The 144,179-nt window shown below is 32.4% G+C and overlaps 1 pseudogene; it reads right to left on the minus strand.

The window, feature by feature from the left end:
* Positions 1-26,056: 26,056 nt before the first annotated feature.
* LOC144365112 (nascent polypeptide-associated complex subunit alpha-like) lies at positions 26,057-74,423 on the minus strand (annotated as a pseudogene).
* Between the last annotated feature and the right edge of the window lie 69,756 nt (positions 74,424-144,179).

Below are 144,179 nucleotides of genomic sequence, written 5' to 3' on the forward strand. Positions count from 1 at the left end.
TCATGCTTCTTGTTGAATTTCTTTATTTATTTATTAGTTTGTTTTTCGATTTACCCAGGGCTCTCAGTTGTTTTAGCCTCAGGGAAATATCCTCATATTATAAAATCCACATACAATTTAGGATGACTGACAGACTCCAATGAGGAGGGATCAAAACTGGACCAGCGGGGGGCATGCATGTCAACAATGATGCACAAAAACATGCCAAATATTCATAGAATCCTTTTTTATATGTTTTACTGGGCATATAGTTTGCATTGATGTTTAATTTGCTTAAATCTGGGAAACAGTTCATACTCTGAAAAGGGTAAATAATGAAGAAAAACTGAAAGGATAAAATGCATGTGCCGAGAAAGCACAGTTGATAACAGAAGATGTGCTGTGCTGAAAGTGAATAAAACAACAGAAGATTCTTCCAATATTTCTTGAAGATAGCATAATCAATAATAGAGGACTTTGGACCACTAAAGGATAATGGAAAGTATTAAATAATAACAGAATAGAATATGAATAAAAATAAGCTTTCTGCAGCAGAGGTTATCATGATGGAAGTTACACACAAGAATTCTTGAAAAGAAGTCTTCAAAGAAGCTGCATGAATTTTTCTTTAAAATAAATGCATGCAGCTTTAAAAAAAAACTTGATGGAAAGAATAAGGGCTTCTCAAACATAAAATACATGAATAAATATCAAACAGTTGTAAGAAAAGTTGTGAAGGTAATGGTTTTGAGTTAATAATCGAAAAGTACAGGTCCTTAATTGATGTGGATATTTACAAAATATTTCATATCATCCCTGTAATAATTACATGGTGAGATGAACAATGGAAGTGCAGGATAGTAAATATGTCTGTTACAATTTTTTTCCTCATTTAGGGCTCACTTCTTTTTTAATGTTCTTTAAATTTTCTCTATAAATACTTTCATATTTTTAATATAACCTTGTAATCCTTGAATGTGTATCCCAGTATTTTCTAGTTCCCTAACTCCACCATGCTGTAGGCCTTGCTCCTAGGAATGGCTACGCTCTCCCTCAGGACTTTCAATTGGAAGGGCCTGACACTTAGGTAAATGCTTTGCTATTTCTGACTTGAAATTACTAATTTAAAAAAAAAATAGGAATTCCTATATTTTGTAGCTCTTCCTGTAAGCTTTCCTTCCAACTTAAGTCTGTGAGCTCTTCTCTCCCACTTCTCCATATCCAAAGAAAATCACTGCCAACTTTACCAACTTAAGGGTGAATCACTGTCATCCTCTCTTATCTTCCATATGTGAAAATATTCTATGTGACACTCTAAAATGTCTAGAGATGTGACATTACATGATTGCTTTTAATGACTGGGGATGGTTCCTTATTTGTTTTTTTTTCCTGTGTTTTATTGCTATAGATTAAGATAGGAAAGTCAGTGAGGAAATAATGGACATAATGATTTTACACTGATTATGGGGAATATATTGGGAGATATCAAGGATGCATTTAGTGGAAAGGTTTGTTGTTTAAGATGGTGGTTTAGAAAAGGAATCATCAGCCTTTATGTTTCCATGAAGTCTTCACTATGAATGCCAGCACTAAGGTTGAATGTGTAAAGCAAGAAGTTCAAGGTCAGATACCCAGGGAAATGTTGACTTACAGAGTTGCAATACAAAGGCCAAGTATCAAACATATAGTCAATATCTTTTTGAGAGCCAGGTATGGTGGTACACACCTGTAATCCCAGAAATCAAGAGAGTAAAGTTGGAAGACCACAAGTTCAGAGCTACTCAGGACAACAGAGTGATATTCTGCCCTAAAATAAAATATAAACTGGACTGGGGATGTATATCAATGATAGAGTGTTTGCCTTGTATTCATGGGGCTCTGTATTTCATCCTCAATATGGGGAGAAATGCCTAGAGAAAGTATTAAGAAATTATATTTAGGCGAATTCAATGCCTATTTATGTGTACCTTCAATTATTGTCAAATGAGACTGTTCATTTTTTAAAAGACACTTAGCCTGTTTTGCCCCCATAAATCTATTTTTTTGTCAAAATCATATTTGTGTTAAAGATCATGTTCAAATATCACTCTTTCCTTGCTACATTCCCTGATTTTCAGATAGAGTGGATATAATGTAATATAGTTCTATACAATTCTATTTCTCTCTTACCTTTTACTTTTGTTTGTCATCGGACTTTTCATGTTTTCTCATAATTTGTACTGCATTATAAGTACTTTTGTACATAATTCTTGAATAACATCAGAAAGTAATATAGTCCCATGTGCATGTGGGAATGTTCATGAACACATATATTAAGTAAAAATAAATTGTTAGTGTTAAGCTGAGTCTTGTTGGCTGAATGGGGCAGCTGATGGATGTAGCACAGAGCCTGTGAACTCACCTGGGCACTCCTGCATGAGGTCTTTAGGGGCCAGCCCCACTCAGGGATGGCACCACTGGCATAGGCACCTAGGTAGAAGTACTTCGTCTTTACCCTCCCATAGATTCAGGTTTGGAGGCCTAAGGCCCAGAGTGGGTTTTCCTGCTGTGACATTCCCTCTAGACTCTGGAGTGCATTCATAGTTATCAAGAATTTACAGAGTAAAGCTTACTGTGGATGGACTACTAACCCTTGAACCAGAGAGCAGATTGTAGGAAAAAAGCAAAGCTCAAAAGAGCAGATTAATGTATATGTTAGAAAAATACTACAGCAAAAAAAAAAAAAAAAAAGATATTTTTGGTGGTGCATTCAGTGGAGGCCTGTTAATTAGAAGAGCTGGCCAGCATTATCATTGTTCAAGCCATCCCTGGTGGACAAGGCCCAACTATCATGAAAGTTCTTATATTTGGCACATAACATTTGCAGCAGGTACAATTGGTCCTGCCCCCAAATAAAGAAAAATATCTCATAATCTGAAGGAGAATGGTACAGTATAAGAGGAGGGACAAATTCATAGGCACAGATCAATAAGACCAGACACAGGAGATCATCACCCAGTAAATGTAGACAGTCCTTACCACCAGCCAGACACACATAGCAGCAGATTGCTTTCCAAAGGCACCAAGTAGGACAGACCATAATGATGAATTATCTGATGAGCCAGATAATTCAGATGGCACCATTTTCTAGCAAAGCATGACCACCATCCCAGCGTCCAGTTTGGCAAGGACATTGATTGTTCAAATAGGAGCCAAAAACAACACAATCAGCATTGGCAAGGCACTGCCACTCTAACATCACCAGTGTCAGGCAAGAGATTAATTCTTGAGGGAAGGTCACAACGGAGACTGAACTAGCTCTGTGACAGCCATTCAAAGAATCCCTCCAAGTGGGACAGTGATAATAGAAGAGGAGCATCCCTATATGACTGTGAATGTCAATCAATGCCATCAGCTTCATAAGAGGAGGCCTGTTTGGGCTAAACTAGAGGCTGAATGGAAATTCTGAAGGAAAAAGAAAGTACATGCATAAGTCCTGCCAGAGTACAGAAGTGTGGAGAAAGTGAAAGATTTTTTTTACTCCTCATAAGCAGGTTCCATACTAAATAAATTTAGAAGTAATGCTACAGGGCATTCCTTGGCTCTCAAACCAGACCGTGTGGTGGAAATGGTCAAGATTATATCCCTTAACACTGTTTTATAGTCTTCAGGAAATTGATAAACTCTTTAGAAGGGACACAGACAATTGCATTCCACCATTTTGTACAACAACTGTTAAGCTGTTTTATAATTGCAGCAGCAGTATCTGCTGTTTTATTTATTTATTTTTTTCTGCTTTGACCAAAAGACCTGACAAGAACAGTTTTATAGGAGGAAAAGTTTATTTGGGGCTCACAATTTTAGAGGTCTCAGTTCATAGATGGCCTGCGCCATTGCCCTGGGCTCAAAATGAGGCAGAACATCATGGCAGAAAAAATATGGTAGGGGAAAACAGCTCAGGATATGGCCACTAAGAAGTGGAAAAAGGCTATTTACCAGGAACAAAACATTTACCTCAGAGGCACACCCCCATTAACCTCTTCTAGACATGCACTACCTACCTAAAGTTACCACTCATTTAATTCCTGTTAATGGATTAATGCATGGATTAGGTTAAGGTTCTCATAAACCACTCATTTCACCAAAACTTTCTAGCATTGTCTCACACATGAGTTTTCAGGGGACACATCACAGCCAAACCATAGGTCTGGTGAATTGAAATTGAAAGCCTCTGTTTTACCCTTTCAGTTTCAGACCTACTTCAGACTGGAGATGACAATGAGTTGTCTGTGATTAGTCAAAGTGTCCATTCCAGTGCAGCAGTACTACACAAGTACTCCCACTGATTGGTAAAGCGGACCATCCACTGCAGGAGGGGAAAGCAGCTTTTCCAGTCCAAAGTATAATTACAGAAACTATAGACCAGTGCTTGCTACTGAAATGTAGTTGTACCCTGTCTATCCTTCTGATGGGGTACTTAATTCTGATTAAAGGAGTAGATGTTTATATTTAGAGGTAGCTTCCAAGCAAGGAAATTTTTCCTCTGTGATGAAAACTATGCCTATTTTTTAAATTGAGTTCATACACACACACACACACACACACACACACACACACACACACACACACACTGTTCAAGTTAAACCAATGGTTTCCAAAGAGCAATTTAAGAAAAAGTAGTTTACAATATATAAGGATTTGTAAACTTTCAGCAGAGACATAGTATTGTAGTCAGCAATTTTGTAAATATGTTGCCAAGTCAAGCAGGTCTCCATAGAGCTGGACTTAGCTTACACTCCATCATGCTTAAGCTTTGTGGTTCTGAAATCTGAAGGTAGAGGATGTAGTTTTTATCAAAACTGTTTGATCCTAAAATTTTAAGAATCTCATGAAAAAATTTTTCTCTGAAATATGCTTTGAGGAATAAAATATATCAAATTAAGATTTAACTTATTTCTTATAGATTCTTCTAGAATCTTATAGTATCTCTATAAAAAGTAGCTTGGCCATATACACATGAAAAAAATGACTTTTTAAATAGAGAATGTTTTGATAAAAATTAATTATGTAATATGTGATCAGATTTTTATATATTGTTTGTGTTTTCTTTATATGAATGATATATACTTCTAATATTGTGGCTAGTACTTATTTTAATTCTGTATTTCTAGTTCTGAAATCATAGCTTTTTAAAATTTCTTTCATACATGGCAATAGCGGAGTGCATTACATTCATAATTATCCATTCACAGCTTTTAGTACTCTACATTCTGAACACATATTGTTTGCGTTTGTTTTTCATCTTTCACTTTTATTGATGATATTTAATTATTTAAAATTACTTTTGGCCTGATTTTATCCTAATGTATCTGAGCATTCTCTCTTCACTTTTATCCACATTAACCCAAGAAATAAAAACTAAGCAAAACTGACTAGTATATATAGTAAATCTTCACTAGTCACAACAATCAATCAGACATTAAACAATGCCACCTTGGGTAGGAGGAGGAAATATCACCTCTGGTTGAGAACATTTTGATTAAAATAGTCAGAAACTAAAAGTCATCTTAACACTTTTACATATCATCTCCATCAGTTTAAGATCTTAGCAATTTATTTATTGATAATTATATATATTTGTAGAATAAAGACTACATAAATAGATACATATTGTCTCTGGTATCAAGAATCTCAAGTACATGAAGGAAAAACACTAAATAAGTCCTTATGCATTCATTGTCAGAGTTAGGAGGAGAAAGGTTCGGCTATCAGTGAACTTAAGCTGAACATGAGGGTTGTAAATAGGTGCTGGGTAGAGAGTGACACTTTAACTTCTTTATGTACTTTGAGGCTTTAAGAGTAAATTAAAGACAGGTAGGTAGAATAGAAAGGTAATTTAGGGAGATAGAAAAAATTATACCAATCAAAGTGGGGGATTCTGAAGACATAAAATAAAGCAGATAACTAGAGCAACAAGTCACCACATGAGGCCATTATTAGCATAGCATAGTATAGTGTCTTTTTGAAATTTTAATTAAGTGCAGCTATATGTGGGGAACTATGTAATTCTTCCCTAGAATGCTTTATGTGAAAACATAAAGAAAACTTTAGGATAATGTTGTATGAGCTGTGAGTACTTCAACATTGTGAAGTCTCCAAGGAAATCTAGCATTTGGCATTCAGTAGGGCTTCTTGAAGGAGGAAGCATCTAAGTTCAGTGTGATATTTAAGAAAGACTGAATGTTCAGAGCCAGATGAAATATTGACCACAGATAGGGGAAAACAAAACAAAGTCATGCATGCAAACAAGCAGAAAGGTGGGTATGTGAGCATATATGTAAATATATATGTATTTGTATACAGATCATATTTTTTTAGTTTAATTTTGAAGTATATGTTATGGAAACAGGACACACAAGAGTAAGTCAATAGAAATGCAATGAAATACTTAGGATTCCTTGGATGTTATGCTTTTTGATAAGTTTCTATATATATTTTAATGAAGAAGGAAAGTTAAATTTTTACTTTAAAGAATGCATTATAGATGTGGCTAGAGTTTGTGGACAAAGGGGAAAAAAGAAATAATTAAGAGTCATTACAAAGATTCAGGAGATAAAGATAAATTGTGAATAACTGAAATAAAGCAATGTCATTCCATTTCATGCAGCTCTAATTTACATAATTGCTTTTTTACCCAGGATTCATTTCCCTGTGCACTATCCTACCAGTGCAATATTTTTATTCAGAGAATTATTTATTTATGTATTTATTTACTTATTTTTGTGCCCTTGGAATTGAACTCAGGAGGACTCTATCACTACACTATACCTCAGCTTTCTATATTTTATATTTGAGAAAGGTTACTATGTTGCCCAGGAAGGCCTTGAAATTGGTGATCCTTCTGCCTCAGTCTCGATAGTTGCTGGGATTACAGGAGAGTGCAAACAATCCTGCTTATTCATGAATAATTCTTGTTCCCCACATTCCCAGTGTGCAGGAGAACACTGGCCACACCCCCAACTGATAAAAGGAGTTGGATTTAAATTAAGTTAATAAGGATTTGTATTCCATTGGGCAGACATCAATTAAATACTGAACATACTTACAATTGTTTTTTTTTCTTTTTCTTTTTGGGAATGTAGGGACTAGTGGTCTTTGTCTCTTCATGTATGTGAGACCCAAAGCAGTAGCACTCATTATATTAACATACTAAAATCGTTCATGAAATTTTAGAGTTTCACTGAAAAATTTAGAAGGATTCATGATTGAAATATGATTTGTCAAATTCTAGTTATAATTTAAGCACTTTGATCTGGGCATTGGTTACTTTTAGCAGACAGCAACTTACATATTATAAATATATTTGGGGCTATTTAATTGATGCATAATCACGCTTCTTCCAATATTTATATCTTCCTTTAGAAGATCTTATCTCTCTTTGCCCTCTGTAGTTTTTAAGAATTTCTACTTTTTATAAAATCTGTGAAATTGAATGAGGCAAGTTTAGGCAGAAAGAGAAGCATTAAAATTCAGTGTCCTTGCTTTAGCCTCTTTTATCAGACCCTTGAAGTTATTTTATATTATTTTGGTACTTAATTTTTTATAGCATGTGAAAATGTATTTGTCTGCCAGGAACTGGAGAGAATTACAGAGAAAGCTGACAGATGATGCTGTCATCACTCTAAAAGTCATTAGCCTGGCAGTTTTCTCCAGAGCAAATGAAAGTGTGTGTGTATGTGTGTATGTGTGTGTGTGTGTGTGTGTGTGTGTGTGTGTGTATCTCAGATGGCAATATAAATATTTTCATAGTGATTTAATGATATCCAGTCACTCATCAAATAATGTTCTCTACATGCTTTCTATTTCATATATGAATTAATATCAACTTTAACTGGTAGTTTCTATTTTCTCTGTGCTTCATCATAAAGATGTTAACAATAAAGGATTTGTGCAGCACATTAGCATGAAATGTAGTTTTTTTCCCTAAAAACTCATAGTGAATGACACCTAATTTTAATCAAAGATGTTATAAAAATGAACCGCAAATTTCAAGTTTTTCCCTGAATTAAAATATACAGCAATTGTATTTACCATAACCAGTAAGTATCAAGACATTTTCTAATTGATAACAGCGTCCTTTCAAGCTTAAATATATCTTCTCAATATCTTTGTTGTAACCATGCTATATACAATTGCAATTTGTTTAAAAGGCCATACTTTGTCATCTAAAGCATATATTTGTGTATCTCTTTTGGCTGCATTATTTCTTTCTCATCTATATTAACTGATGAACTGCTTTTCATATGTAAATTTGTCTAAGATTTTTACTACAATGAAATATTTACTGATTTTCATAGGTGGTAGAAGTATTATGCCCCCATCTTTAATATTTAGTGATTTGGTAACTGTATATAAGTAAGTATTTTGACCAATATTGTTTCCATAGTACTTTGTATCACTACTAAAATGTTCATTATCAGCAGCTAAGATTATAATGTGAATTAAATTTAATACTCTGAGTCCATCAATGGTACAGACCCTTTTGAAGGATTTATGTTTTTTTTTAACTTGCATTCTATAAGTATTTGTGGAGAGTACACTCTCAATTGTATAAGCTTCAAGTTTGCATGCACATTGATTCCTCATTTTGTCTCATAGTTGTCCATCATTTACTCTGAGAAATTTTCAAGAACAAGTTTCTTTAACATTGGTAAATATCATTCTGTTATATATAGCAGAATTCATGGTGGAATTTGGTAGAAAACAGAATCAAAACCAGGAAAAGAGGACAGAAGATACTTTACGAGGAGAAAGAATAGAAAAAGTTGATAAATATACTTGTTTGCAATGCCTGTATTATGGTTTGGATGTGAGATGTCACAAAAAAAAAGCTCATGTATGAGACAATGCTAGAAGGTTTAGAGGAGAAATGATTGGGTTATGAAAGCCTTAGTTCAATCAGTGAATTAATCCCCAAATAGTTATTAATCAAGTGGTAACTTTCGGCTTGTAGGGTATGAATGGAAGACTATTAGCATGGAGACTGCGCCTTTGGGGTATATATTTTGTATCTAGTGAATAGAGTTTCTTTCTCTACTTCTTGATCATCCACCACACTCAGTCTTCCACTCTGATGTTTTGCCTCACCTTGAGTCTTGAGGAATGAAGCAGGCTTTCTATGGACTAAGACCTCTGAAACTATGAGCTTTTAAATAAAATTTTCCTCCTCTAAAATTGTCCTTATCAGGTCATTTAGTCACAGCATCTACAAGCTGACCTAAACAACCTAGAAGATAGAAACAGAATTCACATCACCACATACTGTTAAGCTGACAACATGACCAATAAGTTGAAGTGCATTAAAACCTCAGCTTTGATTTTGAGACAACAAGGACATTGTGTTAACAGGTTTATTATTCAAGCAGTCTGGTTATGTCTCATAAAACAAAAACAACAACAAACAGACTAAAACACTTTCACACTTCTTGAGAGTACGGAAATGACTATTAGGAAATAAGGGGTACTTAAGAGTACCCTTTGGGGAAACAGAGACAAGTGATTTCTGTGACATTGATATTATATTACACATATATGTAACCTGCTTTGGGGATTGAAATTATAAATTATACCTTTATCTGAACAATTCACCTTTATTTATATTTATAGTGAAAGAAAAATTATCATTTAATTATAGAAGGTCAGTTTGACATAGAAATATACACCTGAATATGTAGAATGAAGAAATTGATATTTTAATATTTTATTTAAAATTAGATGTAATTACCATGACCTTAACACCCAATAGAAATATTTACTCAAATCACACTGGCGCAAAATAGAATGAATTTCATGAGATATAACAAAAGTACATATTGTATTATTCTTTCTTTTTCTATCACTTTTCAGCCGTTTTCCTTTTTAGTTCATTCCTTTTAGGCTTTCTATAAATATGTAAGCGAAATATATCAGTTAAGCTAAAAATTAAACTGAAGATGATTAGTGTAAATAAATTTAAAATGTATTCTTGGTGTTGATTTAAATTGAATCACTTGTTTTAAGTTAGCATTTACTATAAACACATGAATTAAATACTCTTATCTATATTTTGCAAAATTATGCTTATTAATAAAGAAAAATTCCTCATTGAATAAAGAAATCAAGAATTTGGGCCAAGTCTTATATTATTTTTTTTATTTATTAAAGTGTATTTTAATAATGTTTATGATAGAAATACATACTCATATACTCTCTTTCTCTCTCTCTCTCTCTCTCTCTCTCTCTCTCTCTCTCTCTCTCTCTCTTTGTCTCTTTCTCACATACACACACACACACTTTTTCTAGGTCTTAAAAATTTAGGTGCTAAAAAGACCCAATACCTAAACATAAGGAACAGGTACATTTTGCATTATTACCCTCCCCTGTAATGTATTAATAATATGCTTCACCAATCTTAATTACTTCAATGACCTTCTTAATTTAACAGATTCAACTTTCTCTGTTAGCAATTTTGCCAGAATAATTGGATAACTAGGCAATGCATGTACCTAAACAAATTAGGCATTTTAATAAAACTTCATTATTCACAGTTCATTAGACATAAAGTCAGATTTTGTATTAATTTCAATCATAGAATAGAATAAGGTTTAACATTAAACACCATATTTTGTCTTTTTAGATTTAAGTGGTTGACATTGTAAAATGCAAATTGCTTCTAAATCAGTGATAAGACATTTATTGAATTGAAAGCTATCATTTTGATTTCTCTGAATTGGAAATAATTTAAGATGTTGTTGATAAGAATTAGGTAGTTGAAACATTGAGAATCTGAATATGTTTTTCAGGGCTTTTTATTTTTTTATGAAAACCCGTATGAATTTCCTCGATTTTACTTAGTTGTCACCTGTTATTCACATTTATAGAGGAATGTGCTTTTAATGTTGTCAGTTTGACAAAACTTTAGATGGGTTTATTCCCAAATCTAGGTCCTGACCTCCCTATTCTCAGAACATTTTCTTTAGAAAACTTGTAAATTCTTCCTGTGTTCTTTTGAGATGTAAATCGTTTTAAAAGCTTCTTACAGGCTTTTACAATTCATGAATGTCTGTTTTAAGGACTTGGGTGCCATTCCTTTGAAGTGTAATCATCAAGGAAAACAGTGGCTGTATCTCTCCTTAGAAAGGTCTGAGGCTAACTTTGGTAGGCACCTTGCTCTACTGTGGAAAGTCACTCTGAATGAACACACCTTCCAGTCTGATGAAAGGAGCTTTGACCAATTACTACATTTCATAGTGACTTGGGCATTGTCCCAGCTAGGATAGCAAGGCGTAGTAGTTTTAGAAGTAGGAGCTCCCACTAGGGTTGAGTTACACTTAACTGTTCCCTTGTAAGCCTACCCCTTCTTACATTTTTGATAGAACATTCTAAGAATAGTGTCCCTCCAAATGAAAGCTGACTTCCGAACATGCTTCCCCCTCTCTCTCAACTTTCTCTTGCTCTCCCTTTTGGGGAGCTTGAGGCTGAGAGCCAGGGAAAGACATCCTTGTGTAAAGGTAGTTCGTGTCTGCATTTTATTTTGCATCACCTCAAATTCACACGATTGACCTTAGTTCAGCCGCCCATGCTGGACGGGGTCAGCACTCTACATTGGTAAACTGCAGCCTATTCTGAAGATATAAGAAAGTTTATTTTTCCTTTGAGTAAAGCTAGTTTTGCAAGAACAAATGTCCTAAGTTCCCCTCGTCCTGGTTGGCTTTTAGGAAAACTCCCATTCTTTTTACAGGTGTAGAAGAGAAAGTCAGACTGAGTTAAGCTGAGGCAGAAGCCTCAGATCCACCTGATGAGTTAGAAAGGTCTATCTTCCCTCAGTTTGCTGGTGGAAAACCTGGCATGTGGCTATTTTGCAGAAATAAAGCCTAAACATCAAAGGACTTAAATCTCTATTCTGTTGTCCCATCCAGAGATAACAGCAAAGCCTTTGAAATGGGCCATTTGAGTTATTTATGTCCTAGGATCACTCAAGCTGAAGGCTCCCAAGTTATGCCCACCTCCCAGATTTCCCCCAGTTGCTGATAATGGAAATAAGGTGGAGCAAAAGAAAAAGCAGATATGATACTCCCAGAGCATATGGAATCTAAAAAGTGGTACATATCTCAACTTCAATGCAGCATGCTCTTGAAATACCCCACTGCACATACCCCTTGAGGCTACTAGTCACCATTCCACATCACATAGGTAGGCTACTAATCCCTCTGCTGCAAGTTGCATGCCTCTGCCATGGTAGGCTGCACCATGCCTTTGTGGTGGGCCACTCATACAATGCAAAATCCACATGGGCAAGCTCTCACCTTTGATTGTTATAGGACCATGAAATATTTCTATGGGTGGGCACACAAGGCAGCAATATCAAATGGAGAGAGCCCTGACCAATAAGTCATAATCAGGAGCCTTTTATTCTGACCCTTTAGAGAGCTACTTTGTGCCTGGATTCACCAACGAATAGCAGGAACTTCCCAGGTTCATACTTGAGTGGGAAAGAGGGAGGTCTATGTGGTTAGACCTAAGTCGTGTACAGTTTTTGAAACAGGAAGCTGAGCAGGGGAAATACTGAATATCCAGTTCCCTGGCAAGGCTGAGAAATGGCTAGTATGGATACTTCCTGCATATCCAGAGAAACTTAGAAGAAAAAAATGAGAAGTTGTGGTTATTCACTACATAAGCCAACATGTGATTGAATTTGTTCCTGCAATGCCCAAAAAGAAATCCCTCCATCTTGAATAGCTCAGCAAGGAATAATTTAAGACTCTAAAATGTTAATTTCACTGGTATTTTCTTCTGTGCTCAATCAATAGCCCCCCTACCCCTGTTATTTGATATTTCAGGCTTCAAATCAATTTTATATATTTTTAATGTCTCAGTTGATTGGATTTATTCTTTCTAAGATTGTCTTTTTGTTTTTTTGTACACTTCCTTCTTTTTTCACTCTTTATTTTTCTGCATTATCTGCCTCTGTCCAGTCTCTTTATTTCTTCCCATGTCCTATATAGTTTTATAGTAATGTTACTCCATTTAAAAACTAATTTTTCAGCCTACTCTGGAGTGTTATCTGTCTCTTCAATTCTTGGACTAGGAAAGTTTTAGAGGTTATTTTCCATTATTTTTTATGATGTATTATTGCATAATTTGCTCTGAAGAGATCTCACTTACTGGTGATTATTTTCTCCTTTGAAAGTGGTGCTAATGATTGATACTAGCACTATGATACAAAGCAAATTAAAAATTAGTAGATCTTGGGGAAGAAGAGGGAATACAGATTATTGACAATAAATCTTTTTTAATAGTCAAATAATAGCACCAAACTTTCTGAATCATGGGAAAGAGATGGGCATGCAGGGGCTGACAGCCTATTAGAATTCCAAAACAAACAGGGCCATTAAAAAAAAAAAGTCACTTCATGATATTATAGTTAAAATACCAAAAATTCAAAATACATAAAGGATTTTCAAAGCTGCAAAAGAAAAGCATCAACTTACTTGTAAAGGCCCATGAATTAAAATAATAATAGACTTCTCACCAGATATTTTGAAAGTCAGAGGGGAACAGAATGACACATTTCAAGCCCTGAAGTAAAATATCTGCTAACCTAGATTACTATGTCTACCAAAGTTACTCTTCAGACTAAAAAAAAATAAAATAAAATAAAATAAAATAAAACCTTCCAAGATAATCTTAAACTAAAGGAATTTATGGCCACTAAGCCAATATTGCTGAAGACACTTGAAACTTACACATAAAAAAGATAAAAATTAAATGAGAGAATGGTAAAAAAATACATTATAAAAATTGGAAAATCAGAACTAGAAAAATTTAAACACTGGAAATAAAATAAAATGAGAGTAAATGACAGCAAGAATCACATTCCATTTAAATATAAATGGTATTCTCTATTTAAAAGGTATAAATTATTAGATGGGATTTAAAATAGGAACTAATTTCAGATTGTCTCTAAGAAACATAGCTCACATTTCCACTGAATGGAAAATGATATCCCATGCAAATAAAATCTGAAAAAAAGCAGGAGTGGACACTCTCATAACAGACAAAGAAGGTCCAAAATCAAAATTAGGAGAGACAAGAAGGCTATTGTATATCAATAAAGGAAACAATCCAACAACAGATATAATGATTTAAAATATTTATGCTCAGAATGTTTTCCATAACCAATTAAATAAAACAAACATTACTTATTGTAATGGAACTGTTTGACCCTACTACAATAATAATGGCAATACAGTACTTTAACTGAAAGATTTACTAAATAGAAAATCAGTAAAGACACAGAATTTAGCTTTAACAAAGATCAATTGTACTTCACATATAGATAATTGTACTTCACATCTATAGCATATTTCATTCCCAAACCAGTTAAATATACTTTCTTTTCAGTCATTCATTCAATCCTGGACTTATTCCAAAATCAGACCTATATGAGGAAAATAGCAAAATAAAATCTTTCCAATTATAAATTTTTAGAAAATCGAATAAATAATCTTTTCTATCTTTCAGATAATAATGCAATAAAATTAGAAATCAACAAGAAAAATTAAAAGAAAGTCTACAAATACATGGAAATTGAACAGTATCCTTTTGAATGGTGAGTGAGTCATTGAAGAAATTAAGAAACAAGTTGTAAAACTCTTGTTTTACAACATAAGAACATGAAATAGCAGAATCCCTGGGATAGCAAGGAAAATTCTAAGAGTGAACTTCAGAGTCATGACTGCATACATTTAAAAAGATATTTATAATAAAAAATATAATGATGCATCTTTAAGTCTTAGAAAAACAAGAATAAACCAGTCCTAAAACTAATAGAAGGAAAAAAATAATAAAGAGTAGAGCTGAAATTAACAAAATAGATGAACTAAAATAACAACAAAAATAATCAAGATATCCATCCACTCTGTTTCAGTGATGTTGAATTTAGATTTAGTTCTGTAGTCTCTCTCCTATTTCAACAGTCTTAAGTAAAATCTTCCTTACTTATTTAATTTTTTCTGTTACAATTTTTGCTTTGACTTTTTTTATATTTTTATGCTTCATTTTCATATAAGTTTTGGTGTAATCATATTAGTGTGTTTCTTCAATATTTAGAATTATTCCATACTTCTGTAATTTTTTTATATAATATGCAAACTCTCCAAAGGTAGGGATAAAATCTAATATACTTGTAAGTCATTTTCTATCAAATGTTATAATTATTCTCATATAAGTGAAGTTTAAAATCTATTAATTGACCAACTTCATATAGTAAATATTTTATTATATATTTATACTTGGAGAAAAAATTTACTAAACCTATTAATTTTTAAAATTGATGTCACTGAAACTCGAAAAAAGCCTATAGAAAAAAATAAAATTCAGAACATGCTATTATCTCCTTCCCCCATAACAATAAATAAATAAATAAAAGTGATTAAAAATAATACTTGGAATTGTTACAAAGACTTTCTACTTTCTACTTTTTAAATGAAATTAATTGTAAAGATGGAGCTTAAAGCATTTAATCCCTAGATTCATTACCTAAATACTTAAATTTCAGGCAAATTTGAACATTTATAGGACACTAGACATTAGATACTCACTATTTCAATTGCAACTGACCAAAGTTCAACTTAAACTTCCTTGTATAATAAAAATGATTAAGAATTATTCTGTTATGGCTTTAATTTGTTTGGATCCAGACACTGAAATCACATCATTAGGAAGAGATGTAAAATCTACTATTTGTCTCTCTTCTTATTTTTCATTTATTTCTCCCTTAATAACTTTATTATTTTACCTGCATGACTAACTCACCGGTAAGTCCTTCAGAGTGCCACTGTGTACCAAGCAGGTATGGACAACTCCCATGTTCATATTAGGTCTTCCTGCCACAGATTCATAGATTTCCCTGACCTTTGTCTTCATGACACTGAGAATGAATGCATAAAGACTTATTCAGGGCTTTTCCTTTTTCATGTATTAGGAGATCCTTGCTACCAGAATTTGTATGGACCTATTTATCTCTATGGTCTCTAACCTAGGAATGGATGCCTACTTTCAATACATTTTTATTCAACATAATTCTGGAACTAATAGCAGGAATAGTTAGATAATAGAATGAAATAATGGATATCCAAATTAGAAAATAGGACATCCAATTGCTCTTATTTATAGACTACAGGAGTTTTGAAGATAAAACCCTAAAGAAAGACTTGACCCCCCAAAAATACAGTTAATAAATAAACTTAATTTGCATGATACAAAGTTAAAGCTTCTTTTCCTTTTCTCTTTTTGAAGAAAAAAAATACCTATGATGGCAGTTACTTTTTCTTATCTTTTAGATGTAAATTAATCCTTTGAAAGACTACTTGGTATTTTGAAAACTGGATAAGCCTTTGTCCACTTTGTGACCCAGTAATATCTTTCTCAAGGAGCAGTAGACAGCAAGGGAGAAGGCACCCCTATCTTCCAATTTCTCTGGGAAAGTAGGAGCCTAACTTTAGTGGAAACCTTAATACAACTTAAAAAAAAAATACCTACCACCTGCTGTATAGATATTAGAAGTTTGATTTTTTCAATAATATCTGTAAGCAAACACAAACTCCCAGGCAAATCTAGGATGGTGGTGTCAAGTCCTATTACTTGAGAAGTTTGAGAATTAGTTATCCTTTATCTTCAAAGCATTTATTCAGTGAGTTTTATTTGTATGAATATAAAAAAGTTTGAGATTTATTTCTGATTTTGTAATCTTCCAGCAGATTGCCTGTGATTAACACCACAGTTTGGTCTAATGCTTATTTCAAGTATAGAACTATTTTCTTTCTCTGTTACCTTTGTGAAAAAGTTACGTTGGTTAGAAGAATAGTTTTAACTATATTTTATACATAGATCATTCTTAAATATCTTTGTCTCCCTCTCTTATGATTGCTTAGGATCAAGATATATAAAGAGATTAGCATGGATAAATATCTAAGTAAAATTTCCTTAACAGTCATAGAAACAGTACTATTAAGAATGTTATGAATTAGTAATTGTATTTACTGAGTCACTATAATGAGTTTTGAGCTTGATCAATTGGTATTTAGCCTTTTTTTTAAAGAAATAATTATGCCTCCAGAATAATTCTTCCAGTACTCTAGAATCAAGGTAGACCCTTGAAAATGATTCCTTGTTACATTCCAGTGTTGTTTTCTTTCTTTCTTTCTTTAACATGTATTAGAGTGTTATTCAAACAACTTTGGAACTGTAGATATAATTTCTAATTCAAGCTATGAAGTCTGATGATTTCCAGATAATCCTCTATGCCCTGAAAATAACCCATGCAGGATAATTTCCTGACCACTCCCAAAATACAGAGCAATTTTCCCCACAAGAGTGAGTTTTGGATGATTACAAATTTAATAAGACCCTTTAGTATTGCAAGACTACTGTCAGATCAAATGTGGTGCAATAAATTAGAATAATTAAAGGGCAGGAGAAATTATTCAATGATTCTATGGATATAAGTTTGATCATATTACATTAAAATAGTATATTCAGTTCTGATAAATATATTTTAAATCTCATTTCAAAGAGAAGCTTTATATTTTAGTTCTTCCAAAGCAGAATCAGTAAGAAAAGAATTGGAATTATGTCACATGAAGAAAAATATTTCAATTTTTCCTTAATATTTAAATCATATCTGATTTTCAGATGATACAGGGAATGTTAATGTGTTTGTGTTTTCCCTATAGGGGTTACTCAATGGAGTACAATGGATAAGACATTTTCAATAGTATTAGCGTATAAGTAAATTTATTGAACAGAAAAACCAGCATTTTACATAATTTCTTTAGAGTTATTTTAATCTAAATCACAAGGGATTTCACTTCCTTGTGCAGTAAATAATTTGATTTAATAAATCTAAAACAGACATAAAAAGAAATATATTAACTTCAACATCTTCAATAAAGGAGACCCAGCATAATATAATAATATATATTCAGATAAAGCTAATATCAACTGCAATAAAGGAAATTCCAAGATATCCGTGGATCAAAAATAAAATGGAAATTTATTTATCATAAATAAATTGTGGGATTTGAGTCACTCACCTAGAAATATGTTACTCATTCAGCAGCTCACCACACTTTTCTATGTGAGAAAATATCTTGAATAAATTACTTGAATTAGATGTGCATTAAATTCTGAAATTGTTTCCCAGAATGTATCTACTATCAATAAAATAGGCTGCAAATGTTAAAATAAACTACTAATGATTATGTATTCCTTAATATTTTAAGATATTAAAAAACATCATTTAGAGAATAAAAAGTACAATACCCAAATCACAATTTTTTCTGTTAATTAATTCATTATCAATTTAATTGAAGAAAAAATAGTCATGTTAATTAGTTTTTATTTAAGTTAATTTTACAAGAAAATGTTTTCTAAAATCAAATTATATAATTCATGTTTAATATTTAATAGAAATTTTTTTCTTAGACATTGTTATATTATTCATTTTAAATTTGAAGTTACTTCCTTTGGTTACCAAATGAAAAATTTTAACAATTTTCTAAACATTGAAATGCATATGCTTTTGTGTTCCTTTTATTTTTAATCAACCAGGAAGTTGAAAACAATCATTAAGAAGAACATTTCTAACTAAGCCCTTTAGGCTTATGTTGGCTACCTTTGCATCAGTTTTAACTTGAGTTTGTTTTCTGACCATCTCATTTCTCAGGGGCTGTAACTTCAAGCCCATTATGAAGATTGCTTCTGCCCTAGGTGATCTTATACTCATTTATATTTTCCATGATTCAGCTTGGCTTAATTTTCCTATAAAATCTTGCAAGGACAAATATTGCAACTAGGGTACAAATACATAGACTCTGTGAAAGGAATACAATCCACTTATAAATAAACAATTTCAATATTAAGAGATTGGCCTACATAAGAAAATTAAAACCATGAAACTGCTTGACTGAATAAATTTTTGAAAGTTGAGAGCCCATTAAGTAATCAGTATATTCACTCCTCACACTTCATCACTGTGAGAGTCAGAACAGTTGATTCAACCTGGCAAAAGTGCTCCTAGGTATCCGGAAACTTGCCTTCAATTCATTATGCCTCCCACATTCTGGATAAAAATGTTAAAATGCTGAGAAATGGAGTTGTACTCCTTCCTTAGTAATGCCAAACAAGAAAGAAAGGATAGGTGACCAGACAAAACAAGTAGATCAAATGGTCATTTAGACAATATTTGAATTATTATTTTACTGCTTATTTGGTTCCAAGATGATAGGAGACAAAACTCGTTAAAGATAATACAGCAATATTTTTTTAATCAGTAAGCATATTTTTTGGTCCTAAATTCAACCAATTCCACTAATATGTCACAAAGAACAATCTAATAATTAGTTGAATAATAAAGTATAAGAGACTCTTAGAATAAACACATTAGCATGACAGCACAGCATGTTGGGAAATGCTCCAGGAAAATATATCAGCATATTTTTTTCTTTTGTAAGTGACAAAATGAACTGTTCACAAGATACACACTTTTTCTAATCAGGTGCATGTAGGATAGCTTTAGATTCATTATTCAAATCTGTCCTGAGGAAATGTTATAAGTGATAGAATAAGGATAACTATTTCTTTTTTTATATCAAAAGAGTAGGTAAATAGGTTAAAGAAGACTTGAATCTGAAAACTGAGTACTTTAAAAAAGAGCATCTTTCTCAGCTAAAATACTCTAATTTTAGAACTTGTTAAATGTCAGTGCTTTCAAGGCATTGAGAAACATAAATTCAATCCCTAAGCTTTTATCTTGTAATATTCAATGGGTCATAGAATATGGGAGATACATACTGTAATCATAATAGTTCATTTTGTTTCTGAAATATAAGAAAGTTGCAACATCAAAAAATTTAACTACATAATCCTCCTTTCCTCATTTCACACTGGACATTAGAAATTATTTTTATAATTTGGCATTTGGAACCAATGACTGTGATTTCTAAACTAACTTGAGATGTTACTTTGTATGGGGTCTTAAGTCATATAAATAATTTGACAAAAAAAATTTGACAATGTTTCATTGAAGTTTGTGATTAGTTACTGTTAACAAACACATTGAAGAATTTATTATTTTTCTTGAGAATAATGCTTCTGGAAGAAAAAAAACTATATAGCATAAAATAATTAATTAAAGAAAGCACATAAAGTAAGATGTAAGGAAATAAAAAGTGCAATTTAAAAGGTGCAATTAGATTTAAAAAAAAAGAAACTAAAACCAAGATTCAAACTCTAAATTTTAAAAATGTATAAATTATAATAAAGAATTTCATACAAAATATCTTTTATAAAAAATGAAGTAGAAATGAACAGTATAGCATATATTTAACATGTCATTAGGCTTATCCAGGGCTCAGTCTACCACCAGTCGTTTGTAAATCATTTCTTATATAACCATATATTTTAGCTAGCTTTTGCATCACTGTGACCAAAGTACCTGACAAGAACATCTTAGAGGAGGAAACATATAACTGGGGCTCAGTTTCAGATTTCATTTCATAAGTGTCCTACTCCACTGCTGTAAACTGTAGGTAAAACAAAATATCATGGGGAAAAGAGCCTAAAAGTTGAAAGCTGGTCAGTTTATGGGCAGGTAAAGAAGCAGAGTGAGAGAAAGGAAGGGACCACATGGAAGATACACCTTTCCAGGGCATGCCCCCAGTGACCCATTTTTTTCTAGCCATGCCCACCTGCCTACAATTACCACCCAGTCAGTTTGTTCAAACTGCACGTAGAGAAGAATGGTGGCCAAATCAGAAGTAATAACTCTTCATTCTTTGTGTCTCTCTTCAAACAATAATAAATAAAAATTAACTCCTATCAGCCCTTTATAGGTCAGGTGATGGTTAGAGAAACATTCATAAGCCTATAATCCCTAAATCCAAATTTTATTTCTACATTAGATTTACTCCTTTTTAGATTATCAATTATCATAATTATAAACAGACATTTGGTGTGCGGTCATTCAATTTTTACTTGTCTGTCCTATAATTCCAAGTTACATAAAAGAAGATAACTATTTTGGTTACCATATAATAATTATCCAAAAATTGGTCAGTTTAGAAATTACAAAAATACACAACAAATTAAATATATGCAATAAAAGAATCAGAAACATTAGGTAGCATGATGGAATTATGAGGAATTATTGAGCAAACTATCTCTATCATTCAGAACTAAATTAAAGAACAGAGATTTTTATAAATGTGATGCAAAATTTTATTGTTCGGTCCTGGATAAGTAAGTACGCTAAACTCTCCTCTTGGAAATTTAGCAGACGGGATCATAAAGACAGGCATACAACCACAGGACTACTAGAGAGAAGTAAATCAGTCACAACGTAGAAGTAGACCAAATAAATATGCTTTATAGAAGGCATAATCAGAGCAAGAAAACTTTTCACAATTCTTTTTAAAATTTAATAATGAGATAAATCAGCTTGATTTACCTTTGGAAAAATGTCAGAAAGTGGAAAGAGACCAATAATTTTATTATACTAGAAGTCACCCCAAATGACAAACATCTAGTAGCAGGGGGAAACAAAAAAGCCCTTCCACTTTGAGGACTATTCTTGAGCATATACCACTGTATCCCTTTCTGCCTTATACTCTGGAGAGAGTATATTTAATTGGTTAAAAGACCATATTTATATTTTGCATCAGTGTGAAAATCGGTATTTAAAAGTTACATTTATGAAAACATCAAACACCAACAAACTTGAAGTAAACTGTATAAAGATATTACATATCTATATGCAATATATAGACATTACAATCAATACAACTAGATTAAATAATAAACCACTTTTACATATTAGAAATTCAATATTGTTATATTTTCTCCCACAATAAATTATTGTTTTATAGTAAGTACAATATATCCATGGAAACTTAAAATACCACAACGATTTCTAAAATTCATGCAGAAATCAAAAAGAGTTAAGGCTATTGAAGAAAATATTTGGAGAAATTATATTACAATTTCTCAAAGTTTAGTATAATTCTAAATCACATAAGTCATGTTGGGAAACACCTGCAGTGATATTTTATGGTTTGCATGTGAATATTATTCCAAAATTCATGTGCCCTAGTCTTTACCCTCAAAGTGATAATATTAGGAAAGGGAGCTTCTTGAGAGGCAATTAAATTGTGAGGGCAGAACTGTCCAACTTGTTATGAAAGAGGTGTCCAGGAGATAGTTTGCCCCTCTGCATTGAGGACAAAGCTAGAAGGCATATGGAATATCAATGAGGAAGAAGGCTTTTCATTTTTTTTGTATTATCCTCATTCCTTTTAATAATGTCATGTATTTTTTTGTTTTTTCTTTTTTTATTGGTTGTTCAAAACATTACATAGTTCTTGATATATCATATTTCACACTTTGATTCAAGTGGGTTATGAACTCCCATTTTTACTACGTATACAGATTGCAGAATCACATCAGTTACACTTCCATTGATTTACATATTGACATAATCATGTCTGTTGTATTCTGTTGCCTTTCCTCTCCTCTACTATCCCCCCTCCCCTCCTCTCCCCTCCCCTCTTCTCTCTCTACCCCCTCTACTATAATTCATTTCTCCCCCTTGAATTATTTTTCCCTTTCCCCTCACTTCCTCTTGTATGTAATTTTGTATAACCCTGAGGGTCTCCTTTCATTTTTTTTAAAATTCTTCTAATGCTAATTTCAAGTCTGCCTTTTAATTATAAACTCTTATAGGACCAGTCTGTCCCAAAATGTGGGTTAGGTATTCTAAAATATTCTGATTCTACAATTAAACATGCCTATTACTAAATGGTCTAATAATATTGACCATTGAATTGACTTAAGTGCTTGCTGTGTCCTTCTGCAGTGACCCAAATGCATCAAAGTATACAACGTAGTAATATTTTTAAACTAACTTTGTTCTTCTTGCACCTGATCATTCTTGGTAAAATTTCTAGTGCAGATAGAGAGTAGTTCAAAATAAGGTGAATTAATAGCTCCGGGAGTGGAACATGCTGAATATATGCTGGTATATAGAGTAAGCTTCTGGGGCAGGAATCATAACCTAGACTTTGGTTTTTTTGTTAACTTACTTCCAGGTCTGACATTCTCCACCAAACTTCGTGTTCTGTGCATCTTCACCCTATACATACAAATAATTCTATCAGAAACAGCTCCTTAACCTCCCATAGAAAACACCTGTTAAAAATCTCAGGGAGTCTTTTCAACTCCCACTCTCAAAGGCATAGCTCAAACTCAATACTATACTGTGGGTACTATGATCAAATAGGGAAATGGAAATTAAAATTAGACTGAGATATCATCTTACTCCACTCCATAGTATTTATCAGAAAGGGTAAAATTCATCATACTACAGTGACATATGCATATTCATTTTTAGCAGTACAATATATAATAGCCAAGCTATAATAGAATCAGCCTAGGTGCTCACCAATTGGTGAATGGATAAATAAAATTTGGTATATATACACAGCAGGTTTACCTGAGTCATACGGAAGAATGTAATTATGTCATTTGCAGGAAATTGGATGGACTTTGAGGACATGATTTTAAGTGAAATAATTCAAACTCAAAAAGTCAACTTTCATATGTTTTCTCTCCTACAAGAAAGCTAGAGAGGAAAAAAGAAAGAAAGTTAGGAGTCTCATGAAAATCAAAGGTAAATCAGTAGAGTAGAGGAAAGGGACTATGGGGACAGAAGAGGAAAGACAAAGGGGAAATACAGAGAAATTATATGAGTCAAATTATATTGCAATATTGTGAGTATTTACAAATATATAACAAAGTCCTCCGGAATGGCCAACTATAATGCACCAATAAAAACATTGAAAAATAACAATAAAAGATACATGTCTTTATAGAAGGCATGCTTAATGCATGTTATTAAAAAGTTGGGATCCTAAAGACAAGAGTCACCTCTTATACACACTTATTCTTGTTTAAATTTCATCTATCTCTCTTCATGTCTCTATTTCTATTGTAACTTCAAATAATAAACTTTCTTTGAATTTCAGTCTTATGCCAGCATCTATGAATTTGTGGCAGGATAAAAATGCATAAGATTATAAGACATTATTCAATCTAGGATTCCATATGAGTTTTGAAGGATATATGCAAATATTAAATTTATATAAAATATTTAATAGGTTCCATAAGAAAATAAATAAGTGCATTGTTCATGATCTTGAAAATTTTCATAAATATGATGTGTACACAAAATTATCTATAAAATAACAAATTCATAACTACAGTTCAATTATGGCTAGGAACTTAATTTCATCAGCAAACGTACAATGAACTTAAGAGTTAACTCACAATTAACATTGTCAGAGAAATATGGTAGAAATGAAAAATCATTGCTCGGAATTATGTTATGGACATGAAAAGGGGGCAAATGAGACCTTATCTCTAGCAGAAGGAAGTAAATAAAAAACTTCTTGGGAAGAATTAACTCTAAGTTAGATTACAAGACTTTCACAAATTTATTTCAATAAATTATGGATTCATAATCATATTGCTTTATACTCATGTTAGCATAAATTTCAGTCAGATTATCCCTGCACCTCCAAACATTTTTCTTTATTTTCTAAAAGTTATTTTTCTAAAAATAACATACTGCAATGCTCAAACTGATACTAACACCCATCTAATATAATTATCTAATTATAAATCAATTGTAAAATGTTCCATAATATCGGTCTGCCTGGCATTTATTCATGATTATTTTTAAGTTGTACAGTTTTTGCAAACATATGAAAAACGTGATATTGTAGTATGTTTCATCTTTCATATTATAGGGCCTTGGTGATGGTTTGTGTCATTTTTGGATGTTAACTTTGTTTACTTGATTAAGGTAGTTTAAGCCAATTTTCTCTAGTTTTGTGATTTTTCTTGTGGATAACAAAAATTATTGGGGGTAAAATTTTTTAATATGAATATTTTATTATTAAATTTTTACTTGATGATTCTTGTACTTTTTTAAAAAAAACTGTCTTTAAACTTTATTTTTCTTCCATTATCAATTGACATTCAATTGTAAAATCTTTTTGCCGCAGTCTAGCTGCAGCAAAATAACTGGGGGGGGGGGGGGTGACGAGTAACTTGTGTACACTGCTACAGCGAAATAACCGGGGGGTGAATGAATAACTTGTGTAGGTTGATACAGCAGGAGTAGGAGCCATTTATTCTAGGACAACAGAGGTATTTATACATTTTGCACAGCTTATCTTAATTAGCATAAACTAGATACATCAGTCCACCAATAAGGAATCTCCACACTTAATGACTCGCTTTTGTTACTTCTCAAACCACTCCCTCTGGCATTTTGCCAGGCACCATCCAGACTTGTTTACGAACTCCAATATTCCCCTGGCAAAATACCAGGTGTTATTTTGACTTGTTTACAGACCTTAACATTTCCCCCCTTTTGTTTAATTAAAATAACGACCATAGTGGTTTTTACAGAAACACCATAAATAACCTGCTACAAACAGAAAGGGAGGATACAAAATGTCACAATACCAAGCCAATTGATGGCTCCATTCAAGAAGCCCTTGGAAAAATTATACCAGCAATAACACCGTTTGCAAAGATACAAAGTTACAATTTGTTGTAGATTACAGTTTGTTGTCTCAGTCCAGGTAAAGCAGTGTCTCAATAGAATAACTCACAATCCAGGAAAATCACAGTTCAGGTAAGTTCTGCAGGCAGCTAGCTTAAATCACAGTCCAGGTAAGTTCTTCAGGCAGCTAGCTTGATCCAAAGTCTGGTCCGTTTGTCAGCCGAAATCTCCTCTGGTTTTCAGGTTTTCAGCAACACTGGAAATTCTTCTACTTTCGTTTTCACCGGCACTGGGATGAAGGCAGGAACTCTGCAATGCTGGCTAAAGAAAATCCTGTAGCGTTCCACTAAGAAAACAACCTTCTGAACAATTTAGAACATTATCTCAAGGTTGTTGTTGTTGTTGTTTTTTTTTTAACATTTGAAATAAGCCTTAATAGTGCTTATTACTCTTTAGCTTCCAAGTGTGGGAGAACCACTGTAGTTTAGTTATTGGCATTGAAAAAGACCAAACATCAGGGATGCTGGTAGCGTCTTCTGCCAGCTGTAGCATCCTGGCCAGCCCCAGATGGCCCCGGGGAGAGTCCCGGGAGTGTCCCAGACTCAAACTGCTACTGGGCACACGGAGCAAGAGCCTGGGAGACTGTGCCTCCAGGTCAGGTCTAGATTTGGGCTCCCAGCAGTGGAAGAGCCGGCTGGCTGCCGCTGCCGCTTGCAAAGTACTTGCTGCACCATGACCCGCTTGCGCACATGGCAGCCGCTGCTCAGATTCCGATTCACGCACCCTCCGGTAACGAAAAGTATTTAGTAATAGCCTTTTGCTGCAACTTTTTTCCTGATAATCCTTCTTTTTCTGAACTTTCTTTTTCTTTTTCTTTCTGACTAGAGTTCCTGGGCTTTTATCAACACATGCCCTAATTATTCTTGGTTCCACTGGGGTGTCTCTTTCCCTTATCAATTTACTTCTCACCCCTTCCATATTTTCATCATAAAGACAATACAATACACTGAGACAAAACAAGACACAAACATACTGCATCAATCCTCTCCATTTTCTTGAAATGGCCATTTTTCCTCCCGCCCTATCTGCCTAGGGACGAGCAGATTGCTCCCGTCCTATCTATGGACGGGCAGCTCTTTTTCGTCACTTACCCCCGAGTGTCCCGGGGCTCCCCATAACAGGCCACCATCTGCTGGGGTCTGGCTGCAGCAGAATAGCCAGGGGGGTGACGAATAACTTGTGTACGTTGATACAGCAGGAGTAGGAGCCATTTATTCTAGGACAACAGAGGTATTTATACATTTTGCACAGCTTATCTTAATTAGCATAAACTAGATACATCAGTCAACCAATAAGGAATCTCCACACTTAATGACTCCCTTTTGTTACTTCTCAAACCACTCCCTCTGGCATTTTGCCAGGCACCATCCGGACTTGTTTACGAACTCCAACATTTCCCTGGCAAAATACCAGGTGTTATTTTGACTTGTTTACAGACCTTAACACTTTTGTTAAATTATTCAAGCTAATTGGTGTTTTGAAAAGCTATGCCATATTTTTGCCAGGGCTTTAGATTTTCTTTAACATATTTCATTGTATGCATGAACATATAAAGTTATCAGTCAATTAAAAATTAAATAAAAATCTATTTATTTTATGTATGATATGGTTATGTATTTTGTGCATAAATTCATGCCAAATGTATAGAATCTGACATTAAATGTGATTTCTAGTAAGGAGAATTGGTAACTAAATTAAAACATTGTGGCTGAGGTATAATTAACTAGGATACACATTTTAATAAATAGTTTTAAAGATAAATAAATAAAATTTCCCAATTTAAGAACCAAAGGCCCAGTATTTCATTGCAATTGGCTCAAAGATCATACATTGGTGATGCTAATTAATCAATTAGTTGATTCAATTATATATATCATCTCAAAAACTTCTGAGAATCATAAGTCATGAAACATTTAAAATTTGGCTTGTAAATAAATAAACTAAAAACACAAAAATAAAATCACTCAATTTGCCAATCCAACTTTCTTTGGGGAAGATCAATAGTTTCTTGTACTTCAAGAAGACATAATATTCTTGGAACAAAGATTATTATTTGAATGTCAAATTACTATTTGAAACTATAGAAAACTGTGTTATAGAATTTTCAATAAGTAACCATGGTAATTTCATTAATATTTAAAATATTCAATATTTTAGAGCTCTTCCAATGTTATGCATTAGCACTGAACTCTATATTTGTGAATTGAAAGATGATAAGCAATCATATGTGCCCAGGCATGTATAAAGTGTTTTAATTACAATTACAATTCTTTCCTTTCATATTTATAGAAAATCACATGCATAAAATTCTGCTTTAGAGAAAGTTCAACTGTAATCAATAATGTTGCATTAGAAATATGTTGTGATAGAACATTTTGTAAATTAAATGATTCTGAAGCAACTTTAATCTAACTTTTGTATAATGAACACTTCATGAATTCTAAGAACCATTTGTTCATAAATGAATAATATACTGACTTATTCTTACATTTTCCAAACGATTCATTATTCTGTATAAATGTGATTGCTCTAACATAAGTGTGTCAATTTAGGTATTCCAACAGTTAGATTTTCTTAAGTTAAAATGTCTATAAAATCCAAAAAGTTTAATTTTTATTTCTTTAAAAATTAAGTTTTTCTATACTTTTCTTATACAATAAACATTCAGGATATTTTGTATTAAAACTTCAAGAGGAAAAAAAAAACTTCAATACCAAAGTATACACTCTAGGAAAAATTCAGTTTTAAGGTATTATTAGTACAGATTTGTCTGGTTTATTTGCAAAGTTTTAAAATAAATATTAATAGTTTTGCTCATGATTTCCTTTTAATTTTATTTAAAAAATACTATGCTTTTTCTGATTTATAAATCTTTTGAGAGAAGGTCTCATTAAGTTGGTAAAGTAGAGCTCAAATTTGCAATTCTCCTGTCTCAGCCTCTCAAATTGCTGGGAGTACCAACATGCACTAGTGCATTCAGCAGAAATATAAAGTATTTCTAGGAAGATTATTTGTGTAACAACTAACAGGAATAAGCCCCACATATCTTTAGCCAAAAAATAAAGTACATATTTTTAATTGATGTGCTCTCTTATTACATTTTGATGGAAAAATAATGTAATATTCTTTAAAATTTTCTAATTCTGCTTACATTTATATGTGACTATACCACAACACATGGATCTCTCACATTTATTAATTTCTTTCAGATTCCAAGTCAATGACAGTCAGTATGCTTTCTATATTACTGTAGAATCTATTTTTTAAAATAATTTGTATATTAATTAAAAATATTAGTCTTGAGCTAAAAGTACATTTTAAAAGACCCAAATTATTTTTTACATATTACCAAATTGAATGCAATAATATTATAACCTCTGCAGCTGGGAATATAATTCAGTTATATAGTATTTGCCCAGCATAAAGCAGGCCCTGGGTTCTATCCCAAGCAACACATATATTCACACACAAGTACATCCTCTGAATTGAAGATGTATATAATTTTGCCTCTCAATTTACTTATCTGTAAAATAAAAACATGAAAGTGAACACAAAAGATGTGTACAATATTTTCAGCTCAAGTTTAATAAAATGAGGCTATTAAAATTATTTTCAGTATTAGTAACATGCCTAAGTTCTAAAATTCTTCCCATTTAATCAGTCTTACACAAGTAAGACTGCCCACATGACAAGATATTTGACATAGTTGATATAGGAACCATATGGAAAGAAAGTAGGTGAGCGCAATTGGATCTTCTATAAAATAAATTTCAGACCTGTCTCTGGTCCTAAATGTAGGTGTTATTTGAACAAGTAGTATAACTTTTGCCTCAAGCTCTTCATCTGTGAAGCATGAGGTAGAATTGAAAGTTAGAAAAATGATATCAAAATATATAGCTTCAAAATTCTGAGTTCCCTGAACCCATTTTCACCTGAAGGGGAGACTAAAACTCATTAAGTGTATTTTTATGTCTACCCTTGAAATAAGGCAGATATCAAAGTGAGGCCTTCCTAAAACAGTATTTATCAAACTCGAACCCTAAGTTCTGTTATGGAATTATTTTCAATAAGATATGCTCTCAACCAGAAAAGCAGCAGTCCCATTTGTCTTTTTCTTTAACTTCTTCATGGTCACTAGTTTGTAACACTTCACCCTCTAGAGAAATAACTGCCTGCTTCCTGTCAGTCTCATTAATACTACCTTCAGTGAACTCCTGGTTGATGCCCAGCAAGGGTGCTTTTCTTCAAACGAGCTGGGCAATAATGATAGAGATAACTGGCTAGACTATGTCTTGACTTAAACCATAAGATTTTACAGCAAATCAAACAGCAAACGTGGAGTTCAGACACTAATAGCAAAAACAGGAGTGTAAAGCTAGATGAACACAATTATGCTTGTATTCTTCATATAATCAACTCAGATCTAAGTGTATGAAGCATAATTTTCATTACTGTAGATTCCATTTTTTAATAATTTGCATATTTAAAATTTGTATCATTAATTTAAATTTAAGATTAGTGAATTTATTTTAAGAATGCTATTTACTAAATTTATTTCCTAAAAATACTCTATCTTTATAATCACAATTTAGAGCAAATCTACAGACAAAAAACAAAGAACAGCAAAATATAAGGGAAAACCCATCAGAGATAAACAGGTAAATTCATGTTTTTTTAAATTATATCATGAATTACCTACAGAAAATAATCTTCTATACTTTTGGAAGATTTATGATTAATAACATGAAAGCAGACTAACATATCTAACAATTACACACCTCTAAGAAAAATTAGTAGAAGTTATTTGTATACATTCAAGAAATTCTTTTATATTGAAAATCTTTATTTGGGAAATTGCAACATAAAATTATACAGAAAAGCCATCAACTTAATTTGTTCATTTGCATTTAGCAATTTACATAAACATTTTTAGAAAATTAAAAGCTAGATTTTATATAAAAAGTACATTTGCTTAATGAATCTGAAAAATAATGTCTTACATTCATTTTCTACTGAAAAGCCACACTATAGTTTGTTTGTTAAAATGTTTTCACCAACTTCAATTTCTGATAAAAAATAGCTAGCTAAGGAAATGTTATTATTCAGGACTGTCCCTTAAGAAACCAATACACTAAAGAGTACAAAAATTATACAAAACTACTGTAAAAATATTTTAAATTCACTGTTATAGTTTGCAATTAATAGGCACATGTGAGAAACTTGTTCTTATGACCTCATCCAGTAAATAAAATCTGACATTTTAATAGAATAAGGAAATGTTTTATTTCTGCACTCTAAGGTATTTCACTAGCCATCAAAAACATGTTTATTAGTTGTTTCTTCTTGATAAACTGAAGTAGAACTTATGTTTGTCTGATGACCAATTACCTAATGAATCATGGATGTGTTCTATAATTCAAAGGTCAGAGCTACTGATTAAATCTATTAATGTGATATAAAATGCTTTTAATCAATTTTTTTTCCAATTTCATTACTTTGTGTTATGAATGCTAACAGAGGAGAAAGATTTGAATATTTTAAAATCAGAATGACCATCAGTGAAACTGAATGATGATTATCAAAAGCGAAAGCAGCAAGATACTACTTAAATTCTTAGAGAATAACTGAGGGAAATTATTTTACCAGGTGAATGAAATATTGTTGAGTTTTCCATTTCTCTGTTTCAGGCAAAAATTCCCAAACCACTTCCTTTTTCATGTGGAAAAAAGAAAAAAAATCTTTTTTGAAATTAGCTAGCTAGACTCAGAGTTGATGAGCCCAAGTGTGTTGGCAACATCCATAGTGTATTAATCAGGAGAGAGTCAAAAATATCCTTTCTGTCCATGCGATCTGCCAGGGTACTGACCATGGCCTGATAAATTTCATAGAGTGTCTTCACGCTTTGTTGTGTATTGTTGTCTTCTGTCTTTTGCATGGCAGACTCAGTGGTCAGGAGGAACTTTATGGAATCACTCCTCTGAGTGTCCTGAGGATCTTTGGGCTGCCTCCTAACCTGTAGTATTTTAGACCACTGGAATTGGGTAACATGTAGTGGTTATGTTTGCTTGTTTGTTATGGTTGTGGATGCCTTTCTGCAATGTCTTCTCAGCTGTCAAACCTCCAACCCTGGTATGTTTTTTTTTGTTGTTGTTGTTGTTTGTTTGTTTGTTTGTGTTCTTGTTTTTTTTTGACTTTGGCTTTAGAAGTGTCACAAGCTTCCTTCTTCACCTTTGGTGCCATTTTCCTGAAAAGGCTCTGAGTCACTATAAATAGTTCTTCCTTGGTCAGGAAACAATGTTTTCTATTATTAAAAATATATCACTGTTCTCTTTAGGGAATACTGAACACTGAGGAAGAGCTCAAGATTATGGAAGATAGCATTCAAGGCAGTGTAGAAGAGAAAATGTTGTATTTTCTTTACGCATGGCACATTTCATGTCAGAAATCCTTAGAACAAAGGATAGATAAACAATACAAATTCCACACAAATTTGTTTTCAATAAGTTTTAAAGAGCCTTAATAAATAAAGACTCAAAAAATAGGAAAAACTATAATTTTATGCTTTTGGTTTTTTTTTTGTTTTGTTTTGTTTTGGTTTTGGTTTTGGTACTGGGAATGTAACCAGGGGTGCTTTACCACTGACCTACCTAGCCAGCCTTATTTAAGATTTTTACGTTGAGATAGGATTTTACTAATTTATTGAGGGTCTCATTAACTGGATGAGGTTAGCCTTGAATTTCTAGCCTCTGGAGTCACTGGGATTATAGGAGTGCACTGCCGAACCTGGTTTATGTGTATATTTGATAAAAGGTGGACAGTCTTATAAAACTATGATTGAATAAAAGTGAGCTTAATCTAGTTTTAATAACTGGAAAAATCTTAGCAAGTCCTGCTCATTCTGTTTATTTTTTTGTTTCTACATCTTCATTCTTTTTCTTTGAGCTTAGGAAAGATATATATCACATAAAGATCTTCATGAGAGAAGGGAAGAAGAAGCAGAAGAGTGATTCCCCTGGGTTTTATGGCCTGCTTCAGAGAGGAAGTGAGGGAAAAGTGAATGTGGCTTTCCTGCTTCTGCTGTTTTTTTTCCAATTTCTGAAAAGGCATATTTTAGGAGCACGCTCCTATACCTCATGAGCAGTTTGGTCCTATATCTGAATCTTTTCTGACCATTGTGGATATACCCTTTTCATTTCCCTCTTAGAGTATCCCAGTACCTCCATTCTTTTTATAGAAGTCAAAGAATCAGTTTCCCCTTTTACTCATTCTTTGTGATCTCCTACTACCTACTTTACTTAGTCTTTGGAAGCATTAAAAAGCAAAATGAACCCTGGATTGGCAAGGACATGATAGACTTTACTTAAATTATGGCTGCTTAAATCAAAATTTCTCTTCTGGTAAGCAGAGGCAGAAGTGCTAATCCACAAACACACATAGAGCTACCTTTAGAGCCACACATATTTCAACTCATGATCTAGTGGTGTCTTTAAGTGGGGGGGGGATGTGTTGTCCCTTGACTGTACTGCACAACAGTGTGAGGCATAATTGAGTGAGCCAAGAATAGAATAAATTTACCTTGAGTCTTTCTGCAATGTCCAACATGCACTGCACAAATATCTATGTAACAGAGAGATTCACGTGCACCAGTACACACACACACATGATTCTTTGGAATAAAGCTGCACACATTCACATGGCAGATGTGCCAGTTTAATTTTCAGTTAAAATTAAATTTTTAATTTTAATTTTAACTGAAAATTATTTTTTTTAATTTTCAGTTAAAATGGATTTTAACTGAAATTTAAAATTATAATGTAAAGAATATTGTTGTGACTGTTTTAAACATGGAGATAGTAAGGTCCACAGAATTTAAGAACTTGCATAATTTTACATAGCTAGAAATCTATTGGTGCCTGTCCACCAGATTGAGACCTTCTACAGAAGGCTAACTTTTATTCTGCTGTACAATATATAGCAAAGGACAATTAATGTTTTTGATTTAAATAATTAAATGTGAACTGTACTCTACCACATTCTAAAAATTAATATTTTGTTCCAGATTCTGATTAAGTATCCTTTCATATTTTACATTTTTCAGGTATCTTTGCTACTGTAATTTTAGAGAACATTTATCTCTTTAGTTACTTACTAATTAATATATGCACAGTATTTTTTTAAAATGCTAATTAAAAGATATAATAGGGATATTCAGAGCTGTGTTTGTCATTTCTGAAAATGTTAACATTGTGTTTCTACACAATTCAAATCTATGCACCACCATTTACATTATATTCCTTTCTCTTAAATGCGTGAATATTTAATACGAATTAATAATTTATGGTGTATTATAGAAATTAACTTTTTCTAATTAGAACTTTGAGGTTCTACAGATCATAAGTAGAAATAGTTTTATTTCTCAGTGACAATTTACACAAGAATGTAGGCTGTCTTCACAGTCATATTATCCTCTTAAAACAAATTAGGAAAATATATTTGTACCAAACAGGAAAATATTAATTTTCTCAAAGTGAAAAACAGGAGATCCATCCCAAAACACCCACATCAGCCCTTGAGGGATCCACAATCTCTGTGGGCTAAGTTTATCCCTCCCCCAGCGAGGCAGACACCCTCCAGATCCTAGCCTCTGGAGCAGGACTTCTCTTCTGACTATCAGACTAAAATGGAAGGTCAAGCCACAGTGGGAGGTCAAGTCCTGTGGTCCAGATCCACCCTCACCAGCCTATGTGGATCCCAGGAGCACAGCAGCTTGGTCCACTCCTCTTTCTGTAAGGCAGACTCCCACCAGAGTCTTGTCTCTGGTACAGGACCACTGCTTCCAACCAGGACATTACCTGGGGAGCCAAGATCCAGCCCAAACTGCCCAAACCAGCCGTCCCTGGACCCAGGCTCTCTGTAGACCCTGTTCACTCCTCCCCCAGTGGAGCAGACACCTGCCAGAGCCTAGCCTCTGGTGCAGAATCACCCTTCCCACCAGCAGAACACCAAGGGAAGTCAAGCAAATCCAGATCCACCCACACCAACGTGTGCAGGAGCCAGATCCAGGATGCAGTAGCATTCATTGAGGGACACCAGCAGGATCTGGAAGATCAACATCAAGGTGAGGTACATACAATCTGCACAGGTACTACAAGAACATAGGGAAGAAATTGTAATATCCCAGATCCACAAGCAAGAAAGGAAGAGATATAGACAATATGAAAAACAAGGGAGAAATGTGCCCCAAACAAACCAGGACACTATAATACCAGAACCCATGGCAGTGAAGTTGACGAAATATCAGAGGAGGAGTTCAGAAGGTTCATAATTAAAATGATCTGTGGATTAAAGAATTACCAAAATGAGAATATACAAGTGAAAATTGATCACTCCAATAATAAGATAAGAGAGAAAATACAGGTAACAAAAGATTACTTCAAGAGAGAGACAGAGACTCTGAAAAAAAAAGTCAGAAATCCTTGCAATGAAGGATACAATACATCAAACAAATAAAAACTCAATAGAAAGCATAACCAACAGACTAAAATCACTTGGAAGAAAGAACATCAGATAATGAAGACAAAATCTTCTACAATCTGGAAAATAAAGTGGAACACAAAGTGAAGATAGTTAGAAACCATGAACAGAACATCCAATATTATGGGACAGCATCAAAAGATCAAATCTAAGAGTTATTTGGATAGAGAAAGGCACAGAGTTTCAAACCAAAGGAATGCACAAAGTCTATTATCTTCTATGAGATAATATCAGAAAATTTCCCAAGCATGAAGAACGAATTGGAAAACCAAATACAAGAGGATTACAGGACACCAAATGTACAAAATTACAGATCTACACCAAGGCATATTATAATGAAAATGCCTAGCGTACAGAATAAGGACAGAATCTTAAAAGCTGCAAGAGAGAGAAATCAGATCACATATATGGGAAGACCAATTCATATCTCAGCAAGTTTTTTAACCTAGAATCTCAAAGCCAGGAGATGGTGGAACAACATATATCAACCCTGGAAAAAAAAATGAATGCCAATCAAGAATCTGATATCCAGCAAAACTAAGCTTTAAATTTGATGATGAAATAAAACCCTTTCATGATAAACAAAAGTTAAAAGAATTTACAACTAGAAAGCCTTCACTACAGAACATCTTCAGCAAAATATTCCAAGAAGAGGAAATAGAAAACAATGAGGAAAATCAGCAGCCCCAGGGATTACACTAAAAGAAAATCTAATCAGAGGGGAAACCAAGTCACATTAAATAACAAAAATAAACAAAAAAATGGCTGGGAATACAAATCATACCTCAATAATAACCCTGAATGTTAATGACCTAAACTCACCAATAAAAAGACATAGACTAGCAGATTGATAAAAAATAAAACAAAACAAAAAAATACCCAACCATATGCTGCCTCCAAGAGACTCATCTCATAGAAAAAGACATCCACAGACTGAAGGTGAGGGTTGGGAAAAATCATACCACTCACATGGAAGTGAGTGGAAGGAAGCAGGGGTTTTTAATCCTCATATCAAACTAAACTCGATCAAAAAGGATAAAGAAGGACACTACATACTGCACAAGGGAACTATACGCCAACAAGACTTTATATATATAAAAAAGCCCCAAACAATGGAGCATCTACATGCATCAAACAAACTCTTCTCAGGTTCAAGAATCAAAGTAACCACAACACAATAATTTTGGAGGAGTTTAACACACCTCTTTCATCATTGGATATATCTTCCAAACAAAAGCTGAACAAAGAAAATATAGAACTCAATAATACAATCGATAACTTAGACTTAACTGACATACATAGAATATTTCATCCTCCAACAATATAATACACTTTCTTCTCAGCAGCACATGGATCCTTCTCTAAAATAGCTCATAGACTATGCCACAAAGCAACTCTTAGGAAAAACAAAAAAAAATAAGATCTTATCCTGCATTCTATCAGATCATAATAGAATAAAATTAGAAACTAATAATAAAATGAGAAATAAAATCTACTCAACACCTGGAGACTAAATAATATGCTATTGAAAGAACAATAGGTTATACTATACATCAAGGAGATTAAAAAAATTTAGGGGTGAATGAGAATACAGACACAACGTATCAAAATCTCCAGGACACTGTAAAAACAGTTCTAAGACAAAAGTTAATTGTATGTAATTCATTCTTTAAAAGAAGAAAAAAATCAACAAATAAATGACTGAACACTGTATCTGAAAATCCTAGAAAAGGAACAAATCAACACATAAAGCAGCAGAAGACAGAAAATAATTGAAATCAATGAAATTGAAACAAAAGAAAGAATTGAAAAAAATGACAAAACAAAAAGTTGGTTCTTTGAAAAAATAAATAAAATTTACAAAACCTTAGTTATGCTAACAAAGAGAAAGAGAGAGAAAACTCAAATCACTAACAAATGTGATGAAAAAAAAGGAAATATCACTACAGATACTACAGAAATATAGAAGATAATTAGAAATTATTTTGAAATCTTGTCCTCCAATAAGATAGAAAATATCAGAGGCATTGATAAATTTCTACAGTCATATAATTGCCCTAATTGAATCAGGATAATATACACAATTTAAACAGATCAATTTCAAGTGACAAAATAGTAGATGCCCTCAAAATTCTGCCAACCTAAAAATGCCCAGGACCAGACAGATACACAGCAGAGTTCAACAAGACCTTTAAAGAAGAACTAATACCAATACTCTTCAATTTATTTCAGGAAATACAAATAGAGGCAGCACTTCCAAACTCATTGTATGAGGCCAATATCACTGGGAATCCAAAACCAGGCAAAGACACATCAAAAAAAGGAATTTTGAGACCAATTTCTCTAATGAACATAGATGCAAAAATTCTCAGTAAAATTCTGGCAAACCCTATACAAAAACATATCAAAAAGATCATGCACCATGATCAACTGGGATTTATCCCAGGGATGCCAGTGTAGTTCAACATACAGAAATCAATAAATGTAATTTATCACATCAATACACTTAAAGATAAGAATCATATGATCATCTCTATAGATGAAGAAAAAGCATTTGACAAAATACAGCACCCCTTTATGTTCAAAACACTAGAAAAATTAGGGATAATAAATACATATCTAAACATCATAAAGGCTATCTATGCTAATCCCCAGGCCAACATCATTTTAAATGGACAAAAAAATTGAAGACATTTCCTCTAAAAACTGGAACAAGAAAGGGATGTCCTCTTTCACCATTTCTACTTAACATGGTTCTTGGAACATTGCCCAGAGCAATTAGACAGACAAAAGAAATGAAAGGGATACACATAGGAAAAGAAGAACTTTAATTCACACTATTTACTGATGATAAGATTTTATACCTGGAAGACCCTAAAAGTTCCACCAGAAAACTTCTAGAACTAGTAAAGGAATTCAGCAAAGTAGCAGGATAAAAAATCAACACCCATAAATCAAGGGCATTTCTCTATATCAGTGAAAAATCCTCAGAAAGGGAAATGAGGAAAACTACCCTATTCTCAGTAGCCTCAAAAAATAAAATAAAATACTTGGGAATCAACTTAATTAAAGAGGTGAAAGATGTATAAAATAAAAATTACAGAACCCTAAAGAAGGAAATCAAAGAAGACCTTAGGAGATGGAAAGATCTACCTTACTCTTCAATAGGCAGAATTAATATTATCAAAATATCCATACTTCCAAAAGCACTGTACAGATTTAATGAAATTACAATCAAAATTCCAATGACATTCCTCATAGAAATAGAAAAAGCAACCCTGATCTGGAAAAATAAGAGATGTGGAATAGCTAAAATAATCCTTAGCAGGAAGAGTGAAGCAGATGGCATCACTATACCAGACCTTAAATTATGCTACAGAGAAATAGTAATAAAAACAGGATGGTATTGGTACCAAAGCAAACTAGTAGACCAATGGTACAGAATAGAGGACATAGAGAGACAAACCAGCAAAATTATAATTATTTTATACTAGACAATGGTGCCAAGATCATGCATTGAAGAAAAGATAGCCTCTTCAACAAATGATGCTGGGAAAACTGGAAATCCGTGTGCCACAAAAGGAAATTAAACCCCTATCTCTCATCATGCACAAAACTCAACTCAAGATGGATCAAGATCATAGGAATAAAACCAGAGATCCTGTGTCTAATAGAAGAAAAAGTAGGCCCTAATCTTTATCATGTGGGATTAGGCACCGACTTCCTTAATAAGAATCATGTGGAGCAAGAATTAAAATCAAGAATCAATAAAGGGGATAGATTCACACTAAAAAGTTTCTTCTCAGCAAAAGAAACAATCTTTGAGGTGAACAGAAAGCCTACATCTTGGAAGCAAATTTTTACCCCTCACAACAGATAGAGCACTAATCTCTAGGATATATAAAGAACTCAAAAACCTAAGCACTAGAAAAACAAATAATCCAATTAATAAATGGGCCAAGGATCTGAACAGACACTTCTCAGAAGATGATATACAATCAAACAGAAAATATGAAAAAATGCTCACCATCACTAGCAATTAGAAAAGAGAAATGCAAATCAAAACCACTCTAAGATTTCATCTCACTCGAGTCAGAATGGCAGCTATTATGAAGACAAACAACAATAAGTGCTTGCCAGGATGTGGGGAAAAAGGTACACTCATACACTGCTAGTTGGACTTCAAATTGGTACAGCCACTATGGAAAGCAGTATGGAGATTTCTTGGAAAATTGGGAATGGAACCATCATTTGACCCAGCTGTCACTGTCCTCTGTCTATACCCAAAGGATTTAAAAACAGCATACTACAAGGACACAGCCACATCAATGTTTATAGCAGCACAATTCACAATAGCTAAACTGTGGAACCAACCTAGATGCCCTTCAATAGATGAATGGATAAAAAAATGTGGCATATATACACAATGGAATGTTACTCAACAATAAAGAGAATAAAATCATGTCATTTGCAGGTAAATGGATGGAATTAGAGAAGATAATGCTAGGTGAAGTTAGCCAGTCCCCCCCAAAAAACAAATGTTGAATGTTTTCTTTAATATAAGGAGGCTGATTCATAGTGGGATAGGGAGAGGGAGCATGGGAGGAAAAGATAAACTCTAGATAGGGTAGAGGGATTGGAGAGGAGGGGAGGGCACATGTGGTTATTAATGATGGCAGAATGTTTTGAACATTATTATCCAAAGTACATGTATGAAGCTATGAATTGGTGAATATACTTTGTATACAACTAGAGATATGAAAAAAATGTGCTCTGTATGTATACTAGGAATTGTAATGCATTTCGTTGTCATATATAAATAAAAAAGTGGAAAACAACAAATTTTCAAAACTGTATAATTAAAAGAAAGATGCAGTAGTTTTTGTAAGGATCAAGTAGGTAAATTTATATGATAACTTTAACCAGCATTTAACTTTACTTTCAAATTTGAAAAGTTATAGGGCTTAAAAAATATATCTAATTCATCAGATCCTTGAACAAAGAGTTCAGATTTAATTATATTCTTGGCTGCTAAGGTTTCAAAATATCTAAATTTTACTTTTTCTCCTTAAAATTACTGAAGGGCTGAACTAAGATTCATAATTGAAATTAACCATGAAAACATTCTGCAATATAATGAGAGTCTGTTATGTAGGGGAATAAATGGTGGGTGCATAGTGTATGTGTATAAAATATACATACATCATATGTGCTAGGACATTTGTTGCTTTTCATGAATATATATTCTTGAATATATATTCAAAACATATTTTATTCATATTTATACACACGCACTGAGATTATATGAATCTATATTACATTTGTAATCAGAAAAGACTTTCTTAAATATACAAATTCATAAAATATAAAGACAGAATAGCAGACTTTTTAAATGAAGCTATTTAAAATATACAAAAACACAAGGTGTGATTACATTAATTTTTTAGCATATCGGTTTTTTTTAAAGAATATCTTTTTTTTTCTTTTGCAGATGGACACAACATAATGTCTTTATTTGTTTATTTATTTTTTTTATGTGATGCTGAGAATTGAACCCGGGTCCTGCCCATCCTATGTGAGTGCTCTATTGCTGAGCCACAATTCCAGCCCCAGCATATTGTTTTTTATGTGATCAAGGAAAATTAATACCTCCTATTGTAGAAGCAAAGATGAACTAACCTTGGGAAAAAAAATACTTTCTGTAAGAAATAGGTGGTTTTAAAACACCACTGTTATTACTGCACTTTTCTGGAGAATTTTACAATCTGTGTTACTAGCATACTCCCTCAGATATTTTTGCTTTCTTGTCAGACTTTCATACAATAATTTGGTGTATTTCAGTCAGACAATCTCACAGGAAGAAATGAAATAACCATGTCATTGCTTACGAAATATAATAGTAACTCCTTTAGGCAGAAGAATGACACCAAATAGTAATATGGGTCCATAAAATAGAATGTAAAAAAATGATGATCATATGGGTATTCAGATGCTCAAGAGTGGTAAATATGAGTTATTGGGTTATTATCTTCATTTTTTTCATTTTCTGTTCATTTTTATGAGGACAGCAATCAGGCACCCATCCTCAAATCTCTACTTTTCTTATGACACCTCCTAATATATAAATCCAAAATAAAACTTAGGTTTTATTTACTTATTCTTTCTGTTATAACTAAGATTCATCACTAAATCTTTCTTGGAGAAATTTATGATGACTTTCATGATTCTACTTTTTCCTATTCTTCTCTGAACACTCATATATTTAAGTTTTCTTTCTTCTCTTTTTGCACCTCTCACAAAAATATCATTTATCAGGTTATCAATAGTCACCATTATTTTCTTTTACATAGGCATTTTCCATTACCAAAATAATGTATTCAAATGCATTTTATTATTCACTTACATTTTTTATTTCTTCCAATTATATATGAGACATTAGACTATATGTATTAATTAATGACCCATATGTTCAGTTGTCATATTAATCAACAATGAGTCTATATCTGAAAATCTCTGAAATTAGTACACAATTTCCAATTCCAAAGTATATACTTAAACTTTATATTTGTTATATTATTTAAATGTTATCATTATTCATCTGGTTGGCTGACCAAAAACTTGAAACACTCCTATTCGGCATTTTTTCTTTGATTTGACCAAAATTTATTCAAACTTTTCTACATACAAAAACTTAATTGTGTTATAAAATACATAAAAATAAAAATATAATATCTAGGAAAATAGTTTTTTTTTTTATATATACAGGGGATTGAATTCAGGGAAACTTGGCCACTGAGCCACATCCCTAGCCCTATTTTGTATTTAGACACAGGATCTCATTGAGTTGCCTAGCACCTCACTGTTGCTTAGGTTGCCTTTAAATTCATGTCTCAGCCTCCTGAGCTGCTGGGATTACACATGTCCAGCTAGGGGAGGCTTTTGAGAGACAATAAGTAGTCACAGAACAATGAGAAAGAAGCCCATGAGAACAGAGATGAAGCCACAATCTGAGTGTTCATAATCCTGGAGGGCCAGGACATTGAAAACCTCACCAGTGAAGTAACGTGATTGTCCACTATTGAATGTTAGAGCTGGAGAAGATGAAAATAAAATGAAGGGCTGGGGATGTGGCTCAAGCAGTAGCGCGCTCTCCTGGCATGCGTGCAGCCCGGGTTGGATCCTCAGCACCACATACAAACAAAGCTATTGTGTCCGCCAATAACTAAAAAATAAATATTAAAGGAAAAACAAAGAAAAGGAAATGAAAAAAGGATCTCCCAGGCACATGGAACAGAATGTGTGGAGTCATGATGGCTAGAGGAAAAAAATAGTTCTATGTATATGAGAGAGATATAGGCACTAATGTGGAATTTTGCAGATATCAAAGTAATTTGTACATATTTTTAAGGACATACATACTCAGATTTTTTTTGTGTGTGTGTGCACATAGTGACTAGGTGGGAATTCACTTTATGATCTTTCATAAAGGGAATGACAATACCTGTGTCTTAGGCATATTAATTGCAGTTGTATAAGTAAATTTTCATTTTGATAAAAGATTGGCATGGAGGCACCAATATCTATTTTGCAACTTGTCTATGATGTTTTTGTCTCCTTGACTTTTTCCTCCACCTGTACTCCAAAGGAGGGATAATATACTAACCTAGTTTTTCCAATTCAATTTGCAGTTTGATGGTGATATATTCAGAGAATTTAAAACAATTTACAAAACAAGTGGGTTTATTAGTATTTTCAGTTTTCAACATGAGAGGAATCAGCTTGGGAAAAATATACACCTTATGCACAAATCAAGACTCTCATGAATTCTGAATATTGACTCACACTTATGTCAGTGAGTACTACAGACTGGATTGTGAGAGGTGGTATTGCTGGCTTGGGTCTCCACCTGATATAAATAGGGAAGGGATTCATTTGGATCATAAGTGAGCTCATTCTTTCTCCCTCTTGCACCAAACTTTTGTTCCTGTGATTAAAAAAAGATCATTCTATATGTGCTCTGGATTATATTCTCTCTCAATTTATCAAGGATTTAGTCATTAAATTAGATCAATCTATTTCCATTTCCATTCTTTCTTGTGAATTTGTTTAATAGCATACAAATATGACACTATTCTCCTGCTTATGACACTTCTTCAACTTGTTTATTTAATTCATGTTTGCCTTTCCTTCCAACTAGATTATAAATTCCATTAGAACAAGGACTATTTTTTAAACTATGTAAGTCAAGCACATAATTCAGTGCCAGAATTCTAAATTGTCTCCTGAAATTAGTGGGGAGCCATTAAAAAATCTTTAGCAGGGGAAATGACATGATCAAATTTGCATTATGTATTGTTCAGGGGTCCATGAGAAAGATTGATAGAAGAGGAGCAGCCATGAGGACGCTGATCTATTATCATTTGGATACTCCACCTCCTGAATCATTAATTTCCTCCTCTATGCTAGATCACTTCCATCAGGATGGAAATAGACTGTTACCCAATGTGTAAAGTCTACAGTGAACCCTCATACCTTCCAGCAATATTACAATTTGCACACTCTCTTCAGAACAATGAACTCTTTGAATGTTAGAAGACTGCCTTTGCTTGCTATTTTTCCTCTTTTTCTCCACTTCTTAACAGCCTGTTCCCACAAATGTTTTAAGGAAAAGTTATTATTGAAATACACCAAAGATATGGAAACTATATAAATCATAATTTTACAGATCTATCATTTTGACAAATGTCAGATACCTGTGCAATCTCCAATTTTATCATGATTTAGAAAGCTTTCAATACTTCAAAATTTGATATTGTATTTTTCCAGACATGATGCACAAGAGTTGAACAAAAGCAATATTTCTACCATTACAGAACAATTTATCTGTTTATTATTATATTACTATTTTTTATTTTAATTCTATATGAAATAAAGCAGTATAAATGAATCAGGGGTATAGAACAAGCCATGTCATTTAAGCTGCTGCAATTTAAAAAAGAATGGTATTAATTTTTAGATGAATTCAGTGTACAGGATTGATATGTCTATTTGATATATGAATACAACTTGCCCATGGTATATTCTCCATGAGTCTTTCTTTTCACTTAGCGCTGGACATATTTTTTGCTAATATTTTGTTAGCTTCACATTCTAGTCTATAAAATTTTGTTTCCTCTGTATGATCTCAGAGATATCCTTAAATACTCAATTATACTTAACTGAATTTGTGTATGCTTTCTCATTGGAATTTAAGGTCTTAATTGGCCTGAATAGGGCTTTATTTTACTACCAGGCAGTACAGATGCATTATTTTGTTTCTTCTGTAAAAATAATTTGCCAGCATCATTAGTAAAATGTTTGTCTTTCTTTGATACCATGCAATGACTCTACTGTTATATACCAATTTTTATATAACAAATTAAGTTTTAGAATCAGCTTGTCAGCTTCTCTACACACATCCAATGTATCTGAATTTTGAATGAAGTACATTGACTTCATAAAGCAATTTGGAATGGATATATTTAAGATATTGAGTCCTCCAGTTAAATATTTTTTTCAGAAAAATTATTGCATGTATTTTCTAGATTACTTATGGGCAATAATTTGTAGTTATTATAAATAAGATTTTAAAAATTTAGTTACTGCACTGATTTCAGTGTCCAGAAATGCAATTGCCTATTTATATTGATCTTTTATCCAAGAAAATGGATGTAAATTTGCTTGCCTATCTTATTAACCTCAATAGTTTGTTTGCACATTCTCCTGTGTTTTAAAGATAGAAAAATAAGATAATTTTGAATAAGCATTTTTAAAATATATTATTTTTTTAAACTTCCATTGTGCATTGAATGGAAGTTGTATTATAGAGTTGCATTTCCTTATTCTTGATCTTAAAATAAATTAACATTCCCTAGTAAGTCTGATATTTTCTAAAGGTTTCTTAAGCTATCCTCATCAAATTAAGGGAATTTGCTCCTACTTCTACTTTATTTAAAGGTTTTTATCATGAAGTGATAATAAATTTTATAATTTTTTTTTTTTTGGTACCAAGGATTGAATCCGGGGCGCTTAACCACTGAACCACATCCCCAACCCTTTTTAATACTTTTATATTTAGAGAGAGTCTAAGTTTCTTTTGAGCCTTGATAAGTTGTTGAGGCTGCTTTGAACTTGTGATACTCTTGTTTCAGCCTCCCAAGCTGCTGGGATTACAGCATCAATCACTGTACCCAGTGAATTTAACATTCTTTCTTTGTTTGTGCGTGTGCCTATTTGTGATATACATAATAAAAAAGTAACTTGCACTTATATTTTAGGTTTACTAGTTTAGGCTTTATTTGCTATTTTTTATTGAATATTTATAAAAATGTCACCCTTTCTTCAGGTGAAGAATTTAAAAAACTACAAACAAAGATAAATTCTGGCATTGGTAATTGAGAAAATAATTCTTACCTCATTATGTAGAATATGTTAACAAATATTATGAACTACAAAAATGCCTTTATTTTTGAATACTTATAAACTCAGCAAAGGTTAAAGAAATATAAAAAAATAAAATTGATCATTTAAAAATGTAAATTTCTTATATTTTTTTTCTACAAATATCCTTGTTTCATGTTGGCAGGAAAATATATAAATAAAATATGTCTTAGTCTTTAATTGAGATATTATTGACCACATATTCCTAGGAAAATGAGAAATTCTTTCTTAAAAATTATTTAAAATATTGTTTTTAAAAATCCATAGAAGGTTTTAAAGGATATTAGAATTACTATTCTGTGCATGTGTTTCTCCACCCTCAACTTTCTGTTAATATAGTGAAAATAATCCATTGATTTTCAATGAAGAGCCATCTAACACATAAAGAATGACAAGTTCTTCTGCATGCTACTATTTCCAGCTCTGCTTATTGTTAGTTCTTTCCCTTGTTAAAAAGTGATATTCTCTTTCTCCGTTTTTCTCATTTCTGCAAATAGGAAGATCTTCCCTCACATCCTCCAGCTTTGTGGCAATCATAGCAACTTCTGCTACATCCGCAGGTTAATCATCCCTTCTCTTATCTGCTTAAAAGTATATAGAAAATGTCACAAACAAAGTAACATTTATCTTTAAGTTCTTCATTTGTTAAAAATATATGCTCTTTTTCTAAATACTTCTTTCTATGAAGAAAAAAAATAAGTTGAACTAGGAATCAAGCTCTTAGAAGGAGAGATTAGTTATACAGAAATGACCCAATTTTTTGACTAGGAATATATTTTTAGTTATGAGAAAAAGACAGTAAATAATGATGTGTTAATAATATTAGAAAGGTAAAACTTGGTGTCATAAGCCAGGAAATTTTGACAGTAATGTTCCAAATGATACAGCAAATGTCTCTTAACTTTTACAATATCTCTAGATTAAATCAATGTAAATATGGGAGTAATAAAACAGTCAAACTGATAGTAGAGGGAGTATTGTCACATATACTTTCTTTATCATGTGTCATTTTATGGTCTAGTGATTTCCACCTAATAAAACCATGAACTTACAAAGGGAATATATCCAATACCTTCAAATATAATCCTTTAAGAATGAAGAACATTCAAATATGTGAAATATACAATCACAATACATGAGGGAAGATTCCTTTTAAAAAATAATTTTTCTCATATGCAATTTTTTAATTGTAGATGGCACAATACATTTTATTTATTTATTTATTTTTATATGGTGCTGGGAACTGAACCAAACACAGTGCCTCACAAATGCTAGGCAAGCATGCTACCACTGAGAAACAACCACAGCCCTAGAAGACTCCCTTTAAAAAGTACTTTATGGATTTGAGAATATTAAATTTGCCACTAAAAGGTAAATAAATTAAGAATAAATATATGACACATTAGTGAATGTTAGTGTAGTTGGCAGATTTTAGTCAGACAAAAACAATTATGTGGTGAGAACTTCTGAAGATCACACAAATGATTGCTTAGCAAAGATATTTGCATGGTAATGGTTAGTATCTGTTAATAAAATAGATATTATCTCAGAAAATATTTTCAAACTATGAATCAATCATACAAAGGGTTAATATACAGAATATGTAAGGAACTCAATTAATTAGGAAAAGAACAAAGATTTCAATTTTTTAAATGGGTAAATGACTTGAATGTCTATTTTTCTAAAGATATACAAAGGATCAACAGTACATAAAAAAAGTGCTCAACATTACTAATCATCAGGGGAATGTAAATAAATACCAAAGACATATTGTCTGACCCCAATTAAAAGGGTAACTATCAAAACAATAAGAAATATTACCACAGATGGAAAGAAATGGGAATTCTATACACTGTCAATGGGTATGCAAATTGATAAAGACATTACAAAAAACAATCTGGTATGTCTTTCAAAATTTTAGAATAGAACTGCCATATGATTGTTCAAACCCACCACTGAATATTTATTCTAAATAAATGAAATCAGCTTATCAAAGGGATATAGGGGTAACTATGTTTATTGAAGAACTATTCATTATAGCTAAGATATAGAATTAGTTTAGGTTTCCATCAACAGATAAGTGAATAAATAAAATGTGGCATAAAATTCTGTCACTTGTTGTGAGATAAATGGAACTGGAGGACTGTTAAGTAAAATTAGCTAGAAACATATAGACAAGTACTGCATATGTTCTTTCCTATAGGGAAGGTAAAAAAAAAAAAAGTAGTTGACTTCAATGTAAATAGTGATTACCAAAGGTTGGGAATAGTGTGGAACAGATAGGAGGATAGAAAAATTGAGATTAGATTTGATTAGTGCAAGTTGTAAGGATGCATAGAAAAATCACACAAAAAAACTACTAACATATACAATTAACACAGGATAATCAAAGTAAAATTTTTTTTTAATTTTGTGAAATATACATGTGCTTGTATTTTTTCTGGAAGCCACTCAAGGGTAGAATTTGTGGTGTGATACTTTACTATAGTTTTTTTATGGGTCAAATCAAAGAAGCATTATAAAGTATATTCTATAAAAGACATGTTAAACCAAAATGGATTGCATTCATTGGAAAATGAATTAAGCTACAGTATTCAACAAAATATTAAATTTTATTGTCACTATATACTGAATACTGCTTCAGTCCAACTATTACACACACTCTGTGGAGCTGTAGAGATCCTTCATTCTGCATCAGTTTGAGTACCATGTACACAACTTCAATCTTGGGGAAAACTATATGTTCTGCTCTGAGATTAGCTTTATTAGCATCATAAGAAATTATATTTTTGAAGGATAGCCAAGGCATGCACCATATGAGAATGTACAAAAAGAAGTGTAAGAATGTACAAAAAAGAATGTACAAAAAGAAAGCTACATGAGGCAAAAATATTAAGATCAAAGATCAGTCTGGCTAAAATGTCCTTTCATTATTCTGATGAAGAACATATTCACATGATGTCATACCATCCACCATGTCGATAGAAATTAAGTGATAACTGAAATTTCAAAAAGCTCTTGGATGGTGGAGATATTTGTAGAATGTCAGGTTTCCAGGAAAAAAAAAGTACAGATTGGATCCTGTTTAGGGAATAATTTTGATATTTATAGAGGTAATGCCTTTAATGAAGAGAATCTGTGAATATAAAAACCATTTGCAGAAAACAAAATAAAGAATTATATATGCTATTTTAATTATTATTTTTTATTGAATCCAAATTCCTAACATTATTAGAACAGTTACTGAACAATTTGAAGAAGTATAAATAGATTTTATGTTTCTGATTACCTGTCAAGTGAAAAAAAAAGTATTTATGTGCATGTTTAGTTTAGCAAAATGTTTAAAATAAGATGAAGTAATTGAGGCCTACTGGATAAAAAAATCACAGTTTGTTGGATCAAATTGATAGAAATAATTTATAGTAAATTCACATTAAATAATCTCAAGTTTTATTGACCTATTACCATTCAAATTTTTGTTTGTGCTGTAAGTCAATCATGGGGGGATAAGGGTAGAAACAAGAGAAAGAGGGAGATAAAGAAGGAAAAACACAAAGGAATTTCAATAACTATTGGAAATTGGTAAGTAAGTTTTTATGGGAAAAGTTAAAATAATTCAAGTATAATTCCATTATATATATATATATAATTCCATTTCTTTATGGAATGGAAGAGGAGAGAGAGAGAGAGAGAGAGAGAGAGAGAGAGAGAGAGAGAGAGAGAGAGAGAGAGAGAGAGAGAGAGATTCTATGTAGCAGAGAAAACCTGGGAAAGCGGTTCTGGTTAATTGATTCACTGATGTGTTTGTTCTGAGAAGCTTTGATACTAACCCTTAGTATGTGTCATTTTTTAGAAAATTGAAACTCTCAAAGACTCTTTTCTCTTTGTTACCACCACTATCTGCTTTTCATTATTCATGTCTGTGTCTCATTCTTCTTTAAAAACTTTGAAACAGTAAAACATGAAAATACCTGTGCACAATTAGTATTTTGGTTTTCTATTTCTAGGTACTTAAAAATGGCTATATAAAAGTAGAAAGCACTGATAAATTATGACTGACATATCTTTCAAATATTAAAGTTTATAATAGTCTATAAAGTGGAATGAAAGAAACATGCTACAAATAAACTTGTTTTTAAAAAGGCTGATTAGGAACCCATTACTCTATCAAAAAATAGGGTGCAAGCATAGGCATATTGGTAATTTCTGGCTATGAAAATAAAATCTTGACTTTGGGGAAAAATAAAGCCAAAAATGAGAGGAAAACCAAAGTAATGAGTAAATCTGAACTGTAATTTGAAAGCCTTGATAGAAATCATCACAGTCACAAAAAATACACTGTCAATCTAGGAAGATAAAATTGGCTAATGATTTCTGTTACTAAACTCTAAAGTTCCATTTTCACATTCTCCTGAAGACTTAGGGTCCACTAGGCTGTGCCCAGCCAAGGAGAATGTGGCAGGGCTGAAAACATTCACTGCCTTGCTGAAATTCCCAGGATTATATTGCCATGTGACAATATTCCATGGAAAGTCCCTTCTTTCTTTTTCCTCAACCCAACCATAATTTCTCTTTTTTATAAGGGTTGGACTTGCAACATAGTCTGGCCCTGCTGGGTCTCCTTTTAATTTCTCCTAAATTTCAATTTCACTTAGTACTCCCAATAGTTTTACTGCATATCTAATCTCATCATGCTGTCTAAGCAAAGGGCCATCTCACATTTATTAAACATGTACAATAAATCCTAGGAGGAAAGTGGGAGGGAGGAAAACACAACTGAGACGCAGTGTACCCCAGGAAGCATTAAGTATTCTTCCTACCTGACCCAAGAAGGATTGGACAGCTGTTGAGTCCTGGCATTGATAGAAAAGAAAGAAGTGAAGAAGACAAGAGAAAAAATTATTTATTTATTCAGACAAAATTTAATACAATTCTCTCTTGTTTAATAATACACACATGGACTTCCACAGCATTCCTGGATTCTTCTCAGAACCCAGAGGATACTTTACACCAAGTTTGCATGACCAGAAAAGATTTTTTCTCTACAGAAGTACAGATAATTAATATTTTAAACTTTGAAGGACACATACAAGTCCTTCATCTCCACATTCTCCTTCTCAGTTCCTCCTTTTCCTCCTACTCCTTCTATCTCTTAAAAATAAAATATAATAATCATTTCAGCCTGCAGATTGTAAAGGTGCAGGCAAGAAACAAATAAGTAGTTTGCCAAGTCCAGCCTAAAATAGAAAAGAAAAACAATTTTTCTGTATTCCATCATTATCTGATTTGGAAAAAAAATAATTATCCAAATACAGATTTAGACAAATGGCCCTCTTAATTTTTATGGGAAATCCTATAAACAACACACAAACACACATAGTTCTCCACACAAGCCTACAGATATATATGCACATGCACACATACACATTCACTCTTTATCTATATATTGTATCATTGCTGGTGAGTGGTACAAAGTTTGCAATACACCGCTTTGTATTTTCACTCCAAATAAGAGCAATTGTGAAATACATTTCTGGAATACAACTTCCTTGAAGCTGGCTATATGTAAAGAGAATGTTCACTTAGTGAAAACTTGAAATTTTATCCTGGAAAAACATTCTAGGTTTATTATTAAAAAAAAAAAAAAAGACAAGACAAATATTATATAAAAAGTAAATCCTATCTGGCAGAAATAATCTTGCCCTTAAATTCCTCATAAAACCTGAATTTCATAATTGTAGATGTAATGTAAGTTATATATATTCAAATTTTATGAATAATTAATATTTTTATGACTATCATGTAGGAAATCTAAAAATGGCCTTTTTGTATGAGAAAATTTTATTTTTTCAAATGTATCATGGAGAATCTTAATTTTGAGTCCCTTTATAAACTCAAATATCAAGTTGAAAACCCAAGAATGAGAAAGGAAAAAGGAACATATCCATCTAGTAATTGCATGCCAAAATGATCCTCAAAAGACAGAAGTGTGGTCATACACTTAATTTTCTTTAAAAATTTTTATTGTCATATATAATAAAGAAACTTCACTATTAACAATGGATCAGCCCAATTAATAATAAGTCAAGGTTGCTGGGGTAGATACTGGTGCATTCTTATACATAGAATTCTAAAAATATTATAAAATATTTTTCTTTTTTCTTTCTATATATATTGATCAATGCAAATTAAATGCATATATAGTATATATATAATACATATATAATATACGCATATATACACATATGTACAATGCAATGATAACCACCATATGTGTAAATAAAATTTCAAAACATTAACTACATTCCCAATTTAACATATCTTTGTCAGGTTTGACTTGATATGTATATTCTGATATTGATCTCCTACCAAAAATGCTATTGTTATACAACCTAAGTCTGGTGCCTACTTTCATATCATGACAACTTTATGATACCTGCTCCTCATGTGTTAAGTAAAGCCAGTATGATGCTCTAATTTTGTTACCCACAGCATGTCCATCACCATTCCTGTGATACAAAGTTAGTCACCTACCTCCATTTCTGAAAAGCAAGAATTAGAAAATAAAATATTTATTTGTTTTATTGCCTGTTTGGTAGAGAATATATGATGCTGCCCTCTTCAGTCCATTCATTTCAATATAATAGATAAGGAGAGGTGGCTTTATCACAACATATTAAGTGACATGCTTCTCATAGCAATCTAAACTGTTTGCCCTAATATTGATAAGGTAGTTAAGAAACTGATGGAATTAACTGTGATTGCTAAGTCAAGGGGAAAAAATTCAACTTTTAGTGTATAGCAAGGAGAAGTTTACAAGATTTCTTATGAAAAGTTGATACTAGAGAACTGATTTTGGGAATTGGAAGTGTCTCACTTATTAGGAGGCCAGTCGTGGTGAACTCTCTCCAGGAAGAGACTATACTTGACTTAAGGATAAAATAACAATATGTCACCAGAAAATGCATCACTTCTGCATGAAAGTGAAGGCTTTTAGGTCCCTGGGTTCCTAGAGCAATCACTCAAAGAGTCAGCCCCAAGGTCACAGTATCATTAATTAGTAATTAAGCATCTTTGAATTCTTCTGATCTCTCTCTCCTTAGGACCAACCTGGAGAAAACAATCAAATGAAGAAAAAGGAGGAGTAGGAATAAAAAAGGACATCCAGTATAGGTCAGCTATTTCCCTAATACAATTTTCCTAGTTGGGATCAAGCTTGAGCCAATCAAAGAGGAAATGCTGTGAACTGGTATGTGGTGAGAACATTTTATTTAGATTAAACTGGTCACATTAATAAGCAAAATTGAGAACAAGCAAGTACTTAAGTGAAAGAAAAGATATGGAAATTGCTCAACATATCAGCCATAGGTGAGAAAGAGATGAGGAAAAATGTGGGTTCAAGTGAAAAAAAATGACAATTTCTTGTTTACTTCCTGCCATAATTTGAAGTTGAACATGCTGAATGCTTGGTCCCAAGTATGAGGCCATTGGAAGTTGGTGAATCCTTTGAGAAGTGTGGCCTTGTGGGAGATTCATAGATTATTTGGGGCATGCTTATTAAAGGCATTAGGAGACACTGATCTTTTCCTCTCTCTCTTTTGCTCACTGGCAAGTGAAAATTTTAAGCACCTTTTTCCCTGCCGCTGTGTTCCTGCCATTAGGTGGTTCTTTACCACAGGCCCAAAGAAACTAGATTAAGTGATGATTGCCTGGAACCTCTAAAACTGTAAGCCATAATAAACCTTTTCTTTTTATGAATTATTTATTTCAAATCTTTTACTATATTAGTGGAAAACTGATTAATACCCTAACTAAAAGGACCATCTCATTAAACAGGCTAGTTACAAATAAATGCACATTTCTTATTTTTAAGTGAAGATATGAATGATAATTATGGTAAGAACTTAAGAGGTTTCTTCCCTGGCATTTTGAAAATATACTAGGGGAATTAATATTTCCAATCTCAATTCAATGAATGATTAGATTAAACAACAATACATCAGGATGTACACATAAATGCCACAACAAATTATTTTAGCAAAAAGAATTAAAATAACCATGTTGTTGATTCATAAAAATCCTTTCTGGAAAACAAAATATGAGTGTTTTATTATTCAAAACAAACAAAAAAATCATTTTCAGAATAGGTTTCAACAAACGTGTAGTTATTAATGTAAAATTTTTCTATTGATTCTGTTAGGAAAGATGTGCTTTGGGAAAAGTGAGGTATCTAGTAAGAAATTTCCATTAGTTAATTCTGGAAATTAGGAAGAACTAGGATAAAAATGATCTACTTGAGAACAATGATAATCAATAGCAGTTACAAAAAAAATCAGTCAAACAAATATCTTTTCCTAAAAATTCTGTATCCTTGTCAAGTCACTTTAAATATTAATCATGTCCCTTTTGAACCAAAAGACAGACATAATTAGAAAATTAGTGAACTGCATGAACTAGGATAGATTGTGCCTAGAGAAGAAAGCAGTTATAAAACGAATAAGTTCTAGGAATATGGTGTACAGCATGGTGACTCTTGTATATAAGAGTGTATTATTTACTTGAAACTTGATAGGAGGACACCACAGCACAGATATGTGTGTTTGCACACAAGCACATAAATTCAAGTGGTAACTAGGTAGAGGCAATATGTGAATTAATTAGGTGGTAGTTATCATTACACAGTGTGTATGTATATATATCAAAACATCCCATAATACACATAATGATTTACTAATACAAAAATAATATAAGCATTTATTAGATACAACCATTCAATCATCATATATTTAAGATAATACGGGTTTGTAAGTATTCTTCTCATTTTGATCCTTATTACGTAAAGAGAAACCACAAGTACATTGGACATTTGGAAAGATGACTAAGAAAACTCCCAAGAATTAGAGTTTCTGTCTTGTTAGTATAGAATGTGGCTTAGTGAAAGCTTTATTTTCTTAAATATATTTTGCTCTGAGCAAACACATAGAACAGAATTTGTCACAACAGTAATGTAGTGGCCATCTCTGTGTGAGCTTATCCTTCATAATTACTTAAGTAAATAAGTGTCCCATAATGATGCCTCAATAGTTTTAGGAGAAAAAAGGTAATTAGTTTTTCCAAGATTTAATAATGCAATGAGGAATATTATCACACTTATTTAATAGTTAAAGTTTAATGTTGTCTTGACATATTTGCTAAATCATGTCAACTAATGCCAAGAAAAATAACAAGTGAGCTTTAGCTTATAAATAGAAATAATCAAGGTAGATAAAATTTCCATGGCTAAAGGCAAAATTTCACCAATAATATACACAACAGGTGGCTATCTCTTAAGATGAGCAGTCAAGTACCGATAAATAGAATGTTCCACTGGTTGAAGTTAAATAAAAACTCTCTGTAGAATCTAAGCATTTTAGTGCAGAATCCATATGTCTTATGACTGTCAGAGGGTTGAGAAAATTATTTAATCATACATGAAATGTAGTGAACAAAACTCAATTTAGTTGAACAGTGTTGTATTTCTTAAGTTTCCTGAAAATATAATGCATTTCATGCATACTTTAATCTATAAAAATTGACATGAAGGAGACAACAAAATAAATGTAAACCTAGTAAAATTTCTAGAAAAAATAAAAGTGAATGTCTTTACAACCTTGCATCAGAAAACTATTCTTAAATTTAAATCTATGTGAAGGATCTACACAAATCACTCTTAAGAGATTAAAAAAAATATTAGTAACAAATTTCTAATTAGTTTCCAATATGTTAAATTAATTGATATAAAAGAAATAAAATTTTATGTCAATATGTGAATACTAGAGGAAAAAAATACATATCATTTTCAGAACAGAAGAGCAGTAAATTTTTCGAAAGAAATGGATAAATCAAAAAATATATAACACATTTGTCATAATTATCATTATTTGATGTTAAAAATTTGCTAGATATTTAAGGATATGACCTTATTAATGATAATTTACCATCACATGTATAATTTTTATGGTTTTATATGTAGATTTCAACATAAAATTAATTTAAAAATGAAGATTAATGTAATTTCCAAAATTTTTGGAAGACTACATGAAACAAAAAGCATAAACATCAAGAATAATAAAAATATGAATGGCAGGTTTTCATAATGAGCATAGTTAGCTACCTGAAGATATGCCACATTCAAAAATTGTGACTACATTTCGCTTCTAATGCTCATTTTATTGTGTATTACTAGTATTATCATATTACTAGTATCACTTGTAGTTTGGCAACGGACATCAATGTGCATGATGAATTGTCAAGAAAATGTATGTCATTTTCGCCCTTTGCACCATTTTGGAAACTGTTTAAGAAAATTTTGAAAAGGAATTGTTTAATTTAATTAAAAATTCTATACTAACAATATAGGAAATCTAATTTTGGGGAGTTTTCTTAGTCATCTTCCTAAATGTCCAAATATACTTGTGGTTTGTATTTAAATTGTAAGGATCATAATGAGAAGAATATTTACAAACATGCATTATCTGAAATATATGATGATTGAGACAACAAAAAGCACATACACATTAAAAAGATAGAATAAATAAAATAGAATGGAAAAACTCATTCTTTGATGAACATTCTGCTTCCTCAAAGAAAATGAATTCAGAACCTCTTCAAATTCCTTGAAGCTCTAAATACTTTTCTGAAGAGAAAAGATCAAAATTAAACATTGCTTTCAGGTGTAGAGCTCTGATTTTGTAGTCTGATAAACCCCACTCGTTTTCTAATTTCCCCTAATAATTAGTTATCCTTCAAACTGTTTCTTAAAGTTGCTGTTTTGACTATCATATCTAAAATTAGACTTGATAACTGGTATCTCACAGAGCTACATTGATAGTGAAGAGAGTGCATTTTATACTTATTAAACAATTCCTTTTTAAAATCTTTCTCAAAATATTATTTCATTAATAGGGCTTCAAAAATGCAGAAGGCTCTTATTCAACACCACAGGTTATTCAGAAAGATATTTTACATTGATAAAATATTGCACCAACAATTAAGTGAAAGTTTTCCCTCTTATATTTATAGTGCTGTTTCCTATAAATAACATCAGCATTGAGTGTAATTTAACCTGATTCATAGTAATATAATTTTTTTAACTTAAGAAACTAGCTATAAGAAAACTGAATTGGGACTGGTATCTTTGTGCACAACCAAGTCAGTAATGTGAACTATTAAGAGATTATAATTTATAATTATCTATAATTTCGTGAGTCTTGCTATCTGATCATGTTTGATAAAGTACTTGCTGATAGATAGCCAGATGATGCAGATAGATAGGAAATTTTAAAAAATAATAATAAAGATCAAACCTGTTTGCCTAATAGAGATATTTCTCTTAATCAATGTCAAATTTAACTCTCATCTCCAGTGAATGGATAATTGCATCATTATTTGCCTTTAAATTTGAAAGATAATCTATTTGGATTACACAGCTGGTAATTCCTGCCACAGAAATAGATGAGGTTGGTCTTTTAGATTTATCATCATAGCCACAAGAGACAATATTGAACAACTTAGGTTCAGTAAAGAGATTTGATGAGTATATTGTCATTCACAGACAAGGTTCTGGAGGACTAAAACATGTTTGCTAATTGCTCCTATTATGATTAATGTAGAATGTTTTTTTTGTTGCATAAATTAATCTACAAGAAATGACCTTCCTTAAGGGTAGAAGACACTAATTTCACCATTTTTTGACACCAAAAACATTCTGAAATAGCAGTAAAATGGGGTACATTTGTGTACTCTTCTATATTGTTTTAATATGCCCTAAAAATTAGTTTCTAGGTAAGAAAATTATGCAACTCAATATTAATATATAGTTAAGCTATAAAAAATTGTTCTACATTTCATTTATATTGAAATTTTTGAACAAATGCAGTTTTTGTAACAATTATGATTTTATTAGTCATAATATCAGTAATTACTTTAAAAATAAATACTATAAATATGTTAAAATACTTTGTTAATTCAAAAATTGTCATATGTACTCCTTATCTTTTGTAAACAGTGTTGCAATTACTGTGGAAACTATTGCACAATTTATGTGCTTGACAATTATGTATTATCATTATTGATGAATTTCCTGACATTTATTTTTAACATAGATTAGAAAATCATAATTTGTAACTCTTGTCTTTATAAGATAAATCAACTAGGAAAATAATTATAATTAAATAACTTGATAAGAATTAATTTGGCTATGACATAATTTTGACATGATAGAAAGTATATCTTGTACAGCACTCTTCATGAAATTTAGATTTTACTAGGTTACAAAAAAATAGAACTTTTTTTGTTTTGCTTTATAAATTTTATTTATATAAAATATAAAATTTTATTATATCATAATACATAATGTTTTTAACACTGGGATTTTGGTTTTTAATTTTTTATTCATTTTTTATTCAAATTAGTCATATATGACACAATTTTCCACATCTCTGGTTGTATAAAAATATCGTCATACCATTCATGTCTTCATACATGTATGTAAGGTAATAATGTCCACTCAATCCATCATCTTCCCTACTCCCATGCCCCTCCCTTCCCCTCCTACCCCTTTACCCTATCTAGAGTTCATCTACTCCTCCCATGCCCTATCCCAACCCCATTATTATTTCAGCCTCCTTAACTGAGATAAAACATTCTGCATTTGATTTGGGGGGATTGGCTAACTTCACTGAACATGATAATCTCCAACTCCAATCACTTACCTGCAAATGCTATGATTTTATTCTCCTTTAATTGTTATTAATATTCCCTTGTGTATATATGTCACATTTTCTTTATCCATTTATCTACTGAAGGACATCTCAGTTGGTTCCACAGTTTAGCTATTGAGAATTGTGCTGCTATATACATTGATATGTCTGTATCCTTGTATATTCTGTTTTTAAGTCATTTGGGTATAGGCCGAGAAGTGGGATAGCTAGGTCAAATGGTGGTTTCCTGTTGAGAGCCACAGCCAAAGGGGCCCCAGCAAACTTCTAGCTGCCAGCAAACTTCCAGCTGCCAGCAAACTTCCAGCTGCTGGCTGATGATTGGCTCACAGTGGCCCCAGCAACATCTAGCTGATTGGCTCCTCTGTGGTGATGGTCATTGGGCTGTTTCCCTGCCCTTCAGACTGCCAGCTGATGATTGGCTCATAGTGGCCCCAGCAACATCTAGCTGATTGGCTCCTCCACGGAGCTGCTCATTGGGGGACTTATTTGGCTCTGCCCACGCAACCCAGCCAATCGGCCTCAAGAGCAGGAGGATTGTGGGAGGTTGAGAGGCTGGTGTGGGGGTGAGAGGCTTGTGGAAGCCTGTGGTGGCAGTTGGGCTCTGAGGGTTTTTTCCCTGAGGAGCTGTTTTGTTTGGCGTTTGTAGTTCTAAAAATAAAGTTAGTTTCTTTTGACAAGTGGCTCCTGAAATGTGCCCAGCCAGACTTTGGCAGTTTCCTTCCCAGTTTTCCAAGGAATCTCCATACTTCTTTTCATATTGGTTGCACCAATTTGCAGTCCCACCAGCAATGTATGAGTATACCTTTTTCCCCACATCCTCACCAATACTTATTATTGTTTGTAATCTTAATGCCTGCCAATCTGACTGGAGTGAGATGAAATCTTAGAGTAGTTTTGATTTCCCTTTCTCCAATTGCTATAGATGGAAACATTTTTTCATATATTTTTTGATTGAATGTATATCATTTTCTGAGAAGTGTCTGTTCAGGTCCTTGGTTCATTTATTGATTGGGTATTTTTTTTATTTGGTGTTAAAAAGATTTTTGGGTTCTTTGTATACCCTAGAATAGTGTTATATCTGATGTGTGAGGGGTAATAATTTTCTCCCAAGATGTAGGCTTTCTATTCACTTCACAGATTGTTTCTTTTGATGAGAAAAAGCTTTGTAGTTTGAATTCACCCCATTTATTGATTCTGGATTTATCTCTTGCACTATAGGAGTCTTAATAAGAAAGTCAGCGCCCAATCCAACATGAAGGAGATTTGGGCCTACTTTTCCTTCTATTACATGCCATATTTCTGGTTAAATTCCTAGGTCTTTGATCCACTTTGTGTTGAGTTTTGTACATGGTGATAAATAGGGGTTTAATTTCATTTTGTTGCATATGGATTTTCAGTTGTTGAATAGACTATCTTTTCTCCAATGTATGTTTTTGGCACCTTTGTTTAATTTAAGATAATTGTAATTATGTGGGTTAGTCTTTGTGTCCTCTAGTCTGTGCCATTGGTCTACCAGTCTATTTTGGTGCCAATATCATGCTGTTTTTCTTACTATTGCTCTAGAGTATAGTTCAACATCTGTTCTAGTATTGCCACCTAATTCACTCTTCTTGCTAAGGATTGCTTAGGTATTCTGGGTTTATTATTTTTTCCAGATAGATTTCATGACTGTCTTTTTACTTCCTATGAGGAATGTCATTGGGATTGTAATTGGAATTGCATTAATCCTGTATAGTGCTTTTGATTCTATGGTCATTTTGATAATATAAATTCTGCCTATCCAAGAACAAGGGATATATAGAAAAAGGGATTCCATATTCTAAGGTATTCTTTAATTTCTTTCTTTAGTGTTCTGTAGTTTTCATTATAGAGGTCTTTAACCACTTTTATTTGGTTGATTCCCAAGTATTTTATTTATTAAATTTTTTTGAGACTAAATGGGGTAGTTTTCTCATTTCACTTTCAGAGTATTTGTCACTGATATAAAGAAATGCCTTTGATTTATGGGTGTTGATTTTATATTTTGCTACTTTGCTGAATTCATGTACTATTTCTAGAAGTTTTCTGGTGGAAATTTTTTGATCTTCTAGGTGTACAATCATATTGTCTGCCAATAGTGCGAATTTGCATTCTTCTCTTCCTATTTGTATTTCTTTAATTTCTTTTGTCTGTCTAATTGCTCTGGCCAGTGTCTCAAGAACTATGTTAAATAGAAATGGTGAAGGAGGGAATCCCTGTCTTGTTCCCATTTTTAGAGGGAATGCTTTCAATTTTTCTCCATTTAGAGGGATGAAGGCCTTGAGCTTAGCATAAGTAGGTTTTATGATGTTGAGATATGTTTCTGTTATCCCTAGTTTTTTCTAGTGTTTTGAGAATGCATTTTCTGCATCAGTTGAGATGATCATATGATTCTTATTTTTAAGTCTATTAATGTGACTTATTTTTTGATTTCTATATTTTGAAACAACCTTTCATCCTTAGGATGAACACAAATTGATTGTGATGCATGATATTTTTGTATTCAATTTGCCAGAATTTTATTGAGAATTTTTACATCTATTAGAGATATTAGTTCATTTGAGATATTTTTTCATTATAGATATTGGTCTAAAATTTTCTTTCTTTGATGTGTCTTTGCCTGGTTTTGGAATCAGGATGATATTGGCCTCATAGAATGAGTTTGGAAGTGCTCCTTGTTTTTCTATTTCATGAAATAATTTGAAGAGTATCGGTATTAGCTCTTCATTAAAGGTCTTTCAGAATACTATAGTAATAATTATAATAATAATAATAATAATAATAATAATAGGTCAGTTTTAAAGAAAGATTCCTCAGTCCAAAATTCAAAATTCTACATATGAAAATCTTACAAAGTTGAAGTATTTTTAATCTTATGTTCTTTTTATTGCATTAACTATTATGCAAACTTTTATTGTGGACTTTAAAATACACCGTACATGTTTACACATATAAGTGTATGCATTTGTACAAACATCTATGTTGACTATTTATAAAGCACAGGCTATTAATTTATTTATTTGAAAGTATTCTATATTTTATATACAGCAGTATAAAAACTATGAAGAGTGATTTATGAACATATATCCTAGAAAAATATTTCACCAAATACAAATAATTATAAAATTATAAGAAAAATATAGTAAAATTATTTTAAATTATTTGAAATGCATACTATTTTAATTTTACCTTTTTATTTGTGTGTGATATAAAAATAAAGTTTATTAAAATTCCTTAATAAATATAATAATAAGAAGGTCAGACACAGATGAAAAAAGATGAGGGGAATATATATTAAATAATTTTTAAAAATTGCAAAGCAAATTTATTATCAGTTGCATTAGAAATCTTTGATTAAATATTTAGACCAGAGGCAGAGATTATCATACTCTGTGAGTAGAAATGCTACAAATTTAAACCTATTCTTATCATAAAACCCATCAATCCCACTTCTGGATGTTTTACCATAGAAATGGCACATAAGTTCAGAAAAAGAATACCACATTAATGTTCATTGAGGTCTTGTTTATACAACACCTAAAATTTGGAAACAAATGCCTATCACACATTGCAAAAAAATGGGCATTTTTAAAATTTAAACATATATTAAAGACTATAGAGCAAACAAAAGAATCATGCATTAACAGAAATAACAACATGGATGGATTTCAAAATCCTATACTAAATGAAAAATACCAAAGTACACACTATATAAATTATAATTGGATTTCTATGAAATAAGGTAATACTTATGTTAAAACAATAATCAATTTGAAAGGTATGGAATGGCAATAAAAGTCAAATCTGTAAATTTCAGACAACTTCAGTTTCTAATATATTTTCACATCTTAATGTGATTTTTTTTTGTTTGGATCTCTTTTTTACTATTTTTAAACTTTCGGTTATAATTTTATTAAAAATGTAAGGTACAATTAATGTTAAGATAAAATCCTCATATGGAGCTAAATGCCAACAAGAGATTTTGTAGCTTGGTTTGTAAAATCAGATTATTTTTTGCAAGTCTTGAAAAAAAAGCAGTATATTTTTGTTTTACATTAAATTATCATCAATATGAATATTTTCAAAAGTCTTGTCATTAATCTAAACATCAGACAAAATATATTCACAATTTTGAATAAACATTGAAAATTTTGTGTGAGAGTTCTCAAAAAGCAGAATTTTTTCAATCTGATATAGAAATTGAATATGGCTCCATATATAATCTATACCAGAAGCATTTGTTAATCAACTTGGAAAAAGCAACATGTTAAAGGTCTGGATTTAAAAATGAAAAGTTAAGAGTTGCTATCTAACCTGTAATAATGAAACTAATGATGAATCTCTGGGTATAACCTTTCCTAAGAGGAGCCAGATAGGTTTCTGGTTAATAGCTGATTATATTGAATAGCTTTCTGCATGGATAGACAACAATTTGTCCTCATTAGAATACTCATTTATTTTGTATATAGATTCATTTTTCATGGTTTGCTGTGCTTCTGCAATCACATGGAGAATCACTGTTATTATCATTGTTTTGTGGGTCAAAGTTAAATATCTAAGTTGCTTTATGATCATTATCTTCTTGTAAATCTACCCTATTAATAAACTAGGTTTACAGTTCAGGTACATAGAGCTTTGTACAAAAGTTTAAGAATTTGCTCTGCTATTCCACAAGGCAGTGATTCTTACCTCTAAGTTATTGTTCCAAATCCTCGTATTTAATCTTTATTTTAACAGTAATGAGCTGACCCAAACTGACAAGAATATGCCAATTATCTAAGTAGAATCATAAGGAGACTAGTACTCACTTCTTTGTGATGAGACATCTGTGTCAATGAAATAGCAAATCAAAGCATCTTTATTTGCTGGAACAAAATATTGCAAATTAGGCAATAATATGCTGTTAACATGATTTTCAAAATCAAATATCTACAGAATATAAACTGAGTAGAAAACTCTTTGTTCCTTATTTTTATGCAAATATATCTATGTATTGTTTTAGGTATATATTGCTATATAGTTTTCATAAGAAACCTTCAAAACTTATTTGCTTAAAACAACAATGACTTTTCCGGACTCTGTCTATCCTTGCTGAGACATAACCTAGAAGGTTATTCTTACTTGAAGCCTGTCAAGTAATTCCAGTCAGAAATTGACAAGGGCTGAAACATCCAAAAGACTTCACTCACAGGCTTAAAATTTATCAGGATTATATGGGTCTCCTTGCTCATAAGAAATCTTGACTTTTTATTCAAGTTCAGTAGATAAAAAGTCAAAGCTGATGCTTCTCTTTCTAAACTAAAAATTCCAAAGTATCCTTTTCATGACACAACATAATTCTGTTATTCTGTACACACACACACACACACACATATATAATGTGTATATAATATGTATTTATGTCAATACACACATTTATTTTATTGCAATTTGTTATATATGGCAGTAGAATGCATTACAATTCATATTACACATATGCATCATAATTTTTCGTATCTCTGGTTGTATACAAAGTATACTCACACCATTTGTGTCTTCATACGTGTACTTAGGTTACATTAGGTAACTCTCATTGCATCATCTCTTCTACCCTCATGCTCTTACCTTCCCCTCCCACCCCTTTCCCCTTTCTAAGATTCATCTAATCCTTCCATGTTCCTCCTTCCAACCCCACTATGAATCAGCTTCCATATATCAGAGAAAACATTTATCATTTGGGTTTGGGGGATTGGCTAACTTCACTTAGCGTTATATCCTCCAACTCCATCCATTTACCTAAAAATGCCATGATTTTATTCTCTTTTATTGCCAAGTAATATTCCATTGTCCATACACGCATTTATTTATCAGTTTGTCTGTTGATGGACATTTAGATGTGCTGCATATTCTGGCTATTTTGAATATTGCTTCAATAAATATGAAAATGCATGTGTTGTTTTGACAATGTTTTCATTTCATTTGGGCATGTAACTCTTAGTGGCTTAAACAGCATGAAATTCTGTCATTTGAAAATAAATGGATACACTTGGAAAACATCATGTTAACTGAAATAAGTCAAACAGAAAAGAAAAAAACAATTTCACTCATATATGCAGTCAAAAAATGTTGAATTCTTAGAAGTTGGGAGTAGAGTGGTGGTTGTGAAAGACTAAGGAGAAAAATGGGTATAGAGAAGAGAAAGAAGTTAGTCAGGAAATGTTATAGTTTTACAGGGTAAAAAAAATCCTGTTATTCTATGGCACATTGGAATGAATATAATTTATAAAAGAGTTAGAAGAGACTAATGTGCAACGCGTTCACTGTAAAGAAATGGTGAGATTTAAGATGATGGCTATGCCATGACCATGAGTCATTAACTATCCAATGTGTACATGAATCAAAACTTCTCATTATATTCCATAAATATGTTCAAATACTTTTTAAAATAAAAGCACAAGACTCCTATTGTTTATTTATTTCATTTTATTTTTTGGTGGTGCTGGGGATTGAACCTTATGCGTTCAAGACAAGCACTCTACCAACTGAGCTATATCCCCAATAGGTACAAATATTCTATGTCAATCCAAAAATAAAATAAACCCCATGCTGGGAGTGGTGTCACATGCCTGTAATCCCAGTAGATCAGGAGGCTAAGAGAAGAGGATCTTGAGTTCAAAACCAGCATCAGCCACTTAGTGAGGCCCTAAGCAATTTAAGGATACCCTATCTATAAATGAAATATTTTAAAAAGGGTTTGAATGTGGCTCAGTGATTAAGCATGTCTGGGTTCAATCCCTGGTACCAATAAATTGATAATTAAATAAATAATAAAAGAAACTCCAGAACATCAATTTGAAAGCATTATTCAAAGCCAGAAGGAGAGAATGAGAAGTAGTTAGCCTGTAGGAAGGAGACGAGATTGTGTTTGTTGTCATCATTGTTTGTTTCAATATTTTTGGCAACTAGGGGTCAATCTGAAGAAACTATCTGCCCAGTACCTTGTTAATATTAGAAAAAAATAGATAACAAACAAGATATTTAGAGGATGAAGTTGCTACCCAGATCTTCTGAGATGTGATTAGATAATTTTGGGTGTGCACAACTAAGTATATCTTGATACAGTTTCAGAAAGTCAAAAATAATAAATTTTTATATGAACTTTAAGCCAAAGGATATTATTGGCCCATTTGAACCTATCTATCTTTTTTTATGGGCTCAGGGTTTCGTGGACCACAAGCTAGGAAAGAAATTTTTCGGCCCCCCCATGACACTTTTACATTGCATGTCTCCAAATATTCCATGTGAGCAGAAGTGGTGGGTTCAATATCTACCTGTGTTACTTAAAAGCTATTTGAACAACCTGTACATTCCCTTTTTCCCTTTAGTTGTATTAACTGAACTGATTTGCCTGAACTCTATTTATTCATTCTTGGTTTATTGCTTTGGTGGTTAAGATTATTTTAATGCCAGAAATTAGGTGGAGCAGTAAGAAAGAAGAAATCAGGGTCCATGAATCTCATGAATGCAGCAGGCTTCCAAGTTAGAAAAGCATAACTTTTAACTAACAGACAATGTTTTTTCTCTGCTTAAATCAATACAATTTTTTTGATAGTAGAGTGTTTAGTCTTTCCCAATCAAAAATAAATTCTGTTATGATATTTATTTTATGTGTATTAATAGGGTCAATCTCACTTTAAACCAAGATGAATTTACGAGAATTATAGTCTTTGAACACAATGGAAATTATTGAAGATTAAAAAGGCATATATGAAAAAAAATGGAATAAATTTGAATGATTTTTTACTTTTTTAATGGTACTTGTGATTAAAATCAGAGGCACCTTACCCCTGAGCTGTATTCCCCAGTTAAGTTTTATTTTGAGAAGGGGTTTTGAAAAGTTGCTGAGGGTCTCATTAAGTTGCTAAGACTGGCCTCAAACTTGCAATCCTTTTGTTTCATTTGCTGCAATTACAGGTGTTCACCATTGTGCCAGCTCTTTCATACTTTCAAAATGTATTCAATTTAGAAAGATTTATGTCTTCAGTTTATCTGTTAGAAATTAATATATTTGATATATATTAATTAATTAAAATCTAATGATAGAACATATAAGAATTTGCTGGTGTTTAAGCATTTGTTAGGTGTCAACCTAAAATAACAAATGGATAACAATTTTTAAGAAAGCATAGACAAATAGCGAACAATGACAGAAATGAATCTGTAAATCATTAAACATAGAGAATTTTTCAGAGGGCTCTTTTGAATCTAGCTCATTCAATTATATTGCTAAAAAATCAAGAAAAAGAAACTGTTTATTTAACAAATACATTCCTCTAAAAGACCAAAATTATGTCATAATTTAATATGACTTTGTTTCACTTTAAAACATTTGGTTACATGACCTTTCCTATGTTTTACATATGTACATTGTAAAATGTCAATAGAGAGACATGTAAATCTATCTATATATTCATTCATTCCATTCTGTCCAGTCATCATTCAGCTAGCTAGCTAACAAGCTATGAGCACACAAACATAAACATATAAATATGAATTTTCATCACAGTAATTAAAATGCATGGTGTTCCTCTGTAATGTTTGATTCTTCTGTCTCTTTGCTTCTCTTGTAGTTTTAAGAAGTTTTGTTACAATAACTTCAAGGGCTTTAATTTGCTTAGTGCTTTAATCTGACAATTCATACTTTAGCACTTTTTTCCACCTATTTCTGCTCCTCTCCTCATTATATACTTAGAACTATGCAAACTTTTAATTTTTTAATTCTAAACCTCATTAATTTTAGTTAAACCCAAGCTTAAATTCTCTTGACTTTTCATCTTTGTTGTATAGATGTTTCTGTGGTAACTGTAAAATGTTCATAAGTCTTAATTCTAACACATTTTCTCCTATGGGTACCCTGTCCTTTTTATGGTAAGTGCAACTTTTTATATCTATCATTTTTAATTCATTATTAATAAAGATTTATAGACTTATTTTTAAAACATTTGTTTTATGATTGTGGTTTTGGTCTATTTGTGGTGTGAGACATAATGCCACAGACTAGGTAATTTATAAATAATAGAAAATTACTTCTCATAATTTTAGAGGTTGGGAAATCCAAGATCAAGAGGCTACTCTGTGCTTCCAAGATAGCACCTTGTTTTGCATCCTGTGGAAGAGATTAACTCTATGTAATAATGTGGCAAGAGACAGGATGGTAAATTAGTCCCTGAAAATTTTTAATAAAGCACTAGTCCACATATGAGGTTGTAACCTCTTAAAAGCCTCACCTCTCAATACTGTTGCATTGAATATTTAGTTTCAACATCAATTTAGGTGGGACATAAATATTGTAATACACTATTTTTTTGTAGATCATACAGTTATTCATGTTACAGTCTTTTTATTTTGCTTTATCTCTACATACTCTAGTATTTGTTTCTTGGTTTACTGAGTATTTCATATTTGTCCAATATTTTGACTTTATTTTAATGCTTTGTAAAACTTGATTTTAAAATCATCTTACACAGAAGATACATTTTACTTGACCTTGCAAAATTCCATGCATCTCCTTTTGACTAGAGCTTCCTAAGCAAGCACTCTACTTATTGTTCTTCCATGTATGATTCCTAATATGTGTAGGTTACTTGGTATGGATCCATACTTCCAGACCCTAGACAGGCTGGGGTCTGGTTGAGAAGGATTGCTGTGCCCAATGCTCATTTTACATTTGTAGTCTTTTCAGTTTTGGACATACTCAGGCTATAAGACTCCAATCATGGGATCTGGGTTTTTTAATCCAGCTGTATTTCTCTACTTTCCTACATATGGCCTAACTTCAGTTTCTGCTATACAATGTTCAGATGGTCTGCTTCTTCCTTCCCCTTCCTGCCCACTCCTTTTCTTATTTATTTATTTGTTTGTTTGTTTATTTATTTATTTATTTATTTTTGATCAGTACTACTTTTTCTGTGTCTACATGTATTTTAACATGTTTTCAAGTCAAGGAATTTTTAAAATGTTTTCAATATTTTGTGTTGTATAGTACATCAATTCTTCACATTTCAGTCCTGTAACACTTGGATTGTTTTTGTTAACTATCATAAATACATTTCCTGACACCCTTTTAAGAATTTCAGTTGTCTGGAGCATAGATTTTCACCAAGAAAAATCTAGTATGTGTCAGTTGTAACCTCAGGTTTTATTTTCAAAAGTGTTACCAATTTTCAGTGTTCCAAAAGGGAATATTATAAATGTAAGTCATATGTTTACAAAAATAATACAGCCTTTCTGCTTGCTACAATTGCAGACCCCTTCCACTATCCCAATAATAATTGAATCCTGTGTGTACTCCTCCTGGCTATAGTGTAATTATTTATCACCAGGAGTTATGATATGTACTATAAGGGTATAAATAAAATACTATGAATCCCTTGCCACCAAATATATATTACTTTCATTTGATATTGCAATAATTGGTTCAAGTTCTCAATTTTAAACCTTAAAAGTTATTAGTAAAGTCTATGGTGCCTGGACATTTTTGTCTCATTATAAATTATTACAGCATTGACAAGAGGCTGCTACAATAAGGAGATATTAGCTTAGAGCAGCATCTTAGGAATATGTTCCCAATAATGTGAGAGAATAAATTCTTCTGCTTACATAGAATATGCTTAATGGAAGGAAACATGAAAATATTATTTTGAGTGAAAAATCAAAATTTTATGTTGTAAAAATATCTACTTAAATCTTATTTGTTGGATAAAAAAAACCCTGAGGTTATGCTGTATTTTTGAAAGCTATTTATATCCCTGTCTGTTCATCTTAGCAATGTAGCTAAATGATTTATCACAGCTGTGTCAGCATTTATCTCGACAAGGTTTTCTAACAGAGTATGGAAAGGCATGCAAGCCAGAGGGAGATTTTATGACTTTAGTCAGTGTACATGTGTTTGGTACTATAAATGATTAATATATTCAAGTTGTATATCCATAACACTTCTCTCCACTGACAAAAAAAATATAAAACTATTAAAATAAATTTGTACAGATTATAGGTGTGGTTGTGTGGACAAGGACACACACACATACACACAGAGAGACACACACATGCACATACCTCAGTTATTCTTGGGGAATTTCCATGTTTTTTAAGGTAATAACTTGCTATGTCCTTCAGTTTTATGAAACATAATATTTAAATATCCAGTATGGTCAGAAGTATGACACATGATGCTTTTTTTTCTATGGATTTTGTAGATTTTTATGTTTGAAATCATTTTTCTATAAATAATTTAGTGCATGGAAAAGGAAGATCTGTTGTGTATAAGGTCGGATCCATTGTAGGAAATTCAATGGGGTCGTCTAGCTTTAATTTTGAGGTTACAAGCTTTGGTACCCAGTTTTATAAAAATCCACAGGAAAGTCTCAATCCAATTTTCATTGACCTGTAACCAATCCTGTGACAATGTCTACATATTTTATTCCCAAAAGTCCAGAACAAAAAATTATGTCTTTAACATATCTTTAGCCATCTACCACTTAATTCTAAGTCAAAGCGAAATTGTTATAATATATGTACTCCATTGAGTTTTCCCCATATTTCTAGAGATAGGCTATATATCTATTTCTCTTTGAAAATATGATAATTTCTTTAAAACATACCTTAGAATCTTTTTCTTCCACCATGTTCTCTAAAAATTCACTAGTTATCCAGGTGCAAATCATGGTAAATATTTAGCCAGGGACTCCAAAATTCTAGCATTTGGATTGTTGAGTAGTTGACAATAAGATTCCATAATAATATTAATAAATATACAGATAAATTCCTGATATGGTCATAGAAATTCATATTCTGCACAGGTGACACACTGCCAGAAATTCATGTTTTTAGCCAGAGATATTTGCAGACATCACCACAGTCAAAGTTATTAGATTTTCATCATCACTTTCTTCAAGATGCTATTCAATAAGGACATAAGTAAAAGAAGCACATACAATACTTAATAGCTATGTAATGTAAGGGTCCAGCGGAGGGAGAAAGAGACCACACAAGAGACTGGCTCCATGCAATTGGCAAAAGGGGATTTATTGGGGATCCATTCCAGCGCGCTGGGGCTTCGTGCTCACTCAAGAAGGGAGAGCAGCCCAGAGCTCAGAGCAGAGGTCAAGCAGAGCTTAAGTACACTTTCTGGAGAGGGCGGTGGGCTTTGCATACATCAAAACAAATCATTATGAGGCTCGGGATATTGAACAAAAACTGACATGATTGGCACATTCATTGGCGGGAACAGGTTGGGTGGGGGTGATTGGTCATTCCTAAGCGGGGTACACATTCAAACTGATTGGTTCGGGCCCTGTGACAAACTGCACAGGGCCCTAGGCTAAATGGCCAGTAGGGCGTTGTCTTAACTATCTCAGGAATTTCAGGTTCTGGGTGTAACAGAGGAACTTAATAATACCTAATCTTTTACATTTTAATTCAAGCTTTCCAGCTTAGAAACTTTATCCTTTCAGTACCTATTGTATAAAGTTTGAATAGATAAAAATAAATCATTACTAATTGCCAAAGCATAATTAGGCTTATAAGAAATCAAAAAGAACCAACAGATAAATGACTTAAAACAGTAATTAAAACTGGCAAAGTTAGCTGAACATAAAGTTAATGTACATAAACTTTTTAAAAAGCAAAATTAAATTTAAACAAAGCAAATGCATAGTAACATAAAATCAAATGTGGAGGTATAAGAAGAGATATAGCATCAAACAAAAAATTACCATAAATTAAGAAAATCTATTTAAATAAATTGATTTACCCTGTAGACTGACTGAAAAACTTTGCTTTTTAATTTTTTTTCTAAGTCAATCTTCATAATTTGTTCAAGTAAATTATACTTTATATAATTAAATCTTACAAAATTATTTATGAAAGTAAATTTTAGTGGCATTTCAACAGATAATGTTATGTGGAAATTCAAAATACCACAGCCAATCCTACTGAAATAAGAAGAAAAGAAACTGTAAGTTTCCTGATGTTATAAAAACATAGTAATTAAGATACTGTGATATACATAAAGAATGAACAAGTAGTGCTAGTATATAAATTGCCCGTGCCTACCTGGAAACTTGATTTTGACAAAGGATACTTAAGATCAATAGTAAAAGAATGCCCTTCCATAATATAAAATAACTCCAAAATAATAAAAACAAAAGACCATCTAATAGAAATTGTGTATGAGTCCAATTTTATATAGAAAGTCTACAGTCAACATTAAAATAAACCTCAAATCCATTTTATATTAAATGAATGCAAATAAAAAGAGTGAGATATCACTATAATACCAAATATGGGTTGGGATGAAAAGTAATAGGTCTTCTCATTAATTTTTTTTAGTAATTCATTTTATAACTTCACTGGAAATCAGTGTGATAGTAAAATATGCACAATAATGTTGAGAGAATTATTATTCATAGTAACCAAAAAAAAATAAAGGTAATACAAAAATGTTTTGAGTTATTCAGTCATTAAATGGAATATCCTACATCATTGAAAATTAACAAGCTATTGATATATAAAATTCATAATGAGTTATTCTCATAATTAAATAGTTCTTTTATATTTTCTGTTTTGATTCATAAAATTCAGACACCATTGGAATTACTGAAACTTATCTATGAACTTGAAATTCTTGATAGTGATTACTTTGGAATGGGTGGAATGGGAAATGCTCCTGATTTTCAAGGAACATAAAGAAGGCTTATATAGGCTTTCAATATTGTTCTATATTTTGTACTGTAGACCATAGATATGGATGTGTTTTACATTGAACCTTTTTGAATTCCCTACTCTGCCAGAAAGAGATTATTTTGTAATCACAGAAAGAAGTAACAATCAGGTTCTTTTTTTAATCTAATTAAATTTATTGGTGTCAACCTCATTCAGTTTAATCAATTGGACCTTTGAACCAATAACACTTCTAAACCTTTTCCAGGTTAGCGGATACATTTGCAACTGAGACAATCAATGTAAACTGCATTGAATGCTCCACCAGCTAATCAACAGTCTCACTTGAATAACCACACTTAAACAGCTGACTTTAACCAATACGTCTCTGTAAAACACTACCAAAACTTGACTCCCTTGAACTTTTCTAAACCTTATATTTTATTAGGTCTCTGTTTTGTACAGAGAAACTGAACTACAAAAAAAAAAAAAAAAAAAAAAAAAAAAAAAAAAAATAGCTCTCTCCTATTTTGTATGTAATGCATTCTGTTTTGTTTCCTGAATTTCATTGCTTCAGTCTCTCTCACCTTTTATATATGATTGATAATTTATTAACTAAGTATACTTAAAATTTTTGCACTATTAGATACATATAGTTCAGTGAGTGTTTGTAAGTCTAAGAATACCCCTTAAAATTTAGAAAACTTTGCAATAACAGTCAAAGAAAATTAGTGTAAAAAGCAACTAGGTTAAGTCCAAAAGCACCAGTAGGCTTTTGGCAACAAAGGATAAAGTTGCAGGTAACATTAGCTTCATATATTCTGCCAATACAATTTCTGTTAACTAAAGCCAATTTATCATTATTTGTTGTTAACAGCTGATGTTGGTAACAAAAGTATAATAAAAAACAGCAGTGTTAAAACATGACAATAAAGTTCCTTTTCTTATATGTTCATTCTCATTAATTTCATGGTTTGGGCTGTTTTGTCTGCTGTCAAAAGCAGTTTTTAACTATCCCACTTATAACTCTAATAAGTCATTATAAAGTATTCTGTGCAATTTCTGCATAGATGTGTTCACAGTCTTTCAGATACCTAGCCTGGAAGTCCAAAATGCAGAGATTTTTATTTTTTCATCCAACACGAGGCCATAACTTTATCAATAATAGAAACAGTACAAAGTCAAACCAAGCTACAATTCATAGCTGTAATTTAGTTGACAAGTTTACTAAAGTCACTATCCAGAAATCTAAGCATATCCTCTTTTCATTACAAAAAAACCCGGTACATAAAAGAGTCAAGCCTTACACATCAACCAATCAATCAGTCAATGCCAGATTTTAGAAGGTTACACTGTTGATTCTACTACAGTATTACAAGATGATTGATGTTGTTCTTTAAGGCTCAGACTGACTTTGCTCTCTAAACATTTGCCTCTAAAACCACCAATTCTGTGTCCTTAACTTCCACTGCTGTTTTTTATTATAACTTTTGTTACCAACATCAGCTGATAACAACAAATAGTGATAAACTGGCTTTAGCGAACAGAAAATGTATGAGCCGAATACATAAAGTCAATGTCATATGCAGCTTATACTTTTTTGCCAAAAGCCTCCTGGTGTTTTTGGACTGAACCTAGTTGCTTTTTACACTGATTTCCTTTGACTGTTCTTGTAAAGTTTTCTGAATTTTAAGGGACATTCTTAGACTTACAAATGCTCTCTGAACTATATATATACCCAGTTAAGATTTCATCGACCTCTCCCTCTTCATTCTCCTCTTGTACAGCTAGAGTAGGAGTGTCTTTCTGAATGTAGGAGGGAGCTTCACCTTGAACTTTGAATTTCTTCGCAGCTGCTAACTGTGCTTGCTGAGATAAATTCTCCATCTTTGCCTCCAGCGAAAGGATTTAGGTATCTGAAGCTGGGCTCTTGTAGATACCTGTCTTTGTAATGACAAATAAGATGTTCTTAGATTTCTGGATAGTGACTCTAGTAACCTTGGTAACCTGCTGGAGACTCAGTTTGGACAAAGCCTTGACTTCTTTTCACTCTAAAAAAAAAAAAGGGACTCTTGCTTCACTCTCCCCCTCCATTTCAGTTGCTCCTGCCAGTTGTTCTTCTGGCATGGCTTCCTGTGTTAAACTTGTTTCTCATGACTGTCACATTCTGTTCCAAACCTTGTCTCAGCCTGAGGCTGTGGCAATTCCTGCTCTGCAGCAAGAATGGTTTCCATGGAATCACTGGACATTTTTGTGGGGAACATAGAATAAGATGATGGCAGAAAGTCACAATGTAGACTTGAAAGTCCTGTTCCTCTTCCCTCACCAATCACATCAAGTTATGTAAGTATAAATCTCTTAAGTCTGTTCTTTATTTTTTAGTCACATTGCTACCACCAGTACTGGAACCTTCATTTCACACCCAAAGTGTAGCCACAGTCTTCCTGCCCAATGTTGTTCATCTTTTCTTCCAAATGTAATCATTCTATCAAAAAGACAATTGCTTCTGTTGTAATCAGTGTTTTATTAAAACTGACATATCACTATTCTGCTTAAAATAAATATTTTGATGCTTTATATAAAGAAAAACATGTTTAGAGGAGTATTAAGTTTCTCCATAATTGTACTTTTTTCTCTGTCATCTTATTTATCTCAGTCTGGATAATATTAACAAAAAAATCCCACAGTTTTAATTATTCATATTTCTTTTTAATAACTGAGGCCCTTGCCTTACTATTGGATATTTGCATTTTTATTAAATTCAGGAATGGTATCTCAAATGATAGTGGAATAAATTCAGTTCTTGACCTTTATGCTTTAAAATCCTGTTTCTCGTGATACAATATGTGTATTGCAAGAAATTAAAAAGTAGATTTCAAAGTTACCCGGTGAATCAAATTAAAGTGTCTAACCTCTGAAAATAGAGCTGTTGCATAGTTTGAGAACAGTCAGAGATAAAGGGATCAGAACATAAATTATATCCGAATTCCCAAGGGCAGGGGCAACCTTGTTCTCTTTCATGTTCTTCCCTCAGAAGGAAGTCTATTGTTGAAAATAAGTAAGTGATAGAATTTCCAGATGTATCTGTACATCTCAAAAGTCCTGGGTAATAGGAGAAACAACATACCAGATTAGAAGAGTGGCATGGTTCTTGGATAAGTCTCCTGAATTTCAGAAAGGACCAGGACACACAGAATGTCTTCATGTACCTGGAAAAGGCAGGCGAACCTGAATCATCCCTGATATCCACACAAAAATAATTTCAGCAACAATTCATGAGTTCATTGAAAAATACAAAAAAACTGGTTAAAAAATATTTTTATAATACACCAAAAAGAATAGTGGTCAACATTAATATGACTGTTAGTCACTATGAATTCCTTAAGGCTTAAATTAGTCCCTGAGATTGAAAAGAAATTCAAAACTGAGTTAAATTATCAGTCAAAAATTTAAGACTCACTCGACAAACGAAATTATAGGAAGATTAAGGTAAGTAGATTGTTTTGTAGAGTGAATCATATAGGATATATAAGTTCCAAATACTTTTTTAAAGTTAATTGTTAAATATATCTGCAACTGGAAAAAAAAAGAGATTCTAATATTTTAAGAAAGGATAATTTATGATTATTTATGCTACTGAAACACAAGGTATTTATTATCCTATGTCATACATACTTTTTCTTCAGTATTTAATATGCTATATTCTATGAATGACAGTGGCATCTGAATATTTACTAGTATAGTTACTAGTTTAGTTGTTCTGCCTATTTCTTAAATGCAATAATCACAAGTAAAAGTGAGAATAGAGTCAATCATGAAAATGATTTTATTTTAAAGTTGAGAAAAATCACTTATTCTCTGTCACAGGAGCACTTAGAAAAGAATACCTTTAAATGTCTGAGAATTCTATCTTCTCTTTGAAAGAAAAAATTTGAGAAAGATTTCAAAAAGAAAAAAAAAATCTGACACTTTCCCAAAGATTTTCCACTTTACATGTTATGATCTATTAAAGTTTCTGATCAACATAAAATAAATCATCATTTGCAATATTCTTAGAAGAAAACATTTTAAACTTCCTACATTAAATTACACCAAGGCTGCTAGTGACATTGTAGGGCTTTGCGATTTGTGAAATGCTTACAGAAAAGACTTCAGGATCTAACAATTAAAACATTTGTCAAAAACATCACTGATAGAACCAAAACTGAAATTCGTTTTTCTACTTTGAAGGCAATAACCAAGAGTATTCTAATACAAACATATAAACATCTTTGTTTAATAGATGAACCAAACTTTTAAAATACATATAATGAATACATAGGTGACTGAAACACATAAGTAGCCCTTGGAGAAAGTCCGTGTCCCTAAGACTTTATTTTAGAAAACCTTTATAGAAGAGATAAGAGACACAGAATGTTTCTCTTTGGCACTGGGGATTGAAACCAAGGCATCTCAAATGCCAGGCAAGGACGTACCATTGAGATCCATATGTGGTCCTTTTTGTTGTTGGTGGTGATAGTGGTGGTGGTACCAGAAATTAACCAAGAGTCTGACACAGAGCCATTTTCGCAGCTCTTCTTTTTTTCCAGGGGGCGGGGGACAGGACAGGGTCTCACTAAGTTGCTTTGGTCACCATTAAGTAGCTGAAGCTGGCTTTTAACTTAGGATCCTACTGTTCAGCCTCCCGTGCTGCTGGGATGACGGGAATGTGCCACGACCTGGTCCCAATCCTTTTCTTTTTAAAAAGTATTTTTTTCTGAGACAAGGTCTTATTAGTAGCTGCCCAGGCTGACCTCAAACTTACTACTTTCCTGACTCACCTTCCAGAGCCACCATACAGGGATAGTTTTGTAGACTGGATCTCATCAAATCTTTCATTGTTTTCTTCAACTGGCTTCACCTAATTTTTAGGTAGTTTGCAAAAACATTGAAGCCAGTTTATGTGACTCAAAACATAGCAAATAAGATCCATTTTTCTAAACAATTTTTTTTCTTTGAAATTGATTGATATATTAAGTTCCTCTATGAAACAACACATTTTTGTAGTAATAAATTACCTATCACTTAAGTATTATATGCATTTTGATAACTTAATAGCTAATATGTCTAAAGCAAATTATGCATAAATCTATAAACTCATGCAATTGTACACCCATAATATTTCTTCTACACTGTAGATGACAAAATAAAAACATTCGAGTGAATGAAAGATTTTCATTATGAGATCTAAAGACAGATTGATAGCCCACTGTTATGGTTTGGATGTGAGGTATCCCCTCAAAACTCACTCGTGAGATAATGTTCAGAGAAGAAATGACTGGGTTATGAGATCCTTAACCCAATCAGTGAATTAATCATCTGATGGCATTAATTGAGTGGTGACTGAAGGCAGTAGGAAATGGTTAGAGGAGGTGGGGCATTGGTGGATTGGTTATGGGGTACATATTTTGTATCCAGAGGGTGGAGTCTCTTTCTCTGCTTTCTGATCATCATGTGAGCTGTTTCCCTGTGCTAAACTCTTATTCCCTGAGGTTCTGCCTCACCTTGAGCCCTCAAGGAATTAACTCTGCTGTCTGTGAATTGAAACCTCAGAAACTATGAGCCCCAAATAAACTCTTTGTCCTATACACTTTTTCTGATTGGGTCCTTTTAGTCACATCAGTGAAAAAGCTGACTAAAACATCCACTGTCACATATTTCTAGTGTGAAGAGTAAGTAACACATATAAATTAAAATGTGAAAAACATAACTAAAATCATCAATGAATTATCATAATTTGTCAATAAATATACCTGAAAAATCAACATTTAGTTTGAAATTTGCATTCGTTGTATCAGGATACCCAAAGTCCTCCTCATATCCGTTTCAATTGCTAAAATCTTCCTCCTTTACAGGATTATTAGTATCAAAATTTCTTATAGTATTTTAGATTTACCTTTACTCAAATTTTATAAAACTAAGTTTATACTTCATTTTTATTTCATATTTGACTTTCTTTACTCAATAGTGCATCTGTGAGCTACAACATGTTTTATATATTCCTCAAGTTTCATTTGTTTTTAATGTTCATTGTGAAGAATGACTGAGGCAGAATCTTAGCACCACATTACTGTTCAGAATGGATTTTTAAAATTGTTTTTTTCTCTCTAGAATCCTAGATGGGCTACTGAATAATTTCTATTCTTCAGACTGTTATATCCTCAAAATTCTTTAATTCCAGTTTTCATTAGTAAATAATCCAAAGGAAACACAGCAGAGCTAGAATATAGTAGCCCCTAAAACTACTTCATTTATATTCCATCTAGTAGATTGTAGCAGAATGTTGACTAGGAGGATATTGAAAATCAACAGTAACTCAGTAGTCACCAAAGAAGCATTATATTCACCTATTCTTAATTCTTCAGTGCTAAATGTATGCAAGCATTTTTTGCCAGTTAAATGTGATAAAAAAAATTACCATTGTATTAGTAGTTTGTATCTTTTAATCACCTTAAATATGAGGTTTGGTAAATATCAAAATTTAACAATAACATTATTTAAATTATAACTTTGATTATTGTTTGATGTTGTATTTAATACATACTCCCTACTTCAGTGTTGCATACACACCATGCCTAAACTGTTTTCTGAAATCTTCAGAATTTTTTCTTCTGTCTTTAGTTATACAATACATATGTATTGTTATGAATTGTTACAAATGTTATGAATCAGCATGAGGTATCCAAAAGGATAAAGATATTCCATTGAACCAGCACCATTTATCAAAGGCCTTTTCTTATTTTTTAAAAAAAATTTACAATTCTACCTTTTTTTTTTCAGTCAAGTGCCCTACACATGGATCTATTTCTGTCCTGTACATATGTTCTTTGTTTATTTCTTTTTAATCTTAGGCCAATATCATATGTACCCCTTCTTATTTTTTATAATTTAATATCTTCTTGCCAATGTTTGGATTTTTCTGTTTTCACATACAAAATATCATTATTTTAGTTTCCACATCTTTTTTTAAATTATTTTTACTAACATTTCATTAACTGTTTAAATCAATTTTATCAAATTAAAGACACTTAAAAACTTTCAAATTTTTAATGACTTTGAATTTTTCCCAATATCATTTTTATATATGTGTTGTGCATTTTTAGACATAGGCTTATGGCATTTTGGGATAGTATTTTAAATATATTTCAATTTTCTTTTCAAATATGCATTATAACTGTGTGGAAATGTTGATGTACAAAAACTGTATTAATCTTATCTATTGATTTTAATATTTTTTAATTTACTACAAAGTTTCTGGAGTGAGAGAAGAAAAGACAGAAGTAAAGAAATATTTAAGTTACAAATTCAATAAAGGGTTACTTAAGTATTCTGTATATTGTTTTGCTTTCATATATAATATAATCCTAGCAATTTTATATTTCATCTACATTTCAACCTGACTAGTGCTGTTACTCATATGTTATTATTAATGTCATATAGTTGTTAATCAAAGAAGAGATCACATATCTTATTACTTCAGATGAATTTGTTGAAACTCTATCATATTTTTGTTTTCTCTATTATTCATTTATGCTTCTTCCTGTATAATCTCCTTTCCTCACTGTTTTTTTAAAAATATTTATTTATTTATTTTAAGAAGGAATAGTTTATTTGTGGGCTCACTGTTTCAAAGTTCTCAGTCCATAGACAGCAGGCATCACTCCTTGGGGTGTAAAGTCAGGCAGAACACCATGGCAGAGCAGTATAGTAAAGGGAATTGGCTCAGGACATTACACCAGGAAGCAGAGAGAGAGACAACACTAGAATATATTCATACTCCACTTTACATAAATCATTGAAATAAATGTTTTTCTCATTAATTTTGACCTTTATTTTTTTAATAAAATAGAATTTTAAGATGGTACATTTCCTTCAAATAAGTGATAACATGTAACACTTTTTAAAATTTCTATATACATTGCATTTTTATTTAGATATATGAATACTTTAGGTATGTATTTCCTAATATTCAAGTTAATATTTGTAATTGGTTTCAACATTAATCCTACTATGGTCAGAGTAAATACTGAGCATGCATTTAAGCTTTTCAATTGTCTTCAGTTCTGCTTTATGTTCTCTGTCATGTAATTAAAATTAATTGCTTCTGGCCAGCACAGTTGTATAGAATGCATTCCAATTCCTGGAGGCTAGACATACAGGATAAAGGAGTTTACAGGTTTCATTTCTCTTGAAGTGTCCCTCTTTGTTTTTAGTCATTTTCTTCTTATTTTGTCCTCACATGGTCTTTGACCTGTGCATGAACATTTCTGATATCTCTCCCTCTTAGAAAATCTGTTGGAGGAAGTAGGTCACTAGGGGAAATGACCTGGAAAGGTTTATCTTCCCAGTCCTTTTCTCTCTTTGTGCTTCCTGCCTGCCATAAGCTGAGTATATTTCCTCCACCATATACTTACTTCCTGCATGATGATCTGCCTCATCTCTGGCCCAAATAAATGTAATCTTAATGGACTACCTGCCAGTAGTTCATTAAACTGTCAACCCAGATTAATACATTAATGAATTAATCCACTGATGAGGTCAGAGCCCTCATGAGTCAATCATTGCCTAAAAACCCTTTGTCTAAACCTTGCTGCCTTGGAGCTATACTTCCAAAATATGAGTCTTTGGAGTATATTATGGAGTATATTCCAAAGACTCATAACCATAACTATGTATTAAATAGTTAATTTACAAGTTTTGTGAAAATTTGCAATTCATTTCTTATTTTCTCAGTTGTTTCTTTTAATACTGTTACAAGATACATTCAGTTTGAATCATTATATATTACTAATTATAAATCAAATCTTTTTATTTTTCAAGGTTGTTGTCTTTTTCTTACACACTGCTAGCTTTCAGCTCACATTAATATAATAAAACTTTTTTGGTTAGTATATATTTTAGATTTTCATCACTTTGATTAAATATTTGATGAAATCAACTTTCAGCAGGAAATGTTTACTATGACTCAAATTATGAATGCATTTCTATTTGTATATTATTTTCTTGATGCATCACAAATTTTATTTTATGTTTATCTAAGAAAAGTAGTGTAGATTTGTTAAACAATTAGTCATTGAGAGCCCCATCACAACATAACTCAGATATGTTGGTTTAAACAACAGAATTTTATTTGTGTGTCCTAAATCCTAAATATATAGGATGAACGTGTTTACAGGCTTCATTTCTCCTCTTTGTTTTTCACATATTTTCTTCCTCATTTTGTTCTCACATGGTCTTTGACCTGTGCATGAACATTTTTTATACCTATCCCTCTTCCTAGAAAAATAAAAATCATATTGGATTACAGCCACACTCTTATGAATTCATTTAATTTAATTACCTCTTTAATGATCCAATTTCCAAATTTAGAGAAATTCTAAAATATTAAGAGTAAGGATATTAACTTATGAATTTAGGAGACCCAATTTTAGAAGAGTTATGACAATTCGTATTGCTATAACCAAATATTATACACTGGGTTTTGTAAATAACAGAAATTTATCTTTCATCTCTCTGGAGGCTAGACATAAAGATCAAGATATCACCACAGTCAGCTTTTATTGAGGGTACTTTTCTCAGTAGCAAGTTTCCAGTCTTTCTTTTTGTAACCCCACATAGTGTAACCAGAATTTACTAGCTCTTTTATCTCAAAAAGTAAATAACATACACTAGTCCTTTTCTTATAAAGACACTAATCCCATAGTGTTCCACATTCTTGGCCTAATTACATCCTAAAAATTCATCTACAAATATCACCAGTTAGATTAGTGTTTCAACATAAATTCTCTGGGGGATACATAAAATATATTGCAACATCTTTAACTTATCATAAAACACCTCCAAGTAATATTTCACTTCATACAAGAGAACACCACCACAGAACACTTCCCTTTCTCCTTCCCTGGCCTTTATACTACCTTGTCATGCATTTACTTACTATAAATAATATAAATCTCACAACACATTTTTATCCTTTTAGGATGCTTTATAAAATACCATAAACTGTGCAACTTATAAACAACAATAATTTATTCGTCACAATCTGCAGACTGAAAACACCAATATCAAGATTGTTGGCAGAACGTCTGGGGAATCACTCTTTCCTGGTTTACTAAAGGTTCTTCTTGCTGTATTCTTGTATGGGGGAAGAGTCAAGTTTGTTCTTTGGGATCTCTTACAAAGAGGCACTAATGCCAGTCATGGGCATTCTACTTAATGACCTCTGAGAGGCTTCATTTTCCAATGCCTTGACTTTGGGAATTAACATATAAATTTAGGGTGGGGGGACCACAAACATTCTGACCATAGCTCAGCATTCTATTATTGTTGGCTAAAACAATTAGCTGTAGAAATTATCGTAATGTGTTTTATAATCATAGGTATGACAATTTAATTAGAATTATAAACATTAAAACAAAAGAATATTTTGCATTCATATAGCATGTAATTACATTAAATAATGGTGATTATTCTTGAAGTATTGCTTGAATGTCATTAGCCACCTAAAAGTTTGCCATTCCATATAAAAAATTTTTTATAGTAACTTTACTGTGGTGACGTTGAATTAAATTTATGCAGTTTCCTCATTGTCTTTATTTTTGTGAGTTTATTGAAATATATGTCTGGACTTTCAAACGTATTTTCCATATTAAGCCAAGCACAAATATCAACTTGCATTAGTTTTCAAAGATAATTCTATGAATTAGTCAATTGGTATTTATAGCAGAGCTTATGAGCAATATGAATCTCAATGTAGATTTTATTAAAGAACAGGGTACAATATCATGTGTAATCTGTGCAATGTTCCACGTTAATTTTAGTAATTACTTTTAGAGTTCAAAATTAAATAACTAATACAAGATTTATGAATGTGCATAGTATGAAATGAAGATAATCTAAAAGAATATTGAAAAAATAATCCCAGAATCATTCCTCTAATACTTGACTTTTAGTTCAATAACCAGAATCATGGCTTTGAATCTGCAAAAGTAACTAGCCTCATAAAGAAACACATATTCAGTATACAAAAGTAGGAAAGAGAAATCCTAATCTCCTTTTTGTACCCCTTTCCAGCACACACATTGCCTGAAATCTTCATCACAATCTTCATTTCTCAGACTCCCATTTGAAGGTAATTATATGAAAAAGGTAAAATGGTTTTGACAATGAAATTAACATAAAACAATTTAAAGAATAAACTAACTTGCTGTTGAGAGAATTTTGGTTTAGTATTACAAATAATCATTTAAGTAGTTGGAAAATCACTTTTTTAAGTTTTTATTTTAATATATACAGAACATATCAATTCTCATCTTGCATGAAAAGGAAAATTTGGAAGGACTAAAGTTATAAAATCAGTACAAATTAAAACAGCAAGATAAGTAGAGGTACTATGTAAATCACTATTTGAGAGTCCCTAAAATTTAGAGTATGAGTAAGGATATTTAGGGATAATTGGCAATGTTTAAAAATAATTAAGGACATTTTATGATTAGGACTATTTTAAGAATGAATAAGGTGAGGAGAAAAATTAATTGTAGTTTAACTAAAAAAGTAATTTTTAAAGGAAGGACTCAAAATTAACTTCAGATTAATACAGTTATTATTAACTTTCCTGTAATGAAATTTATCATGCATTGCATGATAAATTTATAATGGAATACTAGGAAATGATACAAATGTGAAGGAAAACAAAGTTCTAGAATACTAAAATTGCTTGTCCAATTTTATAGCCATGTATTTCACCATATTTAAAGTAAATGTGTTATTTATTTTAATAAACATATTTGTATACATAATTGTGTAATATTAAGTTTAAAATATGAAAAACACTTTCACACATTTGAGCAACATATTGACATATAATGTGAAATTGAAATGAAAATTGACCTTATCAACCTAGTGTAAATTACCTAAGATTCATTCTTTTCCATCAGAGCACAAAAATGTAAATATAGATATATCAGGCTGTCTTATACAGTTATGGAGCAAATCTTAGACTAGTAGTATGCCTAGTATTACATTGAATCACTAATACAGAACAACATTGGACATTCCCTACAGGATTCTATTATAGGCAAGATAGTCCATTTATGCTTAAAACAAGATGAAATAATAGAAAAAAATTTTTCAAGTTAATTTCCAAGATTTCTTTTGTTAAATAACTTGTGCTTCCATACTGACCATATGTATTTTTATTATTTGACTCAGTTGACAATTTGGTAGGGAAAGTTAAGTAAAAATTATTATGTCCACTTTACATGTGTAGAAAGCTGGTTCACATAGGTGAAAGGCTATATAGTGACAATAACCTTGAGTTTTCACCCGTTAGTCAATGTTTCACTTGGTATGTAGTGAGTGAAAGGCAATTGACTCACCCGAGATGGAAATTCAACCAAGAGTTTTTATTGGGGGAAGGGCTGCCTGAAGGGGAAGAAAAGAAGAAGAAGAGAATAGCAGTCTGAAAGGGAAGAAAAGGAGAGGAAGAGAGCAGAAAAGGAGAGGAAGAGAACAAAGATTATGAGTTTGCAACTTCAGCTTAAGAAGGGTTGCATAGGGGACATGGTGGGTCCTGATTGGCAGAGTCACTTAGGAATGGGCAGACACTGTGTACCTAGGGGATTGGTTAAGAAAACTTTTGACTTTGATGCCCTTGAGCTTGGTGCCCCTTTGAAAGGAGGCAGAGGGGTAAGGGATTATGTGATGTTCTTCTAGTGAGATAGAAACTTAACTTCAGCCAGGAGAAACCTGATTGGGGAAATAAAACGAAAAGGCAAGGTCTCCCACAGACCCAACAGTGACTCATAATTTTCAGGAACAAATAATGTGAACATAAAAATGAGGAGTTGTATCATAAAATTAGTGGCTGAATTGATTATAGAGAAAGTGAATCTGAGAAATATAGAAATGCATTTTGTTAATCATTGTGAAATAATTCAGTTTTGAAGATTTTGTGGACAAAGGCAAATAACCAACATATTTGATATCATTAGCACTTTCCTCTTGTTAGCACTGAAATTTCTGAATTTGAGGATTATCCTTGGTCCCAAATAAATTGAGAATGTAATAGTTTCAAAATTTATCTTCCCCCATGACAGAAAAGCCCTTAGTTCTGGGTAATGTGGAATGACTGGTAAATCCTAGGACAAAGAGTAGACTAGGTTCCCGTAACTCTAAGGGCTACCTGCAAGAAGAAAAAGTGAGATGAGGTAAGGGCATGTTAAGAAATATAAGAAGTAAAAGAAAAATAATAACTGGAATTTAATTTTTAGGATGAAATAAGAGAAAAACCACGAGAGGATGAAGTTTAATTGACATATTTTCTGGGATTAATTAGGAAAAAGGGAAGGAAGTTTTGAGTGTAATAAGTAAAATAACAGAAAAAGAAAACTTGTTCCAAACTAAGAGAAATTAAAGCAAAATAAAGCATTAAAAAGATATGAGAAAAGAAAAATAATAGAATGAATCAATCTTTATTTTAGTTCAAATTGGTATATATTAAACTATGACTAAAGAAAAGACCTAATTTTTAACATTGATGCAATCATAAAAATATTCTTGCATAATGGACAGAAAGACAGGCAACAAATTAATTGGCTTTAGGGTAAAGAAGGCAGAGGACATGTTCATAGGTAAGAATGAGGGAAGGAACTCTTTCTCGTTATGATGGGTATTTTCCCCTTTCGAAACATTTATCATTATTTTTATTAATTCAATTAGTCATCAAAATTTTATCCTATGATCAGCTACAACATGCTAGATACTCTAATAAATGCTATAAATAAAACAGTGAAAACCATATTTTAAAAAGGCTGCCAAGTGGATGTTATAGTTCTAGTGAGTGATAAAAGAAATATAGTTTGCATTGATTCCTGTTTGTGTTATAAAATATTACCAGGGATTTAGAAAAACAAAACTTTCATTAGTTGTGGAGTTCATAATTCTAAAATAGGTCTCACTGAGTTCTAATTAAGGTGTTTGCAGGGCAGAATTTTGTTCTGGAAAGTTCTTGGGGAGGATCCATTTTATTGCTGTTTCCAGTTTCTAAAAGTGACTCACATTCAGGAATATACCCACATTCCATCTTCAGTGCCAGGGACATTCTCTTCAGTCATTTTATATTGCATCACTCTGACATCTCAACTTTTCTGCCTCCTTATACTCTGGTTTAAAACACCCTTGTGTTTGTATTTATCCTGCCCAGATTATCCTGGATAATCTCTTTACTTTAATGTCAGATAATTAATAACACTAATTCCATTTGCTACCTAAATTTTGCTCTGCCATACAATATAATAGTTTTTTTTTTTCAGTCCAGAAATCAGGACAGGAACAACTCTGGGAATCATGACACTTCCTATCACACAGCTGAATAAGTAAAGAATATTCGTTATTAAATAGAAGTTAGTGTTGTGTACAAGGAAAAGAGATTAGAAGTTACAATGTGGATATAGGGGATAAATTTTTAATTGAATGAGAACCCCTAAAGGTTTTATTTTTCAAAAAAAATGGAGACATGGAAGGAACAAGGGTATTAATAACCCAAAAAGAGTAAAGCAAGCAGGAAAAGTTAGGTCTAAATTTTTTTTAAGAAGGTGTATGTGTGTGTGTATGTGTGTGTGCATGTGTGAACAGAGATAAAGAATGAGAACAATGAGGCTTGTTGATACTTTTTTGTTCTACTCCAGGTTGCAGGTAATATGGATCTGGATAGTGTGTCAATGATGGGAAAAAAATGGCAAGATTTTATTTTTACCACATTAATATAGTTTTTATGTATCAATTATCAATACATATAAAAATAAATAATTCCATTATTTACAAAGCCAAAACCCAACTTTGTTTAAAGCAAAGGTCATTTTCATAGAATTTCTTAGATTTAGTCAAATTTTACACTAACTTTGGTGAAAACCAGTTCACTTATTATTTTAATTTTATTTAAATAAATGACCTAAAACTATTTGTGAGACAAGTGTTTTTTATAATGGTGTAGTATGCAACACAATGTTGAGTCATACTTACTTTTCCTGATGAAAGTTGTTAGAAAAATAAAGTATTCGTAGACTCTTTTTAATAATCCTATTTACATGCCACCCTCATAGCTTGTGGCTACTTTATGAGATTTATTTCAAAATAGCTTAAATCCCTGCAGCTATATGTAACATTCAAAAGCTTTGTTTTAATCCTAAAAGGCATGTCTGAGTACAGGCAATAATCTTTTCAATTTAATGGTTGCTGTGAGCATTTTCTCCTGCTGAGGATCAGTTGCCTTGAGCTGCATAAAAATCACAACCTCCCATTCTCCTGCTAAGGAGAAAATCCAAAATGGCAGAAGAGATTTTCATAGCTCCTGAGATAACTTTCTTTTTCTTTTTTCTTTTTTTTTTAAAGAGAGAGTGAGAGAGGAGAGAGAGAGAGAGAGAGAGAGAGAGAGAGAGAGAGAGAGAGAGAGAAAGATTTTTTTTTAATATTTATTTTTTTTTAGTTTTCAGCAGACACAACATCTTTGTTGGTATGTGGTGCTGAGGATCGAACCTGGGCCGCATGCATGCCAGGCGAGCGCGCTACCTCTTGAGCCACATCCCCAGCCCCCTGAGATAACTTTCTGAAGATCTCAGCTGCTTGAGTATCTTTCTAATACCTAACATATAGAAATGTAAGAAATAAGAATACAATTAATTAAGTAATGACTGATTCCCAAACATAATTCAAAGTAGTGAAAAGCACTATAGTGCTTCATTTTAGGGGTGAAGAAAACCATGATTTTTCTTTACTTGGGAAGAAAGAGCAAACAGAGTTCACCAACAAATCAGGTGGTATATAATAGAAAAAAAAAGTTTAAACTTTCCTTACCTTGTTTTGGCTGAAATTATGGAGAATATATATTTCCTATTTTCTCCTAAGGGTATATGATGGAAGGAACACCTTGGGTATTAAAAATAAAAACAATGTGGTTGGAGACAGCTTGAATTGAAAAGACTAACTTTTAAGTGTGTGGGCTCTCTCTTGTCCAGTGAGGAGGTCCACAGAACAGGGTGGAGGAGAGTGTGGATGTGGAGTCACTAATCAAGAACTCTGAAAACCAAGCAGGAAGCAGGTCTGATTTTATTGTGCAGTTGCCATGTATATATAATCAGGTAGTAGCTAAACAGATTACAGGAAGCCACCAATACAATTTCTGGCCAACTGTCCTTGCAGCGACCAATAGAGGAGCAGGCCTTGGAGCAAGCGCAGGGACTGCAACACATGGCCTCATGACCAGGGCTGTGCCTATGGGGTCAGCATTTTGCCACTCACACACCTAGCACGGGGGAGTGGTTTGCCACTCAGATGCCCTTAACATATGCCATGTATGCAGTACTTCACGTATACCATATTCTGAGACCTCAAGAGCTTTAAACCGAACAAACCTCTTTTCTTTGTAAAGTATCCATCCTGATGTTTTTATAGCAATCTAAAATAAACTTAAGATGTTAATTGGAATTTTTAATAAAATGGTGAATCAGTATAAAAAAGAAGAATAGCTGAGGGCATTTTTTTGAATAGTCAGGAGAAGGACAAGTTTATACACATAGAACACTAATCCAACCACATTATGTAGATACTAAAGTAGTGGATAGAGAGATGTGGTAATGGGATTTGTAAGTTTCTTTTGGCTTCACTTATGTAAATTAAGACAAAGCACCATCATCTACTGTAAGAGCAGCTATTGTTAACAGTTTGAAAAGAGAGTGTTTGCATTGAATAAACAATAATTCAAAACCTTAATTTCAATAGTTTTTACAAAAAATGGTAGGGTGTTCAGAAAGAATCTAATTAAATATGCACAAGAATTGCATTTATAGACTTCATAAAATTTTGAGATAAGTATACACATGATACTATATATATATATATATATACATATATATATATATACACACACACATGTATACACATATATGTATATCAGCAATTCATTCCTATAAAGCACTATATATCTGTGGTATGGTACTTTATACAGATACTGAGGCATAAACAAATTATATTAAATGTTAAAAGAACTGAAATTTCTTTAGAACATATAAGGTGTAAGGGAAAATGTAAGTATATGGGAGTCACCATAGAAAACTTTAAAAATGATATTTTTGAATCTCTTAAATTTTTGAAAGAAAGCATAGGATTGTTCATATGATTATAATTTTGAGTTATGTTTCTTCCAAGAAACAGGATACAGTAATAGTTTATTCTTCTTTGTATATAGTGGTTTCTTTTAGAGTTTAGAATGCGTGTAAGACTTTATGTATTAATAAAGCAATATTATTTTGCATGTTTATAATTTTAAAATATAATTCACACAAAAATTTTAATCAAATTATGAGATTGTCAGAATGATATATTTTAGATCTGTATTTTAATATCATTTAAATTCAGTAGCTCTGAATTTAAAAACATGTATGTTCATAAAGAAAAATTATTTTACCTTTCTATGTAAGTCCCATTCTATTTGGCATATGGAAGATACGTTTTAAACAAAAACTGATCTGTTATTGAACATAGGCTTTCTTAGAGTATAAGGAATTCATTGTATGTAAAGTTCATTTCTTTTTCTTCTGCAACTAATGCCATTTTAGCATAAGTTAATATTACAAACACTGTAAAATAAGTTCAAATATTCTTTTAATCATATATTATTACCTTATTCTGGTATTTTAATTGATTGTTTTAGTTAGATTTTCATCTCTGTCATCATCAGACCTGACAAGAACTATGTTGAGGAGAAAAAAGTTTATTTTGGATATTTAGTCCATGGCTGACCAACTCCAATAATCTGGAGGCAAGGAGAGGCAGAACATCTTGGTGGAAATGTGTGGTGGAAGAGTGCTCCTCCACTCAAGGCAGCCAAAAACCATGGTGAGGTATGTCCACAGTGACCCACCTCCTCCAGCCATTCCTAAAATGCCTATGGCTATCACCCAATTTTCCCTCCAAAGTAGGATCAACCAATTAGGTTATAAGAGCTCACAATTAATTTCTGCATTAACACAGGTGATTCTTAAGGATACCTCATATCCAAAACAACATTTTGCCTCTGACCCCCAAAATCTCATGTCTATTTCACAATGCAAAATAAATACATTTAGTCCATCAACAAGAGTTCCATAGTCTAGCATTGCCCAAAAGTGTAAGTCCAAAGATTCATCTGAGACTTAGCAAACTGTAAACTGTGATGTCCTGTAATGACCAAAGCATAATACATATATCCAATAAATAATAGCAGAGAGAAAACATTCCCATTACAAATGACAGGAATGGGGCATAGATGGAAGAGATGGGGCCAAGATGAGAATAAAACCAAGCTGAGTAAATATTTCCTGTAATTCAACATCTGGCATCTGGGGAATTTGATGGTGAGATGTGATTTTAAAGGGCTAGGACAACCCTGCTCCTTTGGCCTTGCTGGTTGAAACCCACATGCCTTCTCTTTTAGCCTGGATTTGTCTGCAGACAGCAACTTTGCTTGGCAGATATACCACGTTATGATAATCTCTTAATCCCTGGAGTCTCCACTTCAGCTTCTGCTTCACCTTCAGACATTGTTCTCTCAGAGGCATGCTACAGGGATTTCAACCCTGCTACACTTTGCCCAGCCTTCCTGAACTTCCTTTGAAATCTCTATGGAAACCTCCATGATTTACTAACTCCAGCATCCTGTCTTCCCACAAATCCACCACCATATGGATAACACTAATGTTTGCCACTAATTTGAGCACTAACTGGACCCCCTTTGATCATGGCTGATACTACGTGAGTTTCTTGGCAGGTGTGCATGGAGAAACAATATCCCTTTCCCTCCCCTTCACCTCATGGAAGCAAGGTGGCCCCTGAATATCTTCTCAGTGGGAATATTCCCTTCTACCTCTTGAGCCCATGATGGACATAGTCTTGCATATTCCTCAAACTATCCTTTATATTATTTCTGTTGAAAATACTTAATTTCTCTTTATTGATAGCAATTTATTGAACAACCACACCTTCTTTGGCTCAAATTTTGCATGTCCTTTTGTGGCCAAATTTCAAATCTTTAAAATCCTTCGGCTCTGCAGTTTGCTCCCAATTTCACTGTAAACCTGGCAAAAGTCTGCTAGCAAAGCCTATTCCATGTCCTTATGTTGTACTGCCTTAAAATCTTCTTCACCAAGTTAATTATCCCATCAAATTTAATTTCAGCCTCATACAAAGTCTCAGAATATGGGTCAAATGAAACCAAAATTCTTTGCCAGAACATCCTGAATGCAATTTTCAATTGAGTGCCATTTCCCTCTGAAACCTCATGAGTACAGTCTTTACTGTCTGCATTCCCATGAACATTGTGGTCTTCTGAGCTTCCACTAGCACAATCCATTAACCTCTGCTTACAATATTCTAAGACTTTTGCAAAATGTATCTCCAAACTTTTCTAATATACTCCATCAAATTGTTTCCATATTTCTGTTGAGTCACATAAATGATCCTACTCTTTCTTGGTACCAATTTGTATGTTAGGTTTTCTTTACTATGAACAAAATACATGAGAAAAATAACTAGAGGAGGAAAAGTTAATTTCTGATCATGGATTCAAAGGTTTAGTACATAGTTCATCAACTCCATTACTATTGGCCCAGGGTGAGGCAGAGCATCATGATGGTAAGGCGTGAATGAGAAGTGTTGTTTCTTTCATACTGGCCAGGAAATGGAGAGTAAGATGAAGGGGTTACAGTAAAGTTGAATCATTTCATGAAATGCTGACAGTGACCTAACTTTTCCAGTCATGACTTATCTGCCTACTCTAACCACACTGTCCATTCAAAGTAGGATGGACTGATCAGGTTATAGCTTTTGAAATCTAATCATTATGCCTCTGATTATTTCTGCATTAACACACAAGGTTTGGGTAGACACTTCATATCCAAATCATGGCAAGACCATGCACAATTATACTAAATGTGATTAAAAATTCCAATTCTAAATGTATAACCTCAATTTTCAGAAAGCATTTTATTCATGTCTGGTCAATTTTTGGAACAGAACCTGCTCAGGCAGTTGTTATGACACTTTCTAAGTTCCATCTCCATTCTCTTGATTTGACCCATGGACTTCAAATTTGTGAATGATTATAAAGAAGAGTTTGATGCATTTCCAATATACTAGATTGTGGTTGCTTATACTACTTTGAAACCACCAATAACAATGTAGAATTTAAGTTTACAACACAGAAAATAAATCACAGCTGAAAATAGGAATATTAATGATTATTTGTTAGCATTTAAATAATAATTTAACTTGTTTTGTAGTTCAGAATTCCAACAGAATAATGAAAACAAAAAATAAAATCAAAAAATAAAATCAAATTAATTTTAAAAAATTAAAATCTGTTGGAGTATATAATGAGTACTTTAAATTAAATGAAATATTAATGTTAATTGAAGAAATAAGTTGAGTTATAAGAATCACTTGTAAATATGTTTCATGCTGTTGGAATTTTATTATCTTACTCAGTACGGCTTATATAGTAGGTAATTATAAAAATAACAGGATTTAGGTGACGGAAACAAAAACTGCAGGACCATCTTTTTAGTTTTTAATTCTAATTTGTATATATATTGAAATGCATTAAAGTTCATATTACACATACAGAGCACAATTTTTCATATCTCTGGTTGTATATAAAAGTATATTCACACCAATTTGTCTCTTCATACATGTACTTTCGATAATGATGTTCATCACATCCCACCATCATTTCTAACCCTCTTCTCCTCCCTTCACCTCCCACCCCTCTGCCCTATTCAGAGTTTCTCTATCCCTCCCATGCTCCTCCCCAACCCCACTGTGCATCAACCTCTTTATATCAGAGAAGACATTCAGCATTCGGTTTTGGGGGATTGGCTAACTTCGGTTAGCATTACCTTATCCAACTCCGTCAATTTAACTGCAAATGCTATGATTGTACTCACTTTTATTGCTAAGTAATATTCCATTGTGTATATACACCACATATTTTTTATTCAATTATCTATTGAAGGGCATCTAAGTTGGTTCCATGATTTAGCTATTGTGAATTGTGCTGCTATAAGCATTGATGTGGCTGTGTCCCTGTAGTGTGCTGTTCTTAAGGCCTTTGGGTATAGACTGAGGATAGGGATAGCTGAGTCAAATTGTCGTTCCATTCCCAGTTTTCCAAGGAATCTACATACTGCTTTCCATATTGGCTACACCAATTTGGAGACCCACCAGCCATGTATCAGTGTGCCTTTTCCCCACATCCTAGCAAACATGTATTGTTCTTTGCATTCTTAATAGCTGACATATTTTCTGGAGTGAGATGAAATCTTAGAGGACTTTTGATTTGCATTTCTTTAATTGCTAGAGATGATAAACTTTTTTTCACATATTTGTTAATAGGTTGTATATCACCTTCTGAGAAGTGTCTTTCCAGGTCCTTGGCCCATTTATTTATTGGGTTATTTTGTTTGTTTGTTTGTTTATTTTTTATTTATTTTTGTTTTGTTTTTTTGATGTTTAGCTTTTTGAGTTCTTTATATACCCTAGAGACTATTGTTCTATCTGATGTGTGAGGGGTAAAAATTTGCTCTGTATTCACCTCACAGTTTGTTTTATTTGCTGAAAAAAAAAAACTTTTCAGTTTGAATACATCCCATTTATTGATTTTAATTTTAATCCTCATGCTATAAGTGTCTTAGTAAGGAAATTGGGGCCTAATCTGGCATGAAGGAGATTAGGGCCTAATTTTTTTTTATTACACATAGTGTATCTGGTTTAATTTCTAGGTTCTTGATCCACTTTGAGTTGAGTTTTGTGCATGGTAAGAAATGGAAGTTTAATACTATATTGTTGCATATGAATTTCTGGTTCTCCCAGCACTATCTGTTAAAGAGAATAACTTTTTTCCAATATATGTTTATGGGTCTAATATAAGATAATTGTAATTTTGTGGATTAGTCTCTGTAAACTCTATTCTGTACCATTGGTCTACTAGTCTATTTTGGTGTCAATACCATGCTGTTTGGTTACTATTATTCTGTAGTGTAGTTTAAAGTCTGGTATAGTGATGCCACCTGCTTCACTCTTTCTGCTAAGAATTGCTTTAGATATTCTGGGTCTCTTACTTTTCCAGATCAATTTCATGACTGCTTTTTCTATGTCTATGAGGAATGCCATTGGGATTTTGATTGGAATTGCATTAAATCCGTATAGTGCTTTTGATAGTGTGGTCATTTTGATAATATTAATTTTGGCTATACAAGATCAAGGTAGATCTTTCCAACTACTAATATCTTCTTTGATTTCTTTCTTTGGGGTCCTGTAGTTTTCATTGTAGAGGTTTTCATCTCTTTCCTTGATTCCCCAATTTTTGTTTGTTTTTTTCTTAAGGCTATTGTAAATGGGGTAGTTTTCCTTTCAGAGGTTTTATCACTGATATACAGAAATGCCTTTGATTTATGCATGTTGATTTTATATCCTGCTATTTTGTTGAATTTATTTACTATTTTAAGTTTTAGAATTTTTCCGGTGAATCTTTTTGGTCTTGTAAGTATAGAATCGTATCGTCAACAATTAGTGCTAATTTGAGTTCTTTTTTTTTTTCCTGTTTTTATTCCTTTAGTTTCTTTCATCTGTCAAATTGCTCTGGCCAGTGTTTCAAAACTGTTAAATAAAAGTGGTGAAAGAGGGTAACCCTGTCTTGTTCTAGTTTTTAGAGGGAATGCCTTAGATTTTTCTCCATTTAGAATCATGTTGGTCTGGGACTTAGCATAGATAGCCTGTACAATGTTGAGATATGTTCCTTTTAACCCTAATTTTTCTGGTGCTTTCAACATGAAGGAGTGTTTTATTTTGTTGAATGCTTTTTCTGCATCTATTGAAATGATCATGTGATTCTCATGTTTAAGTCTATTGATGTGATGAATTATGTTTATTGATTTCCATATATTGAACCAAACTTGCATCCTTGGGATGACTCCCACTTGATAGTAGTGCATGATCTTTTTGATATGTTTTATTTTTCAATTTGTCAGAATTTTCTTAGAAGCATAGCATCTATTTTCATTAGCAATATTGGTCTAAAATTTTCTTTCTTTGATGTGATTTTGCCTGGTTTTGGAATCAGGGTGATATTGGCCTCATAGAATTAGTTTGGAAGTGTTCCCTCTTTTTGTATTTTCTAAAATAAATTGAAGAGAATTGACATTTATTCTTCTTTAAGGTCTTGTAGAAATTGTCGGTGTATCCATGTGGCCCTGGAATTTTCGAGGTTGGTAGGCTTATGATGGTGTCTTGTATTTCATTGTTTGATATTGGTCTGTTTAAATTGTGTATCTCATCCTGATAAAATTTGAGCAATTCATATGACTTAAGAGATTTTTCAATGTCTTAAATTTTTCTATTTTATTAGAGTACAAGTTTTCAAGATAATTTCTAATCATCTTATGTATTTCTGCAGTGTTTCTGTTGTGATATTACCTTTTTCATCATGCATATTAGTAATTTGAGTTTTCTCTCTTTATTAGCATAACTGAGGGTATGTCAATTTTATTTATTTTTTCAAAGAACCAACTTTATGGTTTGCCATTTTTTTCAATGGTTTCATTTTGCTCCAATTTCATTGATTTCAGCTCTAATTTTAATTATTTTCTATCTTCTACTGCTTTTGGTGTTGATTTGTTCTACTTTTTCTAGGGTTTTGAGATGTAATGTTAGGTCATTTATTGTTGACTTTTTCTTGTTTAAGAAAGGAAATCCATGCAATGAACTGTCCTCTTAGTATTGCCTTCATAGTGTTCCAGAGATTTTGATATGTTGTATCAATATTGTCATTTACTTCTAAGAATTTTATAATCTTTTCCTTGATGTCTTTTACAACTCCAGGTCTTGAAGTACTTTTGATTTTTTATTTTGTCATTGTTTTCTAATTTCATTCCATCATAATCTGATAAAATGCAGGGTACTTTCTTTATTTTTTTTTTTTGTATTTTCTCAGAGTTGCTTTGTGGCATATTATATGGTCTATTTTAGAGAAGCATCCATGTATACACTCATTGAAGGATAAATTATTCTGTATATGTCAGTTAAGTCTAAATTATTGATTGTATTATTGTATCTATAGTTTCTTTTTTCAGCTTCTGTTTGGAAGATCTATCCAGTGGTGTGAGAGGTGTGTTAAAGTCACCCAAGATTATTGTGTTGTGGTCAATTTGACTCTTCAACTTGAGAAGAATTTGTTCAATGAACATAGTTGCTCCATTGAGGAATATATACTTATAATTGTTAAGTCTTGTTGGTATATGGCTACTTTGAGCAATATAAAATTTTTTCTTTATCCATTTTGATTAACATTAACTTGATGTCTACTTTATTTGATATGAAGATTCAAATCCCTGCTTCCTTCTGCAGTCTATGTGAGTGGTATGATTTTTCTCAATCTTTCACCGTCAGTCTGGGTATGTCTTTTCCTACCAGATGAGTCTCCTGGAGGCAACATATTGTTGGGTCTTTTTTTTTTAATCCATTCTGCTAGCCTATGTCTTCTAATTGTGAGTTTAGGCCACTAACATTCAGGGTTATTATTGAGACATGATTTGTATTCCCAGCCATTTTGTTTATTTTTGTTATTTCACTTGACTCAGTTTCTCCTTTGATCAGATTTTTCTTTACTTTCATGCATTCCTCTGCTGACTTTCATTGTTGTTTTTTTGTTGTTGTTTGTTTCCACTTCATGGAGTATTTTGCCAAGGTTGTTTTGGAGTGCCCAGTTTCTAGCTGTGAATTCTTTTAACTCTTGTTTATCATGGAAGGTTTTTATTTCATCATCAAATCTAATGCTCAATTTTACTGGATATAAGATTCTTGGTTGGCATTCATTTGCTTTCAGAGCTTGATATATGTTGTTCTAGGATATTCTATTTTTCAGGGTCTGGGGAAAACAAGCAAACAAACAAAAAAACCTGCAGTTATCCTAATTTGTTTACCCCTAAATGTAATCTGATTGCTTTTTCTCCTGCCTTTTAATATTCTCTATGTTGGACATTTTTATTATAATGTGTCTTGGTGTGGATCTGTTGTGATCATATACACTTGGTGTCCTGTAAGCTTTTTGAATTTGCTTTTCCAATCTTTTGCTTTTCCATTCTTCATGTTTGGAAAGTTTTCTGATATTATTTGATTGAACAAATTGCTCATTCCTTTGGTTTGGAACTCTATGCCTTCCTGTATCCCAATAATTCTTAAATTTGATCTTTTTATCCTGTCCCATATTTCTTGAAATCTACTGTTCATGATTTTTTTACCATTTCCCTGTGCGGTCTACTATATTTTCAAGATTATATATTTTGTCTTTATTGTCTGAGGTCCTGTCTTCCAAGTGCTTTTTGTTATTGTTGTTGTTTTGTTTTGTTTTAGAACTTCTAACTTCCTATTGAAGTAATCTTTTCCTTTCTGTATTACTTTATGTAGCTGTTTTTTAAAATGATCTTCTGTTCCATTTTCTCTATTATATCATCCTTTAATTCACAGAACATTTTATCATGTACATTCTGAACCCGTTCTCTGTGCTTTCTTCTTCTGTGCTAGCCATGAGTTCTAATAATGTGGTATCGTGATTTGTTTGGGGTGCTTTCTTTTTTTGTCTTTTCATGTTTTTCATGTATCTTCCCTTCTAGTGCTGTGGGTCTGAGGCATTATCATTTTTTGCCCTATAGGTTTATTGTGCTCCTGTAGGTTTGCAATACCTCTCTTTTGTAGGGGAAGGACAATGTTAACAGATCCAAATATAAAGAATATAACCTATAAACAATTTGTTGTTACTTAGACATTTTCAGTTAGGTCACAATGTGTGGAAATGTTGAATTTGATTATTATCCATAATAGAATCAATAGGTTTGCAAAGGGTTTACAGTTTCTGACAGTGGACAATAAACTAGGGATGAGGTGTAGGATGATATGCTGAGGAGGCAGGATGTGAGGATACAGAGATATAGTATATCTTAGGAAGTGCAAAAGAGAACTATAAAGAAGAGATTAGTAGCAGAATAGACAGGAAGTAATTTGGAGTAGACAAGTATGTGAGAAAACAGTAGAGTACATAAAACAAACACACATATGTATTAAAAAAAATAAAGGATATTTAAATAGTAAAAATTGGAGGGAAAAAAAAAGAAGAGAATAAAAGGCATATACAACAGAACTATAATATGCTATTCAGACATCCCAATCATCAAAATCCTAATGCATGCAAAGTACTTGGCTTCACATATGTTGGGGGTGTGAGGGCAGGAGGATAGAGAGGGAGAAAAAAAAAAAGAAAGACAAATCTCGAAGGAAGAAACCAGGTTTGTTAATTTTGGGGGTTAGAGATTAGTATCTTTCCTGTTTCCCTTCTCCTCCAATAGTGGCATTGTCTGTTATTAGGTGGTATCTCCACCCTCAGGATGGAGAAAGTAACCAGGGTGGGAAGGCTGGTCCTAGAGCAGGGTACCTGGAAGTGAGGTATAGCACCCACTGGTCCCTGAAAGAAGACTGCTCATATGACTTGGGCACCCAGTCCTATCTCCCTGTCTTGCCTGAAGATTCCCCAGTTCCTAGTCTCTCTGTTAGTCTTCAATCTGTTATACCCTCTCCTTCCTTACTAATTCCCTATTAAGGGGCCTCTCTCACAGGGGCTCCTGCGGGTGGTTCCCTGGTCACACTGTGCACCCAACCCACTGAGAGCTGTTTTGTGTTAGGTAGTTACTATTCCAGGTTATGGGGGGAGGGTGTTGAAACCATATACCTGGCCAGCTGTTGTTCCAATCTGGGAGCTGCTCCCACCAAAGATGGAGAGAAAGGTGGGCTGCTTCCAGCACTGGAGTATTGGGTCAGGTGGGCAGAGGTAGGTGATGAGATTGCTTGTGCAATGTATTCAGAGATGAGTTCAGTGGCATGTAGCATTGGGGCTTCTGGCTGTCTTCAGAGCTTGTGGGATGTCCCCAGGTACAAGCTGACTACCACTTGTAAGGCACTATGGCAGTAGCTGCTGAATAGAGTCACGAGATAGAGGTGACTGGGGTAGCCCCTTTTTGGTAGATGGGATCCTCAGGGTAGTGGCTGCCAGATTTCCTGTGGGTTGGTAACAGCTGAGTGTCCTTTGTGGGAGCAGAGCATTGTCTGGGAGTTCTGCAGTGGTGCGGATGTGGCAATCCTGTTGAGGTCCTTATGAGCCTTTCATGGGCTAGAACTTCAGGAGTTGGGTTTTAGGAGTTAGTAGTCTTGCTCTAATGCTGAGGCCCAGAGTCCTGTGTGCAAGAACAGCTCTAGTGATTTCTACATGATAGCAGCAATGTAGGGGTTCTCTATCACTCCTCAAGAAGCAGTTTTTCTACTATTTGAGACCTGGGTCACAGTGACACAGAATGCTACCTGCCTCCAGCCCTCCATCTTGGATCCATTTGAGGAGTCAAATGAAGTACCATTTAAACTAGGCTGTATTTTGTTTGGAATAGCTAATAAATTAAATGATATAATTGAATGACTGCACCTGAAAACATCTAAATTTATTCAAAAATATAGAATAAAATATATAAAATAACCTAGGTTTGAGTTTCAAATTCATCCTCTACTAATTGTACAGACATTATTGATTGGCAAGAACTGTTTAACAATGATAATCCTTTTAACTCAAATTGAGGTAGCAATGACTATCATAATACTTTCTGAAGACTAACTTAAATACTCCACAAAATTAGTTCCACTAGCTCCAAATTTATTTTAAAAATATTTTGTTTACTTATCAATTACAGACTATAGATTTGAAAGGACAGGCATTTATATTTTACCTATTTATTTATTTATTTATTTTTACAAAGGATGGAATAGCAGTCAACAGCTTTGTGGGCCATACAATTTCAGTCACAACTACTTAGTTCTACCATTGTTCTAAAAGAACAGCTCTAAGCAATACGTAAATAAATGAATATGACTGTATTGCAATAAAGTTTTATTTAGAAAAAAAATATGTTGGCTTGATTTTGCCCATCATAATTATTTATCTTTCTTGTAGATAATTATATTTAGCATTAGACACTACATCACAAGAAGAGATTAATATCTTTATTCATGTACTTTTTTAAAAATGGAACTTTAACTTTAAAAATAAAAATGAGAAATTAGCTAATATTTTTTTAAAAAAACAATATTATTATAAGTTAATATGGCCAAAAATAGACTTTACATAAGATGTTTGAGTCAGGAAAATGTTTAGCCTGTAAAGTCTAATTAGTTGTCCTATTGGAAGACTGAATAAATTTCTTTTTCCAAATATTCCTTCACTTTACCATGATACTCATTATTATGTCTGTATTTAGTGGGGCCATTGGTTTTAATTTAGAGTTGCATAATAATCTTAAAAGTTTATCTAGTAAATCTGGAACATTTGTTTTGTTTTTGAGTTACTGGAGACTGAACCGAAAGACACTCTACCAGTGAGCAACATCCACAGTTCTTTTTATTTCTTATTTTGAGACAAAATTTTGCTAAATTTTCAGAGGAAGGCCTTCAAGTTGCAAACCTCCTTCCTCTGTCTCCCAAGTCTCCAGGATTACAGGCATGCACTACTACACTTGGTTAAATTTAGAATTTTTGCACTCGCTGTGTTAACTGCATAGTTCATTTTACTATATATTTTCAATGAATACATTCTCAGACAAATTAAACAAAATTTTATAACAGAGAGTTTTATAACTATAAACTGGAAACAAAACAACTCTTTATATTGGGTATTTTCTAAATGTCTTACTTTATAACCTTCATGTAAATATTCCTTAAGTCTCAAAATTATTTCTCTTCTATTATCATTTTCTATTTTTGATCTCTTGTTATCTTACTTTTATGGTCCCATTTTTATAATTTTCATCTTTGAGGTTCTTTATCTTCCCAGCATTCTCCAGCTTCATATATTTAAACTTTCATTGGAAAATTTCTTTTTATTGGCTTTTTCTTTTTATTGGTTGTTCACAACATTACAAAGCTCTTGACATATCATATTTCATACATTAGATTGAAGTGGGTTATGAACTCCCAATTTTTACCCCAAATGCAGATTGCAGAATCACGTCGGTTACACATCCACAATTTTACATAACGCCCTATTAGTAACTGTTGTATTGGCTTTTTTTGTTATTGTTTGTTGCTGGTACCAGGGATTGAACCCAAAGGCACTTAAATACTAAGCCACATCCCCAGCCCTTTTTATTTTTATTTTGAGACAAAGTCTCACTAGTTTGTTAACAGCCTTGCTGGCTTCCTTTGAATATATGATCCTCCTTCCTCAGCCATCTGAGCCTCTGGTATTACAGGCATGCACTGCTATACCAAGATTACTGGCTTTTATTTATCTTTACTGATTAATTAAAAAATAATTATCCAAACAGCTTATTTTCTTTTTAAAAATATTTATTTTTTAGTTGTAGTTGGACACAATACATTTATTTTATTTATTTATTTTTATGTGGTGCTGAGAATCAAACCCAGGGCCTCACACATGCTAGATGAGTGCTCTGCCACTCAGCCACAACCGCAGCCCAAACAGCTTATTTTCATTTTCTTAAAAAAAAAAAAAAGCCTATTTCTTCCTTTATTCTTTTAACTAATGTCATTATCCCTCTTAAAATTGTATTGCCTTTCAATCTCAACATCATTGTGATTTACAGTATTGGGTGACTAATGTAATCTCAATTTCTAATTCCCTTATTTTGAGGCATTTTTCAACTAAGTCCAGCTATGTAACAAAATTAATTTATTGAGGCACATAACAGATGTGGTGAGAATTTTAGAAAATAATTCTTTGTTTTTTTTCATATATAGCAGATATAATAACTCAAAAACATAAACTATCCAGTGTCCATGAAGAAAAAGCCATAAAAACATAAAAATTCAGTTCTAATATATTTGAGCTTTTTACAGCTGAACCAATACTAGCAGCCACCTACCTCTTTGACATATTATGTGAGAAACAATCTCATATCTATTTAAGACACTTTCAGTAGATTTGTTATGCTCAGTGAAAGCATTCTAACAGATTAATTTATGTTTATTTGAAATTTTCAACTCTTTAGCCCCTTCCCTGTTATATTATTAGCTTCCAAATTCTCTTGGTACTTTTTTAGGAAATATGTTTCTATTGCCTCTCCCAAACATTGCACTCTGATTCTCTGATTTAGATGAATTTTGTACTATACAGAGCAAATAGATATGGAAGAATAATTTCTAATCTTCTACTCTTTTGGTGACCACATATCTCAATTTATCTAAGACAGTCACAACTTATACCAGGTGTACTGGTATGATTATTAATAGCTTCCTTTTCCAAGAGTGTCCTGCTTTATACAATAAATAATATTATTGCTCTATTACTTGGCTACTTTGGCCAGTTTAATTAATATTGATGTACCAGAATCTTTAAATTAGAATTGCCATTTAATAAATTTAAAAAATAACATATAGACATTAATTGTTCATTTTTTTTCAATGTTGACTTTAATTTTTAATATTTGGACTAGATATTTCAGATACCCTTTAGAATATATATTCATTGATCTCAATACTATTAAAATTATGTTTTTTTAAGAAAGCATGAAATATAATTGAAAATCAGGATTCATATCACAGTGACTCATCTTCTGAATTAACTCTAGACTTCTCATAGGATCTTCCACTCCTTCTGTGGTCTTCAAGAACAGATATTCTTCTTCTCTTGTGCATCAGCATCACAGATCTATGACACGTAGTGGAATTCTTTTAGTTCTAGGATCTACTTATCAGAAAATGTGGTCTATGTGAAGTTGGTTCAGATTCTTTGTTTCTTAGAAACATAAAGCTTGCATTGCTTTATGTTTTTTTTTTTTTTTTTCAAATTCTTCTAAGTCAAATCAGCAATGTACAGTTCACAGCATTGGGGATGCTTTAAGAGTAAATACAGTTTTGCGTGTAAGTTTGACTTTTGTTATTTTCCCCGTCATTCATGTAAGCTCACACTGATACATGTTTAAATAACTCTCAATGCAATCTAGTCAATGATTATTTTTCTTCCACTTTTACTACAATGTCTATTTCTAATGACTCAGTCAAATTTACTCCAAATTTAAGATAGATTTTGGAGAGTATCTTTATGAATATTGTACTACTAGAAACATCCTCCATATTTGTGCTATTGTGCCATTTAATACAATATTGCACTTCTCTATATTTTGTTTCCATGTACAATGCCTTTTTTTTTACTGAGAAATATTTAGAAAAATTGAATATACAGAATGTTATTAATTTGGCTTTCATGCTCAAATTCTAAAGTCTTGATAATTCTTCTATAAAATCAAGCTTAACCACTTCAGTTGTCATGCACAATAAACCCCAGCTGTTGTGGCAATATTTTTTTCTTTTCAGATTTTCAGCCTCTTAAGGAAATGTTCACAATCCATTTTTATATCTCATTTTGAAGTTTCTCTCAAATTTCTTTTTCTTTGACCTTTAAGAAACTGGGCATCTGTGAAATACATTTCAGCATAAACTCTACTATATCCTATCTGAATTAGAATATATATGTATTATGTTTCCTCTATTTGTTTTCAAAATAGGTCCTGGAGACAAATCATAAATTTGCTTTGTTTCCCATTTTTAATCAATTATTTCAAAATAATAATTATGTATAAAATACAAAGTGAATAACCTTCAATGAAAATTAAATATTTAATAGGTATAATATGGGCCAAAATTATTAATATGTGGATTCATAAAGTATCTGGTCATCCTATGATATTTCTTAGCTTATTCTTCAAAAATAAAATGCTTTATCAGGATTTTTCCTTGTCTTTTTGCCCCCTTCCTTCAGGTTACACCCTCATGTGAAATGGAGAAACTAAGTAGTCAGCACTCTTTATATCACAAGGAATGATAAAAACATTATATAGATGTGAGCTGTGCATAAATATTTTATGATCGCTCTCTGATAGATAACTTTCTTCCATATTATATACCCTGAGGGGCCAGAGCCAGGTTCCTAATCCAGCAGTTCCTACCTGAGAAAGGAGAGCACATGCTGATTTTGATAACTGCTAGATCAGAAAGTGAATATGTCTTCCTCACTGCTGGAGACTCTGTCTGTGACCAAAGGTTTTCTATTGATGTACAGGTAGAACTCTCATTAACACTCTGGAAGTTATGCACGCACTTCACCAAGGGTATGTACCCCTTAGTGTTGAAAGATGAACGTTCCTAAAATAAACTCCTTTTACATCTAAATTGCAACTTGCAGGAGGTCTCGCTCCTGAGCTGTGCAAAAATAAAGAGAAAAACTCTCATGAGGATAATGAGTATATGCAGAATTCTTTAGTGGATAATCACAGACACTGGCTAAGGCAAGATGCATCTGTGCATGCATAGTAATAGTCTCAAAAGCTGTGCTGCTTGAAGCATGGTTTGTTGCTGTATGTAAAAGAAATTAATCTAGGGATGAAAAGTTATTATGGCACTGGCTTAACAAACTATAAAATAAACTTAGTGTAATTACATTTGATATGAATTTAAGCATGTAGCATAATAAATGAATTTGAAAAAGATGATTCTGAGTGGATATGAAATATCCATAGTGGTAATTATTTAATAATGCCTCAGGAAAATATCTACTTAGAAATCTGGATATGACTTCAAAGCGAAAGACAAACAAATTATTCATATTTAGGATGAATAGGATCTAAAAGTTATCCCTTTGCTAAATAAAAAACTTACTCTAAATGGATTTGGCTAAAACCAGGGTGTGAGACCAAAATCAGACTTATACAGATTTTGCAAGGAAGCTGATTGTTTTCCCTTTAGAATACTTAATCCTTTTCTTGTTTTTGTTCCCACAGTATACTTTTCTTTCTTCCTTTGCACTCCTATTTTTCTACATTTCTACTTTTACCTTTGTATTTGACCTTTTTCTATTCACCTTATTTTAAAAAAATTCTAACAGCAAAATCTTTTGTTTCCCTACATCTTTCCTCATGGTATTTTAGAGGACTTTTTTTCACATATGAATGGTGAAAGGGAGAAAGAAAAAATGTGTATACAGCCTCTATCCTCATCTTTCACTATCCACAGGGACAATTTGTAGTTAAAAATGAACATCAAAGTTTTGCACAATTCCAACAAATATTATATAATAATCCATTAGCCAGTGAAAGAAACTGGGAAATAATCCATAATGTTGAAACAACACAGACTCACCTAGAACTAAGGGCAAAATTAACTCTAAGATTTTTTTTATTGATTTACAATCTATAGTGAAAATTGCTACTGAAATTAGAACTTATCATACTGTAAGACCTATTCCTTTATTACTCTATTGTTTGTCATTATAAGAATGCTTTTTTAAAAGTTTGGTTACTTAAATAAGAATTTTTAGACACTATCCCTTATAATTTTAGGATTTTGTAGACAAAATGACCACCAAAGTTTACTCAGGGAATAGAAGCTCCACTATGTAATTTGATTAACTGATCACAAACAGAGTTCTACAACAGAAATTTCAATGTTTGTGACTTATTGCCCTCAGTCAGTGAGGTTGATTTCAGAATATTGGAAGGTGTTATCTAGTCAACACATACCTTCTTCCAGATAACTGGTTCTCTAATCTGTCTTCATGTTAGAATTGTGTGTTGAGCTTTTAAAAATTCATATTTGAGCTTAATCTCAAAATCACTCAGGATAGTGTGTGAATATTAGTACATTTATAAACTCTGTACATAATTTTTTAAAATACTATTTAAGAATCTCAGCCATAGATAATTGAGTTAACTTTATGATTAAAAGCTCCAGAGATGTTAGAGCCACACAATTCCTTTTTCAATAGGCAGGTTGAGAGACATAATCAATGTTTATGCAAAGCAAATTCAAATTCTAAATTCTACCTGTAAGATGTCAGTTGCATAAAGGACATATTATTGATCTCAATCCCTATCACTGCAATCATGACAGTCTGTCTCTTAAGCCTCCCTTAAGTATTTCAGCTCCTTTAATGCCCTGATTATAAGTTTTCAGAAAAGTGTCTCTCAACCTCACCCTTAGATTCAATGATTCCCTCTATCTCTGTCAGTTGTATCTGCTGGAATTTACTATGGTTGGTGAAGCATTCTCCCCACTACTTAAAAAAAGATGGCCATAATGGAAACTGAATATTGGCTAATGTTTTTGAGTTATGTTCCATCTAAGGTTACCAGGATTGCCAACTGGATCTTCTGTGGTTATCATTATTTAATTAACCATCTAACTTGAAATTTTTATTCCCACTACTTGAGTTGTTAATGAAACTTGAAGGTATCATTACTATGAACAAATAAATATCTATCTTTTTCTTAAGTTTTCTATGCAACTGGGTCAATTTAGTTTTATTCATTACATATGTTGTGAGGCAGGTGTTTCAGAAAACATACCAAGTCCCAGTTTTGTCCAAAATGAAGAATCTTTATTTAGCCGGCTGGTTGGCCAGTAACTACTCCCCACAGGATCCATAACTTTCTCAGAAGGAACAGCCCCAAGCCTGAGCATTTTAGGATATTTGAAGATAAAAACCACATCTGGGTTGATTTAGCTGCAAAGCAGGTATAGAAGCTGAATTGAGCAGTTATTGAGACAATGCAGTGGGTACATTGGTATTTCCCACGGGAATTTCCAGGATGGCACAGCAGCAAGCAAGCAGAAGGGAAGTGGGTCAAACCCTAATTCAGTACAAGTTAGAGAATGGTTACTAATGTCTAGACAATCAATTTCTGACAAGGTACATTGCCCCCCCCCAAAAAAAATGGAAACCAGAGAACAATTTTACATTGTAAAAGAATTGCTATTTTGTGTTGCCAATTATGTTATGCTAGGTAACTATTAATGGGCACAGAGGTGGGGCTTTCCCATGGAGAAGCATTTCTTACATGATATGGACTCTCAGGGTAAAATGGAGTCTATTTGATCATTGTCCATACAGTCTTGCCCATAATACATACAAATTCAATTACTCCCTTATTTGTCTCAGAATCTCTGCTAGAAGCTACCCAAGAACTCCATTTCTGTAGTAACCTCTAACCTGCAGTTATCAATAACTAAGTTTCTTCAGTTACCTCCAGTACAATTCCTGCCTTCTGCTGATGTCACAGAATTATCAAGACAGACTCAGAGACCTGCCTGAATCTGTTCTACCCTAGGCAAGAGAATTTCTATTTCTGCTTTTGTGACACTGTATATTTTTTGCTAGAAAGGCACCATTGGATTGTTATTGAAGTCTTCTCACAGTTACTTATTTTGAAAATATTTTTGGACTATAATTTTTAACAGTTTATATATTTCCTAGGGAGTTTGCAAAAAATGTGTGTACTTGTGTAAGAATATTTCATTCTAAATAACATGAACATGTTCTGTTAAATATATTTTTTATCTCTTAAGTTTATGTTAGTGCTCATAGAAGAAAACATTCACTTTTTTTTCACTTAATCAGTTTATTTAGGAACTTTTCAGTTCCTAAATGAAGTGCCTTAACCACTCACACAAAAAGACTCCTATAGAAATTCTATGTACCATAGAGGAATTATAAGTGGGCTTATGATATAATACTGACAGTAATTTACACAATTTTCAATTTATTTTTTTACTCTATTTGTAGTTCTGAACATCAATACTCTTTGTTAAATTCTAATAATATAACTTTGGTTTTGTAAGAAATAATTTAAAATTGTTATAGGACACATGTCTTAATAAATTTTAATGTTTTTATAAGAAAGAGTATTTGCTTGTGACAAAAAATAATATATTACATCCATAGACAAGTCATTTGAATATACCAAAGAAAGCTTTTATTTCTCAATTTAGAAAAACAGCAAACAAGAATCTGTAAAAAGAAAATAAATTATCAGCATATTACTCAATATTCTACAAGAACCATTTATATTACTTACTCTATATTAGTGTTATTAATTTAATGATATATATTGTTTGTAATGTATATATTTCTACTATCAGGATCTATTAAAAAATGGGAAACAGAGGAACGTAAAAGAGAGGAAGAGAAGAAAGTTTTATTTTGAACCTAAAAATGAAACTTGTAAACAGAAAAAGGCAGTGGGTGGCCACTGGCTTATCCATTGATACAGCTCTTTTCATTTTCTCCCGGCCTCTTGCTGATCATGGGATTGTATCAAATATTCTTAGCAGCATGAAATAATCAACAATCCTGCTCTAGAGAAAGATCAAGTTGAATAGGTAGGAAAGTGTTCTGATGGATTAAAGAAAATAGCAATAAAATATGGGGGACAAAATATTCTATTTTATAGCTTTATTTAAAATATAAAATAATTGTGAAAGGGCATAATAGTGTGGTTAACCATTTAAAAAAATCCTACCCTGTATCACCATTCATAGACGAGATTTATAACAACTAAAATTTTTACTTTAAAACTAGAGAAAAATGCTACATTTAAAACAAACAGATTTTAAGTAATTCTTTCATATTCTTTTTTTATAACAAGATCTCTCAAATATATGATTCAAAGAAGGAAATTTTGACACTTTTTACAACATGATAGACCTAGAGGATATGATGTTAAAAATACAAATCAGACACAGAAAGAGCAATAGTGCATGATCTCATTCATATGTGGAATCTAAAACATACCAACTCACAGCAGTAGAAAGTAAAAAAGGTTGTCAGAGGCTTGCATATATACAACTTTTTTATTTATTAATTATTCTGAAATTAAAAATCTGATTAAGAGCAATAATAGAAGCATAATAAACCTCAAACATCTAAAAATGTTTTCCATTTACTTCAAATTCTTTTTTCATGAAAGTTCTTTCTTTTCATTCTCATACCTTGTATTCCAAGCTTAGCCCGCTGACATACAGAGGTTTTCTGGGGGAATGTTCTATAATGTGACAAATGTCCACTATATAGTCATTTCCAGAATATCTTTGGGGATTTTTATTTCTCATTGAGAAACTTTTAATTATATTCATTTATTTTGATAATAATTAATTCTTTAAACTGTGGGGGTCATCTGGATAGATGATTTTAAAAAATACTATATATTTTTAGAGCTAGGTAGGGCCAAATGATAATTTTCATCACACACACACATACACACACACAAAAAAAGCCCAATAATTAAAAATAGCAGTACCCTTGAGATTTTATCAAAATTTTACTTGAATCTCATGCTATCACTCATTATCTCTCTTCAATAATAGTCTTAGCACATATGATAGACTTCTAAGACAGTGGTCCTTGATGAATCATCATTCCCTGTGTCTACAGTCTACATTTTCCAACTCCTACATTTATAATTGCTCTATAACTCATATCTGCCAATGGAATGTCATAAAATAATAATGTGTCACTTCAAGGTCTTATGAGGTCATGTAGTGTCCATTCCTACCTGATTAGAAAGCTTTAAAGGTAAAGCTTTTTTTTTTTTTTTCCTGTCGATTGCATGAGTCCAGTGAATCATAATACTTACTCAAGTTAAGCAAAGTATATTTAGTATACACCATGGAAAAGCAGCAAAGTTGGTTCCCCACTGATAATGAAATCTTCCCAGGACAGATGGAGTTTTATCTCTGGATATCCAGTTTCACACCACTGCTGAGACCCTGGAAACATTCCAATTTGTTTTATATCCTGATAGACAATTGGCACGCTGAGTTTAATACTGAAGAATATCATGTTCTGGGAAGAACAAGGACATACCCTTTCTTCTTACGCCAAGATGTTACATTCTTAGTATATTCAAAAGCCACACAGGGAAGAGGGAAAACCTGGGGAAGACCAAGAGAGAAAGCCATAATCCCCTATGACTCTTATTTCTGAAGGTAGAATTTTAAAGAGAGCTAGAATTTCATAAGAATGCATTTGATGAGAAGGATCCACTCACTTTTACACACACTTTGCACTGTATGTTATTTTTAATTGATTTTAAAACCAACAATCTGTTCTTTATTGGAATAGATTATTTTGTACTCATGAAACTACACTTCTAAGAAGAATAATCTAACTAGCTGAAATCTCATTGAATGTGGGATTGTGATGGTGGACATCCTTTTGTTACAGAAGAAATCAAAATGATCTATCTTGCTATGTTCAGGAGAAAATGTTGATGATCCTGGGGAAGGAGAACTCTTAGGGGGTAGGATATCAGAAATATCATTCTTTCTGTGATGGTAATCTGGATGCTGTAATGAGGAACTCAGCAGGAAGTGATACTTTCAATAAAAGGGATTAATTAGAATATTGAGACACTAAAACTAGGGTCTATTTTGTGATTATTTATTTTCTTTTCCTTTCAGAATATTGCCTGAATGCCCCTTTTGCTTGAATTTTTATGTATACCATATTAGGAATGATGACCTTTTCATATACCCCAAATCAGTTATAGAACACTAAAAATAATCAATATCAGTGAATATGACAAAGTGTCATGAGTGGGAAGAAATACTTTCATAATACTTTACAAGTTAAATTCAGGTAAAGCAAATGTAAAACTTCTCTGCTTTTAAGTTTCTTCAATAGCAAAATTTTGGGAGAATATAGACAGAATCTCTTAAAGTAATAATAATGTGAATATAAAATTAAAATCTTAATTAGAAATAAAATAATAAAACATAGAAATACAGAAATACAAAATATTAATTCAACCTGGGTTTTAAAGCTACATTAATGTCTACCAGAGAAACAAACCAAAACTGAGTTGCTTTCATGTTTTTGCATCAAATAACCTTCATATTCAACAAAGGGTAAATACTAATACCTTCCAACTATATAATAAATATTGCCATGCCACAGGAGTCAGGAGTCAGAATATTTGTTTAAAAATGTTTTAACAAATATGACTAATCTTTTCATTGTAATGCCCTTTAATTTGACAATAGAATTGACTTTCCTGGATTTCATTGTATGTAAATGATGAAATTATCACCTCAGCCAGATACCTTTATTTTTCTTTGTGTCAATGACAAAAGCAGAATTGAGCCAGACCTTCAAAAAGAAGAATAGTTAACCATTTCTAAGAAGTGGGACCTTTTAAATTAGACATCAGAAAATATCTTTGTAAGAAATGCCAGAATAAAGTACAGCAAAGCCAACTTCATACTGAGAATCTTTATATCAGAGAGCATAACTCTTTTCACATGTGGCCCACTATCCTAGTGTGAAGATCATAGGGGAAATAATTGCTAAAGGGTGCATCCAGCTGAGTCTCTATTTTATCTTTATATTTAGGAGAGAGAAGATAAAGGTCAGTTCTTAATCTAGCAAGATTGGAGTTTCCCGCTCCAGTTGGATGTTAGTCTTGAACTTGTGCAATACAGGTTGCCATTCCTAATGAACTGACAAAATGTGAAGACACCTTAGCCTCTCTCTAGTCAAAGAAACTTTCCAGTGGAATTTCAAAACATAACAATTAATGAGTCCTTTTTGTTTTTCTCCTTCAATTTGCTCTCAGTTTTATGTTATGAAACCATATTACACATTCAGCAAATGAAAAAAAATGAGTATTGTTCAATTGAACAGAAAGCAAAGAATAAGTTAATTAAAACAAAATTGAGTAAGGAAGAGAAGAGACTGAAGGCTTGTGAAAACACCTTCAAAAGAAATGCTTGATTTGCAGTATCATTTAACAGGAGAGTTTCCATAGAAAACTTAGATGCTTGACAGACCTTGTCATTTTTTGTTTGTTTGTTCTGGCAGACATAGTGTCAAACTTGGTATATATTACTAGAAGATAAGAACTCAGCATGAAAATTTATATTTTTTTTTAAAAAAAAACAGTGTCAAAGATCTTATCTTCCATTATACTGAGGTTATTTTCTGCATAGGGAAAATAAAAAGTACCTGTGTGCTTTGTGTGGTTCAGTGTTACAAAAGCCCCAGTATACTATTTACTCATCTCAAAGAAAAAATCTTGGAGGACTTCATGGAGAGAGTTTGGACATTGTACTATTCAGGTGTTCCTCAGTGGCTATGGGTGGACTCACAATAGGGAGGGCTACACGCCAAGCCCACAGCAGGGCTACATGTAGGATAGATTGTATGCCCACTGAGCACATGGAATTTTTTCAAATGTTTTATGAGTACATTCTTTTACTTCACACTCAAGGTAGCTCTGCTTTGATCCTCACCTATAAGACTGGAGACAAGGCAAGTGGCCACTTACCCTTCTGCTTCCTCATGCAAGAACTTCTTTCAAGTTCCTCTTTCCCAACCAGGAATAAGCAACCTTCCTAGTTGCTGACCCATGCTTGCCCCAACACATTTTTGTTTTCATTTACTTATAGTGTTCTTTCAGATAGAAATATGCTAAGGTAGAAATTCCCATATATATTTAATATTTTTGAGTAAATGAAGATTTTCTAAATTATTTATGGTTTCTCAAAAATCAAAGAATCTTAGTGGTTATTTTAAAATGTATGATTGTTAATGATTACACACCAGTAGAGTGCAGTCAATATTTAAATTTCACATGGGTTTATCGGTAACATTTGGTAGGGAATATAATCTGGATAGTACTACCTTTAATAGATGGAGTTTACACTATACCAATGGGTTGAAAAGTAAATGTACTTACTTTAAAATGTAAATATTTGAAAGTGTTATAGAAACAGATTTCTACTTAGCTTTAAAAATTTACAGTTAACTTAGAATGATGGCTATAAATGACAGAGATAAATTCAACAAGTTTTCTATATGAACTGATTGATACTTAGACTAATTTTCTTAAAACCATAAATAATATTTTATTTTTATGTAGATAAACAATGTGAATTTTACCTGAATTTTACTGTGAGATGAAGAATTCGTAATGGTATCACGAACACATCAGTGATTGCAATACTCCAAGTGAATCTTTCTAGAGTATTAACTGTCAACCATATTTTATTCAGCTCAGCATAAAATCTTGACAAGGTCAGATTCAAAGTATTTAGAATTGATGACATAAGAATCAATAATTAAATCAGGGTGATCTTATATTTTAAATCCTTTTAAATCTTATATTTTAAATCCTTAGATAATGATAATAACACATAGTTTATAGAGAAAATGGGAAAAAAGGAAAAATATTAAAAATGTTCTTAATCCCAGCTGAGTGTTTTTTTTTAATCTAGCAGTTTGATATAAGGTCTAGTGATCTAACTATGTTAAGGTTCAGTTTCTTATTTGTAATAGAGATAAATGAGCATTTTCATACACAAGTCAGTAACATATAACATATGGTCTCTTATGCAGAATATGCTAATTAGGAAACAGGTTAACCATTAACCTAATTTCTTTCTTTTTCTTTAAAGAAATTGGCCTTCCTTAAGTGTTTATCGCAATTCAAATGCAACAGAAAAATTAATCAATCATAATGTTATTCACTATTTTGTTTTATCAGTATTGTATTTGTAAAGTTGATAACATGAAAACAGAATTTTAAGTTAGCATGAAGAGTACAATGGTCACTACAAAAGCAAAGGATCTAAAATGAAGCTTAACTCAGAAGAACTAAGTAAAAAGATCAATGTGCCTCCAAGCTCCAGTGACTTCTTAGATATATAGATGCTAAGGACTGAGAAAACTGTTTTCACACACACACACACACACACACACACACACACACACACACACACTCATACACTCACAAGAAACTTCACCTCCTGCCTAATTTTTTTCATGATGCTTGTTTACCTGAAATTCCATTTTTTAAATAATGCAATCAAGCATATGTTTACGACCAGAAAGAGTCAGTGTATACCAAACCTGAATGCAAAATAGCAGGTTTAACAGGTCTCTTAAATAGGTAAAAAGAGCTAAAACTACTAAAATTTGATTTGTCTTTGACTGAATCTTATTTATATAACTTTACTCTTTTGCAATCAAATGAAACAAACTTTTCCTCTTTGATTTTTGTTTTTTCTCTCACTCAACCACAGTAATTCACCCAGGAGTGCTTTAATCAGTGAAGATGTTTCTTGGATTCCTATACTTGAATCCCTAGTTGACAACTCAGCTTTACATGTCAAATTAGAACAAAACAAAACAAGAAAACAAAAAATTGACTATATATTTCCTCCAACTACACATTACAGCAAAAATTCAAAGTATGGACATTACAAACATCTCTGCATGTTTATTGTGTATACTGTTTCTTACATTTGCATTCTGTTGTACAGTTCTATATATAAATAAATAGATCAGTGTTCTTTCTCAAATCTTAAAAGTACTCAATATTTTCTAATTTATATCATTATTTTTAAAAGAAAGAATCCCTGTGTAATATTTCATCTGTGATATTTTCAACCTAAGAGCTTGGATTGGCATTTTTTATTAAACATAATTTTTAAAAGTTATTTACAGAATGGCTGATTTGTTATTATGATGATGAATTTGTATTAACCATTTAACAAAGTGTCTAAAAAAATAAATGAATTACATGAAATCTAGTTAAATATATTTCTAATGAATTTTTAATGCAATATTCACTTGAATATCATTTGAAATTAAAAAACAGCTCTGAACGTGACAATATCTCTGACATTATAAATTAATTTGTAAAATAAAAGTGAAAATTTAATGTTTAATGTAATGTAAATAAATTGGGTCAGTAAAAACATTTTGACTGTAAACAAAAGAAAATTACATAATAATCATTACCATATGGTGAATCTGAGAAAAATCATCTTACAAAATCATTTAATCAAAACAATTTTTTGTTTTATTTCTTTCTAATAATAAAATATATCTCAAATTTCTATTATAAGAATTCAAATGTTCAATGCTAGTAGACAGAGAAGAAAAATCATGTTAGATCTTTTTCCTTTGGGGCTTTTAGATTTCTCCAAGTAGCCCCTGAGAATGTTTTCTTAGCATGGATGACATATATCTGAGAAGCATTTCAACTGGAGTCTTTCTATTTACTTCAAGTGAACAAATAGCTGCAGGATTAGAAGTAAATTAAAAATTAAAAACTTCAGATTTCTCTTTAGAACAGTTACTTCACAGCATTTGATGTATTCGCATGATCTCTCTTTGCTTTCCCTGCACGTTAGGATAGGCTGCCTGATAAAACAGCCTGGGATTACATAATGACTGATTCGTGATTTGAGTTTTAGTTCCTTTGGAACCACTGTGATATCTTGGCCAATATATTGCTGATATACTTCTCTTTCATCTATTTTTAAATCTTATCTTGGTTATGAACTATTTATCAGGTGTGGAAGCATAATTTCACTTCATCTGCATGATAACCTCAGGATCTGCGTATTGGTTCCCATTTTATAAACGAAGGCATTGAGTATCAGAGGTTAGGTAGCTAGTTAAGTGTCATTCCAGTGAGAAACAAGGAGATATCAAGGAAAATTCTTTATGTCCTATCCATGGCTTCTCCCTCTGTATGCATTGTTTTCTATTCACCTATACTCAGCTTCATCTGAAAAATCAGTCACTTCCTTTTAAGAAGGAAAAGATGGAGAAAAGGATGAAATGAAAAGTAACCTTGTGGGCTGGGGGTGTGGCTCAAGCGTTAGTGCGCTCGCCTGGCATGCCTGCGGCCCAGGTTCGAACATCAGCACCGCATACCAACAAAGATGTTGTGTCCACCGAGAACTAAAAAATAAATTAAAAAAAAAAGAGAGAGAAAAGTAACCTTGTACTCTATATAACACATTTTACTCTTCCACATCAAGTTCTTTAAAGAGTGACATGTGGGCTGGGGATGTGGCTCAAGCGGTAGCGCACTCGCCTGGCATGCGTTCGATCCTCAGCACCACATACCAACAAAGATGTTGTGTCCGCCCAGAACTAAAAAATAAATATTAAAAATTCTCAAAAAAAAAAGAGTGACATATTTTAGTGTTTATAAATTAAAATACTTACATTCAGGTACAAAAACTTCAAGTGAGGAAGTTCAGCACTGCCATCAATTAAATAAGGAGCACATTATCCAGATAATCTCAAAGAGGGGACTGGAACTCAGTTTGATGTCAGTTGAAGCAGACGTATGCAGAGATTGATAGGTCTTCCATTTGTTCAAAGACAGTCAAAACCCCAAACATTTATGCAAATCTGATTTTTAATCTCATACAATGAATTGAAAATTAAAACCAATTTGCAGCTTTCTATATGTTGTCTTTACTTGAACTCTTCTCAGATTATTTTCTAACTGTCTGTAATCTGTATTCTGCTACTCACCCTCTTCCATAATGGAGGTTGTGGATGACTAAAATGTTGTTTTTGAACGTTTTATTTTTTTAAAATATTAATTCACATTTTAATTGGTTCATCAGTAGTTCAGAATTGTTTTGTATGTATGCACTAGAAGATTCTTTCATTCGACTCTCTTTCTTTACTGTTTCTCTGTGTTAGTTTCACAAATTACCAAATTTCAGGTATCATCTATCATATCAACAACTTCCAACCTTAAGCATTTAACACAGATTGCTATTCAGGCTTTCTAGGAATATTCACATACCTCATATTCACATCTAAGGATGGTTCATTTTCTTAAATCTCGGTAAATATCATTTTATAGCATTTTATTTTTGTTTCATAGATCTTCAATGTTGTTTTATTGCACCTTTAATTTTATGATAATTTCTTTTGATAATACATCGCCTACACTAGTGTAATTTCCATAAGGACAGTAATTTCATCATTTATCTCCACTATGAATTTTATTACCTAGTATGCTGCTTGGAGGACTATGTGTTTGTGAGTAAACATTTATTGCTTTTCAAAACCTCCATATTTATTCTTCAGTAAATTTCCTCACATTGAGCGCGATGCTAAACCTAGTCAGTAGAGGGCGCAAGAGAGACAGAATGTAGGATAAGGGTCCTCTGAGATGACTGGCTGCTAGCAGTGAGTACAAGGTGTTGAGTGAGAGAATCACCGGTGTTGCTCTACCTGAGATCACTAGGTCCCCCAGCAACCTAACAGCCAGCGCATGACTGTTAACATCTCTATCCACAGGAACACCACAAACTTCAGGCTTCCCTGTGCTCTGATTCCCTGTGCTCAACCATAGTCTGCGACTGCCTAGATCCTAAACTTTTGTCATTTCCCTGCCCCTTCTACGTGTAATGGCCTAGGTCCACCAAAAGAGATCCATCATTTGCCACCTGTACTGAAGATTAAAGACTAGCTCTCACAGCGGCACGTAAGCGCACGCCTGTGCTACCCAATAGGCTACACAATACCTTTTCAAACAGGCATGGCTTTAGTAGAAGGCGACTTTCCTTCCAAATTTGCCCCATTGGGGGATTATTCTTTCAACCCTAGGGTACCATACACAATTTTCTTAGATTTTATAGTCGGTATTCTACAAAGGAACAATTTTGCCAATCCTTTATCTTACTATTGTTTAATATTTAGTTACTACACCTTGGGAACATAGACTGACACCAATTAACTATTTTTTTTAAACAAATATATAATTCCTCAGTCCAAATTAGTTTAATTGCTTTGGAAGAAATCTATGGGACATTTTCAGTGTTTCTAGGAATTAAAACTGTGTCAAAAAAATAAATAAAAATGTTGAGGTTTGGTCAGATTTTATACCTAAAAAAAATGAGAAGTGATGACAGACCTCTCTTTAAATAATTATAAATAACTTATAATTTATTGTTTCCTACATTTGCTTATATTTTAATATTTTTGGCACTGTTTCCTCCTCTGAAACATGAGAGTGTTAATATTAGTTTTTTATAAGAGTTATTATGCCTTCTCAACAAAGTCATCACTGAAGGGACAAGAAACTTAATAGGTAATATAATCACATGAACAATTAATGATATCCATTATTTAATTATTTGATATTATTTATCCATATTTCTTGTTTAAACTTCATCCCCCCTACAGGATACAATGCAAGCTAATTTGGAGATTCTGCAGATTCAGTATCATAAGCTTATTTATGAGTATGTAGTTGACTATGAACTATGTTATAATACATTTCTTTGGGATAATATGAAAGATACAGAAATATAGAGTTTATGGATTGAATATAATGCAAATTATTATTTGTTGTTTTTATTTTCTGCTCAGAACCTAATGTTGTCAACTATGTAAAGATTTTTTTTTGTTTTCCAATTTTCAAATGAACGTTTCATTTGGTTTAAATTATAAACATTTGAAATTTATCATTGAACTGTCATGTGTAACTAATTAAAACAAATAAAAAAAGAAATTTATGATATCAACATATATCACACACAAGCCATAAGCATGCTGATCATGCTTATCAGAGGGGAAAAAGTCCTTTTAAATAGATGCAGATGCCAACTGGAACTGCCCAAAGGTTATCTATGGTAACACATTTATTTTGCTTGAAGGAAAAGGGTCAACAAACCAAATTACATAAAAATAAAATGTTGTCTCTCAAAAAAGTCTTTGCTCAATTAAGATAAATATAACTTATTCTTGATAACATGTCAAAACAACACAAAATGAAATCTTAAAAAAACAACAACATAGTTTACTATTCTTTGTATCAGTTTATGAGAGCATGATAGGCCAAGGTTACAAGTGCCTTGTTTACAAAAAATAAATACAAGAAACAAAGAAGAAGTGATTAAGATTTCCCATTGTCTGGCAATCAACTATAAATCATCTTACATTTCATATATCTTTAATTATGTTTGACCTGTAGCAAAGCTCAATTTGACCATAGGCATAATCGTGAAAAGACCAGCTTTAATGAAGTGTACACAAAAGTTTTAAAGTTAAATTGTTAGTTTTGATTTGTCAAAAAAGACATAAATAAAACAAGCCCTAATTTAATTAGTACATTATTGACAAGACAAATAAGAACATTCTTATTTTTTTAGAAAAAATAACAAAATGTTTCTGTGATTGTGATATGATACATAAGAAATAGCTATATCCACAAAAACTGAAGTAGAGAAGAAAGATGACTGATAAAAAGTAGACAAAATAGAGACAATACTAATCATTTGAAAATGACCTAGCCATGTTGGAAAACATGGACTATATTGGGAGGTGGAGGTCATTACATTGTAGATTTAAACAGGATTTGGAATATAGCATCATATAAGAGAGTATTGTATAATTGGGTAGGGTTTGAAGATTTCTAACATTTGTTCCAGGAAATGGTGACATAAATGACACAATAGATAATCAAATTTTAATTACTGTACTTCAATTGTTTTATGAATTTATAGTTTTTATGCCTCATTGATTCATTGTTTCTTACATTTCCCTTTATCCTTCAATATGTAAGCATATATTTAATATATCTATTATAAAGTATTCCTTGGGTGGAGCTTTTTGTCTACTTACCTGGTGATATAGCAATTTTCAGACCACTTATTATTTAATTTACATTATTTGTCCTTAATTTAAAAGTCGTCTTCTTGAACAATCAGTTTACATTTATTCCTTTGTATATAGAATACTGTTTAATATGGTGTTTCAAATATAAAATTTCCTTTTTAAAAAATGCTTATTTAACCTAGGTGCCCTTCAACAGATTAATGGATAAAGAAAGTATAGTACATATACACAATGAAATATTAATCATGATAATGAATAATGAAATTATGACATTTGCTGGTACATGGATATAACTGGGCAATATCATGCTAAGTGAAATAAATCCATCCCCAAAACCCTAAGGCCAAATGTTTTCTCTAATATGCAGACACTAACTCACAATAAATTTGGTGGGGTAGAGTAGGGAAGAATAGAAGTATTTTGGATTAGAACAAAGGAGAATAAAGGGAAGGGGGAGAATGGGACTAGGAAAGGTAGTAGAATGAATCAGAGGTTACTTTGCTATGTGTATAGAAGGTTACACAACCAATAGAATTCTACAACAAAGTTATGCTCCATATATGTATAATATGCCAAAATACATCCTACTATTATGTATAGCTAATAAGAACAAATAAAATGCTTGTTAAAACATATTATCCAATTAATAAATATATTGATTGATTTTGGAAAATTTTATTTTGTACTGTCAGAGTTACTATGATGCGACTGTAATCGGTGCTATTTCAGGAAAAAAATAAGACATAAAACCCCCAAGATCCAGTAATAAAATGGACTTTAACTTTTTACCTCTTCTGTTTTTCTCCTGATTGTTTTCAAATTTTATTGCATTTTTTATATTTTCATCAATGAACTTCAATGTTTTATACAAATCATTAATTTTTATGCCCATATAGGTTACATGACAAAAAGTTGAATATCAAACATTTTCATCACTCAAAACTCCTTCCTGATACCTTTCTATGGTCTTGCTTTCTCCCCTCTTAAGCCCTAAACCCACTCATCTATCCTACATTGGTCTATTTTGTTTTTCTCTAGAAATTCATATAGATAAAATTAAATATCATGTAACCTTTTGAATCTTGCTACTCTTGTACTCTCTCATATCAATAACCTATTCTATTTTATTAATGGGTAATAACGTTGGGGGAAACAGACATCCAGAAGCAGAAAGAATCATTGAGTGGAGAACTGCAAAGTTTACTTTATGCCAGCAGGCCCAGAGGAAAACAAAAACTCCAACCTCTGAGCCCTGATCCACAGTTCCTCAAAATATTTGCAAGTTATTTGACACCATCTTATACACATCTTATCATTGGGACTTTTTCTCTTAAAAAAAACTATGTGGCTGAAGTCCTTGGGTAGGGTCTCTAACATAAAGAATACTCACAGAAGGGTTCTTTTCAAAGGCATCTGTTACATATCAAGATTGAGTCCTCAGACACCTAGGGCAGTTATTTACAATCCAAAAGGTAGGGACCCATGGTTAATTATGCTTCCTGGAGAAAGACTAAAAGAGAGGATCCCCTTCCCCAGGCATTGGTTTCTTACCATAATGCTTTTTGTAATTTTATTTCATAACCAGGTCTGGTTTTGCTATAACAGTAGTTTATTGTGGATATACAAGTTTGTTTAACCATTTATCCACAGAAGGATAATCAAATATTTCCACTCATTGTCAACCATGGAGAGAGATGCAATGAATACTTTTGTATAGGCTGTATGTGTTTTATTATTTTTAAGTGAAGAACTATTTTCCTCTTCTTATGGACATTTGAGTACAAGTTTTAAAAGTTTTGACTTGCAATGTAAAGAGATCAATATACAGGTACAATTGCTTTTTTCTGCCAAATAGTTGGGTTTATGTTTGTTTGCTTTTTTATTTTTTGTCCTTGCAATTTCCTCATGCTGAGAGTGGATGTTGAATAACTAATTCCCCATGGTCTAAAGCAAGTGAGAATGGAAATGGTCCTGCCACTGTCTTATTTAGCACAGACTAACTAAACTGCCTATGAGTTTTTCCCATCCTTGGTCTCATTTGACCCCCTTTTCAGATCAACTAAATATACATACATATATCACATGATTTTTCTTTCTGTATATTGTAACTGTTCTGTGGGACCAGCAGGAAACACAATGGAGATGATTCTTTCCTTTTAGTTCAATCTGAATAAAGTTCATTTTTTCTTTTTCCATCTTTTGTCTATTTCTTATGTAGGCAAGTAGCTGAATCCAGCCACCTAGAATCCAGGAAGGGTCATTGGGCTAGGCTTCTAGTAACCTGCTTCGAGCTTGTAAGTTTCAAGAAGTTACTTTACTTACAGTTTGTACTGCCATATCCCTAGGTTGGAGAAATATCTGAAACTGTGTGAGTGCTCATTAAGCATGTGTCATGCAAGTAAGTGCATGTTTGTGTATTTGTGTATGTGTGTATGAGATAAAAAGGGAGTTGGAGATATAGAGAGACGCAGTCATCAACAGTGTTCACTAGGTCCTAGAATGAAATTTTAGCTTTATTTTATAACAAGTATTGCTGAATACTAAATAATGTTAAATATGCAAAAAGTAATTTTAAGTTCAGAATTTGAGTAAAAATCAATCAGAATAGCTGGAGGAACAATAGATTTGATAAAGTTTTAAATCCATAGGAAAGCAAAACAGTAGTTTTTTGTATTCTGAAGTTTACCTAATGATTTTCACCTCTATTTTTTTAAAAAAATTTCTTGTTTCATTTCAAGAAAACAGAACAATCAAAGACACTGTTACAAATTTTATACCAAAAACCTTAGGATCTTTCTTTAACATTAATATAATGAAATCTATATCACTATATTATTTCAAAAACAAAAAAAAATTGGTGTCCATTTTTAATGATAGGAGAGAAATGAATATTTGTGAGTATTTCAATAACTTCACAATAAAATAATATTTGAAATATACATATTTAAAACATTTATAGTATTAGGGTTAATGACAAATGTTTATCTTGATGAATTAATGCAAGAAATTGTCTCAGGACATTATCAGTGTTGTGTTGCTAACTTTCCTAATTTTGCAAAATAATTCTGAGAACCATAGGTATATGGTCAATGTCTTAATTAGACTACTGTTAAGAAATCAGAAAAATACTATATTTTTGCCAGACATGGTGGAATCTGGAGGATGAGACAGAAGGATCAGAGGTTTGAGGTCAGCCTCAGCAACTTGGCTAGGCCTTAAGCAACTTAGTGCAACCCTGTTTCAGAATAAAAAAATAAAAGGTCTGAGAATGCAGCTCAGTGGTAAATCACCTCTAGTTTCAATTACTAGTGCAAAAAGTAAATAAATAAAATGCTGTACTCTTTCATTTCTTTGAGATTTAAGCTCAATTTCTTACTGAGCAAAAGTAATATGAAGATGAGAAAACTTTCCCTCTAATTTGCAAATACAACTTAAAAAGAAACTTCTGTCTCCTTTGGTTCACTATCCTACCAGATTTAATTCCAGAATGTTCTTCCAGTTCTAAACACCATTGATCCCCATGATGGTAGAAATCTCTTTAAAAACCACTATTTTTTTTTAGGGCATTCATCAAAAGCTTGGTGCATTATTTCAGACTAAAAATATATCAGTGCAAATATACTTGCAATTTCCATAGCACCAAAGTTGGAATACCAAAGAGTTCATGATTGCTTACTTTTATCCATGAATATATCATAATGGCCTGATATACTGCCCAGGAAACAAATTTTCTTCTGGGACATGGTTCTTCTGATTAACTAACATTGTATCACAAAGAATGACACTAATAGTGGAAATTTTAGGCCAGGGATATTTAATCATTAACCCATCCCTGTATATGTGAAATATATTTAGATGGAAAATAAACAACAACACAGTTTATGAGTTGTGCAGTAATCCATCAAAAAGCATTTAAAAGTATTATCACTTGCTTTCTACTCTGTAAGATGGTGGTGGAGGAAAAATGTAAGTTGTGCTTCCACATTTTAAGTAGGATTTAATTTCATAAAATCTGTTTTAGTGCAACACACGGGCCTCTGCAGAGCACAGGCAAACAGTAGGCTGGGTTCACCCTTTTCCACTGGGGCAGACACTTGCCAGAGCCTACACTCTGGTGCAGGACCATCCCTTCTGACCAGTGGACTACCAGAAAAGTGGAGATCCAGCCCTGACCACCCACACCAGGCCACTCAGATTCCAGACTCTCAGTAGGCATGGTTGACCCATCCCCTGGTGGGTCACACACCACTACAGCTTAGCCTTTGGTGCAGGACCACCCCTTCTGACCAGCAGTCTACCATAGGAGGGCAAGCCCAGGGACCCATATCCACCCACTCCAAATTATGCAGGTCCCAGATCCAGGATGCAGTAACATCCATTGAAGGACACCAGCAGAGTCTGGAAGCCCAACATCAAGGTGAGGTACAGACAATCTGCACAGGTACTATAAGAATATAGAAAAGAAACTGTATTATCTCAGATCCCACACTGCAAGAAAGGAAGACGCAGAGACAACATGAAATAAACACTGGAGCAAAGTGTCCCAAACAAACCAGGACAATATAATACCAAAACCCATGGACAAACGAAGTTGATGAAATGTCAGAGAAGGAGTTCAGAAGGTTCATAATTAAAATGATTTGTGAATTAAAAAATGACTTAAATGAGCAAATACAGGCAAAAATTTAGCACTCCAACAATGAGATAAGAGGGCAAATACAAGGAGCAAAAGATTACTTCAAGACAGATAGAGAGAGACTCTAAAAAAAAACAAATTCTTGAAATGAAGGATATAGTAAATCAAATAAAAAATTCAATAGAAAGCAAAACCAACAGACTAGATCACTTGGAAGAAAGAACTTCAGATAATAAAGACAAAGTATACAATCTGGAAAATAAAATTGATCATACAATAAAGAAAGTTAGAAACCATGAACAGAATATCCAAGAATTTTGGAATATCATCAAAAGACAAAATATAAGAATTATTGGGATAGAGGAAGGCGTAGAGTTTCAAACCAAATGAATGCATGATCTCTTCAATGAGATAATATCAGAAAATATTTCCCAAGCAGGAAGAATGAATTGGAAAATGAAGTACAGGAAGCTTACCTGACATCAAATATAAAAAATTATAACAGATCTTCACCAAGGCACATTATAATAAAAATTCGTAACATATAGAATAAGGATAGAATCTTCAAAGCTGCAAGAGAGAGGAATTAGATCACATATAGGGGGAGACCAATTCATATCTCAGCAGATTTTTCAACCCAGACCCTCAAAGACAAGAGATTGTGTAACAACATATATCAAGCTCTGAAAGAAAATGAATGCCAACCAAGAATCTTATATTCAGCAAAACTAAGTTTTAGACTTGACAATGAAATAAAACCCTCCATGATAAACAAACGTTAAAATTATTTACAACTAGAAAGCCTGAACTATAAAACCTCCTAAGGAAAATATTTAAAGAAGAGAAAGTGAAAAACAATGATGAAAATCAGCAAAGGGATTACACTAAAGAAAACTCTAATTAGAGGAGAAACCAAGTCATGTTAAATACCAAAAATAAACAAAAATGGTTGGGAATACAAATCATGTCTTAATAATAATCTTGAATATTAATGACCTAAATTCACCAATCAAAAGACATAGGCTAGCAGATTGAATTACCAAAAAAAAAAAAAAAAAAAGACCCAACAATGTGCTGCCTCCAAGAGACTCAGATCATATAAAAAGACATTCACAGACTGATAGTGATGGGTTGGGAAAAAATCATACCACTCACATGGACTGTGGAAGAAAGTAGGGGTTTCCATCCTCATATCAAATAAAGCAGACATCAAACTAAAGTCAATCAAAAAGGATAAAGAAGGACACTACATACTGCTTAAGGGAAACATACATCAACAAGACTTAACAATTATAAATATGCATGCCCCAAACAACAGTGTAGCTACATTCATAAAACAAACTCTTCTCAAGTTCAAGAGTCAAATAGACAACAACAAAATAATTATGGGTGATTTTAACAAACCTCTTTCATCACTAGATAGATCTTACAAAAAAAGTTGAAAAAATTATAGAACTCAATAATACAATCAATAACACAGACTTAACTGACATTTATAGAATATTTCATCCTGCAACAATAGAATTTCTTCTCAGTAGCACATGGATCCTTCTCTAAAATAGACCATATACCATGCCACAAAGCAACTCTTAGCAAATATAAAAAGTAGAGATACTACCCTTTATTCTTTAAGATCATAATGGAATGGAATTAGACATCAATGATACAATAAAACATAAAATTCACTCCAACACAAGGAGACTAAATAATGTTCTACTGAATGAACAATGGGCTACAGAAGATATCAAGGAGGAGATTTAAAAAATTTAGAGGTGAATGATAACGCAGATAACACATATGGAATTCTCTGGGACACTATGAAAGCAGTTCTACGAGGCAAGTTCATCGCATGGAGTTCATTTCTTAAAAGAAGAAAATGTCAACAAATAAATGACTTAACACTATATTTCAAAGCCCTGGAAAAAGAAAAACAAATCAACACAAAAAGCAGCAGAAGACAGGAAATAATTAAAATCAGAGCTGAAATCAATGAAATTGAAATAAAAGAAACAATTGAAAAAATTGACAAACCAAAAAGTGCATTCTTAGAAAAAATAAATAAAACTGACAGACCCTTAGCCATTCTAAGGAAGAGAAGGAGAGAGAAAACTCAAATCACTTAGATATGTGTGAAAAAGGAAATACCACAACAGAAACTACAGAAATGCAGAAGATAATTAGAAATAATTTTACACACTTGTACTCCAATAAAATAGAAAATATTGAAGGCATCAACAAATTTCTAGAGTCATATAATTTTCCCAAATGGAATCAGGATGATATACAAAATTTAAACAGATCAAATTTAAATGACAAAATAGCAGATGCCATCAAAAATCTACCAACCAAGAAAAGCTCAAGACTGGGTGGACACACAGCCGAGTTCTACAAGACCTTTAATGAAGAACTAACACCAATACTATCCAATTTATTTCAGGAAATAGAAAAAGAGGCAGCACTTCCAAACTCATTCTATGAGGCCAATATCACTCTGATTTCAAAACCAGGCAGAGACACATTAAAAAAAAAAAAAGAAAACTTCAGACCAATATCACTAATGAACATAGATGCAAAAATTCTCAATAAAATTCTGGCAAATCAAATACAAAAACATATCAAAAAGATTTTGCAGGCTGGGGATGTGGCTCAAGCAGTAGCGTGCTCCCCTGGCATTTGTGGGGTGCTGGGTTTGATCCTCAGCACACATAAAAATAAAATAAAGATGTTGTGTCCACCAAAAACTAAAAAATAAATATTAAAAAATTCTCTCTCTGTCTCTCTTTAGAAAAAAAAAAAAGATTGTGCACCATGATTGAGTGGGATTCATCCCAGGGATGCAAGGTTGGTTCAACATATGGAATCAATAAATGCAATCCATCACATCAATAGACTTAAGGATAAGAATCATATTATCATCTCAATAGACTCATAAAAAGCACTTGACAAAACATAGCACCCTTTCATTTTCAAAACACTATAAAAACTAGGGATAACAGAAACATATCTGAACATCATAAAGGCTATCTATGCTAAGCCCTAGCCCAACATCATTATAAATGGATAAAAATTAAAGGCATTTCCTCTAAAATCTGGAACAAGACAGGCATGCCCTCTTTCACCACTTCTAGTTAACATAGTTCTGGAAATACTGGCCAGAGCAATTAGACAAACAAAAGAAATTAAAGGGATACACATAGGAAAAGAAGAACTCAAATTGGCACTATGTGCTGAAGATATGATTCTATACCTGGAAGACCCCAAAAGTTCTACCAGAAAACTCCTAGAACTAATAAATAAATTCAGCAAAGTACCAGGATAAAAAATCAACACCCATAAATCAAAGGCATTTCTATATATTAGTGACAAATCCTCATAAAGGAAAATGAGAAAAACTACTCCATTCTCAGTAGCCTCAAAAAAAAAAAAAAAAAACCTTGGGAATCAACTTAATGAAGAGGTGAAAGATCTATACAATGAAAATTACAGAACCCTAAAGAAAGAAATCAAAGAAGACCTTAGAAGATGGAAAGATCTACCTTACTCTTGGATAGGCAGAGTTAATATTATCAAAATTACCATACTACCACAAGCACTATAAAGAATTAATGAAAGTCTGATCCAAATCCCAATGACATTCCTTATAGAAATAAAAAAAGCAATCATGAAATTCATCTGGAAAAATAAGAGACCCAGAGTAGCTAAAACAATCCCTAGTAGAAAGAGTGAAGCAGGTGGCATGACTGTACCAGAACTTAAACTATGCTATAAAGCAATAGTAACCAAAAAAGCATGGTTTTGGCTCCAAAACAGACTGGTAGACCAATGGTACAGAATAGAGGACATAGAGTCTAACCCACAAAACTACAATAATCTTATATTAGACAAAAGTGCAAAGAATATGCATAGGAGAAAAGATAGCCTCTTCAACAAATGGTGCTGGGAAAACTGGAAATCCATATGCAACAAAATGAAATTAAACACCTATCTCTCACCATGAACAAAATGCAACACAAAATGGATAAAGGACATAGGCATAAAACCAGAGACCCTGTGTCGAATAAAATAAAAAGAACACCCTAATCTCCATTATGTGGAATTAGGCCCTAACTTCCTTAATAAGACTCCTGTGGCACAAGAATTAAAATCAAGAATCAATAAATGGAATGGACTTAAAAGTTTATTCTCAGCAAAAGAAACAATCTGTGAGGTGAATAAAAAAACCTTTATCTTGGGAGCAAATCTTTACCCCTCACACATCAGATAGACTACTAATCTCTAGGATATATAAAGAACTCAAAGAGCTATACACCAAACCAAACAAAACAAACAAATGGGCCAAATACCTGAGGATGATGTACAATCAATAAACAAAACATGGAAAAATGTTCATCATCATTAGCAATTAGAGAAATGCAAATCAAAACCACTCTTAAGATTTCATCTCACTCCAGTCAGAATGGCAGCCATTATAAAGACAAACAAGAGTAAGTGTTGGTGAGGATGTAGGGAAAAAGGTATACTCATACATTGCTGGTGGGACTGCAAATTGGTGCAGCCAATATGGAAAGCAGTATGTAGATTTCTTGGAAAATTAAGAATGGAACCACCATTTGACCCAACTATCCCTCTCCTCGGTCTATACTCAAAGGACTTAAAAACAGCATACGACAGGAACACAGGCACATCAATGTTTATAGCAGCACAATTCACAATAACTAAACTGTGGAACCAACCTAGATGTCCTTCAATCGATGAATAAATTTTAAAAAGTGTGGCATATATGTACAATGAAATATTACTTAGCAATAAAGGAGAACAAAATCATGCCATTTTTATGTAAATGGATGCAGTTAGAGAAGATAATGCTAAGTAAAATTAGTCATTCCCCAAAAGCCAAATGTTTTCTTTGATATAAGGAGACTAATTCACATTGGAATAGGAAGTGGGAGAATGGGAGGAATAGATGAACTCTAGATAGGGCAGAGGGGTTGGAGGGGAAGGGAGGGGACATGGGGTTATTAATGCTGGTGGAATGTGATGATCATTATTATCCAAAATACAGGTAGGATGACACAAATTGGTGTAAATATAATTGTAAACAATCAGAGAAATGAAATATTGTGTTCTATATATGTAATAAGAATTGTAATGCTGTCATATATAAATAAAATATTATAGTATTTAAAATATTATAAATAAAAAATAAAAATAAATTTCAAAACAATCTGTCTTACTATAGAAGTCAAAAGAGTACATTTACTCTACTAAGCTCTTTCTGTTGAATATTCTCAAGTAGCATCCTTGAGCACTATTGGCTTATTTTTTTTTAATACAAATTTCTCCAGAAGTGCTAGTCAATTCAGTATTTTAACTACACCTTTATTCAGGTATTTCAAATTATATCTATAAATTTGAACTTTCTTTTATATCCTAGGAATCTATTTTCATATTGAGTCCCTTGGCTATGGCTCTCAGCAAGTCCCTTGTTTATTTAACAGATGCATTTATTACTACCTTCAATAATCTCTTTTGTCAATACTCTTAACAGTTTGTTATTGTTGTTGTTGTTGTTGTTTTATTATCTTAGAGTAATTTTTGTGTCTTTTGGGGGGTGGTACTGGCAATTGAACTTGGGAGCACTCAACCACTGAACCACCTCCCAGCCCTTTTTTGTATTTTATTTAGAAACAGGGTCTCACTGAGTTGCTTAGGGCCTTGCTAAATTGCTGAGGTTGGCTTTGAAATCGCAATCCTCTTGTTTCAGTTTTGAGAGCCACTGGGATTATAGGCATGCCCCACTGAGGAATCTTTGTATCTTGATAAAAGAAATCTAACATAACTTGGGCATCAAGTTAGGGAATTGTAATTTAGGTTTGTCAATTATTTTTAACTAAAAATATTCTCAAGATATACTCCCCCCAAATTTTCTGATACTTATTAGAAATCTTACATTCTATCTTCTGGAGTGTACATGCAAAATGGTATTTTCTTATTTGATTCTCTACTTTATCTAGAAGTTGAATTTTCAAAAAATTCCATAATATATTCTGCCTAACAAATCATTAACAATTCATTTCAGGTTTTACTTACAGATATGAACCTGTGACCTTCCTTTATTATTCATCTGCCTCATTTATCTATCCCAAGATTAATTGCAAAAAACTGAATATCTATCTGCCTTTTCTTCCTTCCCCCCTTATTATGAACTTCCTGCTCTTTCTTATTTTTGTAATTGCCCTCAATGAGAATGAATCCTCACAGGTTTCAGCGTTCAATTAATATGGTTGAGTAAGAGATGTAGAGAAACAAATGCCTTTAAATGCGTTTTTAGGTAAAGAAAATACTTTCTTGAGTAAGGATAATTACTGAAATATTATGGTGGAGTTTAACTTCATTTTAACTTGTGGAATTAGGTGAACTATTGAGAAGAGTATAGCTTCAGTGCTTTCCTTCCCAAAGTCAATGGATTGATTCCTCCTGTCACTTATAAGTCCATTACCAAGAGGGAAAAAAAAAAAAAAAGAAAGAAAGAAACTTTTCCCTTTCTCCTTTATAGGAATTATGTCCAAGTAATCTGATCTGATTTTATGTTGTCTTTGCCTAAGAATGGGCTGTTAAATTTTGTGTGCTGTGACTTGTGGAGAGAGAAGATAGTGAGAGAGATTTAAGTGGGTTATCTCAGGAGCTAGGCAAATTGAAGCTCCAATTCTTTGAGGGAAGAAGTTTAATATGGAATGAAAAGTAGAGTTGGCAATCCTGAAACTGAGATAACTAAAAAGTTTGAGTGCTGCTTAATGAATGATCTGGAATAATGTGAATATGTACATTATAATGTGCATACATATGTATGCCTTTGTATGCCTTCATAGAGACTGAGTTTGAATGCTTATTATTTCTGCTTTGAGATTCCAGGGAAAGACTCAGTGGCTGAATTTTGCCTGAGAAGGAAGATCTTCCAGGAGATTTACCCACCTCTAAAGAGGCTCTGTAGGCCCAGAGAAGGAACATCATCAGCAGTGCCAGCAATAGAACCAAATCATCCACATTATTTTTCTGAATTGTATAAACTACAGGACTTGTAAAAACTTGCAAGCAATAACTTTCATAAAACATTAGAGATTAACTCTGAAGGAAGAGAGGAGGCAGGAAAGTTTCATTTTTCTCAGGAGGGGGAAAAAAAGAAGAAACATAATGTTTCTTTTCACCTTTAAAAATACTAAGTACCCTTGAATTGTATTCAGCTGTGAATTTGTCATATTAAACCTCACTTAGAAGAATGTGCACTCTTTTAGAAAAAGGATATTTATTAAGTATCTAATGTGTAAAAATTATATAGTGCTACAGTTGCGAAACAATCTTTACATATATACATTATGACGAAAACTGCTTTTTCTTTGTTTTAAATTGAAGCAGCCCAAAGGATAATGAGCAACTGCACACATGCTTAGGTATGTTTTCAAAATGAGAGTATTTGTTCACTTTAATTAATTCAATATTTATTGAAGCCTTGATTAGTGTATGTGCGCTCACACACAGACATGCATATACACATACATGTTGTATATATTTATCTTGTTTTAAAATTCTGATTCCAAGTACTTTGTCACTGCAAATATCTTCTCTCTCTTATGTTTTTTTTAAATAATCTTAATGGTTTTGTTAGATAATCAGAAAATTCTGAATTTCGTTATAACTAAATATTTTAATATTTACTGATCAATTTAATAAGAATTCTGCCTAAATTAAAAATGTGAAGATACTCTCCACTGTTTTCTACCAGCTTACTATGTTAACTTCCATATTTCGGTTTATTGTCTATCCTAAATTAATAGGGTTTTTTTTGGTCTAAGCCTAAAGTTGAAGGGTTTTATTTTTTGTCTAATATAAATATCAAATTTCTCCAGAGTGACTTATAAAAAACCAAACTACATTTTATCTATTTTTCATATGTTACGTGGATCCATAGGAGTGAGTGTTTCTTTGGTCTTATGTTCCATTAGTGAATATATTTGTCTACATACAACAATATCTTAATTATTGTGGATTTATAAAAAGTCATTATGTATATAAAATGTAAGGAACCAACTTTACTTCAAGAATAACTTGAGTCTTCTAGTTTCTTTGACTCTGGTTTCCACATAAAAAATAAAATGCCACCAAACAAATGTTTAAAGTAGGAAACTTTCTATGACCTAAAATATTAGAGAATATAGAAAAAGTGCTTCAAATTTAAAGGCAATTAAATTTTTTCACTTAGAAATAAATTAATTAAATATGTAAATTCACTTAAGTAAAGGCAGTAGATGGAACAAGAATAAATTTTTTAAAAAATTAGGAAAAGTATAATGCAAAATCTTTCAGGAAAAAAGGAAATGAGTAAATATTTAGAAAATCTAAAGATAAGAAGTTTGCTAAAACACACACACAAAAAAACTTGAAATAAGACTAGGCCATCAGTATGTAAAGAGGCTACCCACAATATGTAATGTACTTCAAGCTACATTAATACTACATATGTTTGAAAATAATATTTTTATTTGTGTGAAAAAGACCGAAGTAACAAAACATCCTAAAGGATTATTAATAGTGGTAGATCAAATATCACTTCCCTTCCAAGAGGGAATATGGAAAAAGCTTTTTGATATACTAGAAAATTTTGAGGACTATAATATACATTATTAAGGTATAGGAATCATTATTCATTTTATACCTAAAAATGGCACTTAATTTAAATAGTGCTATCTTACTCATTTTTCATTTTCAGCATTTTTAAAAGAAAGAAATTAATGAATGGTATATTCCCCTATGAAATATAACTGAATTTGCAATCTTAGGGAAACAGAGAATAGATATTTTTCATTAAATTGATGAGTTATTCAGCAATGTAGAAAAATAAAATTATTCACAAGCATTATGGAATAATCTAGAATCTAAAGTAAAAGTTTGGAATGTATGCAGTGGAACAATTTTATCATACATATAGTTTAAATAAAATGTAGGCATTAAAATTAAAGTTTTTAAAATTTTATGTGAAGTTTTGAACCTAACTGAATATGCACAGAAATATGTTTATGCATGAAATAAAGGACATAATAAATAGCCATTAACAAATGTGTTGAGGCATCATCCTGCATTCAAATTATGCTTATTCAATCTCACCTTGCCCCAATTATTATTCATTTAACCAATTATGTCCCAGAGGTTTTCAGATATAAAAGAAAAATGCAGCTTAACGCAAAAATTTAATACCCAAATGCCTTCATATCCATACACCTGGATATACTTTTACAATTCATAGATGCTTTTCTGTCTGTTACTGCTGCATCAGTTAAATGAGGTTAACAACTAACTTTTTTTTTTAACCTTAGGCAGCTTCTTCAGGGAACAATTGGAGTTTGAAAATGAGATTCTTTAATTTTTATTCATCTAATCTGCCAACTTCTTAAAGTAAATATATGCCATTCTCTGCAAAACCATAACATACCCACTTCTCTTGATAGTCTAATAGAATCACAAATTCTACCTGTGAAAACACCTTATATTAAATTGTAGATCACAACAACTCATAGGACTGTATTCTTTGCCTACTTAAAAATCTAATAGGACAAATATTAAGTATCCATATTGTCATATGTACAAGTGATCATTTCTCAAATCAACTTTTCTTATTATTATGATTGAATAAAAGCATGCTTTTATGACTATGAGAAAAGTAGGGATGTATTAAATATATACACTCAGAGGTTCTTAACTGATGAGTGCACATAGAGATAAAAATAAACCTTTCTTGACTGATCTCCATTCTGCTTTTCACTTCAAATTATTTCTAACCCATCAAACCTGTCTTATTCCTCTCACACAATTCCATGCATTATATTCAATTAATAAAAGTAACTACGGAAACATGACTTTTTTTCTGTTTATACAAGTGGTATAATGGAGATTGTTTATTTTACATCCTGCTTTTACCCATTTTCCAGAAAACCACCATACTTAAAAGGTAAACCCATCATTCCCACATGAGAATATAGGGATTGTAAACTTCTGCATAGTGCCCACATCAGTAGTGCAAGGGGAAGAATTAATGAAGAATTATTGAATCCATAGGAAGTAGAGCTTTTATTTTCCAAATCTGGTTATATACTGGTGATAGAAAAAAATGTACTACATAACTCACTACAGTTTATTTTTAATGAACGTTTTAAACAAAATTTCAAAACAGTTCATTTTCCCATGAAATGAGGTGGGGATATTAGTGAGAGATTTATGTATATAAATATACTTGCCCATGATATTATGCTTAGAGTTATTGAATAAATGGTTTAAGGATAGTCAGAGAAATGCAAAAGATGTTTCATCCCATTAAAATAAGGTATATTTTTTACTTAGATTATAAAGGGTTTTTTTTTGGTAGAGTATCAAAGTATAGTTATAAAAGGAAAAATGATTTTATTAATATATAGAAGATGCAAGCATTATGATGAATATCTTACAAATCTCATGGATTTTCAATTGCCTTGCGGAATAGATGAGATAAATAAAAGCTGTTGTCACAGCTTGATGAGCTAATTTTTTGAATGCTTGCTTTAAAGGAGTGTCTGATGTAAGCTCTTTGGCAATTTTTCTAGGTTTCTAATTTCTGAACTCTCATTTGAATTAAACTTTATATTATTATCTGGCTCCTTGCATGGGTAGACATAAGAACTGAACGAAGAAGCTAAGAAATATATTTTACTAAATAGGATTGTTTAAGTTGATTATAGTAAAGAGAAAATAAAATTTCCAACAACTGAAAATTCATCTTATTATCTAAAAATAGATAATTAATAGCTAAATTGATTATTTAGCTCTATTCCTAATTCTGTCTTTGCACATGTTTTAACTTATAGCATAAAATTATTCAAGACAAATGCTTAATAATTACAATCTAAGATGTAGTACTTATGAAATTATAATAAAAAATGATAGTCTATTTTCTTAGTTGGAGATATTAGAATGGGTTAGACACACTTCTTTGCTCGGCTGATACCAATGGAAAAAAAATGTCCTTTTAATGTAAAACCTCCTCCTTCTTTATACTCTCCAGATCTGCTCTGTGAATTCAGACAAATTTAATAGCATTGTCAGTGCATTTTCCATTAATGTAACCTTGCTCCTCTCAGTTCCTTCATTGTCTAACATATTTTTTCAAGGTGACTCATAACTATATAAATTCTATTTAAGTAACACTTGAGCCTGACACAAATTTTTCTACATAAATATGCAATACCAAACAAAATACATTTTTAAAGCTATGTATCTAGGAATCTCCATATATTGTACCAAAAGTCTTAGTGTTTATGTATTTAGTCAAAATTTCAAATTAATCTTCGTAGTTGTGATAAACTTAGAGAAATGCTGCAACCTTAAAAGAAGTATGTGTCAGAGAGAATGAATCAAATCAATTAGGAGTGACTTGAAAAATGCCATGGAAATAACTAAAAGGTCAAAAGATAAATTGTCTTAATATAATTAAGTATTTCAGTCATAAAATTGAAAATGGATTTATGACTAAAGAAGTTTTAGGTACATCCTGATACTTGCATAAACATGTATTGGACCAAAGAGACAGTCTAGAAACTTATATGATTAGAACATGAAATAGTTTTACTTAATGTGTATTATTATTCTTCCTTTATGCAGAGATAATTCTGTAAAACAGGAAGAAATCAGGATTATTTTATTCTGAAGATAAGTATAATATTTCAAATAAAATATAACAATTGTAGAGTAAGTTTCACCACTTGTTACTGAAGGAAAAGCATAACATGAAACAACTTATGAAGCAAGTGTAGAAATAGCAGAGAAGAAACATGAATATGAACTTTTATACATTGAAGAGAATGAAGGTTCATGCAATGAGGAGGAATAAGCAAAGGGGAATGAGAAAGGATGGCAACCAAACCAAGGTAGAAAGTTGTCTTGGTCTAGGGAAATTGATGTTCTAGAACATCTAGAGTGATAACAGAATGTGAAAGGAATCTACTTACTCAACATAAATATTAACTAAAAATTGATTACTGTATTTAGGTGTGTGAAGATGACTTTGGCATGTGCTATTCCTTTGGATTGGAAGAAGCAAAGTCTGGCAGGAGTTAGTTGTAGAATAAGAGTTTAGACATTGAGTGCTTTTAAGTTTTGTTGAAAAGAACAGTAGTCAAATCAGGCAATAGAAAAAAAAAAAGAAAAATTGAGTTCAAAGGGATTTCATTTGGTTGTCATTTTGTTTTATATCTAAAGTAAAAGATGCCATAATATGTTTTTATATAAATGTGTATGATCAAGTGACAAGAAAAGTTCTGATCATTCATCAACATGATAGAAAAGATAAAGCAATTTTCTTTGTTAGAAAGAGGGAATGAGATCCACTGCCCAAGTGGAGGGATGGATCATGTATGACAGCAGACTGCATTCATTGTAAGAAGAGTATAATATTGAAAGAATGTAGACAGATTTGCTCATAAATCCATGTAGTTGTTTTCTTCATATACTTTCTACTTTAATGGTGAAATAAAAATAATAACCATGAAGGTGTAGTTTGTAGAAGATTCTGTAATTCAATAGAAAGGAAAAATAATTGAGGGATTTGTGCAGAGCAATGGGAGTATAAATGACTTTGGGAAATGAAGTGGTGTTGCCAGCCTTGAGGTCTTCTTGAAGACTTGTAATCAGAAAATTGAAATGAGATCATTCAACATGGTTGTAAGATTTTGTACTTAAAGTTCACTTATATGGTGATGTCTTAGAGAAGACAGCTAATGAAAACAGTGGGCTTTTCCTCGATAAAATAAAACATGAAAGAGGTTTAGTATCTGCATTGAGGCTTTAGACACAAAGAGGAGGGATTTTAGTGAATGGACACAAAATGTAAATCAGATATATAGGAGAAAGAAGTATGAGAACATGTGAACAGTGAAATCACAGTAATAATAATGGATTGTTTGGAAGATAGAATAAACCTAGTAATCAGAATGGAAGAGGGGTAAGTTGTCATTGGCAATTTTCAAAGTCTAGATGGCTGAACTAATAGGGGCCACAAGGTCAGTAAAAGATAATTCTTCAAGAAACTATTTTCATGAATATTGAAAGCATAATGTATGTGGATATGAAATGTGCTAATAATTCATAATTTGGGAGAGACAAATCAATAACTTGGATGATCAAATCTTGAGAAAAAAGGGGGTGAATTTGAGATCTATAAATATTTGTTGCAACAAAATGGACAGTGTGTATTATGGACTGTTGAAGTCAGCCTCAAAGTATTTGATAATTTGAAGAGAGAACATTAGTCTGCTTGCTGGAAATAATGTACAGATCATTACAGAATGAGTGTTAAACTCTTAGATGAATCAAAACAATCAGGCAGATTAAGATCTACTAGAGCACAATGTGTCCTTGATCCCAAATCAAGTGAGCTTGATAGTGAACTGTATTGCTATTGATACTATTCAAGATTCTCTGGCTGGCTTTTGGCTTGGCATACCTCAGGATCAAAGTCTTCTTTCCTAGTCAACAACATTTGGGTGCTTAAGATGTCATCACTCTACTATGGTGGGGAATCACCACCTTGTCCCATGCTATCAATAGATGTCCCTTACCACTCTAGAGTTCCACTTCCTTTTTGATGCAATAAAAAGGGAGCACAATCTCAAATATATAAAGATAATTATTTTGGGGGAGTGTCAATGGTTGGACCCAGAAGCACTTAAACACTGAACCACATCCCAAGCCTGTTTGCTGTTTGGTTGGTTGGTTGGTTGGTTTTGACAGAGTATTGAGAGTTGTGAATGAATTATGGGTGTATCTGAGCCATCTCTAAGTGTAGGTGCGCCCCCTCTGAGAACTCCCAGTATTATCTCATCCACCTAAGACTGTTCAGTTGCCTTGGCAAATGTCCTGCTCAAGAAGAATTCTGAGATACCATGGAATTTATTGGTTTAGACAACCCTAGATTCAAACACAACTCTCAGGAAGTGGAAAGTGATACCAGTGCACCCAACTAGCCTTGAGGAACCAGCTGCCTGGAGAAGGAAGAATTGCAGCACAAGAGAGAAGGGGCCTTATCAGGCTAATTTCCCCATAGCCTCTTGCTTCTTATTTACCATGAAGAACCCTTCCCCACAATAAATTCCTTTGGGGTGTTTCACATAAAGCATTCCTGGGCTTTTTCCCTTTGTTAGGATCAGATATATCAGGACTTTCCCATCCATAAAGCCCTCCATTTCAATATATTTCTTGTCCTTTGTTTTTATTTCTTAATACTACTTTTCAGTCTTTTATTTTCCAGGTGGCTTCATTGGTTACTTCTTCCCTCCCAGTACAGGTAGTAGTGAAAAGCCAATGTCTTGATAAGTTTCTTGGGAACTCACTAAGTTGCTGAAGCTGGCTTTGAACTTGCAATCTTACTGCCTCAGCTTCCCGAGCTGCTGGGATTACCAGTGTGCACCACTGTGCCAGGCTTTAAAGGTAATTTAAATAAAGTAGTTCCGTGAAAGGAAAATCAACCACCAGAATATAAAATACTCTGTATTTTATAGAACTATGTTGTAGAGCCATAGTAAATCAAGTTTGCTTATTCCTGTATTTGAGGTTGTATTTCAACCAAGAAATTTTAAAAAATGAAACTTAAAAAAAATCAACAGCACTCCCGTGTCTCTAAGTGATTTTGACAAAGGTGCTAAGAACGCTTATTAGAGAAAGGATAGTCTCTTCAGTAAATGAGGCTGATAATATGGGATATCCACATATGGAAAATAAAACTAGATCCCTATCTTCCATGAATTACTAAATTTAACTCAAAATGGACTAAATACTTAAATATAAAACAGAAAACTCTGAATATATCTAAAGAAAATAAAAAAAAAACACTTCTGCACATTGGAGTGTACAAGGATGGTTTGGACAAGACCAAAAATCATGGGAAACAAAAGTAAAGATGAAAATCCAATCTTCACAGCAAAGAACATATTCAACAGACTGAGGAAACCCATACAATAAGAAAAAAGAATATTTATAAACTATGATCTTTTTATAGTCTCAGAACATATAAGGAAATCCAAAAATTAAGCAACAACAACAACAAAATCAAATAGCCTTTTTAAAAATTGGACAATACATTTAAATAGATACTTTAAAAAGAAGACATGCAAATGGCCATCCAAACATGAAAAAATCTTCAACATCACTAATCACCAGGGAAATATATCAAAATCACAATGAGATACCACCTTACCCCCAGTAAGAGGGACTATTTTCAAAAAGAATAAAGATGACAAATGCCTGTAAGGATATAGAGTAAAGGGAACTTTCACACTATGGCTGGGAATGTAATTTTTACAGACTTATGGAAACAGTATGGAGGTTCCTCAAAAAAAAAAAAAAGAAAGAAAGAAAGAAAGAAAGAAAGAAAGAAAGAAAGAAAGAAAGAAAGAAAGAAAGAAAGAAAGAAAAGAAAGAAAGAAAACAAACAAAACAACTAAAGTTAGAACTATTGTTTTTGAGCCCAACTTCAGTTGCTCATTGCCAGATAGGAATTGAGAGAACGTATTGAGGCAAGGAAGGTTGATTTCATTTGAAAAGCTGCCTCAAGGAGAAGATAGAGGAGACATCCCCCAAGTCCATTTTTCCTAAAAGTTGATGTAAGAGTACTTTATATAGGTGATTAAAAGGTGCTCCCAAATCAACTGACATCTTCTTATACCAGGTGGGCTTGTTGATATACATATATTCCTAATGTAGTCATGAGATGCTTTTGAGTTCTGCAAATATCTAGAACAAAGATCATTACTTTGGGGCTATTCTTGTCACTGATTAGTTTGCCCACATGTCATTCCTGACATATTACACAAAGGACATGTAGCTTCCCTTAGGACCACACGCAGTCTATGAAATTCACAATAATGAAAGAAAACATCTTTAATGTTCAGATTTACTACCATGTGACTTAGAAATCTTACTACTGTGTACATACCCAAATAAAATAAAACCATAATGTTGCAGAGACAGCTGTACATTGCAGCACTATTCACAATAGCCAAAAAATGGAAATAACTGCATGTCCCCTGACAGATGAATGGATAAAGAAGATGTGGTATATATACACAATCAAATACTATTCTACCATAAAAAGGAATGAAATCCTGAAATTCATTATCACACATATGGAAATAAAGATCACTATTTTAAGTGACATGAACAAGGCACAGAATAACAAGTATTAAATGATCTCACTCTTATATGTAAACTAAAAATTTCAAACTCTTATAACTTGAGAGGAGAATGCTGGTTACCAGAGGAAGAGAAGAGAGGGATCGGGAATAAATAGGAAAAGGTTTATCAATAGGTATGAAGTTAAACCTTAGATAGGAGCAAGAAGCTCTGGTGCACTATAGCACAGCAGGGTGACCACAGATAAGAACCAAATATTGTATATTTCAAAAAGCTAGATGAGAGGATTTCAAAAGTTTTCAACATGAAGACAAGATAAATGTGTGCAGAGATAGAAAGGCTTAATGTGATTTAAACATTATGCAATGTATTCATGTATGAAAACATTATATAATACCTCCTTAATATGTATAATTTTTATATTTTGATGTCTCAGTTAAAAATTTAAAAAAGAAAAATAATAAAATCTTTAAAAATATTTAAACTCAAAATCCATTATTTAAATGGCAAACTTGTCATTCTGTAGAATTTATGCTTGGTAATATAGATTGGCAAAGTGGTCATACTTAGTTTGAAGTGCAGAGATCTGATCTCAAGTTCATTAGCTACAAAGTATTCATCTTCACAATGTTAGAATACATCAGCCTAAATAGATGCCTATCTTGGAAATCCTGCCGAGAAACACATCCTGATCATCCACACTTAAATCAAAAGCTTATGACAACCTTTGAATATAGCCAGAAATGTTTCCTTTTATCTGAAACTTATCCTGGGTAACCCTAAGAAAATGTTTTAGTCAGTTTTATTTTATTTTTTCCTCACTGTGACCAAAAGACATTCTGACAAGAACAATTTTAGAGGAGGAAAAGTTTATATGGTAATCAAAATTTCCAAGGTCTCAGTTTATAGATAACACACTTCACTGCCCTGGGCCTCAGGTGAGAGAGATCATCATAAAGGAAGGGCATGGCAAAGGAAAGCAGCTCAGAGCAAGACAGTCAGGAAGCAGAGAGCTCTCACTCACTAGGAACAAAATTCAGACCCAAAGGCACACTTCCAACTACTCACCTGTTTCAGCCACATCCTACACACCCTACAGTTACCACCAAGACAATTCATTGAAGTGGAGTAATGGACTGATTATGTTAAGGCTTTCATAACTCAATCATTTCACATTTAAACTTTCTTGTATTGTCTCACATATTAACTTTTGGAGACACCTAATATCTAAATCATACAGAGAACAAGATTGAAAACTTTATAGTCAAAACACTGTATTTAGAAATCATTTGATGCAAGCTAGAAATTTTAGATATTTCTCCTAAATGATATTGTTTCTTTAATTTTTCTTGGTATATGATCTATTTGTGACTGCTTTATTGTTTATAATGAGATGGTTTTATTGTCTTTGTTCTTTTATGCTTTCTAGTATGTGTTTTTTTTTTCCTAGTGTGTGTGTGTTTGTGTGTATGTTTTCAGAGAATATTCTGCAGAAAATTTTAGAGCTTTAAATCTCATGAGACTCCTCTTTGAAGAGTGTGAATATCTGGAGTTGACCTCAGTCTAACTCAGTGTGGGAAATTTACATGACATAAATTAAAACTCGTTAAGTAAATACGAAGAAATCTAAGTTAACACAGTCTCTAATAGTCCCACAAGGTGTTACAGTTCATCTGACAAGATTATAGGGCTATTTCATTAATATGAGTCATTATGCTCTGTCTTACATTCTTTAAAGAAAGATTGTTTACTTTAGCTCCTAAGAAGCAGTCACATTACTATCAGTGATAATTACTGTCATTAAAACAATACCTAAGTAGAACACTAATTTGAGGGCTTTCACAACTCTTTCATAGGAAGCTTTATATAATGAGTGGTTGTTACACTTACTTTAACAGAACACCTAATACTAATGAAGCACAAGAGAGCCTCCCACTGGGAAATGCTTTGCCAAACATTACAGAATGCCACATGAAGTACTTTTAATGTAGACACAAGTATAGTCATAACAATTCTAACTTGTTTAATTATTTGTGTTTTTATGAGGAGCAAACAAACACAATAATTATATTTTGAGTTTGGAGAAAGAGACAGACATCATCTTCAACTATTTGGGTTTAAATTGTAGTTAATGAAACTCCTTGATCCAGAGGAAAATGTATTAAACATATTGATCTAATCCAATAAATTTGAAAATTATTGATTTTTATATATTTTTCTTTTATTAGTTCATTATGATTACACATTGTGGTGAGCCGCTTCTGCCGCTTATGCAGACTATGGTCGCCATTACAAGATGGCGCTGGCTCCGCTGTGGTATGTGACAAACAACTCCTTATTTGGGAGAGTTGGCACATGGTTTTTCAGCACCCTATGAGAAAGTTCCACGTGGCAGCTTCGCATTGGGGCTTGAGATGCTATATTAAGGCTGGGAGGGGCATCCGAGGGATTATTAGAAGAAATATCAAGGGCCTGAATAAACTGCTGAAAGAAGATTCCTGAGTTGCGTCTTCCTTGCGGGCAAGGGGTCGCGACAACACATAATTGTTGGATTCATTTTGATAAAATCATATATTCATGTAACAGAATTTACACTATTTCAGTCCTTGATGCTTCCACTTTTCTCCTCCTCCCTCCCTCTGTTCTACTTTGTCTACTATATTGGTCTTCCTTTTACTCATTTAGTTTATTTATTTAGTTTTGATTGGTGCTTTATACATATACATATACAATGTGCTTATGTGTATTTCCCAGTAATGTGTGTGTATTTTATATATATATATATATATATATATATATATATGTTATGTTTCTATTTATGTGTTTATATATATACAATATATAAGTAGTGAATATTTGTAATCCACTGTAAACATATGATTATGAATATTTATGTATATGTAGACATACCCCACTATTGTTTTTCAAATAAGGTAAAGAATCTTTCATTTTATTACTTTTTCACAAAATGGGAATATATATTTTGGAATAATACGGATATTTATTATGTATGTATATTATCCCAACATGTTATTTTGTTTCACATTACTTTAAGAATTGCTATTCCCATTTTAATTAAGACCAAATGTTGCTTGTATTTTCTAATATTTAACATTTATTAAAAGTCTGAGTCACTATTTGAGCTAAGATTTTTCTAGCTTCAAAATCTGGCATCTTAGATTATATTGACTGGGAAAATTTAAAACGACCACAATTATTTTCAATATTCATTTGCCTTCAACAATTTTTGAAAGAAAAATTCTTAAAAGAGTTCATTTAAATATGCCCAACTTTTATATAAATCATATATAAATTCCTATTAAAACAAACAAATTTCGGGGCTGGGGATGTGGCTCAAGCCGTAGTGTGCTCGCTTGGCATGCGTGCGGCCAGGGTTCCATCCTCTGCACCGCATACAAAGATGTTGTGTCCGCCAAAAACTAAAGAATAAATATTAAAAAGTTCTCTCTCTCTCTCTCTCTCTCTCTCTCTCTCTCTTTCTTAAAAAAAAAAAACATTCCACTAAATGAATTGTATTTTATTTAAGCTTTTAAAACACATCAATCCCTATTTATAATGAAAGTATGATGCTGTTTTCCTTTTTTTAAAAAATTTATTTAATTGATTTTATTTTTTAAAACACACCACTGCAGAATGCATTACAATTCTTATTACATATAGAGCATAAATTTTTCATATCTTTGTATATAAAGTATGTTCATACCAATTCATGTCTTTATACATGTACTTTTTTTGCATTACAGATCTTATTACACA

Source organism: Ictidomys tridecemlineatus, chromosome 6 (genome assembly GCF_052094955.1).
Source record: "Ictidomys tridecemlineatus isolate mIctTri1 chromosome 6, mIctTri1.hap1, whole genome shotgun sequence".
In the NCBI taxonomy this organism is placed as follows: Eukaryota; Metazoa; Chordata; class Mammalia; order Rodentia; family Sciuridae; genus Ictidomys; species Ictidomys tridecemlineatus.